Source organism: Miniopterus natalensis, chromosome 6 (genome assembly GCF_054644295.1).
Source record: "Miniopterus natalensis isolate mMinNat1 chromosome 6, mMinNat1.hap1, whole genome shotgun sequence".
Lineage (NCBI taxonomy): Eukaryota > Metazoa > Chordata > Mammalia > Chiroptera > Miniopteridae > Miniopterus > Miniopterus natalensis.
Window position 1 is genome coordinate 59,194,837 of NC_142086.1, and position 102,514 is coordinate 59,297,350.

General features: G+C 44.2%; 1 protein-coding gene across 2 annotated transcripts; it reads right to left on the bottom strand.

Moving 5' to 3' along the window:
* Positions 1 to 236: 236 nt before the first annotated feature.
* USP13 (ubiquitin specific peptidase 13) lies at positions 237 to 89,545 on the bottom strand. 2 transcript variants are annotated; one of them, XM_087818295.1, is made up of 21 exons: positions 89,353 to 89,545; positions 70,544 to 70,669; positions 64,174 to 64,234; positions 56,242 to 56,363; positions 51,322 to 51,464; positions 49,652 to 49,836; positions 44,543 to 44,637; positions 43,278 to 43,465; positions 41,348 to 41,419; positions 40,894 to 40,987; positions 33,943 to 34,068; positions 32,506 to 32,659; positions 30,379 to 30,553; positions 24,035 to 24,123; positions 21,366 to 21,488; positions 20,008 to 20,034; positions 18,742 to 18,885; positions 16,812 to 16,978; positions 15,176 to 15,329; positions 4,547 to 4,631; positions 237 to 2,806 (listed from the first exon to the last, which is right to left on the bottom strand). In XM_087818295.1, the coding sequence occupies exons 1-21, from the start codon at positions 89,518 to 89,520 to the stop codon at positions 2,713 to 2,715; spliced, it is 2,592 nt and encodes an 863-aa protein (XP_087674421.1). In that variant the 5' UTR covers positions 89,521 to 89,545; the 3' UTR covers positions 237 to 2,712. The 2 variants fall into 2 exon arrangements, with proteins under 2 accessions (XP_087674421.1, XP_087674422.1); XM_087818296.1 differs by having other exon boundaries at positions 89,405 to 89,478.
* Between the last annotated feature and the right edge of the window lie 12,969 nt (positions 89,546 to 102,514).

The window sequence follows — 102,514 nt, forward strand, 5'->3', positions numbered from 1 at the left end:
AAAACTTTGATACATTATATTTTCCAAAGACACATTGGGATTTTACACAAATGGGTATCAAAAGATATTTACAGGAAAAAGGGCTCTCTTTCACACACACACCCACACGCAGTAAGAATTCACAATTATACCACCACGCCTCACACAGAGCACTCCTAACAGGCTGATAGTCAACTGACAAAATCCACACATTATTCCAGTTTCCAGTTACAAATAACCTCATGTACATACAGGTGTAAAGCTAAGCAGTGTGTTCCAGACTTTTATTCCAGGGAAACCTGCCTTATAATATATTAAGGAATACATATAAATACATTTTTAAGCAAGAAAGAGACCCATTATTTGCTCCAGTTTTCCCCTAATTCTCCATCTGAAATAAAGAATAGCACATGTACAAAACTTTGCTTTGTAGAAATAGCCCTTTGTTTTTTGAGGCAGAAAGGCAGCCATGTTACACTTTTTTACAATATGTTTAGGCATCAAAAGGGCTAAATTTATTTTTCTACGTAATTAAATATTGTATCGCCTATAATTGTCTATGCTGATTGTATACCATTCATTTTGCAAAGTTTTATTATAAAATTTTTATTTTGCTCAAAATACACATGCTATCTTTGTCCACATTTCAATCCAAATCCCCAATCACTGCCCCCTCCCAAAAAAGGCCTTTGCTTCGTAATAGCACTGAAAACGGGTCATTTTTTATGTTTGGCACCAATGCTCTAGGACACTCCCTCAGCCCAAGGAGACCAGACTTTGTAAGGCTGCTTAGCGTGGGGATTTCTACAGGAGTCAAGGGCTTGCGTGACAGAGCGGGGCTGCCTTAGGATATCAGGGTCAGCACGAAAATGTCACCCAGGTGGCCGAGTTTATGGAGAATTACTGCACCGTGAGCTCCCTCCCCATGCCAATCTCATCTGTTCCCAAATTGAAGAAAACATCGGATGAGAGAGGGAGGGATTAAACTGTACGAGGACCCCCCACGGCACCACTGCTGCTCTTGAAAGGTCCATCCTATCCAATCGCACCATGTCTTCGAAGCGCAGTTGGAAAAAGACAGCAGGTGTCACCACACCATTGTGCAGACAAATGTGAGGCACAGGGAGGAGGAAGGACTTGCCCAACCAGGGGCAGCACCGAGGTCTCCGGGCCACATCCTGGGGCTCTGTGCCGTGCTCACAGGGCATAACTGATCTCGCATGTGACAGGCCCCATCATAACCAGAATCCTGATCCTTCCCAGCTCCCCAGGTCATAACCGACCGTCTATGCTGTATTTCACCCAACCGGTTCTATTTTATTTTTCTACACCTTCTAGAAAGATCCTTTCTACCAATCAAATGCATGTCAAGTGGACAGCAAGAGATCCTTTCTCATTTGACTGAATAACCTGAAATAGAAACTCCAGAGAGGCCGGGATTTGGGACAGAGCAGCAGGAGAATTCTAGAGCACTATCCTTCCACTTTTTTATCACATCTGAAATTCGGATCGAATCCTAGGCTGCAACGAATGTGCTGAAGTGCCAAGTGGAAACGATGGTCTTTCATTACATGTATGCCAAGCTTCTTTGCATCTGAAACCCTTGAAGCGCCCAAGATCGCACTGGTGGTGGTGGCAGCAGATAAGGGGTGAAGGCGAGTCAGCGGGTGATCAGCCCCGAAAGGGCAGAGGTGAGACTCTGGCCCCAGAAAATGCAGAAACGGAGGCAGGTAAAGAGCTCAGGGACGAGAAACTCACACACAAATTTGGGGCACTTAACATGATTCCTAGGAGTTGTCATGGGTTAGGGTAAGAAGCGATCCGCTAAAAATACACACTAACCTTTACGGGGAAGGGCCACCGGGACACAGAATCCATCCCCCTTTGGCAAAGAACAACGCTGGGCTGCCGCGGGCATCCGGCACCTGGCCTCCGCCACCAAATGTCACACACCCAGGCGAGTTCTTGACAGCGCCTCAAGGGACAACTCAGCCCTTTTTACGCCTGAAAATGTTAGTGGGGAACTACTTTTTTAAACTGTTCCTGAGTCATAGTTTCTTTAAACGATGGGTTGCCCTTCCCAGCTGTGCCGAACGCCAACTGGCCTAACCTTCGAAACCAGCCCGTCACAGGTCTCCTCGTCGGCTCTAAAGGTCGCAACACTCGGTCTCATCCTCGCAACATTCGCACAATTATATTCTGAATTCGGATGTGATTAAATTAAAAATATTCCATTGCAGATGCTCTAATCTACTATACATGGATAGATCAGAAATTAATTATTGTATTGAATGAAAAAATGTCACAGGTAAAGCCCAGCCCAGTGACTGATTTTTGAGATGAAACAAAAGCGGGCTTTTCATTTATTGTGGGTGAGGCCACACCGCTGACCCCCAAAGCCAAACAGAGGGCTGGTGGCACATCCCTGTCTTTGACGTGCCAGTGGCAGGTTCCCCACCAGCAGGAGGAGTACTTTCCTGTTTTTAATCATTCTCTCCTTGAACAGTTATAAAAAGAAAAACTATCTACAGTAGTGTATCATCACTAATAGAAATGTCTTCCCAGTTCTATTCCAGAAGGCGTCAAATGATGTTCTTTAAATAAACTATAAATACCCCCATGTGTTCCTTCATGTCTGGCTGTCCCAACTTCTTTTTTCTTTTTCTTTTTTTTCTTTTTTTTTTGGCAAATTAAAAAGGCGCATGGCTTCTCGCCGATTTGCACGTCTGAGGTTTAGCTTGGTATCCTGCGGTAAAAGTACATGTAGCCCAGGTCTTTAGGGGGCCTTTCTGAGGCACACACTTTGTGGTCATTGTAGATCACCCATCTGAAAACAGAAGACAGAAGCATTTAATGGATTGAAGTCAGTTCCAGGAAACTTTGCAGAAGAAGAGTTACTGAGTCTTACTTAAGAGAAGATGTTTTATGGTAACCGCACTCAAGTTTGTTGTATAAAAAGGAACAGAATGTGGGAGGGAAATTACAGTTGCTTTTTTATTCTCGAGCTCAATCAAAAAGTAGTTACTAAAAGGGCCTCCAAACATTTTAAACCCTTTGATCTCATCATTCTTTTTGCAGAAATGCATAAATGACTTCAAAAACTGAGTCAAAGAATTCTGTACAACAGTGTTTGTTTCAACCTTAGGTATAACACTAACTAAAAATCAGAAGTAAACAGCCAGACAGTAAACTAACATACAACTATTAAAATGTCTTCAAAGAATATTTGTTAAATTGAGAAAATAACCACAATATAATACGAGGTGACAAAAGGCAGATTACAAAATTACATGTGCTGTGTACATTAAGTTTTTGGAAAAGTTGTAAATACATATATATATTTACATGTAGTGTGTGTGTATATAGACTTCCACACCCTCTCCCAATGAAAACAATAAAACAAAGAGAAATATATCCAAATGTAGACAGGGCTGGGGTGGGGTAGAAGGGGTCAAGGGGGACATCTGTAATACTTTTAACAATAAAGATAAATTTAGAAAAAACAAATATAGATGATGATTATCTCTAGGCTTCCAGGTGACATATTTTTGTATGTTTTTATATTTTACCAACTTCTTATGATGAACTTTATTGCTTTTTAAATTATAATTAAACTATTTCTCTTAAGTATTTTTTAAAAAACTATCAGGTTTGGTAATAAAAAGAATTCACTATAAATCAAGTCCCTGTGCTTAACTATTTTATGAATCTAGTGAAGACAAGACTAAAAGATACACCAAAACGGAACACAGTCAAGTGCTGGGTGGGGACTGGTCACTCCTGCAGTGCGAGGCATGAGGGAGAGGTCAACATCCTGCAGGAGAGGCCAAGGTCACGTGCTTCTTCAGTGCCCACAGAGCCCAAGCACTGCCTCGAGCAGAGTGCCCACCCCCAGGCCACTCAGTGGGGAGCTCCAGGGGGGCCTGCAGGGACCTGGCCCAGGGAGAAGGTTCTGAAGATGGGTGCAGCCTTATATCCCAATCTGTATTGTTCCCAGTTCACCACACACCTAACAATTCTACTTAACAAGCCAAGAAGCCTACTGCAAAGTGCAATAAAGCAAGACACTGACTGTTCAAGGTTGCCAGATAAAACACAGGGTACCCCGTGAAATTTGAGTATCAGGTAAGCAACAAATTATTTTTTAGTATAAGTATCTCTCATGCGATATTTGAGACATAATTATACCAAAGAGTTTTTCGCTGTTTATCTGAAATTCAAATTTAATAGGGCATCTGGTTTTCCTTTTTTGTTGGCTTAAGGCAATCCTATGGAGGTTCCCAATATAACATACATTCTGCTGTAGGATGCATCTTTATTTTGGAAAGTTACCTTGATATGGTGGCATGATGGTTGAGGATGGCTTTGAATACCAGCTGACACAGCTACTTACTAGCTAAAATCAATCTATTCAGACTCCCTGAGCCTCAGTGTCTTGGTATGTAAATGGCTTTAAGACCATTGTGAAAACCAAATGAAATAATACATGAAACACCTAGTACAGTGCCTAGCACACAGCAGGAGCTCAAAAAAACACAGATACCATTTACCTTCTAAAAAGACTCACCTTCCTTCCTTTTTGATATGGCAAACATAATGGCCACTCATTGTTGATGTTCCCATGTGACTGATGAATGCAAATAACTCATACACTATGAAAAAGGAAACAATTCAGTTACATGGCAGCATTTCTATAAACCAACAGCACTTCTGATCAGAGTTTAAAGCCAACAACTGTGTAATCCAGTAACTGTTTAAATTGAAAGACAAAGTCTACTTACCTTGTTAATCTGAAAACACAGCCACCCACACACCCACCCAAAGTGACACCAAATTCAACCTTCAAATTCATAACGAAGAGGGACATAAAAAAAATCAATGTACAGCTGACATTGAATTCATATCTGGAAGGGTTTTAAAAACCCAACAGCGCAGCCTTGTGGCAAGTTTGTGGGTTTAACAGAGTTGTTCTGGCTCTTTCACATTCAAGCAGCATGAGGGCAGAGGGGCTGTCCCATCTCTCCGGGCCCAATTCTTCACAAAGATGAAAAATCCACTCACTTCACGAGGTCGTACAATGCTTAAATGGGCAATTCAGAATGAAATGCCACACAAATGTCAGGGTAGTAGGGAACACAGCAGATAGCTGCTGTCATTCACAGGAAGGGACAATGCTTCGGAATACGCTTCTTGTGATTTCTGACTTGCTCGTAATTATGAACTACATGGGGCTGAAATTCAGGCTTCATGCTTTTTGAACAAGGAGATGCACAGCCTCTTAGAGGGTGAGGCCGATGTTTATTCTCTGCCAAGGACTCCTGCCACGTAGCACAGGATTCTGTATCAAATCCACATTGAATGAATTTCAGCTTCTGCTCCCCTGGCCAAACCCAGACCTACAGACACAGAGTGGCCTCCACGGACAAGTACCAGTCCACTCCGGAAACTGTTACAGATTACAGCAAGACGGGTACAGAAATGGAGTGTTGACACACTTTTATAAGGATCTGAGGATATTCATGTCTGTTGAATCTAATAAGGAAAAGCTGGGCTGGCATAGTGACTTCCCTAGTACTCAATCTTTATTGAATTTTTCCAAGTATTGGTTCTAGACAGACCTTTTCTCTCCCCCTCCCTCCCCCATTCCTTCCTTCCCTCCCTCCCTCCCTCTCTCTCTCCCTCCTTCTCCCCCTCTCCCTCTCTTGCTGCTCACCCATGCCCCTCCCTTACTAAGCCTCGCATCCCCACTCACCTTATTCATCACACACAGCTGATCACCTCCTTCTTCCTCAAGTATTTGCCCCCAGGATACAACCCTGTCTCGGTTATCCAGCTGCCTCACTGGCTCCTCATCTCCCTGACCTTGCAACATTGATGGCTTGGGGCTCGGACATCAGACCTTTCTTTTCACCATCCTGACTGATCTCATCCAGTCTCATGGCATTAAATGGAATTATTTTCTTAATTTCCGGAATATTCATTGCTAATGTATAGCAATACAATTGAATTCTGTATATTGATCTTGTTCCTACAAACTTGCTGAACCCATTTATTTGTTCTAATAGTTTTTTAGCAAGGTTCCTTAGGATTTTCTACATACAAAATTATGTTATCTGCAAATAGAGATAGTTTTACTTCCTCCTTGTTAATCTGGATGTTTTGCATTTCTTTCTCTGGCCTCACTGCCTTGGCTAGAGCCTGCTGGTAAATGCTAAATGGAAGTGGCGAGAGTGTACATCCCTGCCTTGTCCCTCATCTTAGGAGAAAAGCAGAGTCCCCACATTAGGTAGGGTGTGACCTGTAGACGCTTTTTACCCAGCTGAGGAAGTTCCCTTTCATTCCTATTTGTTGAATACTCTCTCCTCAGCCTTATCTGTCTCCGTCAATGGTGATTCCATTCTTCCAATGCCTGAGGACAAAACCTTTTTCTTTTTTTTAAATATATCTTTATTGATTTCAGAGAGAGGAAGGGAGAGGGAGAGAGAGAGATAGAAACATCAATGATGAGACAGTCATTGATCGGCTGCCTCCTGCACGCCCCCCACTGGGGATCAAACCCGCAACCCGGGCATGTGCCCTGACCAGGAATCGAACCCCGATCGCCTGGATCCTAGGCTGATGCTCAACCGCTGAGCCACGCCCAGCCAGGCCTAAGGACAAAATCTTGACTTCTCTCTCTCACTTTACACACCCCCAATCCATCAGCAAATTCTGTCAACATTTCCTTCAAGATATATCCAGAATCCAACCACTTCTTACCACCTCCACTAGTAATCCCTGTCCTCCAAAACAGTGACTTCAATAATTGATCAGCGTATTGAAATGGGCACTTCCCACATAAGCCAGGGTGGCATCAGTGAAACATTGCTGAGGCATCAACACAGACAATGGGCCGACAAAACAGACACAGAGAAAAGAATAAACCCATACACCCAATACACTCAACATGTCATTAAGTCCCCAAAGGAATATTTCCCCTCTTGGGTTAGAAACAATTCACGTTTACTCAGAATCATAAAAATAAATTAAAGGAAAAAATTAGCATAAATCTTAGTCCTACCATTAAAATTAACCATGTTCATCAATATAAGGACCCACCCCGTGCATTATTCAAGACCTTCTGCTAGGGGAAAAAAACACCAGCAAAAGACAGAATCACTCTCAACACATTTGCAAAAACTCAACAGGTGAAATAAAATCTCAATTAATCTTTGTTCCTAAAGAGAAAGTGAAAGTGAATAAACCAGAGGGGAAAGCTCCTGCTGATTCTTTTCAAGTTCCCAGAGAACCCCTTCTAAATAACAGCATTATGACACGCACTCCCCCCAAAATATACACACCCCATTTCAGGTAGATGGAAAAGGTCGTGTAAAGCAAGGTACATCGTTTTAAAAATGTTGACTTTCAGCAGAGAAACTTTCAAAGTACTGGGAGTGGTGAAAAAAGCTGTCTATAGCACTGTGTCCAACATCCCCCTAAACAGCCAGAATTAAAGTGTCTGAAACTAGCATCCTTCCTCCCCACTTACCTCTCCCAACAAAACTTGTTCTCTTTTGAACTTAAGAAAATGTTCCCAACCTTTGTCATATGAAGAATTTTTTTAATGTCAAAACTGTATTATCCCCACCCCTACCCAGAGCTACTGTACTCTGAGTTTATCCCTTGAGAAAGCACTGTCAGAGAATACAGACATGAAACTTGGCAAGTAGAAGAGCAGACAGCATGCCCTCTGGTTCATAGGGAGGCATGGCCTCCCCAGGGATGTCTAGGGTAGGGACCAGCATACCACGATGGCCACAGGCCAAATCCCGCCCACAGCCTATTTTTGTACTGCCAAGGAGAAAGGGAAGGAGGGGAACAAAAATTCGAGACGGCATGTGAATGGCTCACACAGCCTAAAACTACTTCGTTACTATCTGGTAAAGAAAAGGGAAAGGTTTGCTAGCCCTCGTCCGGGGAAAAGAACTGAGCTCATCTCACTGCTTACTACTGATTAAAGGTCCCAGAATTAATGAAGTTACTTAACTTGTAGACTTCTGTCTGGTAAAGAAACAAAAACATTTCTGTCCAGTGGAACATATAATCTCAAGGATTTATGGTCCTGGTAGACACTGATTTTATATCTAACTCAGCAATCAAATTATCTTTAAATACCTTAGCTTTTCAGATGCTTCTGAATCAGTAATAACATCTAACTGCTTCCCTCATGAATGAATGAGTCAGAGAAAAGCTGATATGTGTTCAGTTTATATGTACCTGAGTCGCAACTTGGTGGTTTTGAAAATCATAGTTCAACAACACATAATGAACAAAAGCAACTCTAGATTCCAGAGTGCAATTAAGTTAATTTATATTTTACAAACCATTGATCTGAAAAGCAGCAGTATCTCATAAGGGTTAGACACATGAGGCGGTCGACAGAGTGCTCAGAACACAGAAACACCAAGAGACTCCTTCAAACAGCCACCAAGGCCCCGGGGCCTCTGCAGCTTTCTGGCGAGAAACCCAAACTGAGTTTCCCAACTGAATCTTCCTAACTTGAATAATTTGTGTCATTCATTACCCATCCCCAACTCCCTCTGTACAACAGAGGGGAAAACATCATCCCCAGCTGTCTAACATTTGACTCATAAACACTCTCTATCTGCAAATAACTTCTACCCCCAACAGCCTGACTTAGAGAACTCCCGGGTTCCCAGCAAGAGGAGGAAGGTTTGGGTAAATCAGCGACAGGCAAAGGCAGCTGTCTCTTGGCCCCCCCCCCCGCCCCCCGAAACCTCAGCTGCAGCAGAAGACGTCTGAACCACTCCAGCAATGAGGGTGAAGGAGCCAGAGCAAGTTTTGAGTAATCACAGCCTAATCACATTGTAATTACATTGGCAGTCAGTTCTTTTTAAAAAAAAATTTTTTTTTAATTAAATGCTCATTAAGTGCAACCCAGAAGCAGAAATGGTTTTGCAAATGGAAGAACCCCAGATAGGGCAGACTGAAAGCCTGATTTCCACCCTTTTGAAATGTTAAAAAACACAAGAGAAAAAGGTGCTAGCCCTAAAATGATGATAAATAGAGCCTTTTCAAAAATAGACTCCTGCTTCCATTCCAAGACAGAAAATCTGAAATAAGATGACTCAATAGGGGGTAAAGGAGAAAGTGCACAGGCTCCAAAATCAGACAGAGCTGAATTCCAAGCTGGTTCCACCACCAGAAGTGACTCAGCTTTTGGGAGCCACAGTCTGAAGACTCTGCTGCAAGGAGGGAGGAAATGCCTGGAGGATGCTTTCCATTAAGGCCAGCTACTAGTTCACCAAGTGTTAACACGACTTTTAAGCAAATTAAACATTCTTTCAAGCAAATTAGGTAACATTTAAATAAAAGAATTCAATGTAATGGCATGACTTCTTCATGCAAAAAGGTGGCAATAGTGATTTTTAATTAACATATTCCCCAACGGAAGGATTTGATACAAGCACTTATTCAATCCCTGTCCTTGTAAGAGTCACTTTTTTCCAATTCAAACACCAAGCTTGTCATTATTTTCAGCGTTAACCTGGTGTGGTCATGTCCCAATAGCCACTCTCCTCCTTCTTAAGGCGACAGTAACCTAATCTTGCTTTTAAGGTGTGTTTCTCTGATTTAAACGAAATGAGAACCACTTGGGGGGCTTGCTGAAACACAGGTGGCTGGGCAGCTCTCAGGGGTCCTAATCCAGTAGGTCTGGGTGGGGCCCAAGAATATGCATTTCTAACTAATTTACAAGTGATGCTGATTCTGCTGGTCCAGGAGCTCCCTTGAACTAGGGCTTGCAGGAGCCAACCCTTCCCTTCCCAGCTCACAAGCTAGGAAGGAAAATGCCGCCCTCCTCAGGCTCCATGTACGGGCCAGTGACCAGGGTGGGGTGGACACGTGCGTGAGTCTCAGATTCTCAGGACCTTTGCTGAGGGGACCTGGAAAGATACAGCTGCAGGAGGCACTGGCGGCCACCCTGTGATTATCAGGGAGAGCCTGCCTGAGACTGGAACCAACCCAGAGGAAGCAGAGACAAAAGGCACTTTCAGACAAAAGGGTTTCAGTCCCAGAGTCAAGTCCATGCCTGAGTCAAGTCTCACTGGGACTTTCCATCTTTTATGATACAGTACTTCCCTTTCTCTTAGACAAGTATTGCTCAACACTCCTGCCACTTACTACAGAACCCCGAAAATTTTCTTGTTTTCTTTGTGTCTGTCTGTTTTGGCTCTCCATTTTGCTCCTCAATACCAATTACCCTTACCTTTAAATTGTCTTCAATACACCCCATGTTAAATATCTCAACCAATTCACCAAAGACCAAAAATATATGTTAAAAAGCCATACCTTGGGAATGTAAAGAGTCTACCTACTGTGGATGAAAAGGGGCCACATGGTAACCTGAGTAGCTCAGGGAAGGCTTGCATGGCAGCCTTGCAAACTCAGACCTAAAGTAACCACAAAGGGATGGTCTGAAATTAAAGTTCTTTTAACTAAAAAGCAGTTTATGGTGGGTAGTTATGTTCTATGCCAGTATCTTCCCTGACAAAGGTCAATCTTTACCTTAACTGAGCCCGTCTATTGTCTTTTTGCATCTACGATGACATATCGTTGTAATGTCAAAGTAATTTTCCTTTTTCCGGACCCCTCAAAGCACAGGCACCTCTCTGTTGAGACCACAAATCCCCTCACTGTTACTGAGTTAACTGTTGACTGTTAACTATCCTGCATCCAGCTAAGTAAAAGAAGTGTGTGTCCATCATTTCACTTTTATCCAATCCCAGAGGTTTCGCCACTTTGCTTTCTCCCGCCTCCCTAATCTATCACCAATGGATTTCATGTAACCACTTCCGTCTCCTCCTTTGATTGTCATGTATAAAACAAGGTGCAGAGCTGCCATTCTCCGGAGCATTCTCTCAATCCGTTAAGATTCTGCTTCTCAGCATGTCGACAGTTTGGCTCAAATAAACTCACAAAAGTTCTTCACAGGTTTGAATGTTTCTTACGTTAACACTACATAGAATATACATCTCTCCAAGTTAACCTATCGATTTAATGTAATTCTAATCAAATCCCTGCAGAATGGCCAATTATAAGATTGGGAACTCTCCCAAAGTCAGCAGTAACAATTTAGAAAATACAATAGGAAAATATTTGTATTCATAAGTAACACAGAAAATGGAATTGTGATGGGATGTTTATAAAGAAAACCATATAGCTTTTCAGGGGCTAGAGAAGTGAAACATGAACCAAAGGAGAAGCACAACATGTTTCTGGTCAGAAAAACTCAGATATTGTAAAGGTGCCAGGTATTCCCAAACTAACAGATAATACATGAAACTCTCATACAAATCAATAAGAAAACAGCTGAACAACTCAGTAAAAACAGGGAAATGGGCCAAAGGAAATAAAAGAGTGATTAACACAAGAAGAAGAGCATCCAGGCGATAAAGATATAAAAAATTATGAAGAGTGCTCAGCCCAATGGGAACAGGAGAGCCAACAGGCTGCATTTCTGGGGTAAGGTAATAATCTGTATTAAAACCTCAAAAACCTGCAGTTTTGGCTGAAAAACTTCACTTCTAGAAATTTACCCTAAGGAAATAACCAAATAAGGGCCCGACAATGTTCATTACAGCTTTATTTTTAATAGAGAAGAAAGGAAAGGAGGAAACTTAAATGTGAGCGACTGTTTATTACCTGGATAGGGACTGAAAGAAGCATTTGCTGTACTTCTGTGAACAAAATTCATCCCTTAAGAAAATGTTTAAAAATCACTGCCATCCTCTTCTGAATAACTCTGTTACTTCAAACTTTCTGTAATCATCTTTCATTTAAATAATAACTAGGTAGCCTAAAATTAGGTATATAAATTAGGTACATCTAATCTACACAATGAAATGTTATTAATGCATATTCAATGATCTACACTTACATATATGGACACTCACAGGGGGAAAGCAGGTTTTAAAATAACATGTATAGAACAGAATTTATATTTTTTATAAATATACATATTTTGTACTCATTTTTCTAGGAAGGTCTGAAGAACATACACAAAACATTAACAATGGTTATGACTTGGGCAGTAGGACTGTTGAGTCATTTTTATTTTCCTCTTTTCAAATATCTGTATTTTATCAAGTTGCTAAAATTATTATATATCCCTTTAGTTATAAGAAAAAATAAACAATATAAATAATAAGTTGTTTAAAGGAAGAAGAGAGGAGTGACTGACATGAGTTCAGGTGCTCATGTGACAAAGCACAAGCAGCACCCTTCTGCCCTGAGCTGTGAGCCGCGTAACAACCAGGACGCCAACTCCCCCAGGGCACGCGGGGGACAAGCGAAAGCACTAGCCTGCGGCCGCCTCCTGGCGTTCACGGAATTCTTCAATCAGTCAGTCATTTGCCGGTCACCTCCCCGGGCCAGGCACAGTGCTGGAAAGGCTACTTTAAACACATGGCCCGGCGGGCGTGGCTCAGCAGCTGAGCATCCACCTAGGATCCAGGAGATCGGGGTTCGATTCCCGGTCAGGGCACGTGCCCGGGTTGCGGGCTCGATCCCCTCGATCCCCAGTCAGGGGCGTGCAGGAGGCAGCCAATCAATGACTCTCTCACTGATGTTTCTATCTCTCTCTCTCTTTTTCCCTTCCTCTCTCTGAAATCAATAAAGATATATTTAAAACACACACACAAAAAGAAAAAACATCTGGGAAGGGGACAGGCGGGTAGTAAAGGGTAAAGGGGGCCAAATACATGGTGACAGAAGATGATGTGACTGGATGGTGGGCACACAATGCAATACACAGATCATGTATCACAGAAATGAACACTTGAAACCTATATGATCCTATTAACCAATGTCACCCGAATAAATTTAATTTAAAAATAAATAAATAAATAAATAAATAAATAAATACATCTGTTCAGAGGCAAAATGCATTTGTTGAGTTAGGGTGGTTTATGTGTGTTAGTTTTTCATAATTACAATTTTCACTTACTACTGCCGTGAGATTCTGCACATCCTATAAGTGACTTCTCATGGAGCATCACTGTCTCTTTCTCCACCCCCACCTACAAGTGCCCTAAATTTGGGGGCAAGGAGGAGTAAGGTCACAGAGTTAGACCCATAGTGCCTTTAAATTAAAGGATGCTTGAAAGCATCACGTCATGACACTCTATTCAAAGAGGCAACTCAAAAACCAGCAGTGCCAGGAACATGTGCAGATCACTCTGCGTTCAACAAGCCCAAGGAGAGGATGGGGCTGTTCAGATCAGTAGCGGTCGTCTTTGAGAGAGTGGCTGGGGTCCCTCCGGGCTCCATCAGAAGACGGAGCACCCTACTGATCAGACTCTCCCTCCCTCTGCAGCCAAATACCCTGGCAGCTTCCCGGTGGCCCATCTCGTGGTTTGGGCCTTCTGTGAGAAGCCTCACGGACGCCCGTTACAGAAAGCCAAGGAAGCAGCGAGCCCGCAGACATGTAACACCTCATAAATCCTGCTCATGAATTATTGAGTAACTTGTCCATTACAGGTTTTAATATTTTAGGCAAGCCAGATTTCTAGAAGTAATACAAGATCCTTTACATGAATATGGAAGTTGGGAGAACTCTATTTCACCCTTTTCTTACCTAGACAGGATAAAAAAAGTTTTAGTGAAGAAATTCCCATTTTATATAAAAGAAGAAAGGTTCCCTCCCACCCCCCTCTCTAGAGCTAGATCAACACAAACATGTTAGGTCTGGTAAGACCATTAATAAGTAGAGCTGCAGCTACCTATGATAGGAACGAACACTACTAGTGTAAATTTAATTAAATACAATTATTTTTTACTTGCTACTTTCTATGTGCTAGACACTATGAGCTTTATAAAAGAGAAATGCCTTCTGTCCCCCACAGCTTCCAGTCAAATAGGAGACACAGATATGGACATGGATAATTTCATTTCAAGATGAGTTTGATACCTCTAATAACAGAGGAACAAATACTGCATTATAGTGGCTCCAGGCACAGGCTCTGGAGGCAGGCTGCCTGGGGTGGAGTTCTGGTTCTACCCATCACTAGCTATGTGACCTTGGCAATTAACCTTCTTTACCTCAGTTTCTTCGTCTATAAAAGCTATCTTGTAGGATTATTGTGAAGGCGGCACGAATGGAAGTGTTATTAACATTGGTATAATTATTATGAGCATATGAGGTAAGGATGGACTGACTGACAAGGGCCTGGGAAAGCCCTCCAGAGAAATGGAATCTGTGGCCAAGTTCTGCATCATGGTAAGGGTTTTAGTGTGCAGTGATAGGAGAGAAGGGCACTTCACAATTAATGATTAGCCTGAGCAAAGCCTGGAAGTAGCAAGACCGGGGTCAATGATAGCTAAGTGGGCTGACGCTGTGGCTACAGGACCAAGCATCTGAACTGTGGGGGACATGGGGGGGATAGGGAGGGAGGCAAAAGAAATGACACTGAGAGAAGGCAGGCTGACATGTGACTGGAAGAGATGATAAATGCCAGGATTATTCTGTAGCAAACAGTCCAAGAAGCAGGGTATCAGTGATAAAGAACACGGATTCTGGGTTTGAATCTTGGCTCCACCTCTTGAGAGTTGTATAACCTTGGAGAAGATACCTCATCTTTCTGTACCTCTGTTTCCTCACTTGTAAAACGAGTGTGTTGAGGATTAAATGACTGTATATATGTGATGTATTTAGTAGAGTGCCTGGCACACAGTGACATTCATAAGTGTTTGCTCTTAAAAGGTAGAACACAGGCTTATGGCACCTCTTTCTGCCACCCTGACAGACCTGCAGAAAATTATCAGCCACTGCTATGGGCAATGACAGGTGTAAGGCTGCTTTTCGACTGTTCAAAAATACCATGTGAAATAAATGTTCTCTTTTAGACACAAGACTCCCATGGCCCATGAAAAAATGTTATCTCGCAGGACAGACAATGACAAAGCTGGCGCTAAACGTAAGCATACACACTACTAGGTGGCATGATTCTGAGTTCGTCCAAGACTTTATCAGATCACCGTGGCAATGCAAAGTGGCAGAATGCACCATTTAGGAGAACATGAGATCTGTGCTCACTTTTGAATGATGGCAAAGGTTTTAATGTGAGTGGTGGGAGGGAAGGGCACGAGCTAAGAGTATAGTCACAATTGGTCAGACAATCCCTCGGCAAGAACTTACTTCCAGATCCATCCTTGACTCTAGGTCCTTCAGGCTTGGCTTCGGAAATCACATTTGCATTGGCGTTATTTTCCATCTCGATCACAAAGTCACTGTCCTCCTCAAACTCAGGGTGGCTAAAGATCCAATCCAGTGCTCTCTCCAGGTTACTGTTCTAATAAGATAAAACATTTTTACAATGTATGTGGTCTCCAGGCGTCATTATATCCTGACCATTTGAACCGGGATGTCAAGCAGCTAGGGCAGGAGCCTGAATCCATTAGTCCTAAGTGTTTTCTGAGTAAGAAGCTCTGACTCTGCATATAAAATGCACCTGGCATTCTGCAAGCCTCCCAACTGAGATCTGAAACTAGATTCACTGGAAAGCAGTGAGCAGCAGATCAGCATTCCAAAGCCATGCTGGTCTTTACTCAGCATTTCTGTAGGTTGATGCTGATAATGACAGGGTGCAGAATGCCAAAAAGTATGGCATTTGTCTGGGCACAGCCCTTCTAAGGCCATAATAATTGCACACACTACATTCTCTACCAACTGTATTTTCTGCAGATAACCATGCCAGGTAAAAGGGTGCCAATGTAAGTACTATATTAATGTCTTCTCTCCCCAAACGCTGGCACAATGGTTGAACTACAGTAGAGACTAAATTAATGCCTTGATTAATGATGATAACACTGGTTAGTTAAGTTAAATTGTTTTAAACAGGCCTCCATACAGTTCAAACCAATTGACCAGAAAAACATATCCTTCTCCCTGTTTAATATTACTGGAGAGGTAAAACGTTTATTTAGACATAGAATCTCCAATGAAAGAGCCAAGCAAGTAAAATAAATAAGACATACGCAGGTACACCGAGTGAAACAAACGCTAACTGAGATATTTCAGTCGAGCACCATGGGACCTCAGCAATGCACCCCAGCGGGGAACCAGTCAGGATAGGCAAGAAGGCATCGGTAGCAGACAGCCACTCAAAAATGGAATATAGTGTGGCAAGGAAAGATGGGTTAAAACACACACACACACACAAATACTTTCCCTCAATATTAAACAGAGATCTGCACTGCAAAAGGAAGGCTTCTATCTATCCTCTAACTTCACGGTGCCTGCTCTCCTGACAATATCGGAAAATTCATAAATACCGAAAGAAACTTCTCTTTCTGCAGAGAGACACAGAAGCAGAGAATTCCAAGGGGCCGTTCAGTCTTCACTATGAAGACTTTTGGTACCAAGGTCTTGGTATCAGCAAAGGATAATTTCTCCTAAAGAACTGCCTTACTGAACACAGAATCTCGTGCATCCCTCTTTGCTCTAAGGCCACAGCAAGCTCCAAGTCAAGTCTCTGGTCCTCTGTTAATAACATTAAGATGATATGGAGTTTCTTTCAGTTTGGTCATCTTGCCCCAGCTGTATTAGCTCCCTATTTTTCTCTTATCTCCCTAGTTTTAAACTCTTATGATTCCCTCATTCATTTATTTGAATTTTATATATACTGTATGCAAATAAATCTCCATGGGCGATGGTGGGGTAGAGAGTGAGACAAACATGACCCCAAACGATCAAAGAACATTGGAAAGTCTTAATTCCTACTGACAACATACAAACCACCCCAATAATCCAACACACAGTCTCTTACACTTACCGTTGCTCGTAGCGCCTGAATGGCCTGATTCCGATGGAATCCCATGGAGGTAATGATAGAAACAGTCTCCTCCGGAGGCTGGTTATCCAACCCAGTAGCACCAAAAACAGAGGCTCCAGCAGAAGCTGCTCCTCCATAACCAGGCAACATCAATGGTTCAGCAAAATCTGGGGAAAATAATCACACTCAGACCTTTTTCTTTTTTTGGTCTTAAAATAAACACCACTTCAAAGTCAACAAGGAAAAATACCTACAAAGTTACAATAATCAAGACAATCAGTACTAGTATAAAGATAAACATATAGATCAATCGAATAGAATTAAGAGTCCAGAAATAAGCCCATATATCCATGGTCAAATGATTTTCAACAAGCCTACCAAACACCATTCAATGGGAAGAGGACAGTCTTCTCAACAAATGATGCTCAATTTCATATCCACATGCAAAAGAGTAAAGGTGGGCCTCTAGCTCACACTATAAACAGAAATTAATTCAAAATGGATCATTGACCTAAATGTAAGAGCTAAAACTACAAAACTTTTAGAAGAAAGCATATGAGTAAATCTTTGTGAGCTTGGGCTGGGTAACGGTTTCTTAGATACAACACCAAAAGCACAAGTGACAAAAGAAAAAAATAAATTATACTTCATCAAAATTAAAAACTTTTGTGCTTTCAAAGATGACATCAAGAAAGTGAGAAGACAACCCAAAGAATGGAAGAAAATATTTCCAAATCCCATATCTAAGGCATTTCTATTCAGCACACAAAGAGAACTATCAGAACTCAACAATAAAAGACAACCTCATTAAAAAGGATTTGAAGAGACATTTCTCCAAAGATATATGAATGACCAATAATAAGAAAAGATGTTCTACATCATTAGTCATTAGGGAAATGCGAATCAAGACCACATGAGATACCACTTCCCGTCCACTGGAACAGCTATAATAAAAGCAATAATAGCAAGGTTGGTGAGGATACGGAGAAACCAAAGCCCTCAGACACTGCTGGTGGGATGTAAAATGGTGCAGCCACTGTTGAAAACAATTTTGTAGTTCCTCAAAAAGTTAAATAGAGAGTCACCATAGGACACTGCAACTCCACTTGAGAGAAATGAAAACTGTACACAAAATATTTATAGTCACGTTATTCACAATAGCCAAAAAGTAGAAACAACCCAAGTGGCCATCAACTGATAAAAGGATAAATAAAACGCAGTGTGTTCATACAGTAAAATATTATTCAGTCATAAGCAGGAATGAAGCACTGATATACAGATGAACCTTGAAAGCATTATGCTAAGTGAGGGAAACCAGACTCGAAAGATCTTGTGTTGCAGGGTTCCATCTGTATGAAATGTCCAAATTGGGCAAATCCATAGAGCCAGAAAGTAGACTAGCAGTTGCCAGGGGCTAGGAAGAGCTGGGAGATGGAAAGTGACTCCTCATATGTACAAGGCTTCTTTTCAGGCGAGAAAAATACTCAAAACTTAGATAGTGGTGAGAGTTGTACAACTCTGTAAGTTTACTAAAAACCATTGAAATGTACACTGTAAATTATCTTAACAGAGAAGAGTAAAAGCTAACTAAACAGACCCCATGTCTTCATGCACATTTTTCTATTTCAAGTCCTCATTCCTCCTAGCTGGAAGTATATCCCACATCTTTCCAGTGGTCTTTTTGCCACTTTAAAGGCTGAATTATCTCTCAACCAAGCTATTATTTTTAAAAAAAGAGGAAAGGCAAACCCTGTGATTTTGCTCCACAGGCAAACGTACCCCTCTCCCCCGTTCACACACACACATTGCAGCAGACTGAGAGCTAAAAAGTCATTTTGGGGACAGATCCAGAAGACATGGAAGGACCAAGGCTCGGCATCACTGAAGACTGCATCAGACTGCAAGACCATTCCATTTTCCGACTACCTACCTGGCTCTTCCATGTGAATAATGATCCAGTTGAAGGCCACCTCGGCTCCCATATTTCCAGTGAAGTACACAGCCTTCCGACACGCTTCCAGAGGGAAGCCCATCTCGGCGAGCTGCATCACCGACGACTCATCAATGTCCGAGGCTACAGAGCACAACAGGACATTCTGAGGTCAGAAGGTAAACTCCCTCCCTGTCTTAGCTTCTCTTCACCCTTTTACCCACCTGCTATCCAAAGAAAGTGCTATTTTGTTAGGTGTACAAATGGTGGTTTAACTTTGTTCTGTTTTATTTTAAGCCACCCAAATATTAAGCTATTTGAGTTGAGTTGACCTAAATCTTTGCCCTCAATAGGAACCATGATAATCACCGGGACAGTCCAAGCACTGAAAAACAATTCTCTGATTGAGTGTATTCCCAGAACCATGTCATGCTCAAAGCCTCTACAGCAGCCTCTCCTACGACTGAGATTGGAAGAGAAAAGCATTATCTATAGGTCAAAAGGCCTGTTCCTTAAATTTCACAGGAAGGTATAGCAGGCCTGTAGGTGTATCAGCAATCAGAGGAAGTAATCAACTCTGGGAAATGGAGAGCCCAGATGTTAACAATAGTTCATCTGCAGAAAGGCTTTGTAGACAAAAATATTCAGAGTATTAGTGTTAAATACTCCCTCTTTCTCCTAATGACAATCTATATATTTTTTAATTTTTTTTTAGGAAACCAAGAGTATCAACTCCCACAGGATTAAAGGAAATAAAAAGCTACAACATTAACACACAATCCAATTAAACTAATAGCCTTGAGAGTATTAATTAACACTGCCATATCATCCGGTCAGACATGTGTCTTCATTATGTGTCCAGCATCAGGAGCATAAAAAAAATGACTGGCCACTGTGCTACCACTGCAGAAAGAATGACCCTCATGTGGCCGGAGGAAAGAAATGGCATCATTAGCCCCATTCATTCATGAGGAAACTGAGGCTCAGAGAAGTTAAGTAAATTGTTCTAGGTCCTAACTGGCAGAGCCACCTTCCAACCCAGGGCCGGCTGGCTCTCATGCTAACGGTCACTCTCCTGAGCTACAGAGCCACTTCACCTTGTCAGTGGTTTACACTGGCTACCCCAGCTCACAGACAAAGAATCATTTCCTCTGAGGAAAAGCTGCGTATACACACGTACAGAACAATCCCCTTTTAGTAACCCCCACAGATAAATGTGTCAGACTAATAACTATAGGACACGGGAAATTTTCAGAAGATACATACGGTCTATCAGTTGGTTCATCAGGCGATCTGGAAATTAAGGGAGAGGGGATACAATGAGACCAAACCCTGACAAGTATTTTAGAGAAATAAAAAGAGCCAATGCAGGGCACTCCCTAGCTCCGTCACCCCTCAGGACAGCACATGGGTGTCAACCCCCAATCCACTGTACAGTCCACCCCATCCTGCCCAACACAAAGTCATGACAGTAAGGAGGGAAAATAGGAGGTCTCAGGCATTTAGAGCAGATGAAACATGATGCTCCGATTATTACTATAATGAAGTAAATCAATTCTCTCCGTGTATTTGTAAGAACTCTGTATGATTACAAGCCAACGATTCTATTATGAACCTCAGAGAAAGCAGGAGCCGTGCTAATCAGCCATCTTGTCCTTCTGTGATATTCATACTGATCTCTTCTTTCTTGAATGCCTTTAAGGAATCGCCTGTACCCATAACCCAGAATGTCCCACGTACAGGCCCCATACTCTGCACGTGAACATCGGACTTAGCATCAGAGGCCTACGGAACGAAGGCAGCTCTCTGGAATCCTATCTCGCTCCTCTTGGATTCACCTGGCCCTCCTGCGCACTCAAACTAGGTCGCCAATAACATTCGCTGCTCAACTGATGCTGAGAGCTCCATCACTGAGTTATTTCACTTAATTAACTCTTTCGGAAGGCGAACAGCACACGGGTGAGCAAGCAAAGCCAGAATGAAACTGATTTCATCAGAATAAACGAGCTAATAATGGAACCAAGGTTTTTCGGCACTGCCCTTGGAACCACAAAGGTGTGACAACTATTTTTTCCATGTCCTTTCCCCTGCAAAAGTTAAGCACTATGAACAATGAATAATTGAGCTTTGACAGAGTGAGAGAAACTCAAACCACTCCCTTCCTATGAAGCAGTGACAGAGCTGGGGAGATGAGATGTGGGCAAGATGTTTAAACCCAACACACTGTTGAATTTCCCCTTTCGGTTGTCCAAAGGTACTCCAGGGAACGACCCGGTTCCCCTAGACTAGGAGCCCCCCCTTCTCCCTTACAGGTCCTTTTGGGGGAAGTGGAGAGAGGAAGAAGGCAAAGCCAGAGGCAACCTAACCTAAAAACTTTCTGGAGACTGGCTTCCCTCTGTTGCCAGTGATTTCCGCAGGTCCCTTTCAAGTGCTTGTGACAGCTCTGTGCCTCTTCCCATGTCTATCTTAAGTTTACGGTTGCAGCCAGGCCTCACTTCTGTGTGTCTATGGTGGGTTACAACAGAGGAAGGCAGCCAAGGGACAGGAGTGGTGGGAGAAATGTGACCATCCCAGCAGAGGAGGGTGGGGGCAGAGGGAGAGAACATCCTCCTGGAAGATGATACCTTTTGAGTCATCAGGAATGACAATGGGGGGGCTGATGTCCGGAAGTTCCTCCTCTCCTGGCTGTAAGCCCCTGGCTCGGAGATGGTTGATATCAAGTAGGTCTGGCATATCAATAGAAACATCTGCAAAATGAGAAAGATTACATTTACTGGTTTCTCCACAATCACATCCTAAAATCAGTACTGCTAACTATGTGCGTGTGTCTAGGCAGAGCTAAGGGAGGCGTTTCAGTTCCGCGGAGTAACCACTGAACCAGTATACTCACCAAGACTGATTCGATTTTAATGGAGAACCAGGAGAAACTACAGAGGGCGGCAGGATTTCACACTGAACAAGAACAAATGGGATGAGCCAGAGGTCGGAAACTGGCACCCCACAGGCCATTTGTAGCCCAGACGCTTTCTGTGTGATGTTTTTAAAATGTTAGCAACAAATTCCAATTTTTAAATCAGAAGATTTTAATTTAGAAATCCAGATTTCTAGCTTGTTTTGAAAAACAAAACAAGCACATTCTGTAGCACATTCTCATATGGTTGCCCTCTGTGACAGTCTGCAGACCTCACCGCTCCCTATTGCCCCCATGACCTGAGCATCAAATTTGTGCTATTCTGATTCTCAAAGTAGAAAAATGCTTTTCTAATCCATATCTTTATCCAAAGTGGATTAAGAAAGACGCAAGAAAGACCAAGATAGCTACAGGTCTCTTATACACAGCCCATTTCTTTAATTTACATTATCACCCTTTCCTCATTAGGCATTTGAGTTTTGAGTTTGTAACTCCTAATTTGTGCCTCTTCTCAGATCAAGATGAGTAATGTGATTTACCTGAGGTAATAAATAAAGAATGACATTTTAAAGAAATTAGCTGAATCTCAAGTCTTGGAGTACATTTTTTTAACTTCTCAGCTCAGTTGTTCTTGTGTTGACCTACTCACATACAAAACTTATCAGTCTAATATCCTGTTGACATTTAGTATCACATATATTTAAATATAATAACAAATGGGTTCAAATGTTGGTGTAGGATATGTGTCATAGGCTAGCAAACAGAACTTGAAAATAGTATTCCCAAAACCAGTTATGATGCCAGGTATATCAATCCTACTTTAAAACAACCATCCAAAGAAAAAGCTTAGTTAAAAAATGCTTAATCTCAGAGGACAGTAAGAAACAAACATAATGTCTGACCTACAAAACCAATACAAATGTTCCTCAACAGAAAAAGTCAGGTTCATCAAAGAAAGCTTTGGGAGGCCTTTAAATTCAGCAAATCTATGAAATCTCATCTGAATTTTTGTTCCTTTATAGGAATCCCAAGGACAAAGAAAAATAAGAAAACTGTTTCCAAAATAGTTTGAAGCCTTTAGAAGAAGTCCATTTTTTCCCAGGTACTTCTCAGGCCCACAGAGGAAAGGCTAAGTGATGGGCAACCTGCCCCCTGCCCTGCCCACAATATCATTCCACCAGGAAGAGTAAAAACCTGCCAGAGAATCAGTCACAGGTTGGGATGTCACACAAGTGCTGTGTAAACTGTTAGGACCGGAGGGTTCTGGGAAATCACTCCAGCCGATTTTCCATTCCTTTTATTCATCCCCTTCAGATGGGCAGATGAGTGCTTAATTAACCAAAATAAAGCCTGAATAGTTGTTTTTTAAGTGCTCAAAAACATAAAAACCTTAAAAGACTGGAAAACAGTCTGTACTTGTTTGAAAAACCACAGAGGGTAAAACTGGACATCCTTCTACACCACTAAAAATAGCCTAATAACACGCTTGGTATTAGATCATGATGGTAGGAAAAAATGTTCTTATGCACTGCCTGGAAAATTAACCTCTAACAATGGTCAAGGGCCTTTAAAATTAGCCAAAAGAAAGTCCAATTAAGCTCAAATCACATCCCTGTTTAATGCAACTGACTGTACTCATTTTATTATTAGTAAGATGTGTACGATTTAAGAGAATGTCATCAGCGTGCTTCAGAAGCACAGGAGAGATGCTAAGACAAGAATATATCTTCAGTTACTGGACTTGCACCTCCAAGTGTGGCCTTTGGACCAGCAGCAGCAGCATCACCTGGGAGCTTGTAAGAAATAAAGAATCCCATGTGAAAGGGTCTTCTTTAAGAAGGAAAAAAATGGTGATGGAAGAAGACTTGACTTGGGGTGGTAAACACACAATACATTATACAGATGATATATTCTAGAATCTATCACATAATTTTATTAACCAATGTCATCACAATAAATTCAATAAAAAATAATAAATAAATAAAAGTAAAAAATAAAATATTCAATGATTTAAAAAAAAAAGAAAAAAATCCCAAGCCCCACTCAGACCAGCTAAGTCAGCATCTGCATTTTACCAAGGTTCCCAGGTAATCTGCATGCACCTTAAAGTTTGGGAAGTGGTTTATTTGATAAAGTGGGGTCCTGTTCTCATTCCTAGAATCCACTCACTCCAGACCCCATTATTAGAGGGGTGGTTTAGCATGTGGTAATTTTATCATCAGTGCTTATCATATACTGTGATTCAAAAGAGAATGATGGAAATAACAGAAAAAGAATGAAATGGAAATTTCTGGCAGCCAACCACTCATGGCTCTTTCACATGCCATGTTTTTTAAATGGCTAATTCGATGTTTTAAGCAAAAGCATGCAAAAGATACCTACCAAATTTTTTGGGAACCCAGTCAAGACCAAAAGTGAACTTCTTTATCTGCACTACCAAGTATTCAGGGAATGAGGCAAAGCGAGATGTTCTGGGAAACACAAGGGGATTATATCAATGAAACAGGCAGTAAGAATTGAGCACAGTTCATGAAGCATCCCTCTGTCTGAGGCATACATGCAGTTCCAGTAACTGGACTAAGTAGAGGAACAGCAAACAGACATAAGCGGACACACACTCACACACTCCTGCTCATTCATCCTGGCCTGTTTCTAAACGTAGGAGAAGGTCCTTTGAGAATGACTTTGGACCCATCGCCAAATTATTACTTTTACTTCGCTGTGGCATTTTATATTTCTGAAAAGTGATTTTCAACCATAAACATCAGTTTTCTCTAAAATCCTTGATGGAATTTAGTATATATATATTTGTAGGTGTGTGAGGACATGCATGCATTATGTGGGGGTTTTTTTACATTCAATATTATTTTGTGTTAGTTCCAGGTGTACAGCATAGTGGTTAGACAATCATATACTTTACAAAGTGTTCCTCCCAATATTTCAAGTACCCACCTGGCACTATACAGAGTTATTACAATATTATTGACTCTATTCCCTATGCTGTATTTTACATCCCCATGACAATTTTGTAACTGCCAATCTGTATTTTTTAACCCCTTTACCTTTTGCATTATGTGTCTGTATGTGGGGTTTGAAAAAGCTCCCCAAGCAACCCTAACACACTCCCACCTCTGCTCTCACCGAGAATCACTATCTTACAGCAAAGAGTTGGCATAGGAGGGATCTCTGGAACTCTCGATGAGGTTAGCTATTGGACGTGCCTCGGCCTCATTAAAATGCTATTGCACCTAAATCCAAGGTCACAAAAATCCTAGAGGTTATATATATGATGGGTAAGAAAGGCTGAATTGCCTGGACTTGACTTTGGCAATTTTATGCACAGATTATTCAATTTGTATACCTACTTCATGCCCTGATTCCAGGTCATTCTCTCAATTATTTATCATCCTGTTTATAACAATCATTTTTATTTCAGTGTTGACGCGAATGTGGTAGGTATACACAAAAAATAAAATTAGCTGTAGACAGGTACTATAGATACTTTCTAAAATAAAAAATTCTAGAACAGCCTCCCTGTAAACTCCACTTTCCAAATGTAAGTCAGTGCCTTCTACTTGAAATGCATCCTCCCAGAATTCAGAAAACAAATGCAAACCACTGCTGCCCCCTAGTGCAGAAGAGAAATCACCATACAGGGACAGAGCACTCTCCAAAGAGCTGAAAGATATGAACTGTGGTGGGTCTTGGATATGCTACTTAATTCACTCCAAATCTGGGCAAGTCACTGACCTCCCTGAGGTTCCATTTTCACATCTACAAAATGGATTTATTAATAATATCTACCTGCTAGGGCTGTGCAATGTTCATACAATTATGTGAAACTGCTTGGCACACAAGAATATATTATTTATCCCTAAGAAGTAACATGATCATTTTGTCATGAAAGAGCTCGGCTCCTTGGACACGGGCTCCATCTGTTACTGACCTGTATTTTGCCCCAGTGAAGCCACTTAACTGCTCTGCATCTCAAATTCTTCATCACAATTATGGCAGAAGGGAATAGGCAATAATAATATACAGAAGCTCTTCAAAAAAACAGTTTAACCATCCTAAGGAACTGATCTATTACAACTCTGGCTCACTCTCCAGAAATTACTTCTTATCTGTAGTTAAGTTTTCCTATCTTCTGAGAAGCAGTAATAAACACCATTCTTACTTAATTACAGCCAAGTCCTCAATTCCACCAAAAACCAACAAACTCCATCTGATATGTTCGACTAATGTAAAAATGTAACTTCTCTGACCTCTGTCTCTAACCACATTAGCTTAAAATCTAGAAAATATATAACAGTGAAATCAAGCAAAAGTCATCGGTAAATCAATGATTTCCGAAATGGGGCTGAGGAGCCCCAAGACTCTTGCAGTAGCTCTGTGGTCAGGGTCTGGGTCAAGTATCAGCTGGTAACTGTCACCATGGGTGGGGGCCAGTGGAGGGAACTCAAAGCTGGGGCGGGGTGGGGGAGGGGAGCATAATTCAATATTCTATGGGTAACTCCCAATTTTAGAGCAACAGAAAGCAGTTAGATGGTGTTCGCATTATACCTGCCCTGTTGGGTAAACATCTTTTGTTCATCTTGGTAACCTCTACAAATCAAGAGTTGGATTACACATGTAGCAATGGCTCAACATATAGACGGAAATTAAATGAGTTAAGACCATTTGAAGTGCTTAGAATAGTGCCTGACTTAGTGTTTAAATATTATCATTACTTAAAATACATCAACTGTTCATTAATTACAATTAAAGCAAAAATACTATGGAAACCTTATTTAAAAAATAAAACTGTCCCTCTCCCTAAAATTAAGATTGTCTATTGTATTAAAAATCTAGCAACTAAAGAAAAACCAATGCAATCCTTTCCATTAAATATGGTAAAAGTATTATAATTATTCAACCACTCTCAAATTGTATAATCTAAGGCAAAAAAAAAAAAAAGAAAGAAAGATAAAAGTAACTGTAACAATGATTATAGTGTATATTTACTCTGGGCCAGGCACTGGGCCAGGCACTTCATGTGGCTTACCTCCCCTTAACCCTCACCTACCCTGTGAAGAAAGTTCTACGATTATCCCCAGTGCCTAACCTGTGTCCTGAAGCCCCGCACCGTGCTTCTCTCCTCATAGATGATAAAGGTCAAGTAAAAGTCTCTCCTTACAGACACTTCACCTGTGAGCAGCGTGAGGCCAGGGACTAGGGCCTGTTCAGCACGCCAGGTAAGCAATAACAGTACTTGCTGGGTGGATGAAATTTCAAACACTAATACTCTTCCCAACACTGTCTGTCCGGGACCATTTAAGGGAAGGGTCTTTATGTCTGGTCCACACTGATCCAGGACCTAACAAGATCCTCAGGACATCTTTTGCCTCTTCCTGGCCTTTCAGGCTCTGGGTCGAACACAAGAAAAGTTGGAGGCCCCGATGCAACATAATAAAGAGTGATACCCTATCCTGCTGGAAAAAAGAAACAGATCCTTTAGGAAACCACTGAACTGGTTTCCCCTAAATTAATATTTAGAACATGATAAGGTATAACAGGGGATATTTAAGGATTATAAGGCTGTATGTATACACAGGCATGACGAGGGAGACGGGGCGCGTTATATAACCGGGAATGAAGAGTTTGAACTTTGAACTCAATTGACCTGAACGAGTCCCAAATCTGCCACTTACTGGCCAATTACTTCTCCTTTATTTCGTCATCTGTAAAATGAGGAGAATAATAGCACTAAAAAGACTAAATGTGATCCCTGATGGGAACAGCTTAACACATGACCTGGAATGATAAATGTGCAAAAAAAAAAGGTAGTTGCACCCCACCGGTGTGGCTCAGGAGCCAGGAGACCGGGGTTCGATTCCTGGTCAGGGCACATGCCCCGGTCGAGGGCTCGATCCCCAGTCGGGGGTGTGCAGGAGGCAGCCGGTCAATGACTCTCATCATTGATGTTTCTCTCTCTCTCTCTCTCTCTCTCCCCTCCTCTCCCTTCTTCTCTCTGAAATCAATAAAGACATATTTTTTTTAAAACAGTAGTTGCTGTATTATCCTAAAACATTGTTTTTCCCTTTCCCACAAAGACCAGTTTTCAATTATTAACAACTGTGATACATCCAGTGTTGTTTTCATGTATATCAGAGCATGTTATATGTAAAAGATGAAGAAAAAGGAAAAACACATTTAACATCTGCTGTCATTAGGTAGGATTAGAGGCAGCAAAAACCCTCCTCAGGGGTCCTAGACAGTGACATTAACACTGCCTATAACTAAGTCTTAGTAGCATTTGAAGAGAAAATCCAGTCAGCAAGCATCGTTCCTCCACTACAGGTGCAGAAGGACACTGGGCAGTGATTTTGCCCCAGGACAGAACACAAGCTGGGAAGTGGACACAGAAGAATCCAGATCTCCTGACCACTAGCCCAGGGGTCAGAGGCTCTGTGTCTGTGGAAAGCTAATGCCTTCCACCTCCATTTTACTTTATTTTTTTTAAATAAGTCTTTATTGATTTCAGAGAAAGGAAGGGAGAGAGAAAAATATAGATAAAAATATCAATGATGAGAGAGTCATTGATCGGCTGCCTCCTGCACGCCCCCCACAGGGGATCAAGCCCGCAACCCGAGCATGTGCCCTGACCGGGAATCAAACCGCGATCACCTGGACGTTGATGCTCAACTGCTGAGCCACGCCGGCCGGGCCATCCCCATTTTAAAGATGGGCTGTTCCAAGTGCTCCGGGAGTCTCCTTCCTGCAGACCCAGAGGGCACATCACAACTTGTACTTATTCTAAGACTCGAATCCACTTTTCTGAAGAACACTCTGCAGCGCACACCTGATGCTGAGAGTGTTCCAGGCTGCCAGGCCCCTGGGCCACCCCGCGTCCCACAGAGAGAATGGCCACAAAGAGGATGACTGCTGAGGAGCCTTCAGCCTACTCTCAATACTTAAGGCAAAAGAAAATCAAATCAGCATGTTGTACACCATAAACTTACACAATGCTGTATGTCACCTACATCATAACAAGGCTGGGGGGTAATAAAGAAATTGTTTCTACCACTTATATTGTGTGTAGATGCCTAACTGCCCAAAAATGTCTCCAAGTTGCAATGGAGCGCATATCGCACTTTTAACATACCAACAATTATCTGCAAGGACTCACACACACACAGATACACATACATATATGCACACTCACATACACACAGATACACATACACATATGCACATGCACACACACAGATACACATACACATATGCACATGCACACACACAGATACACACATATATATGCACATGCACACACAGATACACATACATATATGCACACTCACACACACGCACACACACACACACACCCCGAAACTGAGCAGTCCCAGAATGGAAACTTACCCTGCAATGGATAACTGACAACTGAATGAACTACTATTAATCATCATTTGGATATAAAGAACCCTTCTTAAAATTATTTTAAGAAAATGTGGCTTTTTTTAGCTTTTGAAATAAATTCTTTTTATTTTTGACATATGAGGTCAATCATCTAAAACAGGAATCCTGAGAGATGACTGTTGCAGAGAATAAGTGATTTAGGTTTGGCTACTACTTAAGGTTGAGATAAAAACCAGCGGTAGCTCATCCATCCTGCACTCCCCTTTCCATCAACTAGACCTCAGTCTTAGTGTAGAATAAAAATGGCCAAAGAAGCCCTGGCCAGGTGGCTCAGTTGGTTGGAGGGTTGTCCCATGCACCGAAAGGTTGTGGTTCAATTCTCAGTTGGGGCACATACCTAGGATGCAGGTTCCAGCCCCAGTCAGAACCTGCAACTGATTGAGTGATGTTTCTCTCTCACATCAATATTTCTCTCTTTCTCTCTCTCTCCTCCCCTCTCTCTAAAATCAATAAACATATCCTCAGATGAGGATTTTTAAAAAATGGCCAAAGAAAATCTAAAAGTAGGGAAATTCCCAGAGTCAGACTTTCAGGCCTCCCCTAATTTTATGCCACTATAAATACTCTTTTTCTAATTATATAAAGCGTGTCATTAAAGATTTGAGTGGCTAAAATTAACTAAGGTGCCACCTGAAGGGAAAAATATTTTATGCACCTGACAACAGGGCTGACAATGTGGGTCCAGAACGCCTCCTGCCTAAGTCCCGAGCAGCTCATCTGAGCATGCTCAGGAGCCTCTGTGTCCACTTCGAGAGGCCCTGAGACCTCTGGCCTCCAGGTAGGAGCACAGTCAACCAAGTTCTAAGCCAAATCTTTAATTATGGAATTAAAATCTATCACAGTGGAGTTTAAATATTGAAGACAGTCATAAGTGTTTTTGGAATTTCTTCATTAATATCATTATTGCTCTGGGGGAGAAGCTTCTTGGCTACACCCTCTTGGCAAAAAAAAAAAAAAAAAAAAAAGGCAAATTCTTAATAGAAGATACACCACAAACCTTGCTTTAAAAAAAAAGCATTTCATCCCTTGCTCATAATATAGAGTATAAGCCTGTTTCACTGGACAGGTCCAATACAAGTGAGGTGTATGACAACTAAGGTCGGGTGACCCACCATCCTAGCTCTCCACACAGGAGCAAGCATGCGCAGACTCCTACGACACCCGACCACCCCCCACCTCAGTTCCTGCCTCTCAAGGACCCCTCCTTACCCCACCACCACCAACTAAACACACACGCGTGCACACGTGCATGTACACACACACACACTTACTTCACGCCCGCAGACTTTGCCTGTAGGGCACTGCTCCAGAAATCATCCACGTTTTCTGGCTCAGAAAAGGCCTGAAGGCAGGCGCTAAAGGGTATCTTGGCCCGAACCAGCTCGGGAAGGGGTCTTCTGTTTGCTTCCGCTTCCCTTCTCGTTAATTCATAGGCGATCAGTTCGTCTGAGTAAAAGAGCAAGCAAACGAAGGTCTTTGCAACAGCTCTTATCTTTTTGAAATGGAAAACACCCCCTTTGGACAATCTGCCCTGAAGGCTTCTGGGCTGGGGCAGGGTTGCTTCCTTTGCTGCCCTTCACAAGTCAAAAAAGCATGCCTTGGGGTGTCTTTAGAGTAGCACTGACAGGCCGCCCCGTGCCATTCATATTTTTTGGCCCGGTCCCCTTTGAGACAGACAGGAGGGAACTGTGAACTCTGGCCCAGATAACAGGTTCAGACCCTGCGTGTGATGTGATGTGCGAGCCTGCTCTCTCATTTGTCCAGAGGTCAAGGCTTGTTTACCCAAATGCCACCTTCTAATCACAATCTTCACACAGAGAATTTCACACTGAAAGAAACCCGAGGGCTCGTCTCTTCCCAGGCCCTTCTCGATGATTAGAGGTCATGGAGGGTGTGGGCCAAGGAGCAAAAGGAACCAGAAGGACTGCAGTTGTCCACAGCACACAACCTGTGACACTGACATTGCCAAGACAACTTCCGATTGAGGTTACTCAACACCTCAGATATCAGAGCAACCAACCCAGAAGGCCTTTCTACACCATCCCTGCTCAAACTGATTCAACACCAAGGGAAAAGAAGTGGGTACACTGTGAACTTCCCAGGAGTCGGCAGATCTGCTCTTGGAAACCACCTGCAAGTCAAAACCTTATATAGATTTTTAATGGGCCTTTCAGGGAATTCATTTTGTGTTACCAAAAAAAAAACCAAAAACACTCCTGATTTTTAGGCACACTTATGTACTTAGCTGTTTTCTTAAACACATCTGACTACACTTATAAAATTCATCTCCCTGTCCAGCATCAGTTTATGATGTACTTAGATCCAGGATGCTGGCATTCAGTGTTCCCAGCAATCAACATCCAGAGACTAAAGTATCAATCTCCTTTCTGAACAAAACAGTTACTATTCATAAGCAGAACATGAGCAGAACATGTGAGTCAGTATCCCCGAGGTCCACAAGAGAAAGCAATTAAGTCTAGTTCTAAAAAGGAAACAAACTGCACACTCTCACCCTCATTTCTACCCTTATAAAGGATAAGAATTTTAAAACTGGCCAAAAGCTACAGGAGCTTATAGAAAACGGAAATCATTTTACCTTGAAATCACCAGAATCATCACTTTCCAATTAGCATAATACAGTGACCACTCCCCCCCCCCAAAAAAAAAGAGAGGGAAAAAGAGCACCCAGGAAGCTGTTGGACTTTATAGAAATGACCCATTCATAGGAGAGAAGCAACCTAGCAGATATTTTGCCTTTTTCTGCTTCTAAAATGTTAATTCTAAGTAACATCGTGTATCTATTCTGCCTGGGAGGAATCAGATAAGACAGCCTGAAGGAACCTTCCCCTCAGACCCCAACCTAGATACAGTATCTCTGCCTTCTTCCTGCTTCCAAAGTCCAGAGGCCCCTCGAAGGGGCCTCACTCTTGCAACACTTCATCATCTGTAAGAAAACTCAGACGCCAGCACTGGTTTACATCATGAGACGGACGTCTGCCTGAAAGTCTCACATCAAAAATTACAGTTCTGATCATTTCCCTCAGACTTCACAGCACAACCTAGGAGTGATCAAACCAGTAAAGAACTTTCCACATGTATAATTACAAATATTTTCCCCAGAATTAAGCTGACTCCAAGCCAAACAGTTGGTCAAATTTATAGGCACTGAAATAAGTTCCATCCATAACCCTCCATAAAAATCTGTGATGCATTTGTTTCTTTTCAAAAGGAAGTTACACAGGGACTGAGGGAATGATGGAAGAAATGTGCAAACCAGACACCATCTGGGCCGGGTCTTCTCCTGACGGAACTGTGCAGTGACTAAAACGTATGATCTCTGCTTCCAAGGTTTTCACTTGAAGGAGCACACTGCCAATTTCCCACTCCGGAAGCATTACCTTTATTGGTTGCTGCCTCCATGGCCACAGGTAACTGCATCAGGTAATCTACCCTCTCCATGTAGCGGACTTTTCGGGTCTGACAGCACTGAATACGTTCTTCCACCAAAAACCGAAAAACATCACTTGGATTTTCTGAGCCAATGCGGTTCCTCTATAGGTTAGATTATACCAGGTTAGTAAATTTATGAATATTAAGCCATAAATAAAAATTCACATAGAATCCAATACAATCCTGATGTAAAGAGCTGGTGTTACGAAACAATCCCTCTGAGCAGGCCATTTCACCAGAGTGCTTTAAAAGCAAAACATCGGCATTTATCGAAAGTCCCAAAATGGGGGATTGGCTTAATAAAGTACGATTGATCCTGTGAATTAATATTATGCAGCCGTTAAAAGTCATGGGAAAGGGACTGACCTGGCTGGAGTTAGAAGCAAGGGGATGAGGGAGACAAACTAAAGAGAAAGGGAGAGAAATAAAAGACCACCCTGGAAAAACCAACGCCATGTAGAGGATTACAGAAATGCATTCGTATAAATTATATACAAATAAAGAAATTGGCCCGGCCAGGCATGGCTCAGCGGTTGAGCATCGACCTAGGATCCAGGCGATCAGGGTTCGATTCCTGGTCAAGGCACATGCCCCGGTTATGGGCTTGATCAATGACTCTCTCATCATTGATGTTTCTATCTCTCTCTCTCTCCCTCTCCTTTCCTCTCTCTGAAATCAATAAAGATATATTAAAAAAAAAAAAAGGAAAAGAAATCGTGCTAAATTCAAATATGTAATGACATGGCAAAACATTCACAGCAGGTTGAGTGGCAAACACTGCTTAGAAACAGCACGTTTCTAAAAGCACCTAGAAAATGACAGTGGGTCAGACACCCAAACGTTAACACTGGCTGTCTGTAGGGGCTGGTATTATGGGTGATTTTGATTTTCTCCTTTGTGCCTTTCTGTATTTTCCACAAAGAACACATATGTAATCAGAAGGGAAAAAAAGTTATAAGAGGGGAAAAACCTTTAATCGTGAATTCTTAGCGGCTTTTGAAAACCACAGCATTTAATGGGACTCAACTGTGCTGTGAGCAAAGTGTGGCCATCTATGAGTGGTGGCAGGAGGAGAGCAAATACCACGTAGGACTCTAAAGCAGCTTCATCACCAAAACCCAAGAGAAAGGAAAAGGAATTGTGAGTGAAATAACTGATAAACACTCCTGTAACACGTTCAAATTAAAAGGAGAACAGGAGTCCACCAGTGCCCAGACAACAGGACAAGAGGAGCTATCACATCCAGTAGGCTGGTCGAGCTCCAGCAGTGAGACTCAGGTAAGTGTGTGGGGCATTCTGGCCAAGCCAGATTTAGAGACCGGGCACTTAGGGGCTGGGCACACTTCTTACCACCCTTTGGGCATTTCTGAAGATGGCTTACTCACCTCTACTAGGTTCACCAGGTGCAAGAAGAATTCCTGGGCATCTTGCTGTCTGTTAGAGGAGAATTCCGGGTGACTCTTGCTTACAAAGGCCTTAAACATGCGTGGAGAGATCCCATTCTGCTGAGGCTACAATATATAAAGAAAATCAACTTACAATACTTTCATACACGTTGACAGCACTAAGAGGCAGGCAGAGTGGGGATTACCATAAACCTCAACTTTCAGATGAGAAGACTGAAGCCCACAGAAGCTAAATGAGAACACCAAAGTGCACTGGATGTTTAGTACATACCAGGCCCTGCCCTCCGAACCTGATCTGAGAACAAGATGGGACTCTTCTTGTTAAGTCAAAACTAAAGCCATGAGCCCAGCCTGAGTGACTCAGCTGCACTAAAGGGCTGCCCATTCGATTCTGGGTCAGGGCACATAGCTGGGTTTCAGATTTGATCTCTGGTCGGTGCACAGACGGAAGGCAACAGATCAATGTTTCTCTCTCTCTCCCTTCCTCTCTCTCTAAGGTCAATAAACATGTTGGCAGTCTGGCAGGTGGAGGCCATGTCTCACACTTCTTTCAGATCTCCTGGAAATCCCGGTCAATGCCTGGGGTCTGGAGACCACAACCCGTGTGCACAATCACATAGTCAGATGCAACAGGTGATGGAAAAACTCCCATAGCCATCGGCCAACAGCTGGCTCTACATATAAAATCTCTCCAATATGCATGTTTTAAGCAATGTTTCTAATAAAACTCAGGTGAATTTCCTGTCTTGCTGAAAATATATGTGATCTAGTTGTCCAGTATTTACTGACCGCCTACTTCGTGCAGAGCACTATTGGGGATTCTATCCTCGAGAGCTGAGACAACACTCGGATCTGTAACAAATGGGAAAGAACATTGCAGGAACTTGAAATAGCAGCTATTAGAGACTTCTGAGGGCTTGGAACCTGTACATACATGACCAGCTTACACACAGGGCTCTGGGTGTGCTTCAGGGATATGCGAAGACCAATTTATACCTGATAACAATTTTACTACCTGTATATACACTTCCTGAAAACTACGTGGAAGTTGTAACTTTCTTCACTCACGGTGCTGATGCAGATCTACACAGCATCCGCCAACATAAGCATGCAGAAATAATCCTTACCTTTGTGCGTAATGGCCAACATTTGTTCACGCGCTAGAAATTTACTCAGTGCTATGAAATATCAGACTATTCTAGGTACTTGGATGAATACTTACTAGGCTTAAGCACTTTGTATGGGCATCTTGCTAACTCACTCAACCTCATGAGGTGATTATTACTATTTTCTCCACTTAACATATGCGGAAACTGAGGCAAAGAGGTGTTAAGTAACTGGCCCAGTTACAGCTAGAAAAGTCAGTCTCTCCATGTCTCTCTCTCTCTGTGTCTCTCTCTCATGTCTTAATACTGCTTCTTACATACAAGTGAATAGCTCTCATCTCTGATGACCCTGAGTCTATCTAACAGATGCAGAATAAACAACACACTATGTCTTGGACTCTAGGTAAGCCCTCTCCAAACCCACCCACCACTGGGGCCAACATTCAGGCCAGTCCAGCAATCCCTTCCCCACCATCAGCAGTGTGGAGGTCCGACTCTGAAGGAATCTTTCACATTATGTGCTTCTGTTTGGGCCCTCACATGAGGATGCACTCACTGCCTGGTCCTGCTGGTGTCACTTCTCACAGGCTATGCTTAAAGCCTCACTTGGCTGCCAGTTCCCCCCAAAGCAGCTGCTTTGGAAAATTCAACAAGTCGGTAAATTCTGAAAGGCTGCCTGCTGCTCTGTGCCACCATATGGCTGTACAACTGGGAGGAGATGTTTCAATAAAGACCCTGGTGTAAAGCCCAAAAAACCACAGAATACTCAGAATGAACTGTGGCCCAGCCTCATTCATTCCCCTCCCATGCCTCTTCTCTTTCTGAGCCTATTTCATTTCTTTTCCCTCAACTGACCTTTCTTAATCCTTTGCTCAACAGATGCAACAGGTAATGGAAAAACTCCTTATAGTTTGAGAAGTGTTGAACATGGAGAAACTATTTGAAAACCAGGGAGAAGGTCCCTCTCCTTCTCCCCTTCACACTGCAGACCAGCTCCTGGCTTTCACAGCTGGATTTCAACATTTTAGCTCAAACTCAGCTACTCCACACTTGATGCCTTGGTCATTAGCCAGCCCTGTCCGCCTGCACCACACCCTGCACCTGTGCTATCTCTGATTTCAGAAGGGAGGTCTCACACAATCCCATGCTTAACTATTACTGTGTTCACATCAGATCTTGTATATTAGAAAGTCAGTAAAAAAGTTGAGTCTGAATCTAATTAAGCTTCCAGATGTAACTTCCAGCTTATAAGAAACACAAGCTAAACAACAGCTCAAGGAAGCAATCTTTAGAGGAATCCTGGGCAAGTAGTCTGGCTCCTTCAACAAATCAATAGCCTGCAGAAAGAAAACGAGGGGATTTAAGAGATGCTTTTGATACCGCAGGGAAAAATCCAGATATGGACTTGGCACTAGGTGTACAAAGGAAATGTTGCTCATTTTGTTAGTCTGCTTCGAACACTCTAAAATTTTAACATGATATTTATGGTATAAAAAAGAAAGGGCTCTAGTTAGAAATGCATACTGAATATTTACAGGTGCTTGGATTATGTGTTAAAATACTCCAGGGAAAGGAGAGGAAAGAAAGGAAAAGGGAAGGAAAGGGTTGAGTTTAGGGGGATGGATAAAACCAGACTGGCAGAATGGTGATTGCTGAAGTTACCTAATGGTACATGGAGATTCATTATACTTTGCTCTCTACTTTTGCGTGTATTTGCAAATTTAAGTAAATTTTTTTTAAAGGCCAGGCTCTGGATAAGGCAATTTTTTTCTTATAAGAAGCTAAAAGCCAAAATAAGAACGAAGGAACTAAGTCAAAGAAACCATGTTTCCTGGTTGGCAGCGGGTTCATGACATCACCTGAGCGCCCCCATCGACCTATCGCTGCACAAGCGGAGGGGGAGAGACCAAAACTGCCCAGGAGTCAGGCCTGCCCTCAGGAAACGCACTCTCGCTGTGAGCCGGCCCGCGGACACCTAACGGAAGGCTAGCCCTGGCAACTAACTTTGTAAGAGGGAGCCCCAGATACCTCCAAAATAGCAACCACCTAAGGAACCTGTCGTATTTATAGGATACTGTACTTACTTTCTCCATCAGGAATTGCAAAACAGATGAGCTAAAATTACAGCGAGGACTACGATGTTCAGAAGCTCTCCCCATTGCTTACGCAGGACTTTTTGTTGAACGCTGCACAAGAAAGCGGCCGGATGCTGTCCACTCACATTCCCTGAGCCTAATGCTTTACTTAATAAGCAAGCACAAGACAGGCTTTGTGTCACATTAGAACAATTCTTGTAAGACCACAGGAATGAAACAAAAATAAACCCGTCTCAGCCTGTCCCCAGTACACAAGTGCACGCCATCTGTTGATTCAAACATTTACACTTAAACCCTGGATCAGTAGTTCCTAACCCAGATCCAAATCCAAATCTAAAAGCTAAAGGAACAGAGAGCATTCCCCAAGCTACTTTTCATATTTCAGAAAGGGAGTTAGAACTGTTACATTTGCCTAACCCAGGAAAATGGAGGTTAGTGAAAATAAAGTTCTTACTTTGGGGCTAAAATTACATCACCTCCAAGTAGAACACTGGTTATCTCATGTTCATCAGACGCTAAAACCAGCAACTATGTATCAAGGGTTATTCAGCTGGGACATCAAATGAGTTGCTGCTTAAGAAACGCAGTTTGTTCAGAATACAAGATTGTTTAAAACATGTTATCTTTGGAAGGAGAAACAAATTAAGAGTATTCAGCATTAGAATGTGTGAAAGCACTGTCTTAGAATGCACAAAAACCAGGCATATATTCTTTGAAGATGAAAAAGTATCCTTTTGATAGTGAGGAGGTTTTATTTACCACAGACACAAGTCAATTCAAAAATGTATGTAGAAATGGCAGTGCCCAAAGCAAACACTGCAAATCTTTGTACAGATGAAGAAGTGTATTAAGTGTGCATATACAAAAACTAGATTTCACCATGGTCTGCAGCAGACAGGTTTAATCCCTGGAAATATATATTCTAGAAATGATCCAAGATGTAAGACAAAGGTGGGAAACCCATGTGACTGGGCTACCTGATAATTCTGTAAACTTCAAGCACCCCCTTTATCATCCACACATGGAGGCTCCAGGAGCCTGAAACAAGTGCTGGAACAACTGTGAGGGAAGGAGGCTAGTGCAGTGGTCACACACACAGACCTGGGGCCTGACTGCCTGGTGGAAAGCCCAGCCCTCCCACTCACTGGCTTTGTAACTGTAGGCAAAGTTTCTGAGCATCAGTGAACATAAGGGAAGAGCCTGGAATCTCATTAGTACTATGTAAGATTAGTATTTGTATCACTGGTGGTGGTGGCTCTGTAAAAAGGCATTCCCGCCACATGGCTCTGAACCCTCTCCGCTCTCTCCCCTCCACCACACATGCCTCTCGTAATCTGTCCTCTTTCCTGCTTCAGCACATCATTTCAGGCTCATCTATAAGTCACAAATGCCAGAGGCCTGGGACAAGACCAAAGAGCCCCAGATGCCTGAGAGAAGAAAGATTCTTACAACTCGGTTTCTCTGAAACCAATTGCCAGTGAAAATCTTAATGCCTCAGAAAGTAAATCCCTCCACTGTCGGGGGGAATGGAGATTTTACTGTGAATTACTTGCCTGTTTAAGCTTGAAAGTAACACCTTCAGGACCTCAAAGAAAATCACCTGGTCAAGTCAAACTCATTTTGAACATTAAAGGGACCCATTGATCATGGCAACTCAGAACAGGGAAAGGCTTTCACAAATCATCTAGATCAAGGGTTATACACCCCAGCACCCAGTCCATCAGCCAGGTCATGATCACAAAAGGACTGGAGCACACAGAGAATTATGTGAAAGGAAGGCTGCTACTCAGCTCCAGCAAACTGCTTTCAGGCCTGGAACTGCCAGGGGTTCTGAGTGTTCAAGAGAAGCTGGAAATTCAGATACTTATATGTGGGCCAAGCAAAACACACCTGTAGGACATAAATGGCCCAAAGGCTGCCAGGTTCCACCCCTTGAGCCAGACAGAGCAGGGGTTCCCAGCTGCCATCCTCAGACCCCTGAAGATCACAGAGCTACCACACAATAGTCACTAAGTCCAATGACAGGGAGGGGACAAAGGTCCCAACCAGTCATTGGTTCAGCGACTGAATCAATAATATGCCTTGTTCATATAAGAACTACTTTTTTTCCTAATGTAAAAGGACTCTGTGATATTAACAAAAAGAAATTTTACTTCCAAACATTGCTAAATTGATGGAATTTCATTTCACATTTTCTCAAAAGAAGAGATTCCAAAAGCACAACAGTCATGTAACACACACAGATTTTATTTCTATTAGAGAGGGTACCCTTACACTTTCAACATTCACAACCACCTCCCAGGGCAACCCTGCCACGGGATTGCTGAGACTGAAGCCCGGCTCCCAAGTCCCAGTTAAGTCTCTTCCACCAGGGAGGGTGGACTCTGCCCGAAGAGTGGCCCAGGAAGTGACTCCCCGGGTGAAAACCCAGGACAAATGTGATCAAAAACAAAATTCTGAACCAAGTTTTTTTCACCATCACCTCCTCAAAGTTTCACAGGGCTAGAGGTGGGAGAAGCATGGATACCCCGATACTGCAGCCCTATGCCCGAACCACCTCCTCAGCTGCACCCCAGATGTGGGTCCTCCTGTTTCGGGTGGATAAGGAACTCCTTATTTTGCAAGGCCGGGTAACAATGCAAGTGGAGAACTTGTCTTCCTGCCCCCACAACACCCCGATCTCCTGGCCTAGCCATTCAGAACGCCTACACCCCTCTCCACCCTCCTCACCCCAAACACTGCCTCCATATGTTCCTATGTTCCCTTCAAAATCTCCCTTCTCCCTATGGCTCCATTTCCCCAACTAACTGGCTTCATTACAAAAAAAGTTTATTCATTTTCGATTCTTCCTTCAGCCTGCAGGCGTTAGTTAAGGATGACGGATGTAAGATGAGAGCACAGAGGTCAAACACTGGAGAAGCAGAATTGGAAGGACCTGCCCGCTAAGTCAAAACAGGGCACTGTGCAGGCAGAGCAGGTGCTGGGAAGTGGGGCAGGCGTCCCATTCCGGACACCTGCCGCGTGGAGCCAAGGCCGCCGGGGCGGCTGCGCACTGCGGGATTCCCAGGGCACCACGCGTACAGACCAGGGTGCGAGCAGTGCCCTCTGGGGTTCTGTTAACGGAGCAGCCCAGAGAGGCGTCGGTGGTTCATCCTGCAGGCATGTGGAAGTCTTTCAATTACTACATGTAGTGACTACATGGCCAGCTGAGTTCCTCAGACGTGGGTGTGCTTACAAAGCCCCTGACAGCTTACCAAACATGAGGACTGCCCGGCCCTCCCCAGAAACTCAGAATCCTCAGCTCTAGGGGGCCTAGGAATGTGAATAACCAGCCTCCAGAGAAACCCTAGCAAACAAAGTTGAGGCTTAGGAGAGGAAAGACTTTATAAGGCCCAAGATTGTATTCCCAAGGGAAAATGCTTATATTTTGTAAAGCTTATTCCTTTCATCTCAGCTGTATCTTATGAAGAATATTGTTTCTGAAGGCCATTAGTGATGGCAATCACACAAAACATGATCATGAAGCAACTGCCACCAGAAACCCCACCCCTGGCTGTTGCTGTTTTAAGAGCATGCAGACAATGACCCTAGACTCAGAAATGAAATAGCTGTTTGAACAGCTTGTTAAGTTTATAGCCACCATTTGCCAAATCTTAGGAAATCCACACTCTAGCTGGTAAGAGCGCCTCCTCCCTACACACCAGCACAGCAGCCACTCAGACACATACCTTATGGTCATCCTTCATCACCTGTTCAATGAGTTCAGATTTCACTGGAGGTTTGGAGTACTGGCCGGAGAGAAGGCCATGTCCCAACTTAGTCCTGGACAGAAGGGAGGAACACAAACAAAAAGGTCATTGTTGTTTCCCCTCGAGATATTAAAATTATCTGTGAACTTTATGAAGTGCAGCTACTTTCGGGATACTTTTTCTATTGTGATTTATCTTAGTTACAATAATTTATTTGGTGCTACCTGATACTGATTCTATGTTCAAATTTTCCTCAGTACTTTTTAGATCATTTTATTAATTTCTTTCTTCTTATAAAAGTGACATATACTCATTTTAGAACACTTTTTAAAATACATAAAAAAGAGAATTGCCTTGAATTCTGCAACCCAGAAAGAACCACTATGAACACTTTATTAGAGACTTTTCTTAAAAACTACAATTAGGCACTTACATCTGTGTGTTGAAATCCTGTGTTGGGTCCAAAGGAGAGTAGTCAAATATTCTGGGAAGATTTCCTACATACCTAGAAAATGAAAAGTGACAGTCAAAACACAGGAACTGAGAGAACAGAACCAAAATAAGCCAGTGTCCTAGTGAAGACCTTCTTGCTGTTCTGTCAGAATTAAATCATCCAGCCCTGGCTGGTGTTGCTCAGTGGTTAGAGCATCGGCCTGGGCACTGGAGGGTCGCAGGTTGGATTCTGGGTCAAGGGCATGTACCTCGGTTGCCGGTTCGCTCTCTGCCCCCGGTCGGGGCATGTGTGGGAGGCAACAAATCAATGTGTCTCTCTCATCAATGTATCCCCCCCCCTTTCTCTATCCCTCCCTCTCTCCCTTCTACTCTCTCTGAAAAAAGTAATGGAAAAAATATCCTTGGGGTGAAGATTAACAACAACAACAAATTAAATCGTCTGAAAAAGTTCTTCCTGAGCACCTACCTCTGCAGCCATACTCACGGACCTCCCTAAAACATCCCCGCTTCTATCAGTGGATCTCAGCCCTGGGTGTGAGTTAGAATCCTCTAAAGAGTTTCTTGAAAAAATACCAAACCTGGAGTCACCCCCAGGTTCTGATTTCACTGTCTGAGGCTGAGGCCTTCGGTTTGGAATCTTTTGTAAGTTCCCCAAGTGATTCTAACATGGGGCCAGCGTCAAGAACCACCGGCTTATGCCATCGCAACTGCCACCTCAAAAACAAATAGGGCCGGGAATTGTTGCAATCGTGTCGAGATGCGTAATGATGCTAATAGCCGTGCCGACGCTCCTCTCTTGAGGGTTTCCCATGTTACCTGGTTGGGTCTTCGTTACAACCACATGAGAAGTGATCAGTATCATTACCCGACTTGAGAGATGAGAAACTGGAGTGAAAATTCATTAGGTAGCTTCCGAAGTCACCCAGGGAAGGAATGACGGAGCCCAGAGGGGGACCCAGGCAGCGTGGCTCCACAGCTAAGCCCTGAACACCCTGCCGGCTGTGCTGGCCCGTCCACAGGCCCTGGGGCGTCCACGCCCCTCCTTCTGGCCAGCTTATCCTGACAGCAGTGCTCACTTGACCACCCATCTCTCGGCCTGCCTGCGGCTCCCTGTCCAAGCACGGCCTAAGGAAGAAAACAGCCACAGGTCGCCCCCTGCCCCTCGGCGTGGGAGGTCGAAGGCAGCCCTGCACGCGCACAGGCGGGAAGCGCCCTAAGTCAGTGCCTCCCAAATCGTCTTCGGTGACGGGCCAGCTTTTTTATTTCAACTCATGTAGATGATACATTTAAAAAATACAATAAAAACAAATTATTAGAAAAAATGAAATGCTACTTATAAAAAAACAAGGCCATGTCAAATGGCTACAAAAATTCTTAAAAGCTCGCTCACGCCACTCTCAATCTCCATTCTGACCTCAAGGCAGAGCCGCAGGCAGCAGTGGGAATCACAGTCAGTGGCCAGAAAACAAAAAGCCGAAATCCTGTAGGAAACTCCATCCACCAGGAGGGCAGCACTGACCAAAGAGCTCGCTGAATCTCTCCTGGTGCATCTATAGGAAGGGACCCGGCAGGCTTCCTGTGAGGACTCACAATTAACACTTTCTTGGCATAGAGGGAAGTGGCCTACTCAGGGGAGCCATTATCAGTATGACAAATTCCTGCGGGAGGTTTTCAGTTTACAAAGCTCTCCTCGTCTCACCTGATCCCCACAACGCCCGACAAGGGCTCCCACCCAGCTTCAGTGCAAGAAGTGACACCACGGATGACGCGGCAGATGTCCTGCAGCCCATGGGGACAGGCTTCCCCGCACACTGGCTTGGCTGGACTGGCCCTGGCGGGGGCGGGGGCGGGGGCGGGGGCGGGGGCGGGGGCGGGGACAGCGCGCTGCACAGGGGCTGCGGGAAACTCACGCTCTCTGGAACTCGGGGATGCTGAAGATGGCCTGCATCACGGAGCTGAGGTAGCAGCTGTTGCCCAGGTTCTTGAGCCCCGTGTACCCGGGGCCGTACATGGGCTTCAGCTTCGTCCCGGTCTCTTGGATCACTTCCCACTCGCTGACCCGCGGCTTGATGTCATTGTCCCGGAGCCCATTCTCTGTCTGGGGCAAAGTCATTGGAGGAAAACATGAGCTGTGATCATCACTCAAAGAGCCTTAGCCGTGATGATCACTGGATGTCCCATGAATTACTTCTAACGGCAATGGACGTTTCTGCCTCTTTTTTCCCCAGCTAAACACAGGATTAAACAACCTGGTTAGAAAGAGACCGAGATGGCGATGGTGGCGCGACAATGGAAATATACTTAATGCCACAGAACCATACACTTTAAAATGGCTAACATGGTAAATTTTATGTTATGTCTATCTTCCCACAATTAAAAAACACATCACATTTAGAAGATTTAAAAGTAAGAGAGGCTGAGAAGAAAGGAGATAGAAGGAAGAAAAACAAACAGGAATTGGGGAAAAAAGCAAGTAGAATAATTTCAAGAGAGGGTAAAACACACCCAGCAGACAGAAAGGCAAGGCAGCCTGGACAGGAAAGTGGAATAAAACCGTGGAGCTTGGGAGCACGAGGCAGGATGAAGGCCCAGAGAAGAGCAGAGAAAATACATTAACAAGTGACACGAGTGAGAGCAGGGAGCCAGCCTGCACTGCAAGGAACAGGCCGAAACAGAGCACACACATTTAACTAGCTCCTCACAGGGACAAACATCGCAGTCACGACAGACGCCTGAAAACACGGTATTAAATGAAACAAAACTCTTCCGTCAACAACATCATGTTGGCTTATTCTTTCCACCCCCCAGGAGCTCTGCTTCCCTTCCTGAAGTTAATTAAAGTGATGTTGGTCACAGATAATTTTAAAGGTCATCTCCCTGTACCTTCTCCCTTTAGTGAACAAAGAGTGATTCATGCAAGTCTCCACCAGTGGAGATTTTGCATATAAACTCCAACGAAACAAAATGGTACTCGGCGAGATGTCATTTTTATTGTAACATAACAAAGTCCAAGCTGGTAGCCAAAAGAAAACACTAATTAATAACATTAGAGAAGTAAATGCAAACATTAAAACCTATAAGATGAAGATTCATGTGAGAGAAATTATATAGTAAGTAAAATAAAACAGTTTCCTCCCCACCAGGCGGGAACAGAGACAAAAGTAGACGTTCTCACCCCATGCATGTGAAGCATATCGATTCCAAAATGTGCCAGGTGCTTGGCCAAGTGAGGATCCAAAACTGGTTCCTCTTCTTGAAAAGAATAAACATCTAGAGGTGAAGAGAAAACAGGCTGTAATTAGTCATTCAATAGACAGCATACACTTCCTGAGCTCCTACTAGGCGTCGGGCCTGGGACACATCAAAGAGTAAAACAAAGAGTTACGTTCAACTGGGAAAGACAGATGACCAACAACAAATATAATTAACAGGTATTTCTTATAACCCTTATATCACTTCTTGTGACATGTGAAGAAGTAACATAAAAAGGTTTTCTGAAACTAGAAAAGAGCAGTGTCTAAAGTTAAAATAATTTAAAATCAGACAAACATAAATGCCTAACATTTCATTTTTCTAACCCAAACCAGAGTGGCATGACTATATGTTCAGGAGGAGAGAGGGGTGAGGGAGCAAAGGAGTGACACTGTGTGCCCACGGCAGGGAGAATCTATGGGGGGACACAGGCCCTCGGCAGCAGGTGAAAGGCCTGACAATTCTGCCTTGGAACCCTCTGTAGTCTCAGACCTATCAGCTCATCAACCTCCTCCTCCCGCCTGCCCCCCATCCCTTCTGTCCCCCTTCAGTGTTCACACCTCACAGAGCTGGCAATGGATGTGTGAGGACTGTGCACTGCTCCCCAAACGTGTCCACCCCGAGCGCACACAGAGATGCTGATGTGTTTGGCACAGCAGGGTAACAAGGGGCTCTCGCCCCAGTTACAGGGTCTCATGAAAAATGCTAAGATGGAGCAGTACACGAAGGGGCACAAGCCAGGTCAGGACTAAAATGAAGTCATTGCTGCCTTGATTCCAAACCCTCGGGCCGTGAGGAACTCAAGGGAGCTTATGTCCAGGTCAAGAGTGAAGATGACCGCCCGGCCGGCCATGGCTCAGAGGTTGAGCGTCGACCTAGGATCCAGGTGATCGGGGTTCGATTCCCGGTCAGGGAACATGCCCGGGTTACGGGCTTGATCAATGACTCTCTCATCATTGATGTTTCTATCTCTGTCTCTCCCTCTCCTTTCCTCACTCTGAAATCAATAAAGATATATTAAAAAAAAAAAGAAAAAGAGTGAAGATGACCAAAGAAGAAGACCACCTTGAGAATCTATTGAGCTGGTGCAGGGGCCAGTGGGATGGGCAACTTCACAGCTGCCTTGGGCATCTCTGGAAGACTCTTCTCCAACCACCCAAGGCACTAAGGCATGTTCTTAGGTCAACTAGTTTCCATGATGGAAGAAAAAAACCCCCTCTCCTTCCTCCACGGCCTTCTCCTTCCCTTCCCACCAAGAACCTCACCCTTGTTTGCCAAATGAATGTCTCCTCCCACAAAGGAAAGCTTTTTATTTGTTTGGTGATCTGTTTCCCAGTTTGTTTGTTGCTGTACCCATGGGGACCCAGAGTGGAATGTGATATGGGGCCCATTTTTATTACCCACACCACCACGACGGCCTAGCCTGGGGGGTCAGGGCTTCTTGGAAGAACCAACTCTAAGTTGAGACCTCAATAGGAATAGGAGTTTGTCACTGAACAGGTATATCCTTACAGGGGACAAGGAATCCAGCAGGATCAAATCACACTACGGTTAAATAGTTGAGTCCACAGCCTGCTTGGATTCCATGTTTACTAAACAATATTCTAAATATAATTCAGCTTCCCACAAGGAAGGAATGTACTGGTCAAGCAGGCAATTGTGGCCCTCCTTATAAACTAAAAAATAAACACCCTGAATTTGAGACTTTGTCTCTTGTGAGTTGAACCAGCCTCAATTAGCCTAGCAAGTGTGGACTATGGGACCCTCAGCAGTGACACCTTCACCAGGAGGTGGCCACCCTGCCCCCAAAGGGCACCTTGCCCTACTGGTCCTCAGAGTACACAAGGTTCATCATATGGTACTTAAGGAAACTTTACGCATGTTTTCATTAACATATTTGGCTTTTAAGTAAACAATAAGTTACAGTTACCAATCTACTAAACACAAATTTAAAAGAAACTAAAGTAGAATTGATGCATCACATACACTTTTATAAAATAATTAGACTTAAAATAATCGCTTGTGTTAAAACCAACTCTGCACAACATGAGCAGGAATCAAATCCTGACCTTTTCTCAAAAAAATTAACATTATTTCAGCTAAATGAATCCCAGAACCCTCACCATAGGGAGTATGATCCACACTGCTGTTGCCAGTATTTTATTCATCTTTGATCAAAACGGGAGTATTTATTCAAACACTGTCAATTATATAATTTTTAAAAAACCTTAAGTTCTTCTTCTTAAAAAAACTTAACTGTGGCAGATAATGGGTTAATACTCTTAATAGCTTAAGGTTTTTTTAAGCCAATGAGAAAACACCCACACATAAACCTACTAGAAAATAGGCCTAAGAAATTCACAAAAATAACTATGAATGGCCAAGAGTACTATAAAAAATGTTCATCTTCACTAGTAAAGCAAATTAAAACAAGACACCAGATTAGCAAAGCTTTCTAAAATTTTTGAATACCCAAAGTTGCCCAAGATTTGGGGAAATGGGTAGTCTCACACACTGCTAGCGGGAATGTAAGTTACTACAACTGTGTAAGAAGGAGACTCGGCAACTGAAAATTTAAAAGGTTCAGCCCTTTGTTCATGGGAATTTATCCTAAAAAAATCATTAGATATGCCTGGAATGCATGGCTCAGCAATTGAGCATCGACCTAGGATCCATGAGATCGAGGTTCGATTCCCGGTCAGGGCACACGCCCCGGTTTCGGGCTCGATCCCCAGCAGGGGGCGTGCAGGAGGCAGCCGATCAATGACTCTCATCATTGATGTTTCTACCTCTCTCTCCCTCTCCTTTCCTCTCTTCTGAAATCAATAAAGACATATTTTTTTAAAAATCATTAGACAAACACCCGAAGATTTGTATATGTACAGGGTGTTCATCAGAATAGCAAAAAAATTATGACAATTCACAGGGGAATAGTGAAATGATTTATGGAACTATTATAGAATACTGATGAACATTTAATGACATGAAAAATATAATTAAGTTAAACAGAGAAAAATAAGGTATAAAACTTTAAACAATGTAATTCAATTTTTGTAAAAGTATTGCAGAGCAGGAGGGGTCTTTGTATAAGAACTGATCCAGGCTTTAAAAAAGAAAAAAGACTGAAAGAAAATACCCTAATTGTTAGAAGTGATTTGTCTGGCAAGTGTATTACTAGTGATTTTTATTTACTTCTCTACACTTTTCTGTTTTCTAAATATGTTACACTGAACATCTGCTTCTTGTGTAATCAAGGGGCAAATATAAACTTCCCTTCCTCAAGTTGAAAGCAAAAGAACTTCAGATGTGCTCTAAATTACAGTTTAAAAATAAGTTTCACTCTAGAAAAAAGGCTTCTGGAAAATTAAAGATGCATAGGAAAATAGAATTAACCTTTGCCTTTATTATTAGCATACATTTACATAGAACAAAAGTATGTGTGCCTACTATGTGTAAGATTTTGCATGGAACCCAGAGATAAGTAAGAGATAGCTGGCTTTCAAACAACTAAAAGTTTATAACTAAGCCACATATACAAACATTTGTAGTCTTGGACAGGTTGTTCTAAGAGCTGGACTTCTAATAGCTGGTCTTATCAAAGCACTACATAGGACAGCATAGAAAGTAGAAACATTCGAATTATCCTCTCCTTATAACTTCATCCAGTAGAATTCCTACATTACAAACCCTTCTCTCTGTGGTCCCATAAAAAGGCCATGATGGTTGCCTTAGACAGCAGTCATTCAACATAGCAATGACCTGCAAACCCTTTGATGGAACCCAAATCCAACTGCACGTCCTGAATCTTCTCTTCAGATCCTGGAAGCCTTAGGATTCAACCTGGTGTATGTAGAGTTTTGTTTGCTTGGGGGGGAAATGTCTGGCACCAGCTCCTGGGCCTCTTGCAGCTACTTTCCTCTAGTGAGTTAAAATAAGTCCCCTAACTTCAGAAACAGGAAAATTATCCAAAATGTGAATCCAAAGAACCTTGACATGACGTAACTGCCAGCCCTCAGTTATAAAACGAGTGAGAAACGAAAGCATTCGATGGGAAAGGCATGGTTGACAGGAGCTCCACATTCAGTGAGAACATCCTAGCCAGCTACTCCGAGCAGGCTAATTCAGTCACAGAAAGAGAACAGAGAAAAGACAAATATCTTCATATCGCTCCTGAAAACTCATCGTACCTTAAAAGAAGGGAGAAATGGACTCTAAAGCCTGGGGGGATGGAGAAGAAGGCCCTAGGTGTTGATCCAGACCTGTGCTTAATGTTTTCAATGGGACTTAGACGATGGACGGGTTCTTACGGCCACGCTCAATATTCATGTTTCTCACTACTGACCATGTATGATTTCCTTTTTCCTCACAAAATGCTAGAAGGAATTAACTGTATAAACATGGCCAAAGGCTCTCATTTTAAAGCATGCAGTGTGAGACCATAAAGAAAAACACAATTCTGAAGCTGACAGCAGAAACAGAAACCGGTTCGAACCCCCTGCTGCACGTGAACACCATCGCTGCCAGCGGGTGGCAGGGGCTCTGAACACACAGTATCCATCCTTTCAAACCCATCTTCTCCATAATGAGTCCGCTTGTTCCTAAACTAATACTAATCCCCATAATGAATGCGAGGGCTTCCCTGACTATCCTAATGGTGGGTCTGATTGTGCACATTCCCTTCACAAGTCCTGGAGCCTGCTTCTGCCCTCTTAGCTAAGAGATACACAGAAAGATAACAGTAACAAAAGCAGCTAACCTTTATTTAGACCTGACTGCGCGCACTGGGCTAAAAGCTCATGCACCTTAACAAACCTGTGAGGGAGGTACCACGGTTATCCTCAAGATGAGAAACCTGACACTTAGAAGGATGTGAAAACTCGCCCAAGACCTCGCAGCTAATAAAAAGCAGAATCAGGAGTCAAACCTGAGCTGCTGGAGTCTAGAGCCTACCCCTCCACCCCTCGGATTAAGGCACTGCTCGAATCTAAGAGGGAGCTGCCGCCGGTTCCCAGAGTCACACAGCCACACTCACCTGCCCCATCCGGAGTGATGGTTCCCAGTTTCACAGCCAGAGGGTAACCCGTGTCTCTGTAATGCTCCAGGGCATGCCCATTGCCCCCAGAGCTGTCAAAGAACCACTTTCCACACAGCACGGAGCCATCGGTGAGATTCAACCAGAGGTTTTCCCGCAGGTCACACCTGGCACACTTCCAACCACTGGAAAGTCATTGGAGAACAGTTAGTACAGCTGGAATGCCACAGACTGGGGCCACAGTGAACAGTCAGTGGAATAATCTGAGACCCTCTCAGAGCAACAGGACCCCTCAGTACCCTGCCTGCCACCAGATGGAGACCAGCTCCTCCCGCTCCTTCTCTATGGCTCTTTGACTTTAGAAAACTAACACAGAACCTGAGGGCAGAAGGGGAGGTCATTTCCTTAAAATTCTCATGTGAGGGACAGTGGAGCGTGAATAAGTTTAAAACATTAAGGATCCCATGTGTATAAACATCTAAAGGCCAAAAGCATTAACTACACCTAGTTAATGGAAAACTAGTTTAAACAAAACCCTACTAGGCAGCGAATCTAAATTAAGTAGAAAGGAAATCAACCTAACCCACAGTTAAATGTTGGGTATGTGCTAGGGACTTACAGAAACTCTACCATTTAATTCTAATAAACACCCCTCAGCACTGTATTACTAGCCCCACTGTGAACAGGAGGAACTGAGGTATCGTGCTTTCACTAAGGCTACACAGAACAGAACTGCAGTACAGTTAGGGTTCAATAAGACTGGACACATTCCTAATCCGTCTGCTCTTTCCTTCTAGCACCTGCCTCGGGCAACACACCAGCACCTAACACGAGATGCTAATGTGGCCCAGAGAGTGTTAAAGCCAAAAACGTGACAACCAAAGACTGCTGTAAGTTGGCTTCCCAGAGAAGCAGACTCTGAGACAAAAATGTGAATGTGAATGGCTTGTTTGGGAGGTGATCCCAGGAAGCACCACAGGGAAGTGAGACTAGATGGGGCAGGCAGCCACCATGGGCAAGCGGGGCTCAGCCCAGCTGGGGAACTCCAGGAGACAGTTATCCCACCTGAGTGGTGGTGATCTGGGGTATTTACCCAGCCACTCCATGGTCACTGGCTGGCGGCTGCTCCAGGAGGGAGCATTAACTACGCAGCATTTCTCACTGTCCTATGCACAGGCCTACCTGGCTTCGCAGGCAGAGAAAGCCCTCAAGCAAAGAGTTGCAGGTACTTGCAACTGGGAGCCTTAGGGTGGGGACAGGCTCAGGGGTATGGGCTGGCCATGTTCAGCATCCACTACTAAGGTACAGATAATTTTACAGTGAATTTTTTAAATTCTTATTTATTGATTTGAGAGGGAAGAGGGGGAAGGGGGGGAAACAGAAAGAGAAAGAAACATCAATTTGTTGTTCCACTTATTTATGCATTCATTGGTTGATTCTTGTATGTGCCCTGACTGGGGATCGATCACATCTACAACCTTGGGGTATTGGGGCGATGCTCTAACAAACTGAGCTACCCAGTCAGGGCCTAGAGAGAATTTTTTAGTTTATTTTTAATATAAGGCATGTGATAAGAAAATATACTGTCAGTTCAGAGAAGCGGTAGAAAAGTAGGTATTCTTTTGGCCAGTTTTAAGGGGTAACGTTCCATTTCCCTACCTAACGCTCACCTTGGAGGAATCCTGACTCCGTTGTCCAACTGGGTGAGGTTATTGGCATACTTGGATACTGGCAATTCATTTTCCCATGTGTCTGGGTCCTGCTTTCTATATGGAGATTTTGAGCTAAGAACTGCATCACAAGCAATTGTTACCTGTAAGACAAACCCAAACGTAATATATTAAAACAGTTGGAGAGAATACAACTTCTATAAAATAAATTTTAAAATTTATTAATAAATGCAGCTTAATCTAAGAAAATTTAAATGGTACGATTACCACAAAATCAAGATTCCTGACTCTAGCACTTTCTCCCTGGCTCTAGTTAGGTTTTGTCCCTGGCCTAGAGTTTGCAGTATTGACAAGAGCATAAGATAGCAAGGAATGAAATCCAATTTGTAAGCCCAAGCACAGGAGCCAAATTAAAAATTCCTACCTCTTAGCAAGCAGAGTGAAAAGTATAAGGTGAACAATTTACAAGGGTGAAATTAGCTACGGGAATGCCTAGGATTTACCCAAGTGGTTTTCCTCCTAACAAATATACACCCAGATACCAAATACCCTCCACTCATCACACAACGGCGTGTGGTCAAGGGCACTTGAATGGAATGCAAGCAGCAGCTTCATTACTTAATCAGGTGCAAATGTGACCCTGGACAGGGACATGCCTGGGTGTCTCTGTGCCAGATCAGTCCACATTATGAGCAAATCTGTGATGTCCAGCTTGGCACCAACCTACTAGGTTGGGGGGGAGGGGGGGGTGCAGATTCTCTGCTTTTCCCAAGCCCAATTGATCCTGGACATATGCCCATCATCACATCTGCTGTTTGCTTAATGATATAACTCAGTTCTGGCTGTCTTTAAAAACATTCTGGTAGGAATGTAAAATGGTGCAGCCACTTTGGAAAATAGTTTGGCAGGTCCTCAAACAGTTAAACAGAATTCCATTCCTAGGTATATACCCAAGATAAATGAAAATACATGCCCACACAATAATTTATACACAAATGTTCATAGAAGCATTATTTATAATAGCCAACAAGGAGAAACATCCCAAATGTCCATTAATGATAAATGAGTAAGTAAAATGTCATATGTGCATACAATAGAATGTTATTTAGCAATAAAAAGAAATAGAGTACTGATACATGCTATAGCATGGATAAATCTTGAAAATATATGTTAAGTGAAAAGAAGCTAGCCACAAAAAAAATATGTATTGCATAATTCCATTTATATGAAATATCCAGAATAAGCAAGTTCATAGAGACAGGAAGTAGATCAGTGATTGGCAGAGACCTGGGGGGAGAGGGGGGGAGAGTTTGAGAGGTGATGACTGTGGGGTAATAAGAATATTCTAGAATGAGATAGTGGTGATGGATGCCCAACTCTGAATATAATAAAAGCCACTGAATTGTTAAAAATAAAAATTTTAAACAAAAATATGTATTCTACATCACCAACATCCTGCACAATTAGCCGAACTTCATGCAGAATGTTTTCCCCTGGGTAGCACTGATTGATCCCAGAATTGATTAAAAGACAATGGAGGACGTTCCCTCAGCTGCCATCCCACCCCCATCCCGCCAATGGGCAATTCCTATCAGTCCTACATCCAAAACCTTTTGGGAACCCACCTCTTCTCAATTTCGACACACCATCTCAGTTCCAACACCATCACAGCTCACCTGGATGGCCACACGGCAGCCCCTTACGGTCTCCTTCCTGCAGCAGCCCGAGTGATCTGCTGTGGATATCAGATCCTATCCTTCCCAGCTTAAAACTCTCCCAGGTTATACTGAACACTACCAGCTGATGACACACTGCCAGGAATATGGAAAAGGTCCCTGCCTTCAAGAAGCTTTAACTCCATCACAGATCAGGCATCCATAAATCTAATTTTAAACCCTTTTTAAAAAGATACTCTCATTCATCTCTCATCACAAACGCTGCTATATAATTACCCTTTCCTTTCAATTATCAAAATTCATCTCTTACCCCCGCTTCCAGGCCCAGCCCTAGAGAACAGGGCTGAGTTCACTTCCAGCCCTTTCCTGATTTTATGGGCTTTTTAAAGCTGCCTCTGCACTTCTGTCTACCCATCCTCACCTTTTTAGTCTGGTTTGTTATTATAACCCCTTTCTTGTTTCACAGTTTTCATCAAGCCCCTCACAGTCCTCATCTGAATTTTCTCTACCCCACTAGATCTTTAAGTGTTCTGGTCTGCAATGCACAGTGTTTTTTATTAAGGTTTGGATATAATATTTCTTATCTTTGAATAATATTTCTTATCTTTGTGACACTCAACAAAATGTCCTTAAATTCTGGGCCACTAAAAAACACTGATCTAGTGTTTTCAGATCATCTAAAATCCCTGAAGATCAGGATAGATCATCCTGTAATTATACTGTGAATTCTCTCCCTGGATTTATCATCGGGAGTGAAGTGAGAGACCTTGTTACTAGTCCTGGCTCCATCCCAAGTCTCCATGGGCCTCAAGTTCAGTGGGGCGCTGGAACCAGCTCAAATGGGCTCACAGATTCAACTGTTAAACATTAAGAAATTCTTTAAGATGGTTGTTCAACACAGCCATTGTTAAAAATTAAATTATATAAACTTACCATTAAATAAACTATATTTCTTAAAGGTAGCAAAGATTTGAAATACTTTGTAATGGTTGTACTATACTTTACTAGTATCTGTGTTCTCTTGAGGTTATTTACACCTATGTTACATGTAACTGTGTGTCTCTTCCCAACCCTGCCCTCAGTGACATCTCGTTGTTAGCCTGAATCAGCCATGGTGGCAGTACTCATACCACCAAAACCAGCAACCTGTACAAAGCAGGCCTGTCCCCCAGGGAGCTGGGTCTAACCATGTACAAGCACACCACTGCTGGGTTCCCGATGTCTAAAGTGAGGTACTGGATTCCAGATTATAAAATCCTCACTGAGCCCCAAATGCTATGCCTCTGTGAACCTGCATTGCTAAGAGGTGGTTTAACTTTTTGGTAGGATTCATAGAGTAACTTATCTGAAACTGAATCTTTCCAGTGCTGAGAAGCTCAAGAGATGAAGGAAGAATGAACTGGTTGAGTGATTTTTTTAACTCAATAACTTTGTTATTTAAAAGCTTTAAATGAGACTTTTAAACACCAAAGTGTAGCAAAAGCATTAAAGAAAATGTAGTATATAGATAAATCCTATCAGTTACCATCAGATAAATCCAGGCTTTTCTTTCAAGCGTCTCTTCTAAATAATTCTCTCTTCTTTTTTAATTCTTAAAGTATTTCTTAATTCTAAAAGACTCTATTAAACTACTGCTGGATTCAGATTTTTATGTCACTGCACTTTTAAATAAAAGGATTCCTATTTCAAATTATGTTCTGAATATAGGAATAATTTAAAGTATTTAGAGACTTTTCTATTAACTTTTTCACATGAAGACTTTCCCTTCATAAGTGAATGGAGAGGAAAATCCTTTCTCGTGACAGTCACTCACAATGTGCTTCTTTACTTCTTTTCTGATGGCAGACAGTTACATTAGACAAGGGCAATAAGAACTCTCAGTATGGCAAAGATATATAAGCTGTAGCATATAATTCCAGGTAGTGGGAAGAGGCAAGACCATTTGTCTACTCCCGTGTGTTATCCTTGGTCACAGCCACGAGTCAACACGGGGAATCGTGCATGCCTTGCCAAAGGTGTGCACTTAGCACTAAAAAGATATGTTAAATGTCATAATTAGAGGAAAGAACTACAATACCTAAATAGAGAAAACTTTCATTTCTATGGTCATATATTTAGCTATAAAGTCAGTCAGGAGCCACAGGTGGAATGGCAGAAACCCGGCCCCTAATGACATGACAACCCCAAGCACACGTCCCCTCTTGACCGGGGCAGGTGAGCAGGTGGCTGTAGACAGGGTCACACAAAGCCCTGAAGACTCAGGGACCTAACGGCCTGGCTCTGGTCCTGGAAGAGTTTGAGAAGGGGAAAAATGAACTGGCATGTTTGCTCTCAAATTGACCCTGACCTCTGACCCTTGACCCCGCTGCTATCTGTAGCCAGGCTCTGAGAACTCAGGGTGCACACAGAGTGGAAAAGAGGAAAAGAAAGGGAAGAGAACAGAGGCAAGAAGGGTGGAGTGGCAGAGACAATACAGGAAAGGAGGGAAGAGCAGGAAAATGGGTCGGCCCCGGCAGGAACTCGTGCCCGCTTCCAGGATTCGAGAATCGAGAATCGAGAATCGAGAATCAAGAATCGCAGTAACACAGGGCCTGGCGATCCGGCCGCCGCCACCCCCGCCTTGAAGTTGTTCAGGAAGGTGAAAGTGACTCCACAGGAAGGAAGGGAAAGGAAGAGAGAAAAGGCTCACCCCTAAATCTAAAGTCTAAAACCTAGACAGTAATCTGGCCCTCGTGAGGAGCACTGCGAAGCCGGGTCGCATGGCCACCGGGCGATGCAGACCCGCGGGTGGGAACAGCTGGTTACTTTTATCATCGGGCTGCTGTTTCCGCCGTGGAACTCCTGTGCTTCAGCGCAAACAAAATCCTAACGTGGAAGGCAACACGCAGACGGAGAAAAACACAGCCGTCCCTCTGATCGGGGGACAGGCCCTCGGCCTCAGCCCCGCAGAGCGCGGGCCGTCTGCGCAACGGAAGCCGCAGGCCGAGTCCCAGGCAGCGAGAAGCCAGCCCCCGAGGGGGCAGCGCAGGGAGAGCAGAGCCCGGCCAGCACAGCGCGGGCGTCGGGGCGAGGCTCCCGGACCGCAGCCCGCGGGCCCTCTCCCCGGAGCAGCAGCAATCCGCTGGGGCCGAGCTCACGCCTCTCGTCCCCTCTCATCCACCCCCCCAGGGCACGCACACGGCACACACACACCTGACACAGAGAGTCACGCGCATCTAGCTAGCAGCCGTGCACACTCACTGACCAGGGCAGGTAACTCCTCAATATTTGGCAGTGCTATTTCATAGTGCTCTGGGAATATAACGAGTTTGGCTTCATCTTCATATTCATAATCGTCGCTATTTAAATCGTCATCAGTATCTAGATCTGAGGAGAAAACAAAAACAAAGAACAAGACGTGAAGAAAGAACATTCCGCACCAAGGCAGCACTCACTGGGGAGGCCGGACACGCACAGGGAGGACAGACAGAGGCCGGACACGCACAGGGAGGACAGACAGAGGCCGGACACGCACAGGGAGGACAGACAGGGGCCGGACACGCACAGGGAGGACAGACAGGGGCCGGACAGGTACGGCTCCCTCGGCGGACACGGCCGCCGTCTGCCCCACGCCAGGAGCGAAAGGCCCTTCCGTCTGCCCTGAGTTACAACTACTTGCTTACAAGGGGCGGGGGACAAAGGAGACGGAGTCACAGCAGACGCTTCCCAGTGAAAATGGAACCAGAAGGTTCATTATGACTTGTCGGGTACCTGCCTCCTGATTTCACAAGAATGGGTTGGAATGTTTTCCCCAACACTGGAGTAGGGAAGAAGTACATGGGTTTCTGAGGAGATAAACCTAGGCTTTATCTGGCTCCAAAACGTAATGTTACTTTGGGCAAGTCACAAATTCTCTAAACCTTAGTTGCCTCATTTGTAGAATGGAGATAGTGACACTTATCTCACACACTTTATATGGGGAATAAAGAAAGAACTGCAGACAAGAGACCTGGCACAGAGTAGGTCATCAATAATAGTAGCTATTATTGAAAAATAAAATCTCGATTTCCCGCTCTCCCTCTCTTCCCCTCTCACTGGCCCTCCCCCTCTGCGCGCTGCTGAGACACTGGACAGGACACCAGAGGGGGAAACTCCATAATGTAAACAGTCCTGTCACCCTGGGGCGGTGAAGAATTTTCAGTAAGAGAGACAAGGTCCTCTAGACTGTGTCGGTAAGTCATCGCCTCTTTGCTTGGCTAATCTCTGGCAAAGGTTAGGTGAAGGCTCAGGAAATGTCTCATCACCAAATATACATGGACATTTCAGCCTCGTGTGCACACGACTCCAGCACCCCAGGTCATGTCTGTATATTTAAATGTTTGGAACTATGGTGACAAAGAGCTACTGAGCCACATTCCACTCACAAAGCCACACAGAAACAGGTACGCACACAGGCTCTGTACATAGGAGAAAGCTATTTTACTGGATAAAGCAGCCAGCTGACAACCAAAGGACCTAGATTCTGTTATTACCCGCTGTTCGCCTCCAACTAAAGACCCTGTATCTTTCTATGTACAGCTCTGCTCTTGAATTCTCAGATGGGGCAGTTTTAAGTAGAAAATGAGACATAACTAAAATACAGTCCAAACATTTTAATGAAGGATCCTAAATGACAAGACTCAGAAATGCCAAAATAAACAAAAACATTGTTAGATAGCTATAAGAGGTTTGTTTCAAAAAAAACAATATTAGAGAAGATGCCGAGTTTAAGAACTAAAGGCATTTATTTCAAGGAAATGATTCAAAGACAGACATTCTGTGTTATAAAATTTGAATGCCCCAATATCTAAAATAAAAAAAAGAAAACCTAAATGTCCAATGAGGATCGTGTTCAACCCAACAGACTATTATTCAAACGATATTTATTTAGAGTAGGTAGAAATATGAAAATGTCTACGCTATGTCAATGCTAAAAATACAAAATCATTTTCCTTGTAAAGACAACTTTGTAGAAGTTATGCTCATGGACCAGAACTGGAAGGAAATCCGAACAAATGAAAATTGTGAGTGGATAAACTTTTCTCTATTTTTAAATTTTCCTTTATTCTACTGTTTATAACAATTTTAAGTAACCAAAATACAAGTCTTTTTTTTTTATGTATAGAGTCGGCTTATATAACATATTCTGTAGGTGTCTCTTTTCCACAGAAAACATACTCACTTAACGCTAATTCAAATCTTACCTGGCCAAAAACAATGATAAACTGAGTCCAAGAAAGTCCTACCCTGACATTTACTAGCTATGTAACGCTGAGCAAGTTCTTGCCAAGTTCATTTTCCTCACGAGTAAGCGATGGATATTATCTACTCCACGAGACTGTTGAGGGGATTAACAAGGTGAGGTTTTAAGGCACCTAGTACAGGATCTGGCAGAGCTTAGAGACCCCACAGATAGTAACTGCCATCACCTCCATCACCACCATCACCACCTTCTCTACACTGTTGACATCATGATCAAAAGTGCCTTCCCTTCCCTTCAGCTGCCCCAGCTCCAAAGCAATCCTGGAATAAGTTTCATGAAGATCACAGCATCCTGTGGGGGTCTGCCACGTGATCTGACAGTGGAGAAGATATGAGCTTTGAATGCTTCTAGACTAAGCTGTAAAGCAGGAATCAGGTCGCACTCACCCTCTAAGTCCCCAGCCCCTGCACAGAGCCCAGCACACCACACACAGTAAATGTCCGTGAGAGGAGACTTTAAGAAGTTAAAAACCCACCAGGCTAGGGACAACAGCAAAGCAAGAGATCAAAGGGGTTGCTATGGTTTGGGGACTTTTTTTAATTGGTAACTGATGTGTGTTTTAAAAGAACCAAGACTGCTGTCACGAACAACAACCTCCAAAAAGGCAGAACCTTGTTGGGCTTCTTAACACTTAGTTTATAGTTTACTTTTATTTTTAATTCAATGGAATGGAAGGGGATCATGATCCTTCCCAAATATCTTAATCCAAATTAGAAAAAGTCAACAGAGGTAACCTACGCTCTGATTTTAAGGCACAAATCTAAGGTTGCTTCTGAATACATATGACCCCACAATCCTAAAAATAAATCTATAATTTCCAAATTTCTTTAATTAAAGTCTCGCCACCCCAAAAATATCTAGTTGAGAAACCTTCTGAGTAAGCATGCCCTAGGGACCAGGACTGGCACCCCCAACTTCTCCCAGCAGTCACTTCCCATCGTGGCTGGTAATTGTTAATAGCTGGATGGGCTCTTTTCCTAAGTTTAAAAACAACTTCTTTTTAAATAGCATTTCCCCAGCACTGCTTCAGTGATCCTCTCAGATCCCTGAGACCACACCCATTTCTAGGAAGTAACTTGCCTAAACTATGAAGCAGCACAGTGAGGACCAGATCCCTAAGGAAAACCAGGGCTCGGATCCCAGCTCAGCATCCTCTCGGCCTGACCAGGCTGACTCTGCTTCATGTGCTGGAAGTGCGCTGTCCCAGTGCTGTGAAATCAGACCAGCCATTTACCCTCAAAAGAAGGGACGGGGGGAAGCCCTTGAGCACAGACCCTGTTCTGTGACTGGCTTCAGAAGGGAAGGCAATGCGGAATCCACTAGAACCTTCTGGTCATGATAGGCACAGGTGAGTTTTCAGAACAGACCCATTCCTGGAGCTTTCTCCAAACATTCTCGTTTACAACCTGTTTCTCACCAAGTATGAGCACCAGGGCTAAAGCCAAAAAAAATGGGCTCTAAGCTCTCTGGGGTTGAGGTAGCTCTTTGAAGACCTGAACTCATTCACTCTTATTGATGAATGTTGGGGGGATGGGATACTTAATAAAAATATGACTAACACTATTTTTATGACATACCAAAGATATGGCACTTTTTTATGAAATGCTTTAGCATTTACTTATACATCTATACACATTTGTAGCTTTATTGTAAAATATACATAAGATTAAGCCAGATTCATGTCCCGAGTCCTGGGGTATTTCTTTGAAGATCCCAGGCTCCCTTACATCCCCTCTTCTCTCCTTCTATCTCATAGAACAGTAAGTTTTATATCAGCTTATTGCCAAAATTCACAGTCTGTCATATGGTTGTAAGTTATCATCCTATAATAGTGTCCCTTTCTAGCTTGAAACATTAATGCAGCGCTACCCACACTTTCTCAGTTCACACATCCCAGCAATTTTTACACAGCAGCAGGAAGCAAAGAAGAAGAAAAAAACAAGCCTAGTAGTTCTGTTTATTTAATTCGTAGTTAGGCCCAAACAACTTAATAAGTATTTATGTTCTAACTACTTAGTAACCATTTGATAAAATACTGCACACAAATTAAAAGAAAAAAAATGTTCTATTTCATTCTTAAATAACCACGATTCCTTACTTACAGGGTGAGTGCACCCACTGGGCATCTTTGCGTCAAACTGTTTCTCATTCCACATTTATTTTCACACGGTACTTGCCTTTTATCATAGAAACCACCAAAAACCAGCTTCACGAAGAGATAAAGTCACTGAAAGGAATACTGGATACTCTAATAATGAAACTACACGAGCTAATGGTTCATGCAACGTTCAAGCATCACTGTGTTCCCTTGAAGAGTTAAAATATCCTGAGGTGCACCTGTGAATCTGCTGCAGCACCCCAGGGTGCCTCAGAGCACAGCTTGGGAACCAAAGTGTTAATGGCTCACCACTGCCCACAGGAAAATGTCTAAAAGCATGGTATATACTGGAAGAACATACGAGATATATAAGGATGTACAAATAGGAAATACTATTTGTCTCTGGGGAGACTAACCATGGAAAGGAAAGAAATCCACTCTTCTTATAGAGCCTCTTATAACTTTGTAATTTTAAGCTTTGTCCATATGTTAATAATATAGTCAAAAATATTTTTTAAATCCTAAATGCAAAAGTAAGTATAAAATGTAAATGATTCAAACATTACCCATAGTAGTAATTGTTGATTAAAAAAAAAATAAAAAGCCCTAGCCAGTTTGGTTCAGTGGTTAGGGTGTCAGCCCCCAGACTGAAGGTTCCTGGGTTCAATTCCGGTAAAGGGCACGTACCTCGGCCTGCAGACTCGATCCCTGGCCCTGTTGGGGCATGTGTGGGAGGCAACCAATCCATGTGTCTCTCTCAGATAGATGTTTCCATCTCTCTCTCCCCCTTCCACTCTCTCTGAAAAGCAATGGAAAAAATATCCTCTGGTGAGGATTTAAAAAAAAAAATTACCAGCAAAAACTAGAGCTGAGGGAAGAACCCTTAATTGTGATTTCATTGATGAGCATAAATGTAATAAGAGTAACTTGACTATCAAGAGCAGGATGGTGCTCAGGAGACTGGGATAAGCCATTCAGCACCAGCTAATGGCCTCAGTTTCCCTTATAGAATCAGTATTGAAGGTCATAACTGAAGGATTCAATGGTTTCAATGTGACTATTGAACCAAAGGAAAGAAATTAGTCATAAGTCATCAAGTGAACATGGAAAAAAGCCTCTCTCCAGGAGAAAGCATTAGTCATCCACATCTGTTTGTGAAAGAGAAGGGACATCACAACTCCACTTCAACAGCAGTGAAAAAGTAGTTTCTATTCAAACAAACAAGAGAGACTGCAAGAGAGTTCTGAGGCCCTTCCTTTCCATGAGGAGGCAACCCCAATGTCCCTTTTAGGGAAGGAATCTGTGCAGAAGCTATTAGCTGCCTCCTGGTATCCATTCTCCCCTTCTTGCTTAGTAACAGGCTTTATTTAATGAAGCCAGTTAACAGACTTTACTTTCCAGTCTCCTGTGCAGCACCTGGTGTGGCCATGTGTCCAAGTTCTGACCAGAGAGATAGAAACTGAAGTGTTGCCTGAGGGTCTGTGAGAAAGCTGACAAAAAGAAGGGACTCCATTGGGAGATCAGACTTCTGTCCTTTCCCCCTTCAGTTTTCTTGCTTTCCATAATGGGGGTGTGATGACTGAGTTCCAGCACCCATTCTGCACCGTGAAGTAACCACAAGGTCGGAAATCACAGGCCAGGATGGAGAGTGAAGCAGAAACACAGGAAGAGTCTAGATTCTAATAGACCATGAGGCTATCACATCAGCCTGCTTCCTTACATCCTTGACACAAGAGAGAAATAAACAACTGTCTTGTTTAAAGTCACCAAAATTTTAAGTTTTCTGTTTCATAAGTCAGATGTAATCCTAATACAGTCCTTCACAGTAGTGAATTTACAGGCCACATCAACTTGAAAACAGAGCTGTGATCAGGGTGACAAAAGTGCCTGCTGCAGGAAGATCCGCAGCATCAGTTGAGAGCACTGGAAATGGGGGCTTGCAAGACCAAATTCTTACTGGGAAGAAGTAGCTACAATAAATCTGTGAAGCATCAGGTATAACACGATGGAGAGAAATGGCCTGGGGCAAGCCTCAGAGTGCTAACGATGTACAAATTTAATTTTTTTAGAAACTGATACAGTCCAAATAGGACATTTTTGCCAGGCTGTGAGTTTTGGCACATCTCGTGTCCTCTGAGATACGGACTGTCGAGTGAACGCAGAGCAGCCCGTAGACGTGTCCCACCAAAATGAGCTAGTGGGCTGGTGCTCCCGGGGGAGTCCACACAGAATGAAGCACACAGCCTCAGTGCTTACCTTTGGGTGAATTTTTTAAACCAGTTATTTGACAATATCATCTACCACCAAAATGATCACTAAAGAAACCAAACCCCAAAGTCCTTTGGGTAAAAAAAACAAGGTTAAAGGACAAAAGTGAGAATGTAAGCAGGAAGAAAACTCAGTTCTCTGTTTCCAATAGCTTTACTTTTCAAATGCTGAATATGTCTTTTTATTACAGGTACTTTTAACAATTTGGAGTATATTTTGCCAGACTCTTCCAGGCTCAGTCATATATGCATACATGTGTGTATAAACACACATATATACATACACACTTACTTACAGATACATACACACATATATAGATATGTGTGCACATACAGATGTATTTATACATACAGGGTGAGGCAAAAATAGGTTTACAGTTGTGAGTACACGAAACATAGGGTTTAGTCTTGTATTACTATTTGTTAATTATTGTATTATTTTCCATACAGTTGTATACGTGTATGTGTATGTGAATAGATTTTTTTTTACCAAAATAAAATCATAACATGCAAACAATTTTTAAATTCCTTTCCAACAATAATCTCAGGCATTTAGGGATTTAAACTTGCTTGGTCAAACATTATCAAACCATGTTTTCTCCTGGAAAAACCATATCAGAAGCTTTGTCTGACATACGATCATGATAACATGATATTAGAAACCAGTACTCATTTGCATAAGCAAAGCCAGTTCTTCTGAGTTAGGGAGACAGAAAATCACTATTAGTCAAACATCACAGTAATCACTGTTGCAGGCAAGATCCACTCATGGATGATAAAATTAGAGGGCAAAACCTTGAGAAGAAACAAGATATTAGCATCGTCTCCGAATATCATTCCCAGTACACCTATTAATTACACTGTAAATTTACAGTGAAGAAAGCCAGGGGACATCCTTCAACAAGTGATGAGGTAGACACCACCAGCAGGAAGACACGGCATCCCCTGCCCCTGATGCACACAGAGGAGGGCACATCACTCTGTGGTATTCTTGCCAAAAAAGCATAACCTCAGACATATCATTGGGCACATCAAACAAACCCAAACTGAGGTACATTCTATGGAATAACTGGCCACTACGCTTCACACATGTCACAGCTGTTAAAGATGAAAAGAGAGTGAGGAACTATCACATATTAGACAGGGTCAAGGAAACATGACAACTAAATGCAATCTGGGATTCTGGAACATAAAAGTAGTGGAAAAAATGGTGAAACCCAAACAAACTGTAGTTTGGTTAATGTTAAAATAAGAAAACATCAAGTGTCTCTTCTTTAAAAGCAGTGAAAAAGAGACCGGAGTAGAATCACAGTTACTCTGCAGCCACTGTGAGCATAACTGCTTCAAAACACTAACCTGGCTAAGATACTGACATCCTTCCCCACCAGGCCAACATGAAATGGGGTCAGGTCATCTCAAGTTAAATTGATTCTGCTCATCCATGACTTGTAGAGCAATAAACAGCCTATTGCTCCACATCAAACACACGCACACAGAAAATCTAGGCACACTGATAACTATGTACATTACCTAAAAAAATCTTGGAATTCCTCCTTTTTGGTAAAGCTCCACCAGATGCCCCTTTTACTTTCTGAAAAGAAAACAAAAAATTGTTAAAATGCAGCCCATGGAATAGTTGATTGGGGATTGAGGGTGGGGATGGGGGTGAGAGCACATCTCAGAGGTTCCCAGTTTTTATAAAAGTCCAGAGGAAATATTCAACCTGGATTAGAGATTCCAGGATAAACAGGAACCTGACCCAGGTCAATGGAGGTAAGTGAAGGGCAATGCTATTGTTCCACCTGATTATTTTCACCAAGTTGTAAAGGAAGTGCTTCTGGAAGGGGGAGTGGAAACAGGCATCAAAGTGAAGTACATGCTCCAATCTCAAATCGGCACATTCTCCCAAGAGGCTGGAGCCCACGCCCAGTGCTGGAGCTACTTGGGAGGCACAGTGGCACCTCCAGGAGGGAGGTCTTGTTCCCTTGCTACCCACTGGGTCCCCAGTGGTTGGGCCAAGGCATGCCCAACAATTATTGTTGAAAGATTGAATAAATATTAATATACAGTCACTGATATTCCGGTCTAGAGCACCGCCCAATGGCTGGCTACGCTGCCACCCTAAGCGTTTCTACCTATCATGGAAGTCCCCGGCAGCACTGAAACAGGCACCATCAGGCATTCATGCAAAAGAGGTCATACATTACCCTCTAACGCTCACACGAAAAATTTTAATCTCAAATAGGATTATAAAAATGTTTGCTTCCAATGGCCAAAACAATATGTCCACACTGTATGTTCTTACGGCTAATGGAAGAGAGCATGTGTCCAACACACAGTGGGGTGCAGGTCAAACCCCGACACCTCTCCGTGTGGTCACATGTTATGGCAGCATCGAGGCCTTGCTGCTTCTTTAGTCTGTGCTCTTATGGCTCCTGCGTCTCCTTTCCCGAATTTTATCGCCTGGCAGTGAAGGCTGACTCATCTTTGTGTTTCTCACATGACGTTTTTACAGCTTCTACTGTAAGTTTCTAGTTCACATCTTAGGAATGTGAAAACTGTTGAACACTTTAACTCAGAAGCCTGTCTCCCCAAATACTGACGCCAAAGTCACGGCGCTCTCCTGGCACCCTCTCCTCCACGGTCTGAGCCTCCACTCCTCTTCCCTGCGCCCACCTGCCTCCAGGAGGGATAAAATAAACCTGTACCAAGGGCACATTTAACCACCCCCGCAGGCACTGAAATCTCTCTCTAGTTTATGGCACCCCTCCTTCAAACTTATCGCCTTCAACAATATCATAAGGAGGAAAAGATAGTTATTCTGGAGGTGAAGGGTGTGGCCAGGGATGGTCAGGTAAGGGCGGCAGGCCTGGGGTATAGCAGCTGCTCAGCCAGTATTTGCTGGATGGATGGACGGACGGACGGACGGACGGACGGATGGATGATGGATGGATGGATGGATGGATGGGTGGGTGGATGGATGGATGGATGGATGGATGGATGGGTGGATGGATGGGTGGATGATGGATGGGTGGGTGGGTGGATGGATGGATGGATGGGTGGATGGATGGATGATGGATGGATGGATGGATGGATGGATGGATGGATGGATGGATGGGTGGGTGGATGGATGGATGGATGGATGGATGGGTGGGTGGGTGGATGGATGGATGGATGGATGATGGATGGGTGGGTGGATGGATGGATGGATGGATGGATGGGTGGGCGGATGGATGGATGGATGGGTGGGTGGATGGGTGGATGGGTGGATGGGTAGGTGGGTGGATGGGTGGGTGGATGGGTGGGTGGATGGGTGGGTGGGTGGATGATGGATGGATGATGGATGGATGGATGGATGGATGGATGGATGGATGGATGGGTGGATGGGTGGGTGGATGGGTGGATGGGTGGGTGGGTGGATGATGGATGGATGATGGATGGATGGATGGATGGGTGGAGGATGGATGGGTGAATAGGTGAATGATGAACAGATAGATGGATATGCTGACCACAGGGAAAGCAATAGGTAAAGAGGAGTGGGGGTAGAAGTAGAGCATCCCAGACCCAAAGAAAAATGTACAAAGGCATGAAATCAGTGTGCTCCAAAAGGGAGAAGTGGTTTGCTATGTATAGAGCTCGGAGCTGGCAGAGTGAGAGTGAGGATTAGGAAGGCCACATGGGCCGGACCACGGAGGGCCCTGGAATCACGTGCAGAAGAGTTTGGACTTCATCCTGCAAAAAGGGAGGGACATCAGAGATCAAAGCCACAGAGGCGCATATAGGCATCTGGGAAGATCACTCGGGTGCAGCACGCAGACTGGGTGGACTGAAAGCGACAAGTCTGAAGGAAGGAGACTCGCCAGGAAGCTACAGCACTAGCCCCTTTATGACAAGCACTCGGGGAAGAACAGGCGTGCAGAGGACAGGACGGACTTCAGAGCTGTTTGGGAGCCCAGATAACAAGGCTTGGTGACCAACCAGCCATGGGATGAAAGCAGAATCCAAAGGCTGTCTCGGTCTCCAGAATTCAAAGGGCCCCTCTGAGAAAGGGGCGGGTAACTCATTCAGTCCGGAGATGCTTCAAGCAGGTCAGCCGGATGGGCAGATCTTCGGCTCTGGAGAGATACTGACCTGGAGTCATCAGCTCAGAGGCAGCGGTCACACGACGTGCGTGACAGTGATGAGGAAGGGCAGCTTTCCCAGAAAGAAGATGGGAGGGTCGCACGGAGTCCTAGGAAATGCCGACGTCTACGGGGTGAGTGAAAAGGCGATGCCAGTGAAAGAAGGCGAGGAAGGGCGGTCTGACAGGCCCGGCAAGCCAGGGAGGGACGGCCCAGGAAGCGGCGGGGAGCAGCTCCAACAGGAAATCAAGTTCAAGGACTCGGAAAGTCAAGAAAACCAGGCCAACAGGCCCACCAAGTGTGACAACGCAGAGGTCACTGCCAGCGTCACCGCTCTAGAGGGTTAGCAGGCGACCAAGCAGACGGCGCCGTGGAGCTTAAAGGGCAGGCACAGGGCTGAGGCGGAAAGGACGGGAGGGCTGAAGGAGGGCGCAGTGGAGGGACAGTCCCGTGGCGTGTTCCCTTCTAAGGTGGGAGGGAAACAGCCCGAAGACGGAGAGGCTGGGGATGGCGGAGGGAGCGGAGGAGCGGGCTTCCCGGGTGGGAGGCAGCAGGGCCAGGAGGGCAGGGGGGACACAGCTTTCGCTGGAGGAACCGGACGCAGCCGAGTTCCCAGGAGGCAAGAAAGGAGCCCGGGAGCTCCCGTCCGGGCCCCTGCATCTCTGCAAAGTGCGCGCCAAATCGTTTTCCAGGGATCAGGGGGGAGGAAAGCATCCGAAGTCTGGAGTGGGAGAGGGCCCAGGCAGGGACAGGGCCCAGTGGAGAGGGGAGGCGGGAACAGGACGCGGTCCCAGACCCCAGGGCAGAGGGGGAGCCCAATGAGGCGACCGCTGGAGCTCTGGAGGACAGTTAAGGAGGGTCAGGCGAGGGTGTTGGTGACAAGGGAATGTTTAAAGCCATGGGTCCTGACACGCAGGCTAACCAAACCCGGGAAGGGGCTGCCTGGACAAGTCACAGGCCTGGAGCCGTCAGAGAGGGACAAGAGATCAGAATTGGAATAAATGAGTGAAAGGGCTAACCCGAGAGAGGGTCACGGTCAGAGAGTGGACTGTCTCACCTAGAATTTCAGAGGCAGCCCGACACTGGACGAGGTTACCAGCATTCTGCAAGTCTGCAACTGACTCTGTGGCTGTGAGCAAGTTATTTCAAGTCGCTGGGCCTATCTAGTTCCCCCCAGCCCCCAGTTTTATAAAATTTCCATCACTTTATACTAAGAAATATGAGGGACAAAGCATACTTCACAAGAATTGCTATGTCCCAACTAACAGAAGTAGTAAATGTAAATCACATAATATTAGGCCAACATGAGATTATTTTGAAGCTAGTCATTGAGTTTATGGCTTATCTGACCTCCTGGCCTTTCTTCTCCCTCCTCCCCCTACCCTCTCCACTGTCTAATTTTGGGATCTCTCCTCACTGTCCAAAATAAACAGAGGACATATTATTTAGGCTAGGCGGAGAGATTAGATGAACTTCAAATCAGCACTAATGATTTAGAAGATCCAAGATAGCCTACAAACTATTAGGCCTAAAGTGAAAGTTGAACAGTGTTGCTAAATATAAAATCAACATCTGAAAATTAATAACATCCCCAAACTCCATCAATCACCAATTAAAATGCATAAAAAATAAAAGATAGCAGTTACAATAGTTACAAAAATTATAGTGAACCTTTTAAAAAGCTAACAAAATATAAACTCCTTCACTGAAAGTTACAAAATATTACTGAAGGACATAAAAGAGCCCTGATTAAACAGAAAGGTATGCCATGTTGAAAAGTTATTCAATAAATATTTATGAAACACCTATCATGTGCTAGGCACTGTTCAGTGCTGAGGACAAAGAAATAAACAAAACAGACAAAAATACCTGCCCTCGCCCTGGTGGTGGGTTGCTGGCTCCATCCCCAGTAGGGGGTGTGCAGGAGGCAGCCGATTCATGTGTGTGTGTGTGTGTGTGTGTATGTCTCTCCCCCCCCCATCTCCCTTCCTCTTTCTCTAAAATCAATAAAAACATTTTAAAAAAGAATACCTGCCCTCATGATGTGGATTATAGATTAATCTACAGATTTAATGTGATCATGATCAAAATCTCAACAGGATTCTTTAAACTACATGAACTGATTCCAAAATCCATATAGAAAAAGAGATGTCAAAACCCAGGAAAGTTTGGGGGGAAATTAACACGGAAAAGGTGCTTGCACTACCAGACTTGTCACACCAATGCAGAGTTGGAAAAATAAGATCAACAGGGAAAAACTGAGCCCCAAACAGAGCTGAATGGTAATGGCAAGTAAAAATATAAAAAAGATGTCACTACAAATCACTGGGAAAGACTGCACAACTCTAGCAATAGTGGGAAAACTGGCTATCAATATGGGAAATAAAATGTAGATCCCCACACTTCACAGAAATATAAAAATAAATTATAGATAAAGACCTAAAATGTGAAAGCACACACATGCATGCACTTCTAAAAAAATAAAGTATCAAAAGAAATATCTTTATGACCTTGAGTTGGAAAACAATTTCTTAGACATGATACAAAAAGTACAATTTACAAGAGAAAAGTTTAGTACATCAAATCTAAAACTTCCGTTCTAGAAAATAATTCATAAGCAAAAAATTTTTATATCTAGAATGTGAAAAAAACTAAATAAAACTTTTAAGAAGAAGATAAACCCATAGAGAAATAGGCCAAAAATAAAAATAGGCCACTCAGAGAAGAGAAAACCAGAATGGCCAATAAACATATATAAAGATATTCAATTCTCGCAGAAGGAAATGCCAAATATTTAGATGCTACTTCACAACCAATAGATTGGCAAAATTAAAAATCGGACCAAGTGTGAGGTTGTGGAAAACCAGGAGTTCACAGTCACTGCAGATAGAAGTATAAACTGGTGCAACCAATCTGGGCAAGAACTTGTCAATATCCAGTACAAATAAGGGCAAGCACAGCCACAAGCCAGCATTACCACTTCTATATATATCCCCTTAAAAATCTTGCACATGTACTCCCAGGAGAAAAATGTTAACTGTTGCATTATTGACAGAAGCAAAAAAAAAAATAGAAACAATCTAAATGTTCATCAATAGAACAGAATAATAAATGACAAAGTAGAATATCAAACTACTATTAGAATGAATTAAGTACATCCAAATGCATCACAACATGACTAGATTTCAAAAACCACGTTGAAAAGGAAAGCTTTATACGGAAGTAGAGTTAACACTATGATGGTATTTATCTGCTTCTTTAAAACACCATCATTCTGCATATGGGTGATGAATACCTACACATAAATAAAATACAATGACTTGTGCAGGAATGAGAAACATAAAATTCACAGCAATGAATTTCTCGGGAGTGAGGGAAACAAAAGGGACTTCAACTTTCAGGAAAACTCTTGTTCTTGCTGAAAAAAAAATTTGAATCAAAAGTACCCAAATATATTTTATTTCTGATTTTTTGATCCATGAGTGTTTCTAGTATTATTTTCTGTACTCTTCTGTTTGTTTTTTACTTAATTTTTTTTCAATCAGTCAACCCATATCTTCTTAACTCCAAGAAGAGGTTCGGAGGAAGAGAAAAATAAAACTGGGTAAGATACGGTTTGGGGGAGCCTATGAATTTCTATTGACAGTCTTGTTTTTGTTTCCCACAATCGAGGAGAATCGGAAGTTATGCGAGCACAGCAGAGTCTCCACGTGGTACACACACTAAGACAACGTTACGGGAAAGATACCAAGGCAGTTCACCAAAACTGTATCTCTCACCTCTCGCACATGTCTTTTCAGGTGCATGTATACACTCTGTCCAGTTTTTCGAAAATGTCTTTCAACATGTTCTCTTCCAAAGGCCAAAAATGTATTCATGCATACATAGAGTCCGCCTTCAGAATTCTAGAAGAAAGAGACAGGTTACAACATTAGCCAAGGACACACCTCGCCACGTGGTCTAGACACAGAGAAGGGGGTGGGGAAGGAAGGCAAATGATGAAGGCAAAGCCTGGTAAGGGTGGCCTGGCTGTCACAGTCATTGTGGTGACCCCCCCAGGGGTTCCACGGCCACCACAGGGGTGGCGCCCGCCCCAACCTTGGGTGCCAGGGGCTCCTGGACAACTGAGCATAGTCTCATAGTATGAGATCCTCAGAGGCCCCCGGGAATAAATGTGCTTGTGGCTCTCCAAACTGGGGTAAATAACAATAAAGGACAGAAGAAAGCTGGCAAGGGACCGAATAGCCATCACTGCAGCGGTTTATTGTTACTTCGTCATCGGTCAGTGCAAGTCTCCCGGAACATAAAGTTTTCATACCCTTTTAGCAGAGCAGGGTTCTTCAAAGATATTGTTCCCTTCCTTTGATGACACATGATATTTGATGGTATCCATTAATAAATTGTAACAATTTAATACATTAAATAATCATTTCATATAGTAAATGCTGGAGGATGGAGTCCAATAATAATCATAGCCACATATTATTGCATTCCTGGTATGTGCAGGTGCTTTATATACAGTATTTCTAATCCAAACAATACTCAAGCGGCTTATTATTATTTCCATTTTACAGTTTTGGGGGTTTTTTTTAAGAATTTTTTAATTGATTTTTAGAGAGAGAGGAAGGGAGAGGGAGAGAGAGACAAACATCAATGTTTGTCTCAAAACATCAATCTGCTGCCTCCTACACGCCCCCCACCAAGGATCAAGCCCACAACCTGGGCGTGTGCCCTGCCCGGAATCGAATCAGCAACCTTTTAAAGGTGCACAGCCGGCCAGGCGTGGCTCAGAGGTTGAGCATCGACCTAGGATCCAGGAGACGGTGGTTCGATTCCCGGTCAGGGCACATGCCCGGGTTGCGGGCTCCATCCCCAGTCGGGGGCGTGCACGAGGCAGCCGATCAATGACTCTCTCACCATTGATTTTCTATCTCTCTCTTCCTCTCTCTAAAATCAATAAAGATATATTTAATAAATGAATAAATGAATAAATAAAATAAAATAATAAAATAAAATAAAATAATAATAAAATAAAATAAAATAAAATAAAATAATAAAATAAAATAAAATAAAATAAAATAAAATAAAATAAAATAAAATAAAATAAAATAAAATAAAATAAAATAAAATAAAATAAAATAAAATAAAATAAAAACAAAGGTGCACAGGACAACACCCAACCAACAGAGCTGCACTAGCCAGGGCTCCACTTTACAGGTTTTTTTTAAACTAAGGATAAGTCACTTGCCCAAGTTCACACAACTTGGAAGTGTCAGAATTAAATCTGAATCTCTTTCTCTTTTGATCTCTCTGTGCAATATTTCAAATATTATTTAATTACAGAATACTGCTATAATGAATAGTCAAAAATATTGCTTGCAGTTTAGCTGCTTGATGTTCTATACCAATCTCATCTCTCCTTTTCTCTCAATCTGTATAACATGCTTCTCTGTAAGCTTAACATCTAAAATTAGCCATGTTGCCTCAATGGGAGTGGATTCTTATTAAGATCCTGTTAGTCTCACCCCTGCAAATAAAAAATTTTTTTTTCTTAAATGCATGAGTTTAGCAAGGTCATGGGATACAGGTTAATAAACAAAAATCTATTTCAATTTTATATTCTGGCAACAAATACTTTCAAATGAAATTTTTAAAACTTGACTATTAAATAGCATCCAAAAAATTCAGAATTCTATAGCTTGTGCTTCTGGGTAAATGTTTCCCTTTAAATGAGATCATTTGAATAAAATTAGAAAAGTTTTTCACATTACATTCATTTGATCAATAAGTTAGGTAAATATTTTCAAAAGATTTTTTAAAATAAACACGCTGTTTTGCATAGTCATAACCCTTAAGAAAAAAAACTGCATCATTATAATGGTCAGTTATTCATTAAGCACATTAAACTGAGCACCAGATATTGGGATTAAAAATAAGAAACACTTCCATTCTCTTCCATTAACCCAGATCCACATGTTATACCAAACACTGTAATAAGATCCAGATAGATCCAAGAGATAGCATTTTAAAAATTATAAATATGGCAGAACAGCATATTTATCCCACCTGTAAAGGGGAAAATAACTTCTGTCCAAGAAAACATACAGGGGTCCAACAAAAATGTATACACAGCTGATAGCTCAATTTAGAAAATAAAATGTATTTTAATAAACACTGCCTTCATAATTATTCAGAGTGTGTGTATACATTTTGGGGAAACATCCCATATAAAACACTAATGAACAAGTTTTACACCACAAAATATAATGAAACAAATAGAAAACCAACAATAACAGAAGGGGTAAAGATGTAAAATATAATGAAGAAAAGCTTAAATGCAAACTATGTAAAATTGATAAAATTACAAGTTGTCAACATCCAGGTTCAACTTGCTAAGAGGTGTGTTTTTTAAGATTCTTTCGTTTTAAATGTGAGACAATATTAAAATCAAATCACCACATTCTCACTACCCTCTGAAGTAAGCACATTAAAACAACCTCCAGGCAAGTACATTTGCCTACTAACTAGCAAAAAAGCATCATAATTGCACAGCCTGGAGCCACAGAAAAGTCTGTGCATCTACTCCCACTATATAATCAATTCTGTCTTTCTACGGAGCAATAAAACTATGACCTTCGACACGGTACTTCTCCTTTGGGTACAGGCTCCAGGAACCCAAAAGAAATAGAAGAAAAAAACCAGTATGTTCAAAAATATTAATGATGTACACTATTTATAACAGGAAAAAAGTAACAACAGCCCCAGATAGAGGAGCTAAGAACCGGTGGCATATAAACACAATGAAATACTCTTACATTATTACATATGTATAGAATTGTATACAATGTGCATAGAAAATAATGTTCATGAAAAAAGAACACATGCTGATGACAAGGAGAAAAGGGAAGAGGGGAAGGTGAGCCTGTACACTGACGAAGGCCTGAAATGAAAATGGAATTTGACAAACGGTTTTAGATTTACTTAGGTCCTTGACTTTGGGCCCACAGCCTCACCTCCCATTACCTCCACGCTTGGTCTAGAGTGTCATTTCTCAAACTAATGTTGTGAAGGAGCAGGTGGTTTTGTCTGGTGTTTTGTTTTGTTTCTACTCACTGGGGAAAGATACCTGGTCCCCTGCAGAGGACAAGTTCCCAGCTCCAGTCAGATGTGAACTTACAGAGGTAAGTCCCACACAACCCAAATGGGTCTCTCTCCTGTTCAAACAAACTAGTCCACTGCTCATGCACTTGGATGTGGTTGCAAAGAAATTTCTAAACACATGCTCTCAATGTTTGCACTTATCTCCTCACAGCAGTCAGCTGGCTACATTTTGAGTAGCACTGGCCTAGAGCTGAGTGAACTGCCTAATCCCAAGAGTGTCTCACTGTCAGGCAAGCACACCTCAAGGACCTTCAGGGACACCAGATCAGGCCTCAAGCCCTCAGAGCAGCCCCATCAAAACCATCCACAGTTGCCTGCACAACTGTGGATGCTCCCCAGATCCCACACCTAACCACCCGTCCACCTGCCAGCCTCTGCCCATGACCAACTCCCACATCTCCCTGCTCACCCGCCTGTGCTGACAGTCCTTAACCCCAAACCCACTTTCATTTCGCAACTGTTAGCATCTTGCTATTTGAAATCTGTAGCTGTGAGAAACCCAAGCTTCCTTCACTTGGGGCCACTGCATTCAGAAGCTGAGCTACACAGCCGCTCCTTGAGAGCAGGAAACTTGTGTCACATTCATTACTGAATTCCAAAAACAGTATCTGGTACAGAGCAGGACTGAACAAACATTTACGGAATGGATGGCAAGGTTTGTGTAATTTGTCTGTCATTCCGTTACATAGTTTAATCTCTCTTTCTAACTGGTCCTCAGTGCCCGTTTTTAAAATGTTTCCTGGCACATGCTCCATTTCAAGTCTTTGGCATAACTAAATAATGGGGATCTTGAAAAGAAAACTGGCCCTGGCGGTGGCTCAGTTGGTTGGAGCATCAGCCTGTACACCAAAAGGTTGCAGGTTCGACTCCCAGTCAGGGCACACACCTAGGTTTCAGGTTAGATCCCTGTGCGTTTGGGAGACAAGTGATCAATGTCTCTCTCACATCGATGTTTCTCTCTCTCTCAAAATCAATAAAAACATGTCCTCAGGTGACAATTTAAAAAAAAAAACAAAAAACTGATGGCCATGCATAGGAAGATAGCCTGAGACACCAGCAGGAATATTAGCTTTTCTTGTTTATTTGGCTAAAGTCAACTCTTAGCAGCTTGGACACTTGAACCCCACTGTCCCAAATCTCCCACCTTCTGTAATCAAGCCAGCCTCACACGGCTCTTCGGGACAGTGCCTGCCATCTCCACACCCCATCCCGCCTTGGACCCTACTTTCAGAGGCCACCCAGCCCAGAATGGCCTAAGTGTGCTTCTCCGTGTGTTCCTAGCTCAATAAGATTCCAAGTATCATCTTCATGATGCACGAAAACAGACACTTAACCAAGATGCAAGACGATTCAGAAACCTGAAATCACAGGGAAGTCAAGAAACACCACTCAGTTTCTCTAAGGCTTTATAATGACTCCCCTTGAAAACTTCTCCCAGCCCACAATCAAACCATAAGAGAGAGGAGCAGCAGCAGAAGCCATGGTTTAAACGCCCTCTTCAATGCCTCTCAATATAGATACGATATATCCATCGCCATTCATCTGTTACTTGACATTGTGGCACCTACATGCTCTTCAGAAGTAACCTTTACTGTGCCGCCTGCCATTGAAGAGAACACTGAAACAGTGCTGGAGAGAAAGGTCAAGGTTGCAACATGTTTCAGAGTAGCCAGTGCCCAGTCCTTTTAATTAAAAATACACCACATTGTCAATGGGTAGGTGTTCGGAGAACTCTGTTTACAGCGCTGTGTTCTTGGAGACCAGCCCTCGCTGGAAGACAGGAAGGAGGGCGAGCCCGTGTGCGCGGGCGCTCGGGAAGCAGAGGGCTGCGTAACGCTTGTTTTTAGAACCACAGGGCAGTGTGGAAAACAAGCGGTCATCGCCACAAAGAGCAACATGAGGTAGGAAGACGGAGCAACAACAAATCCACACGCAGGACGAATCGCATACTGACACCCCGCCAGACCGTGACTCATGCCCTCGTGCCAAAGTGACGGCTTGAAGTATCTTCTGGAACACTGATTTTTTTTTTTAAATATATCTTTATTGATCCCAGAGAGAGGAAAGGAGAGGGAGAGAGAGATAGAAATATCAATGATGACAAAGTCATTGACTGGCTAGCCCGCAACCCGGGCATGTGCCCTGACCGGGAATCGAACCCTGATCGCCTGGATCCTAGGTCGACGCTCAACCGCTGAGCCACGCCCGGCCGGGCAACACTGATTTTTTAAAAAAGAAAAAGTGAAACAAACGACGTTAACTAAATTAGGTGGCATATCCATGAAATGTAACACTCTTCGGCCATTTAAAATTGACTTGCGATGAGTATTTATTGAGAGATATTTCTGAGGGATGAAAGCAGGTGGCAAAGCTGTGTGTGTGATGTTATAACGTGCGTGGCGTGGGCACCCTGCGTGGCGTGATGTTATCTCAGCAGGGGAGACCATGTGGGATTTCCTTCCTCATGTCGTCTTTTGGCATTTTCTAATTTTTCTTCTGAAACAGTAATATTTTCCTTAACTGAATGTATTTAGAACCAAATATATGTACATGGACTAGATCAGGCAGTTGGTCAATGTTCCCTTTTCTGCACTACAGCTTTTGCAAGCCAACCTCACAGCTTTAAGGTGCCGCACGCTCGCGTTACTCAAAGGGGAAGCACGGTCTGAAATAACTGAGAGAGGAATTTGAAATGCGCAGCTAAGGAAACCTGGGAACGCACAAGTGAAGGAGAGGCGATGAGGACTGTGATCTCAGGGAGCCGGGCTAGAATGTGATCACAGCAGGAAAATGAAACGAATCAAGGACGCTGTACCCCAGTGGGATGCCAGCCAAGTTTACAGCAGGGGGGCGGGCTGTGTGGGGTCCAGAAAAGAGGCTGTGAAAGGGGAGGAGGCTGTGCTGTCCTCTCTGGGGCAGGAGGAGCTGGCGGGGGCGAGGGGCAGGGGCTTGTCCAGCAGAGAGACGAGCAGGTTGGTGCCCTGATGACACATCCGGGTAAGGAGAGGCAGGAGATAAGCAAGAAGGGGATTCAGAAGGTAATTCCAGCAGTGCTAAGAGTGACAGAGAAGCCTGAGGGGAGGTGGGGAGACAAGAGGGCTGGGGCCACCATGCAGTCAGGGGCTGGGGGCTGGGGTAGGCAGGTGAGGGGAGAGCTCAAGCATGAAGGCCCAGGGAAACAAAGTGAAAAGAGCACTCCGGCTAGACAAAAAAGCATGTGGAAAGGCCATGGCTCTGGAGGAAACTTAGCTACATCCTCAAAAAAAAACCCCCAGAAAGTCAGGACGCTGGAGTGGAGGGAGAGGGAGCAGGGTGTGAGGAAGCGGGCTCTGCGGAGCTGGCCTCACGGGCACGAGAAGAGCTAGAGCTCACTCTCCGTGGGATGCAAAGCCACTGGAGGGTTTTCGAGTGAGCAGTGCCACAATCTGATGACCATTTTTAAACGATCACTCTGGATACTGGGGTAGAACTATGGGGAGGGGCGTCAAGAGAATGCATGGTTAGGAGGCCACTATATATTCTAGACCCACACTGTCCAACACAGCAGCCACAGGCCACAGGTGAATACTGAACTCTAAATGCATTTAAATTACGTTAAATTAAAAGTTCAGTTTCTGAATCACACTGGACACATTTCCAGCAGCTTAACGGCTACACGTGACTAGGGGTCACCACACCGGACAGTGCGGACACAGCACGATTCCATCACCACAGAAAGCTCTTTTCGGCAGGCCTTGTCTGAACAAAGCAGTGTGGTGGCTCAGCCCGGGCGGGGCAAGGGGCAAGGGGCAAGGGGCAAGGGGCTCACAGCAGCGAGGGGGAACTCGGGCAGATTCAGGATGTAATTTTAGGATGGCGCCCATAAGCCTAGGAGGTGGCCTAGACAGATGTCGGGGTGTGTGGAAAGGGGCCGAATCAAGGACGACTCCTGTGTGGACTCATGACTCCACAAGACGGCCCACCTCTCCGCTCAGCCCTTGCTTTCATACAGCAACCACCTGCCTATTAATTCAGCCTCTCGGGCACCTCCACGTCCGGATGGTAGACATGAATATTCCAATGTGCAGAACCCCGGAACACTCTGGCTTCTTGAGCAAAACAAACAGACGACGGTTTTTAGATGCAAGATTAAGTACACGCAGATGGGAAGCAAATGTGCAATGAGAAAGTAAAACAAGGTTCCAGATGAAGGCAGCCAGGACGTAACCCAGAGGAGGAGAAATACGGGAAGAAAACACTGCCCCAAAATAGGCTGGAGCTCAAGGGAAGACTCGACAGTTGACCAGCAGAAAAGAACCAACAGATAAATATTTGCAAAATCCAAAATTTTGGTTTCAACAGGAAATCCACTGAAATACACTGGTCTACATCAGCTAAGTAGAGAACAGCAAACGCATAGCACCTCAAGGTGGGGTCAGCCTCTCGGCTGAACACACATAAATCGTGCTGTGGCCATGAGGTGTTAAGAAAAAATAGAAATGCTAATGCAGTAACGGTCCTTCCAGCTGGCCCCGACTCAGAGGTTTTGCTCTCTGCAGAGGACTCCTACACCTCAGAGCTGCACTGGCTAAAAGCAGGGTCCGAACAGCTAGGTTCTGGCACAATATAAACTCACTCTCTCACCGAGGCGTCATTTGTTAACTTTTTCCCTAAGTATAAAAGCAAATCCTTGCTCTGGGTATGTGGAGCAATGAGGACCCTGTCACCCAAATAGCTGGGGAAGGAAGGGTTCAGGCCAGGTGCGAAGAGCAGCTACCGTAATTAATGCTCACAGGACAAATGGGCAAAATAAAAATCGTCAGAGGATGAAGGCACCGAGGTGAGCCCTAAAACGAAGCTGTAATGCACCAAAGCTGCTCCCAGCATACATCTAAAAACAGAAACTGTGAAACCACCTTGTCAAAGGTAAAAACCTTTTCTAGTCATGTCTTCTTATTTCCTAAGACATGGTACTCTGCAGGATGCATTTCCCCTGATAAACTGCTTTACACATGAGGATTCGGTTTGCAGGCTAACCCACGAGAGCCCATCGCAGGAGCTGAGCATGAGTGTGAATAACAGTCCTGCACAGTTCCCCTCAGGAGGCAGCACACACTCCTGCCCCAGGCTGTCACTCAGGGCAGAGCCTCACGCGGGATCACCAAGTCCGGCATGTCTCTCTTTGCAAAGCCAAGACCATATAAGTCCCGCTTTACCTTCCTCTTGGAGGGATCCCTCCCACTAACGCCCACTAATGAGATGGGTAGCAGTAAGTTATGTTTAATGGGCAGCTGGGATACAACCCTGCAAGGTGGGTGTGACAGAGAGGAAAGCCAAGGCCCAGAGAAATTCAGTGAAATTAAGGCACTTGATGAAATCATATTGCTACTACATAGTAAAAAGGTGGGGGGACTTGAACCCAAGCCAGTCTCTCCAACCCCACCCTCGCCTGCTGCCTGGAGCAACTGAGAAGCAGACGTGGTTTTGGTGGCAGGAGCTAGGTGGGCGGCTGTCAGCAAGCACACACCATCGTGGGGGCCTGGGAAAAAGAGCAGTTTCTTCTATTTTTTTTGAGGCTGTTTCATTCCAAGAAAATAAAACGGACAGGCAAAGGAGAGCCACCCCACTCAAGTAAGCAGCTTGTGCCAGGTGCTCTCCCAGGCTTTCCTGCAGGCGAGGAGGGGGCTTCAGCAGGCCCCGCCAGCTCCACCCCCAAACTCGAAGGGGCAGCTGAAGCCCCTCGGAGGTGGCTGCTCCAGGCTGACAGGTCCCTGACAAGACCCACAGTGCTGGGCTCAGAGATGCTGGCGAAGTAGTGGCAGGGTTTGGCGACCCCCACAGTCCACCCACCCGCATCACCTTATGGCCAGCCACTGGATCTGTCCGTGGTCCTGCTCTGCTGGTCCGGGCCTGGAGAGATAGCCCACACCGACTGAGGCTCCTTCCAAAGCCTCAGGCTGGAGACCTAATGGCAGAACCTGCCCAATGGCGCGTCCAAAGGAACAACTCAGCGGTTGGTCCCAAAGGATACAATATAGGAATTACTGTCATCCTGCCCCCTGGCCCATTCCTTACCTCAGGCCCATATGCTCTCTTTCCTCCTGGCCAATCAACCTGCTAATCCCACTAACAGATCGCCAACTTTATTTCTGAGAATTGCTGGGGATAGAAACATCTATGTCCAGGTCACCACATTACAGCCTCACCCAAAGAATTAGCCAGGACAAAACAAGCAACAGTTGATTTGATTAGGAGAAAGTTTTCATAATTGCAACCCACTTACAAGAACTGTCAACCTCTTGGCCAATCACCCATGTAGTTAACATGGGGCAATTTCCTCTAGAGGGATTTTATTTCATAAAACTTTAAAATCTACATGTATTCCACCTATAACTATTTGTGCCACATGATCATCTGTTCAAATTTCTATCCTGGAAAAAACACTGTCCCAGGCTCCAGAGTTTCTCTGGAAATTGAGCCAATCAGTGGGAGGACAAGAGGCACATGCCAGTCACTGCTTCCTCTACAACTTGGGGGAAAGGTCCCAGGAGCAAAGAAATGGGGCCCTGGGGCCCTTCACAAGGAAGGGCTATTCACAAATCCAGGGTCTCTGAACTAGGGATAGCCAGACTCTGCAATCTGAACCCTGACCTCTGAGCTCCACCCCAGTCCCCAGTTGTCCCAGGGGCATGCGGGACTTGCCCACTTGCATTCGACCACTCACCTTCTTCACTGACATCCTTGATTCACTCCGGCTCCCAAGGCGCAAGGTGCAAAGTCACCTTTAACTCCTCCCGCTCCTCCACCCACTGCGTAGCCTGTCACTAAGTTGCACCATACCATTCATGAAAATTTCTGTCAAGTTTATTGCCCCCACCAACCACTCCTATCCCCACTGTCACCACCCCAATGAAAGCACATCCCCTCCGATAGTAAGTGAAACTCCTGGCTGATTCCTATTCAAGGTCTCCCCGCCTCCCAGCCAACTATTTCTCAGTCCACTTCCAGAAAAGCGGCACCAAATAACCACTGTCCTCAGGCTGTTCCCTTGCCACACTGTTGAAAACTTAAATGTCCTAGCCCTGCCCAGTGTGGCTTAGTAGGTTGAGGGTCGTCCCATGCACCAAAAGGTCACCGGTTCGATTCTCGGTCAGGGCACATGCCTGGGTTGCATGCAGGCTCAATCCTCACTAGGGGGCTTGCAGGAGGCAGCAGACCCATGTTTCTCTCTCACACTGATGTTTCTCTCTCTCTCTCTCTCTCTCTCTCTCCCTCTCCCCCCACTCCCCTCCACTCTCTCTGAAAAGCAATGGAAAAAATATCCTCGGGTGAAGATTAAAGAGAAAAAAAAATTTTTTTTAAAGAAAGAGCCATGTCATTCTCCCTTCCTGTGGCCCTGCTTCCCTCCTAAATACTCACACCTTCCCTTCCACCTAGAGCACCCAGCTCAGCGCTGGGTGCATAGTAGGCTCTAAATAATTACTAATGCTTGCTAATAAATACTGAACAAAATGTTTTCTTTTCAATATTATCACAGGAAGTGCATACTGTGCACCTCAGGCAACCTCTCTAATCTGGTGGCCTATTCAGATTCATTAAATTCTTATCATTAGTACATTGCCCTGCTGTTCAAACCCTAAAAATAGATGCTTTTGTCCACATCTTCCCTGTGCATGGGGATAAGGGGAGTCCTCAATGACCACCCATAACACTGAACGGGAGCAGCAGCGCAGAGGCCTGGGCCACACGCACGAACACCAGCCCTCTTGTCCTCTCCCTGGGGGACACCACATGTGATCACTTGGACCAGCATCCCCTGGGCCTCCTGGAACCACAACACACAAAACCTTCAGCAAGTCCCCAACACACCTTTCCCTGGCTTCTCAAGGGCCAAGTTTATGACTTGTCAAATATATAAAATAAAAAACACAATACTGGTTATTTTTAGTAGCATTTGGTATGTCAAAATACATGGTAATGATTTTTCCAAAAATAGGAAAACAGAAAAGATGCAGCGTACTAGACACACGTTCCCAAATGGCAGACTTTTCAGTCCTCTACTCTTCCGTTTCATTCTCAAAGCCCTCAGCTCTTCCATGCCTTCAACAATCAGATCCCAACCCTGACACCCACCCTGAAAGAGATGTGCAAAGTGCTCTGGAAGGAAGGAATGTCTAACTCAGCTGGGGAAGGGGGGGGCTCACAGGGAACACCCGAGCTGGTGTTGAAGGACTGCTAGGGTTTTCCTGGGGGAGGGGGCGTGATGGGCTGGGAGAAGGCATTCCAGGCTGAGCATCTGAAGAACACAACATCCTCTGGGCCAAAAGGAGTGTAAGTGACAGCACTGGCTAGGAAAGTTGGACCAACATGCACTATGTCAGAAGAGTCTGGATGCGGCTGTTGAAAATTTCTAGACAGGGAAATGACGTGATAAAATCCACGTTTCAGAAAAACTGAGAGTACAGTGTGACAGGCAGGAAGGGAGGCAAAGCGGTTGGTTAAGAGGGTTCTGCAAGAGTCCAGGCAAGAAATGACGAGGGCCTGAACGGGGGCAGAGGAGCAGAGAGGAGGCCGTGCCGGAACCCAGGAACCTGCTCACCAGTGGGGTGTGATGTAAAAGAGGGGGGTTCACTCAGGCTCATGGCAGCGTAATTCACGGCCAAAAGGTGGAAGCCACCCAAGTGCCCATCAACAGATGAATAGATAAACAAAATGTGGTCTACACTTACAATGGAATATTGTTCTGCTTTAAAGGGGGGGGCAATTCCAGCACATGCTACACCAGGTGAACCTTAAAAAAGTTATGGAAAGTGAAATAAGCCAGTCAGGAAAGGACAAATCCTGAATGATCTTACTTGTATAAGGTACCTGGAGCGGTCCAAATTCATAGAGACAAAGCATAATTGCGGTTGCCGGGGCTGGGGAGAGGGGGGAATGGGAGTTATTGTTGCCAGGGATAGAGTTTCAGTTTTGCCAGATAAAAAGAGTTCTGGAGATGGATATTGGTGATGGTTGCACAACACTGCGAATATACTTAGTACCACTAAAGTGTACGCTTAAAAATGGTTAAGATGGTCAATGTTATGTGTATGTTACACAATTTTTTTAAAGACAGGGAGGAGCCTGGGTGACACTGTACCCCTCCCAGCGCCGGCACTGAACGAGCAGCCCTGTACGTGAGCCCAGTCCACAGGCAGACACATGCCGGGGGGGAAAGAGCAGAATTCAGAGCTGCACAGACGTCCAGATTCAACACAAGCTGAGATCACAAACTTTCTCAGAAAGGCTCCCTGAGACGATCAGCATCATCTCTTAAATCTCAGAACTCGAAAAATGATACAACTTTAAAGGTAATCACTGCCAAAAAGAGACGGCAAGTGACTTGATTCTTAGTTTGGAAAAGTAGGGCTCTAGGGAACCTAGGGCAGCTTACACACACATCAATTTCACTCCTTTCTGAAACACAGATAAAAGGATGGTGAAGGGACTTTTTGAAAACGCTAACCATAGCAACAAAATCTGGACCGTGGACTGCAGATGGGTAAGTGCTAAAACAATTAAGACAGGCTGACAATGTTGAATCCTCAGTCCGGAGCAGGGAAAGCCAAGATAAAATCTGATTTACACCCAGAATTTCCGAAAGACTCCAGAACAGGCAACCTCAGGTAACTCTGGAAGTTGGGGTAAAATGGGGACTAAAATAAGGAGGAAGGTTTGGAAACCTGTCTAAATAGCAGTCAGAGCCCCAGAGCCCTTCTCCACTCCAAGCGTCGTCCCCCCCCCCCCCCCCATCAACAAACTCCTGGAGATTTGTTCTAAAGCAGGTAAAACAAAAGGCTCAGGTCTTCGGGACACTGGGCTCAGTTAAGAACAAAGGTTCCATCCTGAATACACAGGGACTTAGAGACGTAGGTGTAATTTATGTGTCTCAGTCCAGATTTAGTCAGAAAAGACAAACTATTCTAAGCATTTCAGGCAGGAAGGGATTTGATACAGGGAATTGGAGGCTTAGAAAATCATGGCAAGAGCTGTGAGGGGCAAGTCAGAGAAACCGCTACTCATGTTCAGGAAATCATGATGCGCAAGCATCATAAAGGACTGATCCCAGCCTCCCCATGACCTTGGTGGCTCTGAGTCCCACAAGAACTAGGAAAATCCCACGTCTGCCACGTGCCACAGCCACAATAGCAAGCGTGGCTTCTCTTTACCTTCTGAATCTCTCACTGGCCGATTCAAAATTAAAATCCTGCTGTCAAAGGTGTCCTGCTTCCCCCCCCGCAACATAGGAAAAAGCTGAGAAAAACAGGGATAGGGCTGAGGACCAGAAGACAATATCCAGCCAGTACCAATATGCGGATGCGGAGACCACCCTCGACCTATTCTCCCACTCACCCGAGTGCTGGCAGACACGCTTCCACTTTCCAGGAGAGGTGACAAAAGTTAGCTGCTTTGGACAGAGAACTTTTGATATGTGAAACAAATTTGATCTAGTTTAGGTTTAAACCTTCAAAGAAAACAATCTGCACTTCCTAAATTTTGCTTTACTATCTTATATCAGTTTCCGCTTATCCATTAGAATGACAGTTTTTCCACGTAGGTCCTAAATTAAATTATTTTTTCCCCTTCGAGTAAGAACTATGATGCAAGTCTCAGTGCCTAGCACACACAGCACAACAGAAAAAACAGATTCTACGAGGACTCAAACAGATCCTTATACACCTATGGTCACAGCAGCTTTGTTCATAACAGCCAAAAATTGGAAAGAACCCAGTGGCCATGAGCAGAGGAATGCATAAATAAAGTGTGGCACACACATACAATGAAGTATTATTCAGCCTTTAAAAGGAAGGAAATTCCGATACATACTACAACATGGATGAACCTTGAAGGCATGCTAAGTGAAAAAAGCCAGACACAAAAGGACAAATACTGTATGATCCCACTTACATGAGGGGCCTAGAATAGAGACAGAAGATAGAAAGATGTTACCAGGTGTGGTTGAAAGGGCCTTGTTATGAATAACAAATAACACCTTCTCGGCTCTTATCACTTAGGAAATTCCAAGAGTTTTAGGAGCTCTGTGCCAGGACCGAAGACCAAATATACGTTCCTTATTATAAATCACAGTATCACAGGAGGATTCACTGAGCTCCTAACATGAAGCTTTCCTACAAGTACATGACCTCAAAGCTTTTCCCAACACATATCTAAACTAGCCTCTCCCATGAGGCCTAGTCCATCAGTGTTTGGCAAACATTCCCAGGAGAGCAGAGAACCAACAGTGACATCTCAACATCGGCAAGAGATCTCAGAGCTTTGGAGAAGGGGGGGAAAGCTGCTTTTTACAAAACGGTGCTGATGGATGCCTGGAGGGAAGAAGTGTGGAGGCACTGACTATGCTGGTCTCACATCCTCTCAGGATGCCTTTTTGGTGGTATAGCTGCTTGCCCGGCAGGTGTGGCCTGACATCCTAGCCTCACTGCACCAGGATCTCTCCCTTCTCCACTGCTGCTGGTCACAGGGATTCTGCTCAACCTCGCCAGCACAGATACCAACCTGGAAGACTGAGGGCGTTTCACCCCTGGAGCACCCTTGACCAATGGGCCACGGGAGCCAGTGGAAAAAACTCCCCCCTTCCATGTCCCAGGCAGATGATGTGGAGGTACATTCAACAGTTCCCCAGAGTCCCTGCCAGATTAAGCACCAGTGGCCACCGTGGTAGCCAGTCAACCACTCACTCTGGGACTGGCTCTCCTTCCATCCCTTTGTCACCATTCCTTTGGATGTTCTTCCACTTCTGTTCCCTGGGATACCTTTCCAAAATAAACTGCCTGGGCCTAAGCCCTGTTCTCGATCTTTCAGCTCACCCAGCTAAGACCAGGCAGAAGATAAGCTCCCCATCCCAGACAGGGGGGAGGGGGTATATGAGCACAAGGCTGGCCCAGCTCCTCCTGTACCTAATGCTAGGTACGGGGCTTCACATCTAGTCGGTGTTTTCAAACTACCAGCTAAATGGGTAAAAGAACATAAAATAATGGCAAACTCCGGAACTGTAACTAACTGCTGTGGTATATGACACGCACTCTAACAATGGAGGCTTCAGAGGGAAGGACCAAGCCTGAAGCAGAAAGGGAAGGCGAGCAAGCTCCCTGAAAGGTGATCACGAAGGGAAGGTGGGCCCAGAAAAGGAAACGAAGCTCACTCAGTGAAGATCCAGAGACAGACGGGCCTGCTGGAGCTAGCAACCCGCACACTGAGGGGAGGTGGGACAAAGTTCGCTGCGATGAAGGAGGGGCTGGACACCACAGGGGTGGGAGTGGATTTTACATGCTGACCCTCGAAGACTTGTGAGAAGAGTAAACCAATTTCCCCACTTAACCACACGAAACTTTCTGCATAGCCCCTAACAACCAAACACTCAGGCTTACAACCACGACTGACTCCCTTTATCGCTTGCTTTTTTATCTATAGTGGTTACCAACCGGCCAGGCACACTTAACATATTAATTTATTTGATCCACAAAACAACCCCATGAAGTAGATTCTATTATTGGGCGCAGTTTACAGATGGAGAAACTGGGGCACATAGAAGTTATATAGCTGGATCGCAGAGCGAGGATTCTGCCTGGCTGGCTCTCTCTTTTCACATCTGACCCCCACAACCAATGAAGTCACCTCATTCTACATAATCCCACATGATTCCTTTCCCAAAGTTTCTCATATGTTGTGTCCTTACCATTTTCAGAACCTGTAACCACATGTAATTCACACATTTCCTAGATATTCACTGAGTTCCTGAGACATATACCAGATGCTGGGCTGACTACTGAGGACACAAGATGCACAGCCTCCACTCTCTAGGAAGGTCACATTACAGACCTTGCAAGGTGACCCAAGTCACAGAGAAGTGAACCTACAGGTCAAGGTGGCAAAGAGGGCCTGGAATGAAACCAGATTGGCAGATGAAAAAACAAAATCTCACACATCCCAGAACTTGCTGAGCACCTGCCATGTGCTAAGCCCTAGAAGGCAAGAAGAAGGAAGGACAGGGACTCTGAAATGAGCAATCATGCCATCCCACAGCATACTCACACCCACAGAGGTGTCCACACCAGGCCTTGGACACAGTAGGTACATAATAAAGGTTTATCAATTCAGTCTTTCTTCCTCTAGCACCACTTTGAGTCATGTTACTTTGAGTAGCTTTCCATAACCGACCTCATGTACATAAAATCAAGATCCTGTTGTAGGCATTCAAGGACCCCACCTTTTACTCTCTGCTTGATTCTGACTCACGTCTTGTTAAATCAGTCTCTTCCTTCAACCACATTACAAGCAAAGAAGAAAATAACATTCTCACCTTGTGTGTTTATGCGTGTGATTTACCTTGCCTGCAATGTTGGTCTTCCTAATTTCTATCCATCTTTCTCTATGATCTTTTTCAAAAGTATCCAAAGCAAGAATGACTTTTTTTTTTCCCACTCAAATGGCTTTCATCTTTCCTCTACAACAGTCATATAGCACTTGTGGATTAAAGTTTCTGGTGTGTTAGGCGCCAATGAATTTTATTCTGTATGATTCTTACAGCCATGCCTTTGCGAGCTGGCACATAGTAGGTGCTCAAAAAACCCTGCTGAACTCATGATAAAGTGTTAAGTACCAGCGGGAAAAATCTCCCATTATCACGCACTGCGCTTTAATAAAACTTGTTATAAAATCTTCTTTCTCTTTCTCCCCAAAACAGATAATGAAATATACTGATTCATCGGCCTTGTAAATAAGCCCAGTCTTCCCTAAGGAATGAATGAAATCATCACTTTACATTGGACAAGATGCTTCTAGAACAGTGTTTGGCACACAGTAATCTCCCAATAACTATTTGTGGAAGTGAATTAAAAGTGTTGGCTTTTGCACACCTGCTATGCACTATATTATAAGGTAAAGATTTCCAATAAAAAATCTGTAAAAAAATTTGTAAAAAAATTTTAAAGATCAACCCAGACCAAACACAGAAAAAGCAGTTTTACCCTCTTGACATGTTGTGCTTTCCTCAAAGACTTAGGCCACTTTTTTCTTCTGGCAGTTCACCGTCTGTCAGTTGCTTAAGTGAGGACCACCACCTTTCTGCACCCTTAGGAGCTATAAGTGGGAACCTGCCCAGCACTGGACACAAAACCTAAAAATGGCATTTTCAAGTACTTTGTGGATAACAGAATTTAATGCCATTACTGACAGTCACTTCAAACAGTGTGATCACAATGTGCTAAGTATTAAATACAACCATTTCATTCCACTCTACATAGACCTTTTTGAAAAAAAAATAAGTAATGAACAAATAAGTGAGATTTTTACCCTCCAAATGATCTGGAATTAGCATAAAAGAAAGACGGAATGTCACAGAGAGGATATAATTCTGGTGCTCCAATGTACACCAAACAAAAATGCTTTGAAATCAGCCAAATAACCCACAAGATAATAAAAGATACTTTGGAAAATTTGCTACTCATTGGGTGTTTTGTGTGTTTTTCCCTCCAACAATACTCTGCATAACATGAATAAAATGTGTTAAGACTATGGTGAAACCGGCCCTCGTCCCTCCAATCCATGCACCCCCCGTTGCGCTGGGATCTGCCGGGTGACACATGAGATCTAAAGTGGGTGGATAAAAATAACCTGGTCCTCAGAAAGACATGATAAACGCCAGACAGCTGAGTCACTTTGAAGCCCATTTTGACTCCTGAAAGGGACACTCGCCCTCCTTTCCGTTCGCGCACACACCCCCGGGTGAAAACCACCCCGTGCCCCGGGCGCAGGGCAGGGCCCCGCCTGAACTTCCCTCCAGTCCGAGGTCACGGCTCCAGACTGAACTTGTAATAATTTATACTAGTGCCTTTCAGTCCCGGCGACTCGCTTAAGGGGGCAGGGGGAGGTTTCGGAAACCCGTAACCATCCAGGACACCCCTATTCCTGCCGCCCGAGCAGGGGCACCAGGAGGCTTCCTCGGACGGTCTCAGGGAAAGAAAAGGAGCGGGGAGCGCCCCGAGCGCAGGGAGCAGCGCCCCGAGCGGAGGCGGCGCGGGCGCGGGCCCCTGGGGCCGGCGGGGGGCCGGCGGGAAGGTGCGGCGGCGGGGATCAGCCCCGCGCCCCCGCGCCCCCGCCCCGCGCAGCCGGGCTCCGGCAGCTCCTCCCGCCGGGCCTGCAGGCGGCCGCTGGGACCCGAGGCCCTGCAGCCCCGGGAGGCCGGCCGAGCGAGGCCGCGGGCGACCCAGCCTCCGGCCGCGGGCGGCGCCGAGCGCCCGGGGGGCTCGCTCGGGGGGAGGCGCCCCGGCGGCCGCCGCGCATCGCCTCCGCCCGCCCCGTGCGCCGAGCCCCGCACGCCGAGCCCCGGGCTGCGGCCGCCCCAGGCCGCGGGCGCGCGACCCTCCCCGAGGCGGCCGAGCCCGCTCACCGGCGAGTCGTAGGAGAAGGCGCACTCGTTCTTGTAGACCCGGTCCCCGGACCTGGGCACGCGGATCGTGGGCATGTGGGGCACCAGCAGCTCGCCCACGTCTCCCGCAGCCATCTTCCGGCCGCCGCTGCCGCCCGGCACGGCGAACAGGGCGCCCCGGCGCTGCATGGCCGCGGGCGAGCGGGCTCCGGGTCTGCCGGGCGGGCGGCGGGCCGAGCGCGGGCGGGGAGCGCGGGCGCGGGGCGGGCGCGGCACCGGCCGGGGCGGCGGGCGGGGCGGGGACGCTGCTATTTTTAATCCAATGGCGAAGCGCGGGCCCAGCTGCAGCGTCGGGCGGGGCGCCGGGAGCGGCAGCCGCAGCGCCGGGGAGGGGGCGCCGGAGAGGGGCCTGGGCCCGCGGGCCGCGGCGGGGCGGGGGCGCGCCAGGGGCGGGGCGGGGCGCGGGGGCGGCCGAGGGGCGCCGCTCGGGCCACGGGCGGCCGGCGGCGGGCAGCGCCACGCGCGTCGGGCTGCGAGGGAGCGACTCCCAGGCAGCGGCACAAAGAGCGGGATGGGCCGCTGAAAACCGCTTGCTTTTCAAATAACCGGAGCGAGAACGGGACGTCCCCTGATTGGGCAGGGCTGGGCTCGGGTACCGGGTCGGACCGGCGTCCGGCCCAAGTCCAAGGGCGCGCTCGGCACTCGGCGCGCCCCGCGCTCCGGCGCGCCCGCCCCGAACGCCTCTAGCGCCTCAGCCGAGCCCAGGACCCGGCGCGGGGGGCCGCTTTCTGCCCCGAAGCAGGATTTTCTCACGCGCGGGGCGGGTGTCGAGGTGCTCCCCGGGCGGGGCGGGCGCCGTGCTTCCCCCGTGTTCGTGCGCCTCCGGGGCTCCGGGGCTCCCCGCCCGCGCGCGTGCCGGGCGCGGGGCGCTGGTGCCGACGCCTCTATTCCTGTCTCCTCCAGCTCCTCAAAATAAACAGCGCGTGGGGTCGGCTGCGAGGGGGTCATTGGCGGACAGAGCACGCCTCACAGCAAGCTCCATTTTCTCCAAAAAAACCCTCCTAAAACGCGGGGTCAGTGCCATTGGGGTTCCCTTACTACACCGACCGTAAAAGGCAGGAAACCCTGTGGTTCCCGCCAGTTTGTGAGACGCAGGAGTAGCAAGAAATGGTGAATCAAAACTCCGCTCCCAGGCCAACTGTCCTGAAATTCTTTCCCTCCATTGTTCCTCGGTGCTCGCCCGGGTCGGCGGCCCCGGCCCTGGTCGGGAGGAGGGCGGGGCGCCCGGGGCCGGGGGGAGGCGGCCGGGCAGGCCCTCCCCGCGCTCCCTGGATTCCCCGCCCCGCACCCCTGGGACCCAGCCCGGGGCTGCCGCGGGAACCCGGGGAAGGGGCGGCGGCCCCGCCTCCGCAGGCTCGTCGGGAGTCCCGGCCTTTCCTTCTCTCCGCAGCTCGTCGCCCTCCAGGTGTACCTGCGTCTGTTTCAGGTCCTCGGCTGAAGCTGGCTTGTCCAATTACAGAGAAAAACTTGATTCAAAGGCGTTTCCCAACTTTTTAAATATTTTTAGATTAAATGCAAATTAAGTTGGGACACCGTGTTTTCAGCCTTGGGACTTGATAAAGCTCTGCCGAGTTGGCCTGGGTTTGGGAAATAGACCGTCCTAAGCATTGTCAGGGCGGATAAAAATGGTAAGCCTCTCTGGAAGGAAATGAACACCACCAATCATGATTTTATATGCACACACTGCGCTGTTTCCCCGGCCAGTCTTCATCTAGACATTGAGGCCACAGGTAAATTCACACTGTGTGAGGGTCATTGCTGGAGCACTGTGCATAGTACAGAAGACGGAGCACGGCCTAAAGATCCATCTATAGGAAGTGGTTCAAATACAGGACCACTTAACAGAATGAAGAGCTCTGTATGTGCTGATGTGGAGCCATCTCCAAATAATACTACTAGGTGAAAAAAGCCAAGTGCCAGTCAATGTGTGAAAGCAAGGGACACATGCAAGGCTGCTGACATGCAGCAAGCACTCTGGTTCATCCCGTGCGCCACGGGCCTTCCTTCCAGTTGGTTGTGACGGTGGTAAATATTTTTAATATTGCCCCTCATAGATAGATAGATGATAGATAATAGATAGATACATAGGTACATAGATACATAGATATACAGATAGAATTTTGTGCAATGATAGATGGGTAGATAGATGGATGGATGCTCATTTGGTCATAGGAAGTCTGCAGAAGCATACACAAGGAATTAACCAAAGTTGAGCTCTGTGGAGAGGAACACAATGCCTGAGGTTAGAGGAGAACGTATTACCACTCTTTATCTTTCTGTACTATTTACATTTTTATTATGTTCAAGTATTGATTTTAAAAGTAATTAAACCTCAATTATAAAAACACTCTAAGTTGAATAACCTATAATATTAATAGAAATTGAGGATGATTACTGCATCCTTATAAAAATGCACCCCGCCTTTTCACGTGTAACGACACATAAAAAATGATACTATTTGTACAGCTCACTGAGGTCATCAGTCAAGGATGCTTCTCACAACCTGAGGCTACTAGTCTGGGGGCCCAGTCGGCAAGAAGCCAACCCGCAGCTTCCCAAGACCCAGGAGACCTGTCAGACCGGAATTCCCATCTCTGCACACCAAATGCAAAGTTCTAATCAAAACGGGGAAATGGAAGCCATCTAAACATGGAGAAATCGTTAAAATGTGTATATCTACTCAAAGACTTAAACAAATCTTAAAAATGATTGCTTCAATACGTTGTAGTACATTAGCTTAACAAGTTTACAGTGCTTAATACAATATTATTGTAACTGTAAAAATAAACATGGATTTTGACAAGACTGGAAAGGCATAAAGTTTAAATAGTTATGTTTAAATATGATTATAGGATTTTGTATCTGCTTTCAAAACATCTTCAACAGAGTTACATTTGTTTTATAATGTAAAACTGTATTGAGACAAAAAAGTTAAGAGAATCTTCACTGAATTTAGACAGTCTTAACCATGCTTTTTCAGGAAAAAAAAATCTAGTTCAATTACTAGAACTATTTAGCTTAATTTTGCAAATTCTACACATGAATTTATAACTGAACTCTTTTATATGGGACCAGTTTCTACATGTGGGTCTTGATCAAAGAGCAAGACTGAAGTGATGCTGGTCAAATAATTTCAACTCCCAACATAAATTCAAAGTCTTACTGAAGAGATTTCAGAGGACCTAAGCCCAGGAACTGACTTTTGTCACACCAAGGTGTTCAGGCCACCATGTCACTCTACTGCTGAAAAGCCTCCTCGCATGGTGTTTAGGGTGGAGCCTGAACTCCATTGGCCTGACATTCAAGGACCTCTCCCCCCTAGCAATCCTTTCAGACTTTCCTCCCACTCCCCCCCCAAGGATGCGGGCTTGTCTCCTAGTCTTAGCTGAAAGCTCCCCCCACTGATTTCTATCTTCTCAATCCTTTCAAGACTTAGCATTATTTCCTTGGAGCCTTTCCTGACTGCTCCAACCCCAGGGGCTGATGCCCTTTAAATGACAGCCCCTATTGCCTGTGCCCATCATTGGACCCTGCCTTATAACATCTTTTGTACTGTTATTGAATTAATATTTGTTCCATATCTTGTCCTCTATATAGAAAGCAAATCCTTTGAAAGAAGTTACATTTCTTAGTATCTTTGCACATTGTGATTCTCTGTGTTTATGGAATGCTGCTCGCCTGAGAGGTACTGCTCTGTTTATTTTAGGGACCTACCAAATGAATGACTCACTTTGGTGACATTGTAATAGATACATGTTTTGCAGTCGATTTTGTGCCTTTTAGGTAAAAATTATTGCTGCACAAGTGTTGTTCCCAGAACTGACAGAGGTTACATTAAAGCATGACATGAATTTTAGTTACTATGACTAATGCCATAAAGAGGAGAACTGGAGATATCTACAGAGAAAAGAGATATCTTAATTATTTCAATTAATGGAATAGCTCTTGACCTCAGATGTGCTCCGAAAATGTTCAGGGATCTGGTGACAGCTTATTGTGGAGGCATATTTGTAACATTTTCTAAACTGGCAGATGGCCTCTGCAAAAAACACTGGGTCACTGGCTAAGAAATGTAAGGCATTTTCTGTTTGAGGAAATTGTGTGTAATCATTCAAAGCCATGTAATATAAGAATATTTATTGACATGGAAAAATCACTATACTGCAGACTTCAAGAGCAGATTATAAGTGAGTGTATACACTGTTATTCTGTTTGAATATATACACACATATGCATAGCCATAGCATAAAAAAATATTAGATTTCAATATGCCATATGTTATGGTGGCTATCTCTGGGTGAAAACAAATGTTTTTTCTTTGTGCTCTTCTGTGCTACCTAAATCTTTTGCACTGAGTATCTATTTTTGTGAGTAAAAGGAAATATTAACTTTTACACTACCACTGATTATACCAGTTTTTCTTTCACTTGTCCTTCATTACCTGCTTGCCCCCTTCCCCACCCATGTAAAAGGAAGCAGGCTTCTGCTGTTAAGTTTAGAGACAATCTGCTGAACTAGAAGGCAGGTTCACACTGAAATGAGCAAACTCTTTGAACAGCCCTGAACATCAAGGTGATGTAAGCTGTGATTCAGCTTAGGAGGAAATCTGAGATCTCTGTTCACCTTTATGGGTTTCATGATATATATTGCTCGCCACAGTCCTTCCAGGAGCCTGACTCATAAGATTCTCACCGAGGTAGACAGGGAGATTGCTTTTCAGGTCAGCCTGACACCGTCCCTACTCAGGCCCACCAACACCTCCATGCACACACAGGAAGACACGTGCAGAAAAGCCAGGTGTGAACAGAGATTTTTTAAAAAAAATGGGGCCACAAGCTGCTTTTCAGGTTTCCTAGTAAGTAGGCAAAGCAGGCTAGCTAAATATGATACATATTGGCTCCATAATCCAAAGAAAGTTGACAAATATTGTGCCTTGTGCTTAATCACAGGGAACTCCAGGTGAAAAATGTGACCTTCGCTTTTATACATTATTAAACTCCCCCTGGAATTTCACTGGCATGGCAAGCCCCTGTGTTTCCTTTGACTATATCTCCCACCTTCTGTCACAGGGCACCTGCCACTTCCTGCTTCCCAGGCCCAGTCACCACAAGGACTAGTGAGTCACAGATGCTGATGGTCAAGATCAGGAGTTGGCAAAGCCTGCTCTGGTCGATAAAATATTGTTGGAGCCCAGCCGCATTCGTCCACTTACATACTGTCTGTGGTTGCTGTGTCGCTACAGCAGCGAAGTGGACTGGTTGCAACAGTAACCGTCTGGGCTAATGCCCGAGATATTCACTGCCTGCCCTTTACAGGAGATGTTTGCCGGCTGCTGGTCAAGATCCCTACCGTCTAGGCGCTGTGACCCAGAATCGGAGAACTGACATCACTTTAGACTTGGGCTTATCCTTCAGATGCTAGCAGACCGGTATCAGGGGTGGGGAACCATTTTTGCCAACGGCCATTTGGATATTTGTAACATTCTTCGCAGGCCATACAAAATTATCAACTTAAAAATTAGCTATGAAAAAAGCTCCTAGATTTATTGAATTTCAAGTCCTACCTGTGGTTGCCTTGGCAGGGCCAGACCAAATGATTTCGGCCCATGGACCAGACGTTCCCCACCCCTGGAATTCTAAATGGAGAAAATGCTTTCACCAGCTCAGAAGCTGCAAACCGGATGCTGGGAGATGTATTAATTTGCTTTAGTAAGATCATCTCTGAACATCAACCAAACAGAAATCGCCACCTTGCTAACTTTCCTCACAGTCCACCATCATTCTCCATCCTAGTGAGATAAATGATGGCAGAAAGAGTGGAAGTGTGATAGGAGCCACCAAGCCTGTGTCTTCCTGGTCTGGTCGCTGGACAAATCCCTGCAGTTCCACTCCAGGTGCAGCCTTGCTTCATATGTACACTTTCGTTAGGGAGAGGGGACACCAGTGGCCTCCTCCTGGTCCTTCCAACCACAGATCAGGGAACCAATGTGACGGCCCTACAGCGTGCTGAGGTTATATGGTCCAATAATACTTTTAGGAACTGGAGCACTAGCCACAGGATCAGGCCATCGTTTTGATCAGGGCCAGTTTCAATAGTGTCTACAAAGTCGGGTTATTTCCCATTTTCCAGGGCACAGTTACTAGGGGAGTGGCTGCAGGGAAGGCCAGGAGGAAGGCTCACAGCGTCCATATTTAACAATACTGTAGCATCTTTCCTAATCAAGCCTCCACTCCAATCGAGGAGTTCTGAGAGTGCCAAGTAGCTCCCACCTCTAACTGTGACTATCTGGTGTGGTGGCTTGATTCACTCCTCTGCTTGCTAAACTTGGAGCTGGGGAGGACAGGGCATGATATCTTAGTGGAATGTGCATTGCTTACCCTCCTGGGAACCCCACAATAAACTGTAGCCAGAGTTATCTGTGAATCACGTTTGGGCTCCTGCCTCATATCATAACCCTGCTGCTCTGCTTCTGGAAGTAAATTACTACCACTCAGTGTCCACCAGGACTCCTCCCGGCCCCACAGGGGTCAGAAAGCCCACTTCCTGGGCAACTCCCATCTGCAGCATTCAGAACAAGTGGGGACAGTTAGTAAATCACCTTTGACATATTTGATACATCAAACTCAGCATTTTTGTCTCTTGAGTTCCTCCATCTGTGCTATGCCAAGGGGTTTCTAGCCCTCTGTCATCATTTAGCAGGAGCCAGCATTTGGTCCAGGTTTGTGCTGGATAGCCAGTGTTTGCGTTAGGGTCATGCCCATGCTAATAAAGAATGTCTACTGAGTAAGAACAATTTGACCTGATTCAAATTCGTGTTTTGCCATCCTTGGTCAAACTTCCTCAAAATCCATTCCCACCGACATTGCTCCATTTCGTAGAATTTGCTGACTCCAGTAACAACTTTGAGCATAATTGCTGAGCTCTGATTCTGCAATTTACTTTTGGAGACCACATTGAATTACCAGTGAAAATGATTATCAGTAGAAAACACTGAAGGATTAGGCAATGGAGGAAATGCTAATGTGCTTCTGAAAGGGACTATGGCTTCCTGGGAGGAGAAAAGAGTGGGGAGAAGTTCAGATATGTTTCAGAATCTGGGATTCTCCAAAGTCCCTTACACACTCCTAGATTTCTCTATTTCAGTTACGGGGACCCTACACTTTTCTCATTCATGCCATAAATTGAACACAAAAGTAAGAAAGATAGCATTTTCAGCGGTAGGAAGTAATGATAGTATCATGGTCGCATTAAACGCTTTGAGATTCTTTCTAGTCCTATTCCTTGAAGACTTTAAAGATTTGAGCATGTCTATCCCCTGCATCGAATTATCCAGCGTCTTTCAAAACAGAGCCCTGACATTTCCCACTCCCTGGGGTCTAGGGCAGCCACCTCTTCCCTGAGTTTCATGGCTCTGGGCACACAGTCTCAAACCATCCAAAGCCCTAATGTCTGCCGCCAAGAAGCTTATAGTTTGATAAAAGGGCAAAATGTAAGTATGTGACACAAGTGAAGCAACAGGACAAGACAATATGGAACCAAGGTTCATTCCTGTCCTGCCCTTCCCAGGCTCACCTAGGGACGGAGAATTGCCATCAAAAGCTGCTCCCTCAGTCTCGATTCTTGGAAGGAGAAGACACATGGTACCAGCAGAGCCCAGCAGACGCAAAGCTCGCCTTCATCCCTTAAAACCAAGAAAGAGTTATTCATATTTATAAGACACTGAGATGTCGGGGGTTGCTTGTTACCACAGCAGAACCTGACTAGTACAGACCCAAATATGCAATATTGTTACAGGCAGTCAGGATTCGTGCTAGAGCGCATTCCTCTTTCTGTTAATGCCCAGACAAAAAAGTAATATCCCCTTCCTTCCTGTTTTTGAAGACTATAGACGAAAATGTTCCTGTGAGCAGAACATTAGTTCCCTCAAATAGAAATGATTCTTCAGTTTTTCCGCCATAGTAGTCCTAACAAAGGATACAAGAACATTGAGACAAAACAAAGTTACAAGGAAATATCCAAAATTCTTTCACTCAGCATTACCATTAATAATAGGTGAACTTGGCTTCAGACATACATTATCTATGTATGTCTACAGATTAAAAGATGGATGGATGGATGGGTGGCTAGTCAGAAATAATTTTATAAAAAGGGGAACATGGGTCCTGAAGTACGCTTCATTTTTCTCTTACACATAATCTGATTTTTCTACATGGAAATTTACCCTTATTTTAATTTTTATTTCGTTTTTTTAATGCAGTACAGTGTTATCAACTATAGTCACCATTTTATACATTAGATCCTATTAAATTCACCTTATAGATGAAAGTTTGTATTCTTTCCCTGTTTCCTCCACTTTAATTTTTTAAATTATTGATTTTTAAAGAGAGAGAGAGATTTGACGCCCCACTTGTTTGCTTACTCATTGGTTGATTCTTGCATGTACCCTAACCCAGGATCAAACCTGCAACCTTGGCGTATCAGGATGGCGCTCTAACCAACTGAGCCGCCTGGCTAGGGCCTATTTTCTCCATTTTAAAGCCCTAAAATGCAACCACTTAACCAGGATATATTTTAGTGTTTATTGTTTCATTATTTCCTAATACATCATATGCCCTTTTTATCTTCAGATTCTGTCCTTCCTTTATTCCCTGGACACTTATTCCCCTCCTTACATCTCCACCTCGGGGATATTGATGCTTTCTCCTACTTCACATTGCACAGGTGCAGCTCTGGGCGCAGGCGGGCTTCCCAAGAGGCTCGCTGCCCTCTCCAGGGAGGTGGGCCACTCCTGCCAGCGTCCCTGAGGTCTTCAATACCTGCCTATATACTTCACCACCGCATGCCCCCATCTCTCTCCCTCCTCTCCCCCAAAACACACTTCTCCTTAGCCTCTCTCCCTCTCTCTCTCCTTCCTTCCTTCCCTTCATCCTTCCAAGAATCTCAGGTCTTTCCTTTCCTTGCTTGTTTGGTCAGAACTTCCCTTACCATCCAGGTGGCATTAAGTCTCCCCTTTCTGTAGAGTCACAATGATGATACGGTTCCAGGAGCACAAGATTTACAGTGGGGAACTTATAGAAAGAATCGACTTCCGTTCCCCAGGCATTCTCTTGAGTGTGATATCATCTGAAGATCTCACATCATCTTTACGTCAATGCTGGTATACTAACATTTGATCCAGAAATGACAGAGAAACCTGGAAATCTACCTTCTCCTTAAAAATCACCCAGATTTGCCCAGCCAGGCGTGGCTCAGCTGTTGAGCGTCGACCTAGGATCCAGGCGATCGGGGTTCGATTCCCAGTCAGGGCACATGCCCGGGTTGCAGGCTGCAGCCGATCAATGACTCTCTCATCATTGATGTTTCTATCTCTCTCTCTCTCTCCCTCTCCTTTCTTCTCTCTGAAATCAATAAAGATATATTTTTTAAAAAAATCACCCAGATTTGAGAGGATTACCCAAAGTGTTATTATACTGTGGGACAGAGAATGTGGTCTCCAAGCAAATGCAGCAGATACAAGCTTCCCTCCAGGTCTAGGGAAGGCTCTGGGGCTGATGGGCGAGAACACCATGAAATGCAAAACCGTGGAAAGGCATCTGGAAAACAACCCAGCTCTGGAGGAACTGTGGCCTCATACCCAGGTGAAGTGGACTCCATGTTTTCCAAGAAGGACTCATTGAGATCAGAGACATGCTGTTTGCTGACGAGGTGCCAGCCACTGCCTGCCCTGGTGTCATAGCTCTGTGCGAAGTCACACGGTCCGCCCAGAACACTGGTCAGAACCTGGGAAAACGACCTCTTTCAGCCTTGGGCATGACAGCCAAGGTCTCAGGGGCACCCCTGAAAGCCCGAGGCATGTGCCCTGATTAAAACTGGACACGAAATGAAATACGGCAGAGCCATATTGCAGCACATGTTGAGTGTCCCCACCTTCCCCTTCAGGTTCATGACCCAGCAGGTGTCTGACAAAAGCAGCATCCACAACCCCAAAATGCCTGACATTCTTGCTTGCCATAGGGAAGCCAAAGTGCTGTCAGAGTTTGTCTGTGGGTTGGTTAACCCAAATGTTGCATCAGCGCCCCACCCTAGCATCAGTGGGTACAAGTGGGATCTCACTGTGACGGTGGGGATCAATTCCATCTTTGAAGTGCTTTCGGACTGGCAATGCTTTGCAGAAACAAATGCAAAGGAAATCAAAAGCTCACAGTAGAAAAATAATTAAGCATACAAGAAAACAAGGCACAGTGAGTGAGAACAGCTGAAACAACCAATACACAAAACGTATCTGCAAGATTTCAGATATTGGAATTCTCAACACAGAATATAAAATTACTGTGATTATTATGTTCAAAGAAATGATAGACTAATTTTAAAATACCTGCAGGGAACAGAAGACAACTTTCTGAAGAAATTTGCTTTGTTGGCATTAATCATCTTTTAATGCAAATTGATTTAGTAAACAGAGTCAAATTGCCAAGATCTGGAATGCTTAGCCAAGGTATAAGGTCTGTGCTGAGTGGGAAATAACACGTTGAGCATTACACTCTTCACAAGCCCTCGGGGTTGTTGAAAGAAACTGTCACAAAATCCTACCATCAGGCTGACAAGAGACTTGAAGACTAAAACTTTGGGGCTTGAGAAAATTGTTCCCCTCTTATGTTGCCAATGGGAGTGTGACCTGGTGCCACATATCGGGAGGGCGACTTAGAAACGTTATCAAAAGCCTGAAAATTTACTCTTTGGCCAAATCTCCCTTCCCATTTATCTTAATTTCCAATTGAGAATGCATGGGAAGATTTGATTAGAAGCAATACAAAGGTCCCCAAATAGGGAGCTGTTAGGCAAATTATGCATCGCCGAGGGAGGGAACGCTGGGCACCGGGAGACGTGTGCCAAACGCAGCCAGGTCCTGGGCTACTGACTTTATTTAACCTCCCAGCCTGTTTTTCTATTTCAGTGACGATAGTAGAATCTACCCTGAAGCATTACTGTAAGAAAGAAATAGGATAAAATATACTAAGTGTTTAATCAGTGTTTGCTACGTAGTGGACTCAGTAAATGACAGCTGCTCTTGTTTATTCCAAAGGCAACGTAGCCCCGGCCAGTTTGGCTCCGCGGTTATAGTGTCGACCGGTGGACTGACGGGTCCAGGGTTCAGGTCCAGCTGAGGGCACGTGCCTCAGGTGCAGGCTCCGTCCCCGGCCCCGGTGGGCTCAGCGCGTGTGCGGGAGGCAGCCGATCAGTGTCTCTCACATCGATGTTTCTCTCTCTCTCCCTCCCACTCTCTCTGAGAAGCCATGGAAACAATGTCCTTGGACAAGGATTAAAAAACAAAAAGGCAATGTCAAACAATAAAATAGCACCTCAGAAAGTTGGCTATTTGACGGGGAACAATTTCTCCACCTTAAGGCAACAATTTTATCTTTTTTGTTTCACTTTTAGATTTTGTTCATATTTGAAATTATGGTGTACATGTACTTATATATATATAATATGTATATTATATAACATATAATATGTACTATAAAATATATATTATATATTATAAAATTATATATATTATAAAATTATATACATAATATATATTATATAATATATAATTTTAAAATTGAGAGTAATTCTAAAGTTGCAAGGTTAAAATAATACAACACCCCACATACTTTTTATCATATTATCTATAAATCTTTTATTTCCCTTGCTTGTATTTGCTCTCCCTCACTCCTGTGTGTGCACCTGTGTATGATTTATATACATGCACACATGGATATGTAGATGTACATATACATTGTAAGTCTAGTATGGCTGCCATAACAAAGTACACAGACTGGGCAACTTAAACAACAAAAAAGTATTTTCTCATAGTTCTGGAAGCTAGAAATCCAAGGCTGAGGTGGCAGCACGGTCGGTTTCGCCAGAGGTCTCTTCTCTTAGCTTGTAGGTGGCTGTCTTCTCTGTGTCCTCATGTGGTCTCTCCTCTGTACACGTCTTAGTCTCTTCTTCATAAAAGACCAGTCATATTAGATTAGGACCCTCTCCTAAGCCACCTTAATTACTTTAAGGACTTTCTCTCTAAATAGTAATATTCTTTTTATTTTTGAAAGTATTACAAATGCCCCCCTTTTTTGCCCATTGATCCCCTCCACCCTACAACCCCCCTTTTCCAGGCCTTGACCACACTATTGTCTGTGTCCGTGGGTTATGCATGTAAGTTCTTAGGTTAATCTCTCCTCACCCACCCACCCACTCACCCCTGCCTTCCCTCTGAGATTCGTCTGTGTTAAAGAGTAAAACTCTTTAGAGGAAACATGACTACTGTGATGACCACTTTATTCCTAGCATGTATCATAGTGAGCTATATGTAACAAGCTTAAACATTTGAACCAGAAAAAAAGTTTGCATAAAAATCAGTAGTTTATATATATGCTTTATGAACGTTTCCCTCCAAAAAACACAAATTAAAAAAAAAAAAATCCTCCATTTTATGTTAAAAAAAAAGACTGAAGGAAATTTCTTAAATTTCTTTATGGGTGGTGGGATTGTCAGTATTTTTTATGTTGTTTTTCTTACATCTTAGAAAAAATAGATTAAAACCTACTAATGCCAACAAACGACCTATCAAGTCTAAAAGGAGTGTAAACATACAGATGTTTACAACTACCACTTACAAGACTATCTGCTTCCATTCTCCTTACCCCTCCCCTACAAAACTGAAAGGTTTGTGCAAGCAGGGGCTTAGGGACAGCATGCCTTTCTCCAAAACCCTAGAGCAGAATTCTGAGGTGGTCATTAGATCACACAGGGAATCCTCAGAACCAAATCTGGAGGGAGCTGGGAGAGCCCTCTGCTGGGGAAATAAGAAAATGCAGCCACCCCAAAGAGTCTTGGCTGAATTGTAAAGGGCACTTAGGGCCCTTATGGCAAGAGGGCACTCAAAAGGTATTCGCTGAAAAAAATGAATTTTTAAAGTTAAAACATCATTTTGGAAGCTGAAGTGTAAATGTTTATTTTGGTAAATCTTGAGTACTTGCTTAAAATCTCTGAGCTTCAATTTCTCATCTGTAAAGCACAGAAAGGTAAAAAAATGACCTCAGAAGGTCATTTTGAAAACTGTGAAAAAATGCAGCGA

What these genes read in the sequence shown, in the direction of transcription:
- USP13 (XM_087818295.1), bottom strand. Translation starts at nt 89,520, where the DNA reads ATGCAGCGCCGGGGCGCCCTGTTCGCCGTGCCGGGCGGCAGCGGCGGC. An exon ending in GAATTCCAAGATTTTTTTAG is followed by an intron (nt 56,364 to 64,173) that starts GTAATGTACATA and finishes TTTTCTCCTCAG; the next exon opens with ATCTAGATACTGATGACGAT. An exon ending in CATTCCTGATGACTCAAAAG is followed by an intron (nt 20,035 to 21,365) that starts GTATCATCTTCC and finishes CTTAATTTCCAG; the next exon opens with ATCGCCTGATGAACCAACTG.